General features: G+C 34.7%; 4 protein-coding genes and 3 non-coding genes across 8 annotated transcripts in view; 4 read left to right on the top strand and 3 right to left on the bottom strand.

The window, feature by feature from the left end:
- Positions 1 to 26092: 26092 nt before the first annotated feature.
- LOC137401425 (CCR4-NOT transcription complex subunit 7-like) lies at positions 26093 to 40938 on the bottom strand. The gene is made up of 7 exons (XM_068087762.1): positions 40734 to 40938; positions 37353 to 37441; positions 34415 to 34608; positions 32698 to 32883; positions 31570 to 31753; positions 30166 to 30243; positions 26093 to 27611 (listed from the first exon to the last, which is right to left on the bottom strand). Exons 1-7 carry the CDS (start codon positions 40924 to 40926, stop codon positions 27297 to 27299), a joined length of 1239 nt encoding a protein of 412 aa, XP_067943863.1. The 5' UTR covers positions 40927 to 40938; the 3' UTR covers positions 26093 to 27296.
- A 119-nt stretch (positions 40939 to 41057) lies between these two features.
- On the bottom strand, positions 41058 to 62102 carry LOC137401424 (uncharacterized). Of its 2 annotated transcripts, none has more exons than XM_068087760.1 (8): positions 61999 to 62102; positions 60361 to 60449; positions 58313 to 58515; positions 55675 to 55851; positions 54891 to 55071; positions 51209 to 51277; positions 47374 to 48229; positions 41058 to 41170 (listed from the first exon to the last, which is right to left on the bottom strand). In XM_068087760.1, the coding sequence occupies exons 2-7, from the start codon at positions 60400 to 60402 to the stop codon at positions 47444 to 47446; spliced, it is 1458 nt and encodes a 485-aa protein (XP_067943861.1). In that variant the 5' UTR covers positions 60403 to 60449; positions 61999 to 62102; the 3' UTR covers positions 41058 to 41170; positions 47374 to 47443. The 2 variants fall into 2 exon arrangements, with proteins under 2 accessions (XP_067943861.1, XP_067943860.1); XM_068087759.1 differs by lacking the exon at positions 41058 to 41170 and adding an exon at positions 43860 to 46552.
- A 2721-nt stretch (positions 62103 to 64823) lies between these two features.
- Positions 64824 to 119848, top strand: LOC137401439 (gamma-tubulin complex component 3 homolog). Its single transcript, XM_068087780.1, has 20 exons — positions 64824 to 64906; positions 65061 to 65112; positions 66063 to 66109; positions 67938 to 68005; positions 73425 to 73726; positions 75432 to 75526; positions 75816 to 75928; positions 78911 to 79105; positions 79634 to 79751; positions 81509 to 81675; positions 84684 to 84886; positions 89881 to 90019; positions 91564 to 91774; positions 96694 to 96877; positions 100073 to 100172; positions 102323 to 102454; positions 109643 to 109783; positions 112333 to 112452; positions 116756 to 116881; positions 119272 to 119848. Exons 1-20 carry the CDS (start codon positions 64843 to 64845, stop codon positions 119407 to 119409), a joined length of 2715 nt encoding a protein of 904 aa, XP_067943881.1. The 5' UTR covers positions 64824 to 64842; the 3' UTR covers positions 119410 to 119848.
- Positions 111189 to 111261, top strand: Trnat-agu (transfer RNA threonine (anticodon AGU)). The gene has a single exon. It is a non-coding gene; the product is annotated as a tRNA-Thr (tRNA).
- A 3105-nt stretch (positions 119849 to 122953) lies between the features above and the next one.
- On the top strand, positions 122954 to 123026 carry Trnat-agu (transfer RNA threonine (anticodon AGU)). The gene has a single exon. It is a non-coding gene; the product is annotated as a tRNA-Thr (tRNA).
- An 11389-nt stretch (positions 123027 to 134415) lies between these two features.
- Trnal-cag (transfer RNA leucine (anticodon CAG)) lies at positions 134416 to 134499 on the bottom strand. Its single transcript has one exon. It is a non-coding gene; the product is annotated as a tRNA-Leu (tRNA).
- Positions 134500 to 140076: 5577 nt separating this feature from the next.
- Positions 140077 to 144179, top strand: part of LOC137402413 (uncharacterized) — a 4249-nt gene continuing 146 nt past the window's right edge. The window contains exons 1-16 of the mRNA XM_068088911.1: positions 140077 to 140196; positions 140271 to 140458; positions 140561 to 140935; positions 141060 to 141285; positions 141365 to 141534; positions 141616 to 141758; positions 141879 to 142060; positions 142150 to 142268; positions 142339 to 142494; positions 142579 to 142755; positions 142845 to 142995; positions 143069 to 143244; positions 143323 to 143501; positions 143582 to 143728; positions 143810 to 144018; positions 144096 to 144179. The exon at positions 144096 to 144179 is cut by the window's right edge and continues 146 nt beyond it. Of these exons, the coding sequence (XP_067945012.1) occupies positions 140082 to 140196; positions 140271 to 140458; positions 140561 to 140935; positions 141060 to 141285; positions 141365 to 141534; positions 141616 to 141758; positions 141879 to 142060; positions 142150 to 142268; positions 142339 to 142494; positions 142579 to 142755; positions 142845 to 142995; positions 143069 to 143244; positions 143323 to 143501; positions 143582 to 143728; positions 143810 to 144018; positions 144096 to 144179 (2797 nt within the window). The 5' untranslated portion in view covers positions 140077 to 140081. The remainder of the gene's footprint in view (positions 140197 to 140270; positions 140459 to 140560; positions 140936 to 141059; positions 141286 to 141364; positions 141535 to 141615; positions 141759 to 141878; positions 142061 to 142149; positions 142269 to 142338; positions 142495 to 142578; positions 142756 to 142844; positions 142996 to 143068; positions 143245 to 143322; positions 143502 to 143581; positions 143729 to 143809; positions 144019 to 144095) is intronic.

Raw genomic sequence — 144179 nt, 5'->3', positions numbered from 1 at the left:
TTGCTGAGATCGTAAAATTTAGAGTGCTTGACAATTGCACAATTGTTCAAAGACCTTTTTATTACCAGAGCAATGCAGGGCATTCAACTTGTACTTTATTTAATATGAAACATATAATATATTTGTTTCATATTTAATATATATAATATATATATATTATATATAATATATAATATATATATTATATATAATATATATAATAAATATATTATATATTTTATATATAATATATATAAATTGTTTCCTCACTCTGGGTACCTCGTACTCATACCTCGTATATATATATATATGTTATATATATATGTATGTTCATATATATAAAAAAATTGTTTCCCCACCCCGGATACCCCGTATGGGTGGTAAATTCTGCTCTAACTCGAGTCTCCTACCAGAGACCTGGGAGTTTGAGCACTCGCCTCAAGATCTTAGCTGTTCCCAATAGCGCCCTTTTCTGCAACTCACCTGAGTTGATTGTTGTTGGTAGTTGGGCAAGCCACATTTTATGCGCCGGTGTTATTGCACCCAGTGCCCCAATGACTACTGGGATTACAGTTGTTCTTACATTCCAGCATTTTTCAATTTCTTCTCCAAGATGGAGATATTTCTCTACCTTATCTTTTTCTTTGCTGGCTATATTGCAGTCATTGGGACTGCTATATCTATTATAGTAGCACTCTTGTTCTCCTTGTCTACCACCACTATATATATATATATATATATATATGTTATATATAATGTAATAACTGTAATACTACGTAATATAAGATAAGCTTTAAATACTTTGGAGTACTTTAGGCAGCAAAGATTCAAAGTTAACAAGTCGTCCAGCTCAATGCAGTAGGTTGTTTGGAGTTGATCAAGTTTTATTTTGTTTTATTTCATGTGTTATGTTACTTGATAAAAAACTTAATCATTACTTACATTATGTTACTTGTCATTTTTTAGGTATTTGTATACATTAAATTTTAGCCAGGCACTCATAAGATAACATCAATTTTCAATTTTCAGTTAAGAAATAAACTGTATACCAGTATACAGTATACAGTATACTGTATGCCAATATATATTGCTTGAAAGGAAATCTAGTTGCGTGCAGACAACTCTCATTTGCTAATACTGCCATTTAGAAACCTTGAACATAATTATGGTACTTGTTCAATGCTGTACATTCTGTGCTGTATTGAGTAAAATGTGTGTTTTCTTGCTTGCTAACATATGCAGTTCTGATTAGTGGTTTTTATAACATACCCTAAAACCTCTAATTGAACCCACCTCTAATTGAGCCCCACCTTTATTTGAACCCCACCTCCAATTGACCACCAGCCTGAGAAAAGGGTTGAAAAATAGACCACCACTCTCCAATTAAATGCCACTTTCAGCTGACTGCCACCTTGACATTATTTGATTTTTTGGAGCCTGTAATACCAACTGATTAGTAAAAAAGTGTCCACAAAATCATATTAATAATGAATTGTTTATATCAATATCAGTTAATTTTCTCGTTGTCCGATTTCAAAGCTTTTTATATATTTTTTTTCATTAAAGCTTTGACAGCAACATCATAGCAACAATCAATAATAGACTCAGGCTAGTAGTAGCTCTCTGTTTAGTGTGACCTTTCTACTTCGAAGTAGCCTGCATAATTATATAAAAGAAAAAAGGATTAAATTTACAATGGTAAATAAAACATTGAAAGCAACACCCTAGAAATAACTACTAACTGTCTCAGGCTATTACTAGTTCCTTGTTCAACATGATTCTAATACTTCGAAGGACATGCATATAAAAACTGGTTCACAAGATTTAGACAAGGTTATGCCAACAAATTTTTATCAAGCAAACTTTTACGAGCTGCATTAGTGCTAAATGCAACGATTGAAAGTTTTGCTCTGCAAAAAAAAATGGATTAGACGCTAATATTGACTAGTTCAGCAGTGCAGAAACAGAGTTGAGGTCAGAAGATATTGTTGAAAGTATTGGACAACTAAAAGATGTTTGTTCCAATGAAAGCAACAATCAAAACGCAGCTATCCGTGCAAACGATAGAAATATTTTTGTTTTAAAAATGTAAATTTTTTTTATGCATGTAATATGAGTATGGTTTGTTTATTTCACTTGTTCATAAATATATATTTATATCATTTAATAGACTATAATTTTTGTATAACTTATTAATATGCAGAGTTATAGCGTGTTATTTAATAGCATCATTGCGGCTTTAACACGGCTTACAATGGATTGATGCTCATAACTCCACTTCTATTGCACATAAAAAGCTAGTTTTGGCTGCAAACTGTAGCAAACATATCAGTGAGTCGAATGAGCTTTTATTTAATATTGTTAAATATAGACATAAAGTGTAACTAAGTCTTCAAATTTAGAATGGAATAATATTTTAAAATTCCAACAAACTGCAAAGAAGGACATAGGCTATTATATCATCGCAGGTCAATTGCAAGCAATAGATATCAACTGATAGACATATTTCTGTTTCTCTATGCACATTTATTAGGAGATCTTTGACAAGTTATAAGTAAGTGAGCAGATTTATTGCATTGAAAATGGTTGCCTTAATATCGGTTCACTGGAAAAAAGGGAAAAATATAGGGAAATCCGCTTCACCCGTAATAGGGCTAAATTTATCTTCTGAACATCCTGACAAGCCATTTGAAAAATAGACTGACAGCCTCTATTTAATGCCCTCAATTGATTGCCACCATAGAGCAAAGATTAAAAAATATAACGCCGTGGTGTTCATCCAGAGGTTTTACTGTATAATGTGCAAACTGCATGTAAGTTAGTGGAGTAGAACTACTTGTATATTACGGTATACTGTTTTCTAAAGTGATTTTTACTAGCTTTTGAACATTTTGATGTATAATTATATTATTTAGATAACACATTCGGTGCACCGCACTTTTGTAACACTGTGTAGCAAAACACAAACTTTAAATTTAATTTGGATGAATTTAGCTTAATATGAACACATTTAGAGATAAGTTTCAACCTTACTATCAACTTACGGTAATTCTGATTTTGTTTGTTTTCAGTTTCTTATTGATTTTTTCCGTCTTAGCTTTTTTGTTGTACCCATAGAGTTATCGCTTTAGGGGAGATAACTCTATGTTTGTACCTTTAGACTGACTTCTACCGTCACTATAAGCCAACCGATTTTAATCCTTTTTTGACTAAACAAGAATGACTGAAAGATGCTGTTCTGGTAAGCGGCCTTTCACATACTTGGTCACCTACTGGCCCATCTCGTAGGCTCATATCTTAAAAGTGTTTCGTATCATAAAGCAAAAATCTGCTTGGAATCTTCTTTTCACTCCGAATTTCTTGAATGTCAAAATATTACTATAACACTCGCTATTAAATGACATAAGCGTTGCGGTACAATCGGCAGAAATCACTCATCTTGTTTCAGTGCTATTGACCTTGGTTGACCTATTGACCTCTTAAACGAGATCATCCTTAAGGATGTAGATCTCTCACATGATAGAGAGCATCTCTTCAGCATGCTTCAGGCACATTTTGAACCTGCCATAGACGCACGAAATATGGTCTTTGCGTACTATAAATTTCACACAATGGTTTCTCTAAAAGGGATTGGCCAAGCAATCTACATAAGGGGTTCTTGATCAACTTTGTCAGAAGTCTGAGCACAAGAAGTCTGCTTTCAGTTGCGTTCTATGCTGCAAGTTTGCTTTGAAACTAGAGTTGTCCCAATTTTGGTATCGGAATCGGTATCGGTGCTGATATGGGTATTATGTATCTGAATCGGTATCGGCCAATCTTTGCTTAAAAAATCTGAAACTTCAGATACTTTTTACACATCAACTATTTAGCAGAAAATAGTATTTTAGTCTGCTACACTGATAAAAATCATCAGCTGCAAGTTCCTTACTTTCACCTCATGAATTCCAAGCCTGCCACACAATTTATTTCATGCCTATAGCCTGATCAACATCAACCCAGCTGAGGAACCTTTTTGCTTTAGTTAGGATGTAATCACAAAGTGTAGTATTTCCCAATTACAGCAATAGGATTTATTGCAGCCAATCCCAAAAAAGATAACAAAGATAGGAAACAAGAATGCCGTGTGATATTTCTATTTACTACCATTACAAAAGTAATTTAAGCAGTCGATGCATAAAATTATCTATCACTCTCTCGATCCTGACGATACAATGTATTTTTTGTATCTTACAAAATACGGTAACCCCAGTGGCTTATGGGTATTTTGCCTGTCCTCTTCAGTACGACTGGCTACATTGATAGTGATAGAAGAAAGATATTTCTCACTGAGAAAATTGAATCACTAATGGTAATTAAAAGAAACATTAATCATTAATTTGCTCTAAAATTGTACAGGCGCAGCAGTTTGTTCAGCAATAGAAGAGAAACTTTATTATCACAGAGAGAGAGAGCTGTACCGTTAACAGTATTTACTTTTATTAATTACAAATTACAAAAAACATGGACTGTTATGTTACTATATGCACAGTATGCCAGTATGTGAATATAATTATATTTTCTATAGATACAAATACATTTGTATTTTTCAGCATTACATTTGTATTTGCATGATAAAATGAACGATTATTTATGCAACACAAAAGATCTGAATCGAATTATTTTTCACTAAGAACCGGTATATCGGATCGTTATCTGAATCGCGCTGGTGAATTTATAATCGGGGCATCTTTATTTGAAACAGGTATGTAAGTAAAATGTAGATGCAGGTATGTAAGTAACATGTAGATGTAGGTATATAAGTAATATGTAGATGTAGGTATGTAAGTAACATGTAGATGCAGATATGTAAGTAACATGTAGATGTAGGTATGTAAATAACATGTTGATATAGGTATGTAAGTAACATGTAGATGTAGGTATGTAAGTAACATGTAGATGTAGATATGTAAGTAACATGTAAATGTAGGTATGTAAATAACATGTAGATATGTAAGTAACATGTAGATGTAAGTATGTAAATAATTGGATACTTGTATACTACTTAATGTTATTGTTGTCAGATCTCTTTTCATAAAACAATCAAAAGGCAAAGCTCAAAGGTATATAAATCAACGATTGTGCAACGTTAACCATTTCTTAATTTTTTACCAAATTTGAAAAACTGGCTATCATTACATCGGTTCAAATAATCACAATTAAAGCAATTGGAAAAATACTATTGGCTATTATCTATTATTAGCACGCTTGAAAATCATTGAGATCATTACGCATAACATAATGATTATTGAGCTGGCTTCAGACACAGCTCTTATGATAGTGAAGATTTACACTAGCTCGAGTTACTAGCTTAAGTTACTAGCTTAAGTTACTAGGTTAAGTTACTAGCTTAAGTTACTAGCTTAAGTTCTACAAATCTATTATGTTAATCTTTTATTATTTGGCGACTTCAAGGATTCATCTAGTACAGGTATAAAGCCTTCCTGTTAGAGTTGTTTTTTCTTTGGCAGCATCAACAGCTATCAACATAGGACAGCCAAAGATATGTAGGAATCCTCCATCATCAGTTCATGTAAAAAATTTCCAAATAAAAAAAAGTTAGGTTCTTTTTGCATATACCATTAATGTTCAATAACTTCATAATAACAATAACAATAGCAATAATGAATTTAAAAAACCATAACTGTTTAACCAGGTTCACAACTATGTGTATTACAGGTTTAAAGGTAATACACGTATTTTCAGTAGATTTCATCAAAAATTATCAGAATTTTTCTATTATCATTTGCGATGGTTTTTGATGTTTGAGATGATCTAACTGCCCAGATGTTAGAAGATTAAATTCACCAAAACAATCACGATTAAAAAGTTTAGGTTCTATTGAAAGTGTAATTATAACATCTATAGTCGCATTTTGACAAAGAGACCAATAGAATAGGTGCATAAAGCTGCAACTTAAAACGCAATAGCTGATACCAATAACGAAAGAGACCATGCAGCCGCGCAACTAGTGATGTCATTTTGGCAACTAGTGATGTCATTCATGTATTTGTATCGTCTGAGCATGCTAACAACACTTATATTCTGTTGATTTTCATCTTGAAGCATTCTCGCAGTCAAATCACCTCAAAAATCTAACACCACCGAAAATTATAAAAAATACCAATTATTTCTGATAAAATCTACTGAAACTTAGTGTAAGCCAATCTTCAACATGCCTTAGCAATCGTCTGTTCTCCAATCCTGCTAACAACCTTGTGTTTGCTTTTATTTGCTTTGTAAGAAGCGTGGTCTTCTGAGTCACTTATGGGCAGCTGAAGTATATGCATTAGCCTTAGCTCTAAAGTGTTTACTGTTACACTATCCGTACCAAGTTTAACATAAGACACTAATAAAACTATGTGTGCTGTAAATTGCCATACTATGACCTGGCTATAGACACAAGTGCTTATATAGGTAAACCGTATCTGATAACGTTTGTAGATACATCAAGTAGCGCACCAACATTGAGCTGCAGCTGACACCAACTTTCAGGCCAAGTTTATTTTGCTCTCAAAAAGTAAAATAGTATTTGTAAAAGTGCTACTGCCAATAGTACAAAATTATTTCAAATACTCTGATTATTTCTCACTTATATATTTCATTTTTGATGCCCATTTTTTTATAAACTTGATTTTATTTATTTATCGCTTTCTCTCGTGTTCTCTTTCTCTCTCCCTCCCTCTCTTCCCCTCTTCTTCTCCTCTCTCACTCTCTTCCTCTCTCTCCCTTTGTCTCTTTCACTCTCTCTCCCTATCTCTTTTCTTGCTATCTCTATTCCTCCCTCTCCTTATCTCTCCCTTTCCCCCCTCTCTTTCTATTTTTCCCCCCCTCTCTCTCTTTTTCTATTTCTCTCTCTATCTTTCTCTCTCTTTTTTTCTCTCACTTATGAACACGATGCCTGAAACGATTACCATACCATACCATTACCTTACCATTACATTCTATTTTTTCAATTTGTAATTTTCAATTGTTTCAATGTTACGCTCATATTTCTACGTTTGATAAACTTGTAAAAGCCAGAAGCTTTTCACGCTGGCAGTTGTATTCTCTATGGTAGGAATTGCTTCTACAATTTTTCTCGGTTTGTTCAGAGCAAGTACCAGATAAAGAAAGTCCGATATCTCAGTTTTACGTTTTTACCAGTATCGAGCGATACCAGTATCGTTCATCAAAATCTTGAATACAACAAGCTTCTGTTGTAACAATAATATTTTTCATACACACACTTACATGTACCTATTGTTTTTTTTTCTCCGTTTATTCGAACTGCTCAAAACACTTTTTTCATGATGCAAAGTTTAAATCTTAGAATGGTGAATCTTGTACATATATGTTAATTAAAAGTACATTTTCTGTGCAAACACTTTTGTATTGCTACTGCACCGCCGGGCATTCACCTAGCATAGATACTAGCTGAATGCCCAGTGTTGCATAGGTAATAAGGAAAGCTTTTGCATAGAAAATTTGTTTTTAATGAGTTAAGTTTCTTTACTCAACGAATTTGAGTAACTTAAGCTAGTCTAAACCTTTACTATAATAAGAGCTGTTATTTTAACTAAAGTCGGTATTAGGAAAAAACTTGCATCATGATCTCTCATACAATCATAATCTTCAAGCTTGTTAGATGAATCATGTTATTTCAACCAATTGGCCTTGAAGATTTACAGCCGTATAGTGCGTGCACAATAATTTATCACTATCGCTATTGAATGGATAGTACGTCTGTCTACAGAATTGGTTGTCCCGAGTTTAATTCCATTAAAAAACTAGCTTTTCATTTTTGAAACTTTTTCATTATAACTGGACACCCGAATGACAGACCAACAAGCACGGAGATTCATATATTTAAGTATAATATATGCACTCGTGATATATATTGTATCTACATGTATATATCTAAGTGTTTGTTGGATGGTTGGTCAAATATTTAGTTATATCAATAAAATATGACTTGCCTTTGACTTGCCTCTCTTGCAAGCGTTGAAACCACTTTGCGCTCGAATAGAAGTCGGAAACATCAATCTTGTAGACAAGTGAGCTAACCACTACACAGCCAGCTTGCCATAATATGGAATAATCGTGGACATAATTATTAAACCTGTCATTCTTTAATGTTGCACGAGACTGACAGTGTACTAAAAAACTTATGTGGCAAGACTTACGAATACTATAAACCCAATATAGTATAAATATATTTATATAAATATAATATAAGTATAAGCATAATAATAAGTATAATATATATTTATATATATTTATAAGCATATATAGCATAAGCTTAATTAAACTTAGAGCACTAATAACAGAAATAAACAAACACTTTGGGTAAAAACTTAGAATGAAGAATGTTGTATAGAGTCATGATGGTCATTGTTAGCACCCCTACGATATTGTCCCTTTGTCGTATATCCAAGTAGTGTTACTCAATTTAGTTTAATCCATAGGTATATAAACCTATATATATATGGTTTATATATCTATGGTTGAATCCCTTTACTGTTCCAATGAAGTTTACCAGACTATATGTATGTATACATCCTTGCAAAGCTGAGGTTCTACTCTGTCTGAATCTGGTGATTTTAAATCAGATGTTGTTGACCACTATTGAATCAAAATGTCATGTTTTTGTTGTATTATCATTAAACATGTACTGTATTCATCCAGTGATTGTTAATTAATATATCAACTGTAAAAATAGATTCTCTGTACCATAAGCTTTCATTTGATGTACGGTTTGTTGGATTTTGTTCAAACCAGTGCTCACAATTCAGAAATTACCTCAAATATTTAGGGGTGTTAATAATTAGTACCACGAATGTATGTTAATTAAAAACAATTTTTGTTTCAAAACATTTGTTTATGGCCCATGCAGTGCCGGAAATTCAGCTAATATATATAATATATAATATACGAGTAATATATATAATATATGCACGATATACAAGCATATATTGTGCATATATTATACAGATTATACCGTACAACTGCGAAGTGTCATTGTGTAGATTCTGCATTTTATTGTTAGTTTATTAACTGTTTTACGCCGAGGCTGCTGGAGTTGATATTAAAAGAGAAGTTCAAACTTATGTTACATAGGTTTATTCTAATGCATCTTTGAGTACTCAGAAAAGTTTACACAATTAATGTACCAAAAATCTAATATCTGTTCAGGCAGTTTTAAGCAAAGGTCATACGGTTGAGGATTCTGTTGACAGTTGTAAAGACAGGTATAGGGAAGCGAGTAAAATTTTGCAATATTACTAGCGGCAGCTGATTTGAAGGATATGAGTGTAGTTGCATTTACTACTAAGGTACACAGGCTAACTTGAATAAAAATCAAGTTACCAACTCTATGAAAATCACCAATGGTTATTGCAATGCACTACGGTTGCACTAGCCTGTTTAGATTCAAGTCATTTGTATGCGCGACCTGTTTAGTGGACTAATTTAATTTCTCCACGAGTCAAGCTTATCAGCGTTAGAGACATAGTCTGTAGAGTAGGAGCCAATCGTATAACGGTCTTTAGTCGGTTTATAAGTGCCACCGGTAAGTTGGTCTTCTTGTTCAGCTTGCAGATTAGCACATGGTTGTCTCCACGTGTCAAGCTTTTCAGCTCGTTCAATTCGCTGTCGATATTTTGAGATGTGAGAGTTTGTGTTTGGAGAATTTTTGCTCCAGCCGCATTTGCTAGAAACTTCCTCGAGTGAATCAGGCCATCGTTTTGGCTCTGTTGCTTCTTCGTCTAATGTTTTGTGTTCGAATCTCACCTGTCGGTCTTTAGGTTCCACACAGGTTTTCTCAAATAACTCTGGTAGCTTACTAATCATAGCGCCGTATAACAGCTGCTCAGATTGTTTGCGTGAGGTTGGCGTGACATCATTTGATTGTCTTGGCAGGTAACCACTTGATTTTAACATAAGTTCGTAGTTTAATTTTCCATCCCTTGCGTCTTCAAACATTTCTGTTGATTCTGAGTAAGTGGTTTTTGATTGGTCGTCGGCAGTTATAGTTTCTGTTGTGACTATGGATGTCACATACGGGTAGTCAAAGCTCCAACTAAGATCTCCAATTTTGCCAATAAAGAAGACTACATTCTTATAGTCAGCGTCTCTCCAACCAAACCTCTAAAATGGCCATATTTAAACTATAACCTACATGAACTAATCATTCTAGTTATCAAGGGAAACAGCAGCCTAATTTAAGGAATGCAACTTTTTAGCGCAAACATTGTGGCGCAGGTCTTTTTGCTGGTGCAGGATTTTTAATTTTTTAGTCAATTAGGGGTAAAATAGCAGTGCTATAAAGTTAGACATTAAAATTTCTGCGCCAGAAAGACCATCTGGTTAATAGTCTATGACCAGAGTCAATGTACAGATAACTCCAGTTTGCAGGTTTTAAACAATTAACCAGAAAAGGAAAATTTTTTCGGCAGCTCCTCAGTACAAATTTCAAAAAATACAAACTAAGCATGTATTTTAGTGTTACCTCTAAAATATAAACTATAATTATTACATATAAATTAATTTTTCACCTTTAAGCATCTGTGGGTCTTATATATATATATATATGTATATATATATATATGTATATATATATATATGTATATATGTATATTTATATCATGTTTCACCATCTCTATTTTGAGATAATTTGCTTTGCTATTTTACTGTTCAATTAACAGGTCTACAGTGATGTCACACAGAAACGGGCTTCTGTGTGAAAGCAACCTGAGGGAGCACTCCGTTAATAAAAAATAGATACTGGTTTATTCAGGTGTTGAAATGTTCACTAAAGACTCTCTCAGCTGTGCGCAACTTAATCTAATGTGATAAGATGTGTTCACTTACTTTTTTGCATTCAAAGTAGACCTTTCCAGTAACATAGGCGTCAGCAGCTGCGCTATGAGAATATAACGTTCCCTTGACCTTGATAATAAATTGTATATTATATATTATTATAACGTATAAAACATTAAGATGCATTAACATGATTTCACAGTTCTGTCTATTACATTTACTGCAGTAATAGTTATGTTTGAGAGAATGCTGTCTATTATATTTACTGCAGTAATAGTTATGTTTGAGAGAATGCTGGAGGGATGCTGAGGCAATTATCAGGGTATACTGAGAATATGCTGATTATATGCTGAAAAGATGCCGAGGCGATGCTGAAAGGATGCTGAGGCAATGCTCAGGGTATATTGAAGATATGCTGAGGATATGCTGAGGATATGCTTAAGGAAGGCTGAGGGAATGCTAAAAGAATGCGGAGGGAATACTGAGAAAATGTGGAAGGAATGCTGAAGAAATGCTGATTGAAAGCTGAGGGAATGCTGAAGAAATGCTGATGTAAAGCTGAGGGAATGCTGAATGCTGAGGGAATGCCAATGGAATGCTGATAGAATGAAGAAATGCTGATGGAAAGCCGAGGGAATGCTGATGGAAAGCTGAGGGAATGCTGATGTAAAGCTGAGAGAATGCTGAATGCTGATGAAATGCTGATGAAATGCTGATAGAATGCTGAAAAAATACTGATGGAATGCTGAGGGAATGCTGAATGCTGAGGGAATGCTGATGGAATGCCGATGGAATCCTGATAGGCTGAAGAAATGCTGATGGAAAGCTGAGGGAATGCTGATGGAAAGCTGAGGGAACGCTGATGGAAAGCTGAGAGAATGCTGAAGAAATGCTGATGGAATGCTGAGGGAATGCTGATGGAATGGTGAGGGAATTCTAAAGGAATGCTAAAGGAATGCTGTGAAAATGCTAAGAGAATGCTGATGGAATGCTGAGGAAATGTAGCAGTTCATCACAGTTTTCTAATGCGCAATAGACATTTAGTGCTATAGCGCTATCAATATGAAGTTGATACCATGGATCAACTGACACTGCTGGCTTTCTAAGCGATCATATGCAAATGTATAAGATAGTAAGATGTTATGTTTTGCAAGCTCATGAACTTGCGCTCAAAATTCCATATAATTTCAGAATAGGAATCAGACATTATCACAGTTCCAATTGATGAAGTCGGTCTGTCAAATGTTGACTTGAAACAAAATTTACATTATAATTATTTAGTATCAAAAGTTTCACCATGTCTTACGCTGCTGTGCTGTAGGTGCAAAATATGTGGAAATGTAATTACAAGCTCTTGAAAACTCAAAAACGAGCAGTTAATCGCAGCTATCACAAAACCGCCATAGGTTGGAATCACTTACAGAACGGCTCAGACACGATGTGCTATTGTTTACAATTTTGTGCAACCTCATTCCTCAAAATATTTTCCAAGATAAACTTCACGCATTTAATAAAACCATGTATATTGTCCTTTTGTCCTATTGTCTGTTTCCTTATCATTGTAATGCTGTTCCTTTGAGCACTGATATCTCAAAACCCAGCCTGAAAATCAGTTTAAATTTTAACCTTAGCTCGAAGAAGTGCATATCATCCTTTGATAAACATGAGGAGCCTGTTGGTCACCTGTCATGGTCGAAAAATCTTACAGAAATTGTTTATGCCATTTGGCGAGAAATATGGGTCACATGATTAGATTATGTTAGTTTCAGTTCAAGTAAATTGTAACAAACTGAAACTGGTAAAATAGCAAGCATCTATATCTTATAAGGGATTTTTAGTAGAACCCGAAGTGTTTGTCATAAAACTAGTGTTACGATACGTTTTATATTGAGGGTATATTTTTTATTGGCCTCTCATGTCGCGTAATAACAGCACGTGCCAAAACAATAACCAAGTCAAGTTGAATACGTCATCAAAATAAGGGACATTAACCTCCAATCGTTTTTCTGATGGCTGCGATTAACTGTTCATTTTTGAGCTTCTAAGAGCTTGTAATCACATTTCTACATATTTTGAACCTGCAACACAACAGAGTAAGACATGATGAGCCTTTTTGTACCAAATAACTGTAATGTGAATTTTGTTTCAAGTCAACTTTTAACATAATATATTACAACCATGTTCCCATTTCGACTATATACAACATGCTGGTTGTGATCAACTTGTTTGCTCTTTCATACCCAAGTTTGAGCAGCATTTCAATCTTACAATTGTGTTGCGGTTGCAACCAAGTCAACCCTATTCCTGATTGTTGTTATTTTTTTTGACTGAAATATACTGAAAGTACTCAAATATTTTTAAACATGACTTTTCACAAAATTTTAGTAGGATTTTATCAGAAAATATAAGTACTTTTTATCATTTACAATTGTTATGATGTTTATATTCGTGCTGGATTTGAACCCACAGAGATTGAACCACAAGTTTGTAACCACGCATTTAACCACTGAGCTATACAGTCCTTAGCGTTTTAGAGCTCTTATCATATACCATATACCCTTTCCCGTATGCGCATGCTAAATGGCGTATTAATTGATGCATGTCTTGCGATCACGGTATACCATGCCCCGGCTATAAAATATCTTTTACCTGACTATGAAACACAATCTTTTTTTGTCTTCACCATACAAGGGAGAGTTTTTTTTCCGCCATACAATATTAACAACAATTTTTTACGAAATTAAATAGTGGTGATTGTTGTACTGATTACTATAAATTTACAAAAATGTTAATATGCTATTTTGCCGCTATCTCAGTTCTGAATTATTCGTTATAGCACAAACGACTTTGCAAACAGATGAGTGATAAAATTTTAGTCAAAATTCGGATATTTACTAAAATACATATTAAAACTTCCTTCAAGTACATGTACGTGTTTAGTAAGCACAGTCCATTCAAGTTAGATTCAGCGTTTATGTTATACGTTTGTCTCGAAGGTAAGAACTCTGCACGTAGTACATTGTAACATTGGTATTGTAGTACATTGGTATATTATCTTGTAGATCATAACCAGAAAATACACCAAAGTCATTGTAGGTAACTAAAATAGCTAAGGCTAACATATTGTTTTGTTACTATTGTAATGATGTTGATTTAAATGACTTTATTAGGTGATTGCATTAGATAATTGCTATGGGTTTCCCTACCACTTCATATGTCCATATGATATTTTCACTTTATGATTTTAACACTTAAATAAACTAAAATCATATAATCGGACACCAAATAATTTTTCATTGTAATCATAACAAAACAGACTGCATTTAGCCAGTATTAGCTAATGATTTCACATTTACATTTAACCACCTTTACAGTTTTATTATTCTTCCTAATTTACTCCAACAAAACACTTCTTTCATGATATGAAGTTTAAAAGTTACTGTTGTTGGAAAACTTTTACAGTTGTTTTCTTTTTTTCTTAATTCATTTGAGCTGCACAAAAAACACTTTCCCTATGATATGGAGTTTAAAAGTTAGAATCGTAAATGTTGTACATGTTAAATACAAATAAGTTTTCTGTCCAAAGAGTTTTTTATTACCCGGGCAACGCTGGGCAATCATCAGTCTTTAAATATACTGAAAGATAGCTTGAAGATAGGAAGCTTGAATCTATAAATGGATGTACCTGCATAGCATCGCAAAATCTTTGCAAGCTGAAGTTTTTGTATCGAGGTTGGTCTGAGTGAATGGCATGTCGTAGGTCAATTACTTCTCCAAAGGCATCATGGATCAAGTTGAAAAAAGATTGTCGACTTTTTCTCCAGTTTACCCTTGTTTCCTTTGAATATACCTTTAGAGTGTCAGCAAAATCCCTTCCTCTGTAATAAAATGACAAATAGGATGAAATTTAAATACAATAAATTAAAGATGTGTTTCACTGAGCAAAAACACTAACATAAAATAAGTGGAAAGTTGAAATATGAATAGATAACTTTAGTTAGACACTTTATGATTTATAAACTCGGATCGTTTCAACCGAAAAGACTAATGCTGCAATGATAAATTTGAGTTATAGAACATCCAAGTTCCACATGTGTAATTGTTTGTTTTTTTGCTAACATTGAGAAATTTCAAAATCATAAATCATGCTTCTTCTTCTGTGATATTGAGACAGAATTTATTCAGCTTGTCCGTAATTATTATTATTATCCAAAATTATTGTTAAAATATGTTGCACGGATAGACAAAACAGAAATGACGTAAAATCATTTACTGAAATATAGTTTTTCAAAAAAGATAAAAACAGCAAATATATAGATATATACATACATGTATACAATATTTATGTATATATACACACTATATATATATATATATATATATATATATATATATATATATATATATATATATATATATATATATATATATATATATATATATATATATATATATATATATATACATATATATATATATATATATATATATATATATATATATATATATATATATATATATATATATATATATATACTGATATGGGTAAAAAGAAAAATACTTATCTAAAAATCGTTACAAATACGTTTCATTCTCTTAAGATTAAAAGCTGCCAACTGAGAATCACGAATCAACACAAGTGAGTTGCAGAAAAGAATGCTATTGGTAATGACTATGTTGTAAGATCTTCAGGCGAGTGCTCAATCTCCCAGGTTTTAAAAAATCTTCAAAAACAGTCTCTAAAAATACGCTGACTAAAAACTATTTCACCATTATAAGTGGGAAACTTGCACAACATTTTTGTAGATTTTATCAGAAAGTATCTGTATTTTTTATCGTCTGCGATTGTTTTGATGATTGAGGTGATCTGACTGTTTTAAGATTGAAATTGAGAAAACCTGATCGCAGTTAAAACGCTCAGATTAATCAAAAGTGCGATTATGGCGTCTATAGTTACATAGAGACAACGGAATAGAGACGCTTGTAACGATGCAGCTTAAAGGCAATAGGCACTATCAACTATAGCAAAGGTAGCAGCTAGTAACATCATTTTGCATACATTTTCCCTGAGCGTTTTAATCATAATCAAGTTTTGTCAATTTTAAACTTGAAACATCCTGGCAGTGAGAGAACCTCAAACATCTGAAACAATCACAAATGGTTGAAAAATACCGATTTGCTAAATTAAAATTTTTCCACAAGTATATCTTTAAGAAGAGAAGATGGGTAGAAAAAATTCTAGAACTTTCTAATGAACTCTACTAAAGTTATGTGTAAGGTCATTTATAAACATGAAAGGAAAACACTGGCACTATTAGCTACTCACCCTTGAAAGACTAGGTATGTCAAGGGATTCCATTGGCTGTAGTCTGTTATTAACTTAAAAAACTTTTCAGTTTGCCATTTTATTACCCGGCACTCTCTCAGAGTTTTCATGTCTTGCTCGGGCTGCTTAAAGCCAGTTTTCTGTAAATACTCTTCAGCGGCTACCTCTTGAGGCTTGAGCTCTGCTATTCTACATCAGAATGTATTATTACAATATATTTTTGTTTTATTTTGTTATTATAATATAAATTTGTTTGTTTATTATTTATTTAAACTTAATAATATTTATAAGATAACTAGAAATTCCACTGTCATACAGCCCATGACCAAAGTGATAATGGAAAAAAGAAAGGGTACTGATGGTTGAGAAATGCAATATTAGCAGTCAAATGGCACTGCAGTGCAATAGGATAACTGCAATGGTAGCTGTAATGTACTGGGTGTGGGTGTTATTATATACAACAAACAGCAATAATGAAAGGAAAAGATTATATGTTTATATCTCTCCCTCTGAAATAGGAGAAATGCAATATTGGCCAATATTAGAAATAAAATGCACTGATATTATTAGAATAACCAGTATTATTAATATAGTAATAATATTAAACCAAGGCACAATTTTGTTTACATTTCAAAACGTCATAGCTAACAATATCAAGAAGAATATCTAAACTTATAATTAAATATCGTAATCTCATAAGAATCGTTAGAAAAAAATATCATCGTCATTTCCTTTACTTACACTGTGTTGGATATCAGTTAGAATACCAAAGTACTCAAATGTGTCTAAAATGCCAGATACTTTGAAATCGGCAAGAATAAAGCGATTTCAGTACTCCTACGTTAATTACAGAAACCTTCGGCAATTTGACAATGCTATAGACTGGTGAAATGTGCACGTTTGTTTCGTGAAATGCCCATAACTTAATCGTTCTATTCCCTGTCGCTCGGCGTTTCAATTTCGGGTCTTAACTTTGATAAAAGTGAGGCTTAGCAAGTTTTAATAACGATTTTCGTGGAAATAAATCTGTCTATTTGTGTATAATCCGATCAGATGGGTAAGTTTTAAGATAATGCCGACGGTTTACCAAGACTTGGTAACAAATTTAAATAGGTTTATATGTGTTTTGTATTGTTATTATACTTTAACGACTCTAAAAAACGATGGTTAAATTTGTTGATGAAATTTTAATACAAGGGTTCGTCTCATTGTCGATGAATAATTTTCGTAAGTTGTGTGCACATGCATTTATCATAAAAACTCAAAAAACTTCGCATTCGCTCGTTTGGTCTTGGGATAACATTGTTTTTATTTTATTATTTATACTTAATAATATCTATAATATAATAAACTTGTTTGTTTATTATATATTTAAACTTAATAATATTTATAATATAATAATGTTGTTTTTAGTTTATTATTTATTTATATTTAATAATATTTGTAATTTAACAGTATTGCTTTTTGGTGATTATTTATATATACTTAATACTATTAATTACTTAATAATATTGTTATTTGTTTATTATTTGATTGCAATGAAGACAAGTTGATACTAACTCGTGGCAGGCAACTGCTAGTACTAAAGTAAATTTTTACAAAAATTTTTAAATTAAAAAACACAATAATTGATAAAAAATTAACGTGTTTTTTAGATCTGGGCATTAAATACCGAGTAAAGACTTGTTATCACTTGCAAGCCACAATCCTGGAGAGTTTTAGTTGCATCGACTGACAACAAGAAAAAACTCTTTTATGGCTACTACTACCCTGCTAGTCTCGGGCACCATCACCATCATCATCATCATCATCATCATCATCATGGCCAATTAGACACAGAGAATAAGTACGCGCACAACAATTCTAAAACCCTTTGCACAGGCATTAGTGGGCAGGGTGGTGGAGCTCATTTTTACAGCTTTGAATACCGTAATATAATAATACTTAATAGTAATTACTTGCAACTGCTAACTAACTAACGACAATGGATATTATTTTTCACTACCAACTAACTAATGATAACTGATATTACTTGTAACTACTAACTAACTAATGACAACTGATACTTTTTGCAACTGCTAACTAACTAATGACAGCTGATATTGCTTGTAATTACTAACTAATGACTTACTCTCTCCTAAATACTTCCGGGTTTCTGCTACAGTATATGTTGAGTTGAAAGCTGTGGTATCCACTAGGCGACCTTGCAAAACTTCCGTCAGCTTTAAAGAAGGTAAAACCAGCCTGAGAAATAAAACTTTTTCTGATTTGGTTTTTTAAGTATTCATACTCTTTGTCAGCCATAGGCAAGTCCCTCACTCTCTCTTCATGTATCTTAATATTTTGGTTGCATCTTTTAGACTCTGTATCCTAAAACAATGGTTGTGGAAAGTATGTGCTTTAAACTTAATGTTGTTTTACCTTACCTTCGTAACTTTGAAAACAGCAGTGTTTAATTTTGCTTATAAGCATTAGGTATTTCACATTGCATATTGCATATGCCGTATTGCATATTGCATACCCTGCATTGCATTTTGCATATCTCACATTACATGTAGTTTAGTTTAACCATTGCATATTGCATGTTACATATTGCACATTGCTTATCCCACATTGCATATTGCACGCTACCCATTGCATACCGCATACCTCACATTACATGCTCCTCATTTTAAGCATTGCATATTTCGTATTACACATTGAATTTTTCTTATTCTAAGCATTACACATTGCATATTACACATTGTATGTTGCTTATTTCAGCCATTGCATATTGCATGTTGCACATTGCATGTTGCATATCCCGCATTGCTTGTTGCTTATTTTGAGCATTGCATATTGCATATTCCACATTGCATATTGTGTAGTACACATTAAATGTTTCTTGTTTCAAGTATTGCATACTTCATATTATACTTTAAATACTGCATATTTTACGGTGAGTGTTGCTTATTTTGAGCATTGTATTACCTATTGCATATTTCAGGTTGCCCACTTAATGCCTGATAATTTTTCTTATTTTACATGAGATGTGCCAAAAGTTAATTTCATATCAAGTAGCCAACGGAAGGAACACTGCGCAATATTTTAAACTCATGGTACCATATAGTGTTAATGGTATTAATGATAATTTATTAGAAATTTTGCAACAGAATACTTTGGCAATACATTGGCCTCTGCGTAAAAAGCTTTTGTTTTTGTGTTAGACAAAATATACATTAGATCAAAATAGAGAGCAACAACGATTTTGTGTTTTAACAAAGTTTTTATAAGTGAGGATTACAATAGTGTATTAAAGAGCCGCACAAATTTTAGCAAAGGTTTCCATTAGGGTCAAAGTTTTAAATTTGAAAAATATAAACTGTTTTAGAGTAATCCGACAGGAAATTATGGAATGGTGAGTAAATTAATTTTACCAAATTTGAATTTAGTTTAAAAATGAACTTACACAAAATTTTATTTTATTTAGGTACTTTATGGTATTTTTTATTATTTGCCAGTATTTTTGATGTTCGAGGTAATCTGACTGCCAGGGTATTTTGAGATTAAAATCTATAAAACTTGATCATGGTTAAACGCTCAGAAGAAAAGTATGTGTCAAAATGACATCACTAATATCACAGCTGTCTCTCTCGTTATTAATATCAGCTATTGCTTGCATTATTGGTTTACTGTTTTCAAGTTTCTTATAAGAATGTAGATAACCATTTCAAACCTTTCGTTTGCACTAACATAATGTTACTGAAAGGAATAACAAATGAGAAATAGCTTAAAAACTTTTTTGTTTCTGATGTGCCAGTTTAGTAATTACGGCTATTAAAAATAGTTTGATGAAACTACAGTAATCTTTTTTTCGTGGTTAATTAAAACGACATCGATAAGCAACGTCTGATGTCGATAAGCCAAAATCCTTGAAATAGAAATTAGTTTTTAAAGGTGCTTTTTATTTATCACGATTTTCCTCTTTTTCTCCGGTTTTGAAGGTCAAGGGCATTTAAGAAGCATGATGGTGTCAATCACCTTGCACTTTTACAGCTCACAAAATGTAACACAAACGTAGTGAACTGCGATGGCTGCTAGGACATTGATGCTCACGGCTAATCTCATTGGATCAAAGTACAAAATAGATAATTTTTTTATTTTCATTTATTTAACTAATATATTATATCGTATGAAGAACTGAAACTACGAAAGGCAAACTTTGAAATAGAATTGATGTAGAACAATATAAATTGATGAAATACTCGAGTTACAGCTGTTTACAAGTAAGTTGATAGTATTTTTATAAAAACCATATAATTGAATTTTTTCTTACAGGCAGCCTAATATATATCAATCAAAATCAACATTCACAGTTAATAGTGGCTATGACTAAGTGTGACTCATAGTGACTACGACTAAGTGTGACTCATAGTGACTATGACTAAGTGTGACTCATAGTGGCTATGACTAAGTGTGACTCATGGTGACTATGACTGAGTGTGACTCATAGTGGCTATGACTAAGTGTGACTCATAGTGGCTATGACTAAGTGTGACTCATAGTGGCTATGACTAAGCTACAAGGTTTTTAAGCAGCATTCACATCAGCCATTTCATGCCAATTACTTGAATGATTCTGTCCAGAGAGAAATTTTATAAAGATGTGTCTGAACTAGTTCTGGGCGGGGGTAACAAAACTCATTGAACCCCTGTGTTTATCTTCTCCCGCGAGTTGAATGAGTCTCGGGTAATAAAAACTTTGAGTATTTTGGTTTTGCGGGTTCGGGTTTTGACTTGCGAGTTCGAGTTTTGATACATGAATCCATCGAGTAAGATGGACAAAGACTCAGTCTATTGCACCCTGAATTCTAAGCACTGTTTAACAATCAGCCTGTAAGCGCAACGAAGACGAAAATCGGTTGATATAAAATAATGAAAAATAATAAATATTATGAATAGAATTATCATTGCATTGTAAATTATAATATACATCTGATGTTTTGAAATTTTAGACATAGAACCTGTATCAACAAACCCGATACCCGAAATACCCGTTGACCAAGAAGTACTCGTGCCAAGCACTAGTCTGGACGGTGAACCGATTTTTTAGGCGCATTTTCAGGTGGTGTAGCTAATGGAATGGCTACTTCAGAGCGATTAGCTGTTGTAACAAATAAGTAAGTAACAAGAAGGTTTTAATAGACTTACAAAGCCAACGTAAGCCGCAGTTCCTGTGCGTAATAAGCCTTTCAGTTCATCAAAACATTTGTTGAAGTTTTTTCTCCAGACATAAGCCACATCTGTAAGTTTAAACAAACATTGTGAGAATATGCTGATGTTGTAAATCGGTGCATGATTTTTGGTTGTAAAAAAGACCATTGACATTAACAAAACTTTTTTCAACAGCTAAGGCTACTTATACTTTTGTCGAGAGCTAGTGGCATTTGGCTGGTGAAATGAACTGGTGAAAGGAACCGGTGAAATGAACCGGTGAAATGAACCGGTGAAATGAACTGGTGAAATGAACTGGTGAAATGAACCGGTGAAATGAACCGGTGAAATGAACCGGTGAAATGAACCGGTGAAATGAACCGGTGAAATGAACCAGTGAAATGAACCAGTGAAATGAACCGGTGAAATGAACCAGTGAAATGAACTGGTGAAATGAACCGGTGAAATGAACCGGTGAAATGAACCGGTGAAATGAACTGGTGAAATGAACTGGTGAAATGAACTGGTGAAATGAACCGGTGAAATGAACCAGTGAAATGAACCGGTGAAATGAACCGGTGAAATGAACCGGTGAAATGAACTGGTGAAATGAACTGGTGAAATGAACCGGTGAAATGAACCAGTGAAATGAACCGGTGAAATGAACCAGTGAAATGAACCGGTGAAATGAACCAGTGAAATGAACCGGTGAAATGAACCGGTGAAATGAACTGGTGAAATGAACCGGTGAAATGAACCGGTGAAATGAACCGGTGAAATGAACCGGTGAAATGAACTGGTGAAATGAACCGGTGAAATGAACCGGTGAAATGAACCGGTGAAATGAACCGGTGAAATGAACCGGTGAAATGAACCGGTGAAATGAACCGGTGAAATGAACCGGTGAAATGAACCGGTGAAATGAACCGGTGAAATGAACCGGTGAAATGAACTGGTGAAATGAACCGGTGAAATGAAGCTAAAACCAAATCAAGCTGCTTAAGATAAACTTACACAAAATGTTAGTAGATTTGATCAGAAAGCATCGGCATTTTATATGTTTTTGATGTTTGACGTGATTGAACTGTCAGGATGTTTCAAAATTAAACTCGGCCAAAGTTAATTTCGATTAAAATGTTCCGAAAAAAAGAGTGAAAATTATAGCGCTAATTGCTATAGTTGATATTTGCTATCGCGCTCAAGTTGCAGCAGCGTTGAGCATCTCAGTTTTGTCAGTCTCTTTGCAACTATAGACATCATAATCGCACTTTTGAATGATCCGAGCGTTTCAACTACGATCAAGTTTTGGCGATTTTAATCTTGAAGCATCTTGGCAGTCAGATCACTTCAAACATAAAAAACAAACGCAAATAATTGGAAAATACCGATACTTTCTGATAGAATTTACTAAGAATTTGTGCAAGTTTATCTTTAAAGGAAACTTATGTGAATTATTAATTTATTATAATTTATTAATTTTTATTAATTTCTGCGAATTAAACAAATTAAACAAAGAGTGATTAACAGAGTACCTTGCACTTTAAAGCTTGTCTCCATCTCACTATGCACAGTCACTGCACGTTCACAATATTCAGCTGTGTCCCGATGCTTCAGATTTTCAGCTAATTTCTCTTTGCTTGGTTCCCTTGGTGATGCCATGGTTTTTAAAAGTCGATTGCAATTTTTTTAAATTCTTTTTTCTGGCTCAGCCAGTTGTTTTTCTTTTATGTGTGTGTTTAACTTTGAAGCAAATTGAAGCCCAACAAAATTCTTTAGAAACATTCCTTAAATTTCTTTTTACCTATTCATTTTCGAGTGATTGAATAAAAGTCCATTTAAATCGGTTTATTCTCAGCAACACTGAGGCATCTTTTTAACTCACGCTTGAGGTCAAAGATAGAATTCATTTTTTGGACCAATTGGGTTTTGAGCAAAGTAATTTTTAAGCAAAATATACTCCAGTTAACTCATTGTTTAATGACGCAATGAGTCTTTGGTCTTTTTGAATCTCTGCTGTCTAAAGTTCACTAACAGACTATCACGTTTATCCAACCACCTACTTCAGAGCCACTAAAAACCACTGAGTCCACCATACATAAGCATCTTGCTCATTCTATATTTAGAACATTATTTTATTATAGAAATGTATTTTTTTTATTCATTTCATATCATTTATTATAATATTTAATATATTTATTATTACTTTTTTTACATTAATTGATTTGATTCAGCCAGCATTGACTAGCAAAATGAAGTTTTTTTGACAGTTACAGGTTTTAAATTCATTTCAACTTATGTGATATCAACAAATTGCACACAATATCTAACAATTATTTTGAAATGTACTTGCTAGCTGCTTTAACAATCTTTCATCTAATATCAGTTCTCTTAAAAGTTGACTTGCAACAAAATTCACATTACAGTTATTTGGTATAAAGAAGTTCACCATGTCTTACTCTGCTGTGTTGTAGATGTCAAATATGTGGAAAAATGATAACAAGCTCTTAAAAGCTAAAAGACGAAGAGCTAATTGCAGCCATCAAGACAACGCAGTAGATTGGAATCCTCTATTTCGATGATGTACTCAATTTGAAGTGGTTATTGTTTTGACAGGTGATGTAATCACTGAATTGAAAGGCCAATAAAAAGCATTTTTGTGGAAATATTTTGATGAATGAGGTGACATAAAAGTGCAAACAGAAGCCATCTTGTTCAACTACGTCTCATTTGAGCCGTTTTGAAGAGGGATTCCAACCTACGGCGTTTTTGTGATGGCTGCGATTAACTGTTCGTTTTTGAGCTTTTGAGAGCTTGTAATCACATTCCCACATATTTTGCACCTACAACACAGCAGAGCAAGACATGGTGAACCTTTTCATACCTAATTACTGTAATGTTAATTTTCGTGCAAGTCAACCTTTAGCGACGAAAGGTATTTTAAATGCTATATGTCAAACCATTTATTTGAACCATTTATCAACCAAACCATTTATTATGCACATTTTATGATTTGTTATAGCATAGTTTTTTGTTACATAATACATTTTTGTTTGAACTAAAATCATTGCCAATAAAGCACAGTTAACTCCTCGCTTCCCTAACAGACTCACATATACCAAAGCATTCAATTCATAGCTACACCATACAAACAGAAACCACTGAGTACGCCATACAAACAGAAACCATTGAGTACACCATACAAACAGAAACCACTGAGTACACCATACAAACAGAAACCACTGAGTACACCATACAAACAGAAACCACTGAGTACACTAGACATAAACAACTTGCCCATTCTCTATCATAGAACAACATCCTTGTACCATAAGAATGTATTTATAAATATTATTAAATGTTATGGTTTTTTTCTAATCTGTCTGACTTTTTTTCAGCAATGGCCAGTAAACTAATATTAAGATAAAATCAAACGTTTTATAAAAAAAGCTTTCGTAATATATGTTCTTTGTAATACAAGGACATTATTCTGGTTGGTTTGAAATACAGCCCGTTTTTGTTCTTGATATGCAGCTTTGAAATTATTTTACACTCTTCATTCCAGTCACTTATGAATAACTAAAGTTTTCATTAACCAGCTAACAAACCCACTTCATTTAAAAAGAGTTATAAAAGTTTAAAAAATAGAGAGTACACTGAGAAGAATTGTCGGAGTTGTGTTTCCGTGAGATAGTTGAAGTTGAAACGGCTTGTAGTCGGTCTACAACTTGAAATACTTTTTCACAGAGACTTTACACTAAACCAATTAAAAAAATGACAATATAATGAGTCATCTTTTTGTCCAATGAAATCCAACATCGACATCCGTTCAATTTTTCTTGTATCTTTAGCACTATTAAATTGCTAGATATGATTCGTCAATTCCACGTTGTACTTTGTCAATGGCAGTTTTAAAAACGCATACATTTTATGCAGCCTTTCACCAGTTTTGTGTGGGCAACTGGGACAAACCATTGTCAGTGTCCTTTTCATTTGTCTTGTCGGTGTGAAAACAACTCAGATAATTTAGGTTGGTATTAACACTTTTTAATGATAACTGAAAAGCTGCGCAGCATGCTACTAGACACTTGGAAAAGTACCAAAGGCGGCAATAATGAGGAAAACCATAGTACAAAAAAGGGTGCGACAAAAGGGTAAAATTTTAGACACCACGCGCAGTCATGCTATGCATTGGCATGTATATATATATATATATATATATGTATATATGTCTATACATACAACATATATAACTATTGTATATATACAATATATATACGTCTATATATATACATATATATTTATCTTTTCTTTATATATTTATATATTTCTCAAAGTCCGTATGTCTGTTGGAAATCCGGCTATAGCTATTATTATAACAGCTGAGCTTGACAACAATATAGACTCAAATTTATGGAATTTCATGGAAATTCATGGAATTCTTACTGTCATTGGAAGCCTAACCTTATTAACTAGCTTAGTGGAGTTTCCATTGGCTGGTAAACACTGATAGGGTTACTTAAAACGTGCCAAGGTCAATGGCGGTCATGTTTAGCAGTGTTTAATAGTTTTATGAGCACTAGCTATTTGTTTCCAACTAAAGTTATTCTATAGAACTGGTTGTCTGTTAGCAAACTGTGTGAAAAAAACTTCTGCAATATTTGTGAACATTTATTACGGGATTGTGGGTGACTTACACACAATATCTGTGAAAGTACGTCTGATAACTAAAGAGATGCTGGTTTCCAGCTTGGCGCCTGTTTGAATAAGCTCCTGGGTCTAGTGTATATTATACATGCGTATATTGCATATATGAGTATGTATATAATATGTGTGTACAAAATACGCAGTGTACAACATACAAATCCTCCCATTGTATATCGTACAGTGTGAGGGTTAATATTGGCTCATATCATGAATAGTTTACTACAATCAGGTAAAGAACTACGAACTAGTAGGTGTTGTTAACATAGTAACTTTATACAACCGGGTAAAGAACTACTAACTAGTAGGTGTTGATAACATAGTAACTTTATACAACCGGGTAAAGAACTACTAACTAGTAGGTGTTGTTAACATAGTAACTTTATACAACCGGGTAAAGAACTACTAACTAGTAGGTGTTGTTAACATAGTAACTTTATACTACCAGATAAAGAGCTACTAACTAGTATGTGTTGTTAACATAGTAACTTTATACAACCAGGTAAAGAACTACTAACTAGTAGGTGCTGTTAGCATAGTAACTTTATACAACCAGGTAAAGAACTACTAACTAGTAGGTGTTGTTAACATAGTAACTTTATACAACCAGGTAAAGAACTACTAACTAGTAGGTGTTGTTAACATAGTAACTTTATACAACCAGGTAAAGAACTACTAACTAATAGGTGTTGTTAACATAGTAACTTTATACTACCGGATAAAGAACTACTAACTAGTAGGTGTTGTTAACACAGTAACTTTATACAACCAGGTAAAGAACTACTAACTAGTAGGTGTTGTTAACATAGTAACTTTATACAACCAGGTAAAGAACTACTAACTAGTAGGTGTTGTTAACATAGTAACTTTATACTACCGGATAAAGAACTACTAACTAGTAGGTGTTGTTAACACAGTAACTTTATACAACCAGGTAAAGAACTACTAACTAGTAGGTGTTGTTAACATAGTAACCTTATACAACCGGGTAAAGAACTACTAACTAGTAGGTGTTGTTAACATAGTAACTTTATACTACCGGATAAAGAACTACTAACTAGTAGATGTTGTTAACACAGTAACTTTATACAACCAGGTAAAGAACTAGTCGATCGTTTACAGTAACTAACCTGAATAGCATTAAATATATAACCCAGTTGAATTTTTTTTAAGTCTTGGTATCTTGATTTATTATTATTCTTATTATTATCCTTATTCTTATTATTACTATTCTCTTGTCAATTAGGTAGGTCACACACATTTTAACATTCATCTTGATAGATGATAGCTGATGGTCGCTCTTCTCCATATTCTTGCTGCCAATATTCGAGCTCTGCCTCAGACAATGTTTCTTCATTCGACCGTTCATTTTGCTTTCGTGTAACAAAATAGCGCTTAACATCAAGGAACGCTGCCGAGTAAACGGCAGGATATTCTAGAGGGAGTGGAGGGTAGCCCGGTGCTACCTCCCTTACAGCCTTGAAGCAATATTTGAGAGGACTATGTGGTGACGAGATGTTTCCTAGACCATAGATATGGCCATAAAAAGTGTCTCTCGGTTTGCCTGGAAACCAGCACTACAAATAAAAACAACATTTTCATAAAAAATTTCAAATTTTTTATATACGTACTGTAAATACAAAAAGATTGATAACAAAATAATATGTTAACCTTAGTAACTACAGCTTCCTACAGTAACTGTGCAGTCATACTTCGACATACGAGCTTAATGCGTTCCGAGACTGAGCTCGTATGTTAATTTACTCGCATGTTGGTGCAATTTATTTATATATAAAACCATTAAATATATATTGATTGGTTTTCATACTCTAAAAATTCAAATCAAACACTCAAAACAAGATATTGCAACCGAAAGAACATGTTGGTTATTGTCCTAATTTACCGAATGCTTTCAAAAAGCAACAATTAAAAAATAATGCGAGGAAATGTGATTAATTAAAATGTAAAATTAAACACATACAATAGCAGCTAATGCTAGCATTTGCCAGAGAGGGAGATATAAGTTATCCTTCATTACAACAGTTGTCTTTGATAAATTTGGATTTTATCAATGTCTTAAAAGACAAACGTAGAAGCAAACCTAAAAGCAAACTTTCATTTTCAACTTAACGTAATTAAAATTTCTTCGGCGTTCGTGGTTTGAAGTTTCTCGCTGGTTAGCTAATTTTTCCTTTGTTTCGCTTTCACGACTAGCCGGCCGTTTTGAGATGATCCTATCTAAAGACGTTTGCCTTTGTCGCCTTTTCGACATGTTGCGATTAGGACGAACGCAGGTGTCGTCACAAAAGGTTAATGCGCGACCATTAGCCAACTTGTCCGAATGTCTATTTTTATAGTTTTGCTAGATAGCACCGGCCTTTTCATATAACATCGTTTCAGTTACGTTGTCACCGGCCAATTGTTTATCCAATGCCTGAGCAGTCTCTCCATCAGCGGTCGTGAAGATCGCTGCGCCGTTTAGAAACTATGGCCAGTCCTTTTGCGAACTAAATGCCCTGAATATAATCCTTCGGTTTGATAATTGTGGATGCATTTCTGTCGTATTGCTGAGCTAGCTCAGTCACGCAAATACATTTTGCATAATTTTCAATAATTTTCCGTTTAATGTCAACTGTTATTATTCACTTTTTCTTTGCATTATCTTTCATTTTACTGGCAAACTTCCGGTCAACGCAGAGTACTTTTAATTCACATAATTCTGCACTGAAAATCGCGTACATAACAACACGGTACAAAAGTATAACCTGAGCAGTTGAAAAATACAGAGTGATGCTGTTCTCATAAAACACCTCCGGCATACTTGGCAACTGACTCACGTGCTCGTATCTCAAATATGGCTCGTATGTTAGTGCTAAAACTTGCTTAAAAGCTGGATCGTATCTCAAGTTTCTCGTACGTTGGAGCACTCGTAAGTTGAAGTATGACTGTATTCCATATCGTCAATTACTGTACTGTAATTTACTTATTGGTTATGATCTGTTAAATGTAATGTTGCTGTTTACTATGTGCAGTACATACGGTAGATAGAGAGTTCTTTCCTACGAGGCAGACGTATAGCATAACATGGAATTTGACTAAAATCAACTTGGCTTACTAAACACATACTTGAAGCAAAGTTTTAGTGTGTATTTTCAACTATTTTACTGAACGTCAACTTATTGCTAAAATTTTATCACTGGTCTGTTGCCGGTTTCGTTTTTAACATAACTGATAACGAATAATGCCGAACTGAATGAGATCACGCATCGGTTCTCTTTCATTCGTTGTTAGAAGGGTTTTGGCGACTAGCATATCAGCATATTTTTTGTTCCAACATAATCAGCATACGGACTGGCAAATTTGAATTTTGAAATAATTTTTGACGATACCGTATGCCGAAAAATGTTTCGTATAGAGGGGGCAAAATATCGCCATTTTTTTACTCCGTGGGGCAAAAAAATCATATAACTGGGTCATCGCAATCCGAGGGCACACTGCGTAAATGTCTATATATATAAATCTCAAAGTTTGTCATCGTCCATTGTCGTTTGTCATCGTCCATTGTCGTTTGTCATCGTCCATTGTCGTTTGTCATCGTCCATTGTCGTTTGTCATCGTCCATTGTCGTTTGTCATCGTCCATTGTCGTTTGTCATCGTCCATTGTCGTTTGTCATCGTCCATTGTCGTTTGTCATCGTCCATTGTCGTTTGTCATCGTCCATTGTCGTTTGTCATCGTCCATTGTCGTTTGCTTATATGTCTGCCTGTCAGGCTATAGTTACTAAAATCTTCGAACTAAAAGCTCGCAACATGCAGGATTATTTTGTCCTCACGGTGATTGCAACCGCAAGTTTCAAAACCACAAACTTAACCACTGAGCTTTACATTCCTTAGCACTTCAACGTTCTTATCGTATACCGCATACTCTTTTCTCGATTTAACATGCTGTATTACGCATTAAAAAAACCTCTATGAACTATACTAACAATAAGAAGCTCTCTTTCAGATTTCTGTTCATGAGCAAAAATGCACCTAGCAGTCTGCTTCTGGAAAAGTTAAATTTCAGTTTACCTACAAAACATCTTAGTTTACCTGTGTGAAACTAAAGCAATTTTACCAACACAAACTTACAGGAAGTGCTTTAAAATAGGTCATTCCTATGAGGCGTGCATCGGTTCCGGCTTGGTATCTCTGGTTGTCATGGCATACCTGCAATTTATAGGAATACTACACTTGCCTATTATTTACTACTTCTAATTTTACATACACAGCTAATATTTAATAGCTTAACTGTTTTAATTGATATAATATTTAAAATGTTTATAAAACTTTTCAAAAGAGCTTGTATTCGAAAAGAAATAATTTAAAAATTGAAAATTTTGAAGTATTTTCATAAAGATTTTTAATTTATTCAAAATGCAGTCAGTTGAAAGTGTAAAAATATTTAAATTCTGAGTAGGTAATTTATGTAACGAGAATCTTTTTTTTAATTTTCTTATGATTACTTTCTTATAATAGATATTTTTATTTCATTATCACCTCCTGCGTAGAAATTATATGATTACTAGCTGAATTCTCAAGTAATAAAAAGGTTTTTGCTTTTAACATGCTAACAACAATTAACTTCATTACGAAAACAGCATCATTTTTTGAAAATTTATTTTTAATCAACATATTCAACAATTACTATTCTAACTTTCAAATGAGGGCATTTTTTTCACCTATGAGTGCATCTGGCCAATGCATACAGTAAATCAAATATTTGAACGTTCATTACACATCATGACCTCCTATGATGTATCGGCTTATATTGGAGATAATTTTGAAAAAATCTGGGCGCATAACCTTTTAGTATTTCAGGATGTTTTAGTAGTTAGACTCGAGTAGTTTAAGCATGCGTATTTTAACCAATCATTATAAACTGGACATGCAACAAACTATTACCATATAAAGATAATAGCAAACAGTAGGCTAGTATACGAACGCAGCATCACCAGTTTTATTTTTACCATCAGCCTGTCATTTGTTTTATTTTGGTATCAGACCTCTTTAAAAGAAGTTCTTTAAACTATCAAAAAGTGTCCATAAATAATTTAAATCAGTATTTTTTGTCATCTATTTAATATCACATTTCAAAAACTAATATTTAATTGTGGCTTTTACTAAATTAATTTTTTTTACCAGGAAATGTATTTTTGATTAAAAAGATTTTTGTGTTTTTCAAAGCATAAAAATAATATTTTTTGTAATTTTTTCCAAAGGATCCAAAAGAAATTATTTTATAACATTTGGAAGTTAAATAAGATATTGTGTCATCAGCTCAAACCAATAAAATAAAAGTAATACTTCTTAAATTTTATGCTACATTTGGAGTTTGATCTTTACACCAAATGATTTGATTTCAGTGATTGTTAAAAGAAGTCGGGCAGTGATTTAGTAAATACGTTTGCTAGTTTAACAGGAAGTCAGTAAAAAGCATATGTTAGTACAACTAGACTTAATTACAAATATCTACTTTCATGTAATAAAACTTACCCCTAGTCTAGCTGAAAGAGTATACAAGTTTCCTTTCTGCAGATTACCACTGATTGCCTGCAGATACTTCAAGTCTACCGCTTTAGGAAAGTTGCATGCGAGTTTCTGTGCAAAGCAAGTTCTGCTGGTTGGCAGGCATTGGTAAAGCTCTGACAACTTCAGAAGATATGCAAAATCCTTCAGCCTTCAAAACAAAATAATACATTAATAGCAGTTCGACAAATTTAAATTAATCAAATTTTCAAAAAAAAATTTTTAAAAAGGTTTTTTTGAGAATTCAACAGTTTGGCAAAATTAATTTGTTGATGAAATCTTAACAATAAATTTATAAAAACAACTTTATATCCTTTTATAAGATTACATGTATTACTAAAAACTAACGCTTGCACTCGGCTTTGTCTATCAGAGCATGAGAGACTTGTTGCTGTTGGCTCAACTCTTGTCAGCCACAAATATAGAAAGAAGAAAAAAGAGTGTAACACCACCATCTTATTTTCAACTCTGTATATAACGTTATTTTACCATCTGAGTATTATGTTTTATGGTTATTAAAGTTTTATTTTTGACTTTATATTTTTATGTCCAAGATACAAGGATGTCTAAAGGAACCAATTTTGACTCAGGTTGTTGAGCCCTTAAGTAGTTAACAACCATCTCTGCTGTTGACTATTTGAGGGCTAATTTAATCAGAAGAAAACCGTTTCTAATATATGTTTCTGTATTTTATGTTACTATATAATTAATATATTCTTATTACAAAAAAGACAATCAACATCTACGTCTAAAGGAAATGGCAGAAAAAATAGTAGCATCAATAAAATCTTCATAAAATACCTAAAGATCAGATGTAAGTCGCAAAGACAGCTGTAGATCTAAATTGTAGCAAATTTTTACAGCATTATCAAGGGGTTTAGCTTACAGATTGACTTGCGACAAAATTGGCTGGGCATGGCCCTAGCCAATTTAAACATTAGCCAAGAAAAGCAAATTTAAATTAACTTTTTGCATGGATTCAAAAATACAAGACTGCTGAATTTTTAAAGTTTGCACAGACCTGTTGTGATATCCCTTTTAAAAATTACCCATCAAAAGGTAGAATTTTTGGTTGCAAAAGCATATTACGCTCACCCGTGATAGCTAATCCAAGTTATGTCTTTCCTTTGTAAAGGGCTGTCAGATGCTCTTAGAAGCGAGTAAAAGAGTCCAAAGCCAACGCCAGAAAAAAAGTTGCTGTCATAACACATTCCGTGGTCTGCAAGGAACTCTATCGTCTCCCAGTCGACCGGTTCCTGTGGCCGATAGGTGCTTCTATGCCTGTACAAATATAATTCAACAGGTGACTTTTCCTTCTCACAAACTAAGTACAAATTCCAATACTGAGTGAGATTCAGAAAAAAACTTTTACAGGAGCAAAATAAAATCTGAAGAAAAGACAACTCCAAGACTGTTCATTGATTTTTTATTACTAAAACGTTTCAAGTAAATTCACGCAACTGACAAAGATACAATTAACAATGCAAAAACTAAACTTGTCAAGTACAGTCATAACTCAACATATGAGTTATGACATGACAACTCCAACACGCGAGAAACTCGAGATATGAGCTGACTTTTGAGTAAGTTTCTTTCTTGAGATGCGAAACAAATTTGATATATGAACATAAGACTGAGCTGGTTCTCGGTTGCCACTAAATGGCCAAGTATGTGAGAAGCAGCTTTCGAAAAAAGCATTGCTCGGTTTTTCTCAATCAATGAAATTGTAAAAAGTTTTTGAAAGGTTGGCTAAAAGATATAGAGAAAGCAGGCAAAAAGCACCAAGTCAATAACAGATAATAAAAAATTAAGAAGACAACATGTAAGTTTAGTAAAAGATGAAAACTTAAATTCAAGCTTCTGTTTAGTAAACTAAATTTATTTAAGTTAGATTCAAAGTTTATGCAGTTGTGTAGTGTCACAGAAGTCTAGTGTACCGAATGCTTTGCTATCAAGCCTCTCTCACACTGCCCTTAGCCAATATGTCTGTCTAGAAGGTAATACTCCCTATCGTAGTGTTTATAGTAATGTAACATTTCATTGTGGATCATAACCACTAAATATGTATTTGTTACCTTGTGAGTTTAGGTACTGAATTACAACAATTAAAAACACGATTTTCCATGGCAATATCCTGTTTTAAGTGATTTTGTAATAGTATCGGAACAGATAAATTTGTATTATGTTATTTTATATAGAAAATGTTGCATTGAGATACGAGAACATTGACGTTCAAGCTCAGTCCCAAAACGCATTAAACTCGTATGTCAAGGTATTACTGTACTTATATTGTTGAAGAAAACGGTTGTTGATCTTTATTGAACGTATTAAAACGAAATTATTGAGGGAAATAGAACCAAACAGATGGCAAGAGAAGGCAGATTTCAAAGCGGTATAAAAGTCAGTGATAAAGCCTAAACCATAAATCATTGTCAAAGCGATCGACTGCAGGACAGAAAGAATTTTTCAACGTTTGAGGAATTTGTATGATTGCAGCAAACCCTGTTTTAGTATATAAAACTTACTTCTTAGCATAATCGCAAGTAAGTATGACTTATCAATGTGTTACATCCTACAAACTTTCCTATTTGCAGCTGACAAGAGAACATAACTGACAAAATGTCTGCAGTTTTTTATTTAGTAAGGTTCAGTTTTTATTTGCAATAATGACAAAATTTTAGGTTGTTATTTCTTTCAAAATACTCATTGTTAGTAATTTTGTTAGATCGCAAACTAGCGCTGTGATCAAAGTAATTTGTTTGAACCAGTGTTGTGTGCCATTCAGCTGCGTTAGACAACAAAATGTACTTACGGTAGACAAAACCGCATATGAAACAGCCAAGTATGGGACCCGGGAGGACTGTGCCCGTATGTGTCAAAAAAACTGAAGGCTATCTGGATTGGCTTTGTCTGGTTGACGTTTGCCGCCACATAAGCATATTCCTTGTCGGGCTCGCTGTCACCAAGTCTGTCTGGCTGCAGGGGATAGCCTGGAAACTCCGTGTCCTGTCATACATCAGTATATATATAGTAACAAGCACTGAGCTTAGATGCCAATAAATTAATATAGTTAACATCATCTGGAGCCGTTGAAGCCAGCTTGCGCATGTAAATGTACTTATAATAATTGGGTTGCGTGCAATCATCTCTCATCATGATCTCTCACACAATCATGTTCTTCAAGCTTGCTAGTAGTAACCAGTTGTATTTTTGCAAGCAATGCCTAAATATGTGCACAATTACACTATAGCATGGCAAGGAGAGTGCAGCGCAAAGGTTAGATCGTTTTTTGCAGAACTGTTAGTTTAGACTTAAAGTTCAACTCCAATGCGAAGCGGAGTTTTTGTTCCTTGATTTTAATTGCCATAACAGACTAGACTCACGAGGGACAAAAATAGCTGAGATTTTTATCTACGTAATAATTTACCTTCAACAATGATATACAGCCCCCAAGGATAGCCGACGGCTCTCATATGGGCGGGGTTTAATGATGGAGCTCTATTGGGATGAACCCGAACACGGCACCCGAACAAACAAATATGCTGAATAAAGCCCCTTGTAAATTTACAAATATTATGAACTATAGTGGTTATTTTACTTATCTGGTGAATTCAATTTGTTGCCAAATAAATATAGTATCCCAATATTGTCACCGTTATGATCAGTCAGTTGTCATTCGCAAGCATTCGTGATATTAATAGTCGCTATCGTAAAATAGCTCAAATTCGGTTTTGTATTTAGATTTTGAGTATGAAAACTACACTGCACAGCTTTGCCTGCTGTCCCATCTTATTGGCCAGGTAAAACAATGTGAAAACGATGAAAGACTTTATCATTTTATATTAGGGGTGGCAAAATAATAATCAAAAACTAGGAAAAAAAGCCGTTGTTCGGGTAAATCATATTCAACTTTAAGCATATACTACAACCTTTACAAATTTTAAAATTACTAAAAGTACGTAATTTGAAATGTCTTATTTTGTATGGATGTATTATTTTGGTTAGGTATCACCCCTATATTGTAGAAATTCAAGGTTTGCTATTGTGAACCGCGGGTCTACTGACTGAATGAGCTAATGAAACGATAACAGCGAGTCGTGTTTCTCAAAACCTAACAAGGCAATGCGATCGCTCCGCGAGAGTTGTGTTAGCTCCGAAACTCAGGCTAGCATAATCCTAACAGAGCTCCATCATTAAACCCCGCCCATATAACAGCCGTCGGCTATCCTTGGGGGGCTGTATATCATTGCCTTCAAGCAGTAAACTTCTATGCTAGGCATGGTCTAAAATGCTATTAAAGGTTAAAAAGTCAAACATTTACAAGGTATTGGAAGCAAGCAGAAGGTCGATTTTTTGAAAATCAAGAAATTTACAATTTCTCATCTTTCTGTCTTTAGTCATGTGACATTGCTAAGAATATTTTAATCTTTGGAATAAGATTAAAAAGAAAGGATTAGTGCTTTAGGATTAGAAAGGATTATGTATAAACCAGTGTGAAATAATCTAGGAAGATCCTCCTCAGCTTAAAAACAACAAAATGCAACAAAAGTTCATATGACACGTTAGATTATCAAGCTTTCTCTTTGTACTATTTTGTATATTTATATATATAAATTTTATAATTATTGTATATATAATTATATTATTGTACAATTATATATAATTATATAATAATTATATATAATTACTGCTTGCGATTATTATAATAATTATATTATTATACAATTATTATATATTACATTATTGTATATTTTATAATTATTTATATATATATGTTGTAACTTTATATTATAATTAGCCGAATGCTCGACATGGCATGAATATTATAAAAACAGCTTACAAACATTGTCAGGTGATGTAGTTGCCATTGGCTATGTTTTATGTTTTAATTTTTAAGCCTGCCAATCAGTAACCAATCAGTTAGTTTTAGTAAATTAAGTTAGTATATTGCTAAACTTACTACAACAAGAGTCGTGAATCCAGCTCTCCCAGGTCACACATATTTTAACCAATGTAATGCGTATGAGCACTATTAATCTACTGTGTTGCAAGTATCCTGTAAAGCTTAATAGGAAGCTGGTCCGCCACCAGCTCTGGAGGTGTCAAGTTCAAATACAGTGCGAAGCGCATTTTTTATTGCTAAAACTTTATCGCTAAACTGGGCACATCACAGACAGGTCAACAGACTAATGACAAACACTGAGCTTTATACATGTTGCTGCCATGAGGAGTCGTCAAGTGTAATAACCATGTACACAATTATTCAATCATATGCTAAAGTGGTCAATTGGTGCAGCTGGTAGATGGTCGGTCCACCGAGGCAAAAGTTGTGGGTTCAAATCCCGTGTACAGTGATATTTTTTCCTAATCTCTAAACATGGCTTTGGACAGACTAATAGACGGCTCTTATTATAGTAAAAATTATTTTATATATTATAATAATATTCATTTAACCATCAAATTTCTTTCTTGTTGAAATATTTTACAGTAGACTTTCACTATGTCAAGGACAAGTTTACGATTTAAAATAAAACTTGAGGCTAAGAAAACCGCAAATAGGGTCAATACACATTATATCACAGAGGTTTTCCATTATCCCATTGGTCAAATCGACAGTTTAACAAGTCGAGCATCGCAATCAGGAAGTTGTATGTAGACATTATCTATTTACGCTGGTCAAAAAATTGATGCAAACAAAATTGTTTAGAAAGGTGACAAAGAGGTTAAAATAGGAAAATAAAATTACCCACCACAGCTATGTACTTGTATCCCTGGTCTATACATCGAGCCATACTCTTAAAAGCCTTCGCAGCGCATACATTTCTGACATTTTCGATGCCTACAAAAGCCAGTTAGATGTATATAATTTTGTAAGGTCAAGTTATAGTCAGTGAGACAGCAGGTTAGACTAGAGAATATATTAATGCACTATCATGGAGCTCACTCCGTCAAAGAATAACACCAATCTATGAAAACAATAGAAAATTTTTCCGTTTTCTAATGTTCGACGTATATCAAAGTACATGTAAAATATTTAGAACATTTCATAAAATAACTGTTTTTTATATTGGTAAATTGACTAAAACATAAAACGAATAGTTTCTATATTATTGATCTAATTTGTTATATATTACATGCTACCAACCATTTAATGTAAAGTATGTCAAATCTTGTATACTGTATATGATATATGGTATATTTTATATATATATAAATCAAAGTGTTGGTTGGTTTGTTAGTTGTGTGTCCAGTTGTAGCGGTAAAGATTTAGTCACGAAAGAAAACTATTTTGCACTGGCATTGAGCCCTAATACAACGGTTCTGCAGACAGGCATCTGCTAGACCAAGTAGCCTATTCATAGTGCTATGAAATAATTAGCTAATAATAGTAGCCAGCATGATTGAAGATCATGATTGTGTAAGAAATCATTCATGACGCTTAACAATTTTCTACAGCATATAGTTATTATAAGCTGTTATTATTGCTTTATTAGTATTATTACTATTATTGGCAAGCTGGCTGCATGGCTTAATGGCAGTGTTAAACGGTTGTATATGCGTGCATCGACCAAATTTGCGCGTTCGATTTCTGTGACGCACAATCTTTCCTAATTCTAATGCAAGTTGAACAAACACGACCCATAATATAGTTATGATTTCGACTAGCTTAAGTTAGTCAAATTTATTTAGTAAAGAAACATTGGAAACTATATTACGTTTTTTATTACTTGTGCAACGCCATGCATTTATCTAGTACACATATAGACTTTTATACTGAGTAAGTAGATCATTTATATCCTTCATATTTTCTGCTTTAGAATAAAGTAAACATTTTGAAGCAATTCCAATAGGACATGTTAAATTACTACTATTGAGTCATCAACATCAAACTAGCATTTGGTAAAAAGCTCAAGTACTCAACTTGAGATTAAAATTGTTTGTATCCAAAGAGTCTCATTTTAAATTTTATAAAAGTATCATTTTAAATTTCATAGAATTATCATTTTAAATTTCATAGAAGTATCATTTTAATTTTCATAAAAGTAGCAATCTGTACAGATATATCATTCTTACTTTTAACTCATTGCAGACTCTATGAGCTCTTTATGCATGTGTAGGTTTATATGGGTCATATAAACCTACAAATGGGTCAATCATGATATCATGGGTTTACATGATATATTTCAGCCATTTTGATTTTTAGTCTACTGTCTTTCAAAACAAAATTACAAAAGCTGTCCCATTTTAAGATTGCATTCTTATAAAAGATTTCACTTCATACTGACCAAATTTATCAAAACAGAATTTAAAAAAATTAAACTTAATATTTGTTAAAAAATGTTAGTGTTAAAAAATATTATTTTTAAAAATATTAATGTTACAGATTCATCAGATTTTGGACTCTCTGGTTCTTTTTGAAGCCAGCAGTCAGAGGCTGCAGTGCTATTCTATTCAGCAGTAAAAAAACTGTTAATCTTTCACCATTATGTTGAATTCGATTGCTGGATATCAGGTGAACTTTTTACACTCTCAGTATAGCAGTGAATAGTGAATAGCAGTATACTACTACGGCAGCTAAAAACTTAGAGGTGTCTAAAGCCTGGTTCCCCAATATGCCGCAAGCACGGGCAACAGCACCGCAGGCTATCAGCGGTGAAATGTGAACCTACGCGCCGAGTACCGCTAGTACTTGCCAGCGGCCAATACAAGAGTTTAGTGCTATTCAAATTTCGCGAAGAGCCGCAAGCAAACCTTCCCGAAATTCAATGTACAGGTGAAGGTCAGCATTATCGAAACAGCATGGTGTGGGAACATATTTTATACGATTATTAGCGATGCATCTTTGGTGAACAGAAGCCGCCGGGCTTAGCATCGCAAGTGTTTTGCTGCGCAAGACAACCACTGGGGTCTCGCAATCGATATGGGAACCAGGCTTTAATATCTCATAGAACAGCATTCACTGCCAGCGGTGTCATTCTGCACGACGTAAAACAGCAAAAGTATTAGCAATTCTACTACTATTTTAGTGGAATGCCAACTGAAAACACTGATACTGCTTGCATATCCTGAAACAGTTTTTACTAGTAATTCCAATATTTGCACACCTATATTTCATAATTCATATTCTTTTTTCTATTTTGTTTACATATATTAGTTATAGTTAGTAATATCTAACTTAGTATATTTCTATAATAACTTAGTATTAGCAGAGATATGCTACTCATATCCTGATTGACTCATTGTATATGTTTATCTACCAATCTTCTTTTTCTAAAGATATACTTGCACAAAATTTTAGTAACTTTTAAATTTAGTAAATAAGTATTTTATTTTTTGTGATTGTTTTTGATGTTTGAGGTGATATTCCTGCAATGTTTACAGATTAAAATTGAAATCACTTGATTGCTGTTAAAACGCTCAGATTAAGCAAAAGTGTGAATATGAAGTCTATAGTTACAAAGAGACTGACAGAAAAGAGACGCGTAACGCAGCGACTTGAACGCAATAGCCGATATTACTAATAGTAACGATAGCAGCTAGTGACATTATTTTGCACATATTTTCTTCTGAGAATTTTAACTATAATGGTTAAATTTTGCGAATTTTATTCTTGAAATATCCCGGGCTTCAAATCACCTTAAAACATTAACAATGATCACAAACGATAAAACAATACCAACACTTTCTGATCAAATATAATAGTTTTTTATAAAATTATCTTTAATTAAAGCTAATGAAAGCACTGCTCAACAGCAAGATAAATTATGTTTAGTGTGAGATCACTTGAAGGTCACAGTTGTGCTTTTAAATCTCTCAGTTATCAAGCTATTCCAGCAAACTGCTGTGTTCATCTAATCACAGAAATTGTCATGGTAGCTTTTAAATGCTATTTTTATGAAGGTAACAGTGTTTTTCTGCTAGTAGTAAAATAGCTTTTAATTAAAATAATTAATTTAAGTATAAAGTAATTAAAAATAAAGTAATTAAAATAGCATTTAATGCTTGCTGGTATAAATACTTGAAAAAACTAAACACCTTTTGAAATTGTGAATTAATAAAGTAGCTTTTCGTTTTTATGGTTTTGTAAGCCTTGAATATGTGTTTGTATAAGCTTGCGTGTTGCATCTTACCATCAGCGTTGGCTTTTCTGATGTCACCAAAGTTTCTCTCTAAGCAATCCGCATCATTTTCTTGTGGACAAGATGATGACAGGCTGATGATGCTCTCGCAACTTTTGGCACGTGTCAGGCTCAAGCAAGCGTTCACCATTGACTCCCCTATGACCTCATCACAGTCACTCGAACGTCTCCTTAGTTTCAGCATTGTTGGAGGAATCTTAGCTTTATTTTTTTTGGATTTATTTTATTTTGTGCGCAATAGCCTGAGTCACTTTAACTTTCCAGATCTTTCCAACTCTTTGCACTCATCAATTCTACACACTTCTATGGCTTCACGGAATATTTGTCATTCTAAAATCTGGATTTTACCAGTTGATCAAAACAACCGTGAATCCCAGCTAGCATTCCATGAAATGCACTCCTGAGATCTTCTCTGTTGGAAATTATATCTGAAATACATTGTAGCTATTATTGATTGAATGTTTCAGCGAATACGATAAACAGTTTTTTAAGTTATTCTAGTAGCCTATTCTAAACTGTGTCTACTCTATCTGCCGCAATGCTAAAAATAAAAAAATTAACAAACAAATAAACACACAGGTAAGCACATAAACACGCAAGTAAGCACATAAACACACCAGGTAAGCACATAAACACACCAGGTAAGCACATAAACACGCAAGTAAGCACATAAACACACAGGTAAGCACATAAACACACCAGGTAAGCGCATAAACACGCAAGCACATAAACACGCAAGTAAGCACATAAACACGCAAGTAAGCACATAAACACACAGGTAAGCACATAAACACACAAGTAAGCACATAAACACGCAAGTAAGCACATAAACACGCAAGTAAGCACATAAACACGCAAGTAAGCACATAAACACACCAGGTAAGCACATAAACACACCAGGTAAGCACATAAACACGCAAGTAAGCACATAAACACACAGGTAAGCACATAAACACACCAGGTAAGCACATAAACACGCAAGCACATAAACACGCAAGTAAGCACATAAACACGCAAGTAAGCACATAAACACACAGGTAAGCACATAAACACACAAGTAAGCACATAAACACGCAAGTAAGCACATAAACACGCAAGTGAGCACATAAACACGCAAGTAAGCACATAAACACACCAGGTAAGCACATAAACACACCAGGTAAGCACATAAACACACAGGTAAGCACATAAACACACCAGGTAAGCGCATAAACACACCAGGTAAGCACATAAACACGCAAGTAAGCACATAAACACGCAAGTAAGCACATAAACAAACCAGGTAAGCACATAAACACACCAGGTAAGCGCATAAACACACCAGGTAAGCACATAAACACGCAAGTAAGCACATAAACACGCAAGTAAGCACATAAACACACAGGTAAGCACATAAACACACAGGTAAGCACATAAACACACAGGTAAGCACATAAACACGCAAGTAAGCAAATAAACACACAGGTAAGCACATAAACACGCAAGCACATAAACACGCAAGTAAGCACATAAACACACCAGGTAAGCGCATAAACACACTAGGTAAGCACATAAACACACAAGTAAGCACATAAACACACAAGTAAGCACATAAACACACAAGTAAGCACATAAACACACAGGTAAGCACATAAACACACCAGGTAAGCACATAAACACACAGGTAAGCACATAAACACGCAAGTAAGCACATAAACACGCAAGTAAGCACATAAACACGCAAGTAAGCACATAAACACACAAGTAAGCACATAAACACACAAGTAAGCACATAAACACACAGGTAAGCACATAAACACACAGGTAAGCACATAAACACACAAGTAAGCACATAAACACACAGGTAAGCACATAAACACTACTAATTTACTTTGCTTTTTCCCAAGTAACTTCAACAGATTTATCTGCTGGTTTGTAGTTGTTTGAGAAACAGTCAATTAGTTATCTTTCTTGTTGTTGAGGATAGACGAGTAACTTATGATTTGAAGCTGGACACTAATTTAGCTTTTTAAAAACGAGTTTGTTAAAAGCATTCTTGAGAAGTTTTTTAAAGTATCGGTTGCATCGATAATTCTGGTAAGAACCTTTTGTTGATAATAGTTTTGCATCAATTAAGCTACAGGTAATATTTGATTAGTTGCAGGTAATCTTTACTATTATAATCAAAGCCTTGTCCAAACTTCCGTCTGTTTATCTGTTCATCTGTTCATCTGTCTGTACCAAGCTAAGAGTCTTAGGAAAAAAAGATTGCACCACACAGGCAATTGAACCAAGATATTCAGATTACCAACCTAGTACACTACCTCTGCTCCAATGAACCATTTTCTTTAATTATACTCAAGTGTGGAATAATTATGGACATAGTTAATATGCATGACTATCTCTCATGGCGGATGGAACTGCCAACGTACTAGTTTTTAACAAACCATTCACTGAAACACAAATAATTTTAATCACAACAGCTTGTCCCTTTTGCACGTTATATTCAATAAATTACAAGTATAACAATGAACTGCAGGTAAATTTGACAAATTGCTTATAAATCTGTACACATATAGATGTGTATATGTTAATATATATTTACATATATATATACATACATACACATACATGTGTATATATATATACACGTATATATATATAAACATATATGTATGCAGTATTACAGTAACACCGGGTAATGCTAGCTGTACTACCCGGCGTTGCCCAGGTAATAAAAAAGACTGGACAAAAAATCTATTTGTGTTTAACATATAAGAACATTTGCCATTGCTAGCTTGATGCCCGCATTGCCCAGGTATTAAAAATTAGTTTATAAACAATGAGGAGTAATTTTGCCTGCCACTTGCTATTAGCCTGGCACATTGCCAATGTGTAATTTGAGTAAACCTACTAATAAGAGCTAACCACTTGCTCTAACGATTGAGCACACATTAAATTACGCTACCCTCCATGACGCTGCGCAATCACGTTCCATTGTAACGAAGAGCAGTAGCGTATTTGCTCCCGTATAGTGTAATACATCCGACTAATGAATTTATCAAGCTCATGTGGCTGAAATGATAAGGCATTAAACTGGCAAATGGATGAGTCCGAGATCAGATCCTTGCAATATGGATTTTTTATTCAAAGATATTAATAGCTATAGCTGGACCAATACAGCCACAAACTCTGAGAAAGATATATAAGTATATATGTGTATATCTATATCTACTATATAGATACTAGCTGTACTACCTGGCGTTGCCCTGGTAATAAAAAATTATTTGGGCAGAAAATTGATTTGTATTTAACATATAACAACATTTACCAATCTAACTTTTAAACTTCATATCATGAGGAAAATATTTTGTGTCAAATAAATTAAGAAACAAAATAAAACACGTATAAAAGTGTTTAAATGCATATGTGAAATAATTAGCAAGTAATAGCTAAATTATGTTTTGCTGTTTTGCTACGATTACAATAAGAGATGATTTGGCAATGATACAATTAATATGAACTGAGAAAACAAAATAAAAGCCTTGAATAGGTTGAGCTAATAATAACAATTCTTGCATAGAAGTGTGTGTATATAAAAAAGGTTACTGTTCCAGCAAAAGATATCTCTCAGAACTTTGAATACGACGATACTGGTACCTCTCGCTACTGGTGCTAATGTAAAAATGAGATATCAGACTGTCTCTGTCTGACCAAACGAAGAAAGAATGTAGAGGCAACACTCGAGATAATACAACTGTTCACGTGAGAAGTATTGGCCTTTGCCAATTTTCAATTTAACCTTATGAAAAACCGGAAATAGAAGTTTACGAAAAACCGAAAAAGCAAAATTCAAAGTTTAAATTAATAACTAAGAAATTCTATCATGCTTCATCAAGTTAATGGAGCTTAAATTATCACGTCAATTAACATAGAATATTGAGAATAAGGTAAGTGTAACGTAAGAATAAAGTAAGGAATAAAATCGGGTGTATAAAGTAAGGACTTTGATTTGTACTAGCTTCTGTAGTTTCATTGATAGAGATTTGGATTGCAAACTCCAAGAGCTTGAGTCTAGCAGAATGTGAAATTTTAATATCCAAGAATTTACTAGCTATAGCCGGCAGATGGATATACATCTTAACAGAACAAAATCAGGGGTTGCCACGGAAATGGTATATTCTGGTACGGAATATATTGTGATCATTAAATATGCTGTTCATGAGATTTGGCACAAAAGCAATTGTAGCTGGATGCTTTTTCTAACATCCCCAATGTTCCCTCTGTGATTAGAACCACTGACCTCCCGATTGTATGCCAGCGCACTAACCACTGAACAGCGACTGCTCCATAACTTTTATATACAAGTATCACTACATATCATATGCTTTTACATTACAAACTTTGTAGAAAACAAACTAACTTCATTTGTAGAAATTGCTCTGCAGTTACCTACAGTATTAACTCACGGTTATGGCCATGCATCTTGTTTACTGCGCAAATGAATATTTATTGAGTGTGCATAGATTGGCAGAGGGCATCAGCGGAAAGTAAATAGAGGGACGCTGCCGCAGCACCGCATATGACAAAGAAAGAAAATCTTAAGAAATTTAGTATAAAGCTTATTACTTCTTTGGAAAAATTAAAGGATTTAGTTTAAGTAATTGCAAGTTATTGCAATTACTTAAACTAAAAGTTCAAGTAATTTCAATAACTTTGAATTGCACCAAAGTAAATAACAAATAACTCAAAACCTCAGGTGTTGCTGAAAGCACCTTCTTTCAACCTCTAACTCCAACTAAAGTGTTGTTTTCATATCCTTAGACAAATATGCATGTACTTTTTTGTAAGTTACAAATGAGTGATGCTACAACTGATCAGAGCTACAATGATTTTACATCAAACTTCGTTTAACGCTATAATGTTAACAATTTGCTATCACCATAATGTTAACAATTTGTTAACACCATGTTAACAAATTGTTAACACTAAAATGTTAACATTTTTTTAACACCATAATGTTAACAATTTGTTAACATTATGGTGTTTACAAATTGTTTCTTCTGAATAAAACTAATAATAGTAATAAATAGTCTAACAATACCATTAATAGATGACCTAATAGGTCTTTAAAAGATAAACTTACACAACTTTTTTTAGCTTTTATCAGAAAGATTTGGCATTTTTCTATCATTTGTGATTGCTTTTGATGTTTGTGTATGCTTTTGATGTACTGACAAACAAACTTTTGAATAAATCAGACTAAAATGCTAAAAACTTTCTTTGAAAAAGTTATGCTTACATTTAAGTTGTAGCTAATATTTAATTAATTGCAAGTAATTTTCAGCAAATTGTAGGTCTTATTGAATCGCGAATAATTTCAATGAATTGTAAATAGTTTGTAATTTAACCTTGTTCAAACTTAACTTTGTAAGTAACTTCAACAAATTCAACTGAAATTAGTCTCTTTCTTGTGTCTCCTTCGAATTATTTTACCAAAAACCAAATTTAAAAATGTTTTCGGATGTTTATTAAAAAATGTTGTATAACGTTTTGTTGAACTGTACAAAAAATTAAAATAGCCCAAAATTCAAGTTTTTCAACCAGTGAAGAAATATGAAATGAGCCAACCTCCAAATCGCCAAAATGAAAAATAGAAGTCAATCTTTCGTTGTTTTATTTCAAATTACTTTTTTTTTTAAATTCAGCATATGGTAACAATATTCTTTGAGAAGAAAAGATCTGGATGGAGTTGTCAAACCATGAAACGATATTGGTAGTCCGCTGCTGATTGGCTGTTACTCTTGATCTCTTGCGTACAATTCGTGTATCTAGCAAATATAAAACAATGATGATAAACCTCTGCAAAATAAAACTACATAGTAAAAGAACAGAATTAATATATTGAAAAGAGCACGTGAGGGTTATTGAACGATATTGCTAGAAGCATCGTGATTTGTAGGTTTGAAAAAATGGTTTGTTGTTTATTTATTATTTTGCTATTTAAAGAATTTTTAATTGAAATTTAAAATGAAGATGAACTTATATAAATTTTTGTTGATTTTATCAGAAAGAATCGGTATTTTTCTATCATTTCCGATTGTTTTTGATGTTTTAGGCGATCTGACAGCCAGGATGTTTCAAGATTAAGATCAACAACATTTGATCACAATTAAAACGCTCAGATAAAGCGAAAGAGCGACTGTGACACCTATAGTTGCAAAGAGACCAACAGAACAAAGACGTCTAATGCTGCAAGTTCAAAGCAATAGCTAATATCAACAATAGAAACTAATGACATCATTTTGCATGTATTTTTCTTTCGAGTGTTTTAACAGTGATGAAGTTTTGTCGATTTTAATTTTGAAACATCCAAGCGTGAGGTTTTCGAGGTTTGACGTGAGATCACCTCAGAAATCAAAAACAATCGCAAATGGTAAAAAATACTTTCTGATAAAATCTTCTAAAATTTTAGTGTAAGTTCTTCCAAGGCTAGATGTACATTCATTTATCGCTAGTTGCCTTTTTTGGGAGTTCAAAGGTCAGAGACTCTAGACCGTTACACCACAGTCCCTCCTGTCCTAACAAAGTCCTATAGAGAGATGATTATCAAAGCTTTGACAAAACACTTGCTCGCGCAAGTCACACTCACCAGATACATCGTTCTTCGCGTTAATATGAGAGAGATCTGTGTGCTGTGTTGTTGGGCTGAAGCCATAAACCTATTGCTGGGAATCCTCATCTTGTGGGTCTGAAGTCACAGTGCTTGGTGCTTGGGTTGGAGGCCGTGTTGGGAATGTAGGAGGATGCACCAAAGGGTTTTGCTGGAACAAATGGCCTTGCGGGAAAAAACGGGGTTGCTGGAATGGGGGTGGCTGGAATGGGGGTGGCTGGAATAGGGGTTGCTGGAACGGTGGCTGCTGTGGCTGGTTTGGTAAAAATGGTGGCTGGTTTGGATCTAGACCTGGTTGCTGATAGTATGGGGCAGGTCGCAGAAGCTGAGGACCTTGTTCTGGACATACGACTCCTCTTTGTAAAAAGGGCATCTCAGGATGACCAGTCGGCGGAGGAGCCGGTGCATACGGATTGCTGACTTGGTGTGGTACTCTGTAATAAAAGTTTGTATTCACCGGGGCACTGGCAGAAAACAGCTCGTTAGTCCAGCTCTCAGGACGGTCACTTTGCTGCTCTGTATCTCTCCGCACTATTTGCTTAACACCTGGGGGAGGACGGGGCCGCACAAATGAATCTGTGTATGAATGATAATGCAAGTCCTCATCTGGTGACTTTACTTCTGGTTTACTTTTGAGATTTTCCGCTGATTGGCCAAGCCTGCTCATTTGTTTGGCTAATTTTGCCTCTTCTTTTCTCTTTTTGTCCTCTTCAATCTCAGAATAGTAAATGGATGAGGCGTATGCGTAACGCAGGCTGCGCTCAGGGTGGTCTGCTGAGCCCAGGCCAAAAATGTAGCCATTCCACTCTGGCTTGACACCAGTGTGGCGGGTAGCCTACAAGATATATTTGGGCTATAACGCACTGTTAATCACTAATAGTTAATCACTGTTAACTATTAGTTAACTATTACTTCATATCAAATTAACAATGAATGAAACACGAGCATGGCTTAGGCTACATGTAATTTCAAAACTTATAAATAGTGATTCTATCACTAAAAAACTAATGAAATCTTAGTGATTACGCAACCTAATATAGGCCCACACACAACACTATCATTCAAATCAACGTTTTGTTGTGCAATAGTTTGGAACGATTAGCTACTATAATGTCATTTTGCGATGAGCGGTCAGCGTAATCATTGCTAGCGACGATGCGATGGATTTTCAACGTGTTAAACTTTGACACCGATGAACGAAACTGTTAGAATCTTGATATGATCTTGATATCCTGATAATCATGACGAGCCTGTTGGTCACCTGATAATCGAAAAGTGCTGCAAAAATTATTTGCGAAGTATTGGGTCACATGATCAGAGAACGACTTGACGATTGAATAATGCCGAAACAAAACTGTAAAGTAGCGAGCATCTATATTTGATACGGGGTCTTCGGTGAAACCCGAAGTGTTTGTCATAAACTAGTACTACGATAAATTTTATATTGAGCTTTGTATTGGCCTTTCAATTCACGTGAGAACATACGTGACCAGACGATAACCAAATTTCGTGACTACGTCATCGAAATAAAGAGGTTCCAATCTACAGCCGCTTTTCGTTTTTGAGCTTTTAAGAGCTTGTAATCACATTTCCACACATTTGGCACTTACAACACAACAAAGTAAGACATGGTGAATTTTTTGATACCAAATAACTGTAATGTGAATTTTGTTGCAAGTCAACCTTTAAGATCACAAGCTAACCAATTAAGTATTGCATGGAATCTAGAAGCACAGAGCTCACTATACCAGCAGGATGTGAAATCAAAAGCTGCAAAGCTAAATATTAGTTATTACTTGAATTAAATTTATTTGAATAAATTAAAATTAAATTGAATTAAATTAATAAATTGAAATTAAAAAATGAAATTTAAATTCCATAAAAAGTAAACTAGTACACTGGCAGTCCAGTGCTCTGTGAGAAATTGTTTGATGTAATAGCTATGTCTACAAATATTCTTCATACAGCCAAGGTGAGAGGTGTAGTTGATAGTGCGCCTGGCTGCATGGCACTAAACAGACAGATAAACCTTTTTACAGTGAATACTAGATGCGCGAATAATAAAACAATTTTTGAACAAAAAATTTATTTTCAATCGACATATATAGCATTAACCATTCTAACTTCTAAATGAAGTTGTTTATTTATTTCTGGGTAATTCATACTGTAACAGCTGCAGTGGCTACTACAGCTCTATACTGATTGCAATAGTCTTGTTGGTCATGCGAGTTAAAGCAATTTTCTTCACGTACGGACACACATTTTCTTCTGGTATAGCTTAACGCATAACGCTAGCTGAAGTTTTATTATTAAAAAGGAAACGATTTCGTAGCCATAGTTTCGGAACGATAAAAAACCAACGATAGCGCAATTTAAGCAGTTGCATCGCATGTGCTATGTTGAATTGCACTCGTACTTTTATTGTGTGTCGTGGTACGGGTCTTGGACTATACCACTTGCAAAAGCTGCTAAAATCGCGCTCGCTAATAATCTGTTTAGCCAATTAAAACGTTTCATCGATGATTTCAGTGTGCATGCACAGTTCTGACAATTCTGTGAATTTCGGCCAAATAATTCTGTTTTTCGTTCATTTTGTGATTTTGGGCAGAACCAACGAAAAAATCGGCAGGTGTGGTTGTACCTTGGAGCATGGAGCCGTGAAAGACTGGCAGGTATAGGAGGTATGCGAACAATTTATTCCATAACAGAGCAGTGTATTGAATGGCATGCCTGTCTGCAGAACTGGAGGTTCAAGGTTCAAATTCAGTGCACAACAAGTAATTTAATACCGAAACTATCGCTATAGCTGAACACAAGGTCGAACACTGAGATTAATATAGATTAAATATTTGATACAATGAAAGCCATGACTGTTCATCCGTCGACCTAAACCCGTGGTATGAAGTTGTGAAAAAGGTTGCACCATACGGGAATTGCACTCTCAGCATGCAGATTTTTAGCCGGTCATGACCACATCTGCACCACATCGCTGTGCTACTCATTGCTGCATAACTGTGCACATAGTTACTCTCTGTGCTTTATCAGGCCGACTAGCAATCTCTCACAGCACACGAGACTGGCAAGATACTTGGTTACATGATAGATAATTTATTATAACTTATTATAAATTAATTATAATTTAATTTATTATCCCAAGTTGTAAGACTGATTAATTGGAGTCATATGAACATTCAACAGAGCTATAAGAGCTATAATAATGGTGACCGTAAACAAGAACAAAGGTAATTAATAAATTAAATAAGTAAACAAATAAATACAAAAAATATATAAAAACAGATAATTAATATACTGTCATATTATTGAATATATTAATAAAAACTTAATAAATTAAATAAACAAATGAAAAAAATGAAAAAAAGTAATGAATTAACAAATAATTAATTGTACGTTAATTAAAATTATATTATAAAATAATATATTATTGTTTTATTGAATACAGTAATAAAAGCGGTGTCTCTCGAGTCATCTCCCACTCTCTTGTGATATGTGATACTTTTGGCACCATTGAAATATTAATTTAGTTCTAAGTATGAAACAAAGGCGCCACTTTAAAAGGCAGGCACCATGAAATCAATTAACTTTTGTGAGCTTCGTTGGTTTCGCTTAATTAAACAAACGAAACGAACAAAACTTCTCTCTTGCTTACAAAAACAAATGAGATTTAAAATGCTTGAGCCTTATTGGCTGAATTAAAAAATAATTTAACCTTGCTGGCTGAGAGTTTAAATGATTAAATTTAAATGATTAAATCTCAGTGGCTGAAAGTTCAAATGTACTTTAAAGTAAAACTTACAGCAAAATAGATCTGTCCTGTGAGCTGGGCATCACTTCCTGCTGAATGCTTTGCACCAATCCTCCTCAACTATAACAGCCAATCATCATATGCGTAATATAGGTTTATACAATATAACAGCCAATCATCATATGCGTAATATAGGTTTATACAATATAACAGCACGCCATCGTATATGTAATATAGGTTTATACAATATAACAGCACGCCATCGTATATGTAATATAGGTTTATACAATATAACAGCATGCCATCGTATATGTAATATAGGTTTATACAAAATAACAGCATGCCATCGTATATATAATATAGGTTTATACAATATAACAGCAAGCCATCGTATATATAATATAGGTTTATACAATATAACAGCATGCCATCGTATATGTAATATAGGTTTATACAATATAACAGCACGCCATCGTATATGTAATATAGGTTTATACAATATAACAGCATGCCATCGTATATGTAATATAGGTTTATACAAAATAACAGCATGCCATCGTATATATAATATAGGTTTATACAATATAACAGCATGCCATCATATATGTAATATAGGTTTATACAATATAACAGCACGCCATCGTATATGTAATATAGGTTTATACAATGTAACAGCATGCCATCGTATATGTAATATAGGTTTATACAATGTAACAGCATGCCATCGTATATGTAATATAGGTTTATACAATGTAACAGCATGCCATCGTATATGTAATATAGGTTTATACAATGTAACAGCATGCCATCGTATATGTAATATAGGTTTATACAATATAACAGCACGCCATCGTATATGTAATATAGGTTTATACAATATAACAGCACGCCATCGTATATGTAATATAGGTTTATACAATGTAACAGCATGCCATCGTATATATAATATAGGTTTATACAATGTAACAGCATGCCATCGTATATGTAATATATGTTTATACAATATAACAGCATGCCATCGTATATATAATATAGGTTTATACAATATAACAGCACGCCATCGTATATGTAATATAGGTTTATACAATGTAACAGCATGCCATCGTATATGTAATATAGGTTTATACAATGTAACAGCATGCCATCGTATATGTAATATAGGTTTATACAATATAACAGCACGCCATCGTATATGTAATATAGGTTTATACAATATAACAGCACGCCATCGTATATGTAATATAGGTTTATACAATGTAACAGCATGCCATCGTATATATAATATAGGTTTATACAATGTAACAGCATGCCATCGTATATGTAATATATGTTTATACAATATAACAGCATGCCATCGTATATGTAATATAGGTTTATACAATGTAACAGCATGCCATCGTATATATAATATAGGTTTATACAATATAACAGCACGCCATCGTATATGTAATATAGGTTTATACAATGTAACAGCATGCCATCGTATATGTAATATAGGTTTATACAATGTAACAGCATGCCATCGTATATGTAATATAGGTTTATACAATATAACAGCACGCCATCGTATATGTAATATAGGTTTATACAATATAACAGCACGCCATCGTATATGTAATATAGGTTTATACAATGTAACAGCATGCCATCATATATATAATATAGGTTTATACAATGTAACAGCATGCCATCGTATATGTAATATATGTTTATACAATATAACAGCATGCCATCGTATATGTAATATAGGTTTATACAATGTAACAGCATGCCATCGTATATATAATATAGGTTTATACAATATAACAGCACGCCATCGTATATGTAATATAGGTTTATACAATATAACAGCATGCCATCGTATATGTAATATAGGTTTATACAATATAACAGCATGCCATCGTATATGTAATATAGGTTTATACAATATAACAGCACGCCATCGTATATGTAATATAGGTTTATACAATATAACAGCACGCCATCGTATATATAATATAGGTTTATACAATGTAACAGCATGCCATCGTATATGTAATATAGGTTTATACAATATAACAGCATGCCATCGTATATGTAATATAGGTTTATACAATATAACAGCACGCCATCGTATATGTAATATAGGTTTATACAATGTAACAGCATGCCATCGTATATGTAATATAGGTTTATACAATGTAACAGCACGCCATCGTATATGTAATATAGGTTTATACAATGTAACAGCATGCCATCGTATATGTAATATAGGTTTATACAATATAACAGCATGCCATCGTATATGTAATATAGGTTTATACAATGTAACAGCATGCCATCGTATATGTAATATAGGTTTATACAATATAACAGCACGCCATCGTATATGTAATATAGGTTTATACAATATAACAGCACGCCATCGTATATATAATATAGGTTTATACAATGTAACAGCATGCCATCGTATATGTAATATAGGTTTATACAATATAACAGCACGCCATCGTATATGTAATATAGGTTTATACAATGTTGCATCATAGATTCATACACACTCAATGTGGTGTATTCAAAAAATGGTGTGTATGTGGCGTATTTAAAAAATTAAAAAGTGTCGAAAAATAAAGTGTAATAGCAGTTTTAAAAATTAGAAAAAGAAAATATCAATATACCAACGTTATTGGCACTGTTACTGCATAGATTAAAAAATTGAAATTTGCCAATTGAATTTGAGGGCTCCATTTTTGTTGTATTCAAAAAAATAAAAAAGCAAGCGTCAATCGCGCTAAATATTACTTCCTAATAATTTATTTTTGCAGTTTCATCACTTCTTATCAGTTAGCTGTTTTGATTATTATATAACTACTAGATGTACTACCCGGCAATGCCCGGGTAATAAAAAATTCTTTGGACAGAAAATTAATTTGTATTTAACATATAGCAACATTTGCCATTTTAACTTTCAAACCACATACCATGAGAGAAGTGTGTCGTGTAGTTGAAATAAAGTAAGAGAAAAATAAAAACAACTGTAAAGGTTTTAAAACTTTGTCAAACAACTGTAACTTTCAGACTTCATATCATGAGGAAATGATTTTATAATAATAAAAGCACTGGCACATCGCCAATAGAAAATTACAGTAAGCTAGTTAATAAGCGCTAGGCTTCTAATGATGGTACGCCATGACGTTGCATCAGCATTGTTCAGCTACACTATTCTAATAATAGCTGTAGCTGGAGGGACACACATGTCCACACATATACTATAAGAAATATATATAGATTATACGACTGTTATATCACTAATATTTGACTATTATACGACTATTATATCACTGATATATGACTATTATATCACTAATATATGACTATTATATGACTGTTACATGACTATTATATGACTACATGACTATAATTATATGACTATAATAGTCATAACATACAACTATTATAAAACTATAATATGACCATTATATGACTATAATTATATGACTATTATGCAATAGTCATATAGTCTATGACTGTTATGTGACTTATATAATAGTCATATAACAGTCAATAGTCATATATGACTATTACATCACTATCGAATCAAGAGTATGCTAGCTTATAGCCAATCTTGTGCAAGTGAAGCGCTTATACAGATCACATATCTGACTAATAAATTTATGACTAGTTACAGCAAATATGCATTCCGACTGCATTCTTTTAGAAATTTGATCAGAATAGTTTAATGCTATTGGACTACCTGAAGTTGATCAGCCGTGCCGCCCAAACCTCCAGAGTCTGTGTATCTCATAGAACGATAAATATGTTTTATGTCGTAGCTGTTAGGAAATAGTTCTTTAAATTCTTTGAGGAAGGCGATTCTAGTGCTGGGTAGATTTCCGTTCTTAATTATCTTGTACATGTAAGCATAATCTTTCCCTCTGCAATTAAAAAGAATATTCAAGCTTTTATAGCTTCGACTCTTCTTGAAAAGTTTGGTTACAATGTGGTTAGCGTTGTGTTAAATTGCATTACAGTTGACCCCACTGTGATGCAGAGGGCATTACAGTTGACCCCACTGTGATGCAGAGGGCATTACAGTTGACCCCACTGTGATGCAGAGGGCCGCTGTACTCTCTGAACCCTTTTCTCATGAGTATGTTTGTAGCTAATGGAATATTTTAATGAATGAGCATTTTATAGTGTCATCCAGTTATAAATTATGCAAAAAGCAACTAGAAAAAAGTGTGTTATTCAAATACCTAAAAAGACTACTGAAAGAAAATTTGGTTACAAAATGGACTATTAAAAGAAAAATGTTTATTGCATCATTTAGTGATGCAATAAACACTTTAAAATAAACAATATATTAAATATATTGTTTATTTATCAATATATGGTTTATTACTGGAATCAACCATTGGTTTATTAAGTTATGCTGAGAAAATATAAAAAAGCTAGTGGAAGAGAACCCTTTAGTGTACTAGCTTATTATAAAAGATGCGAAATAGCTACAGAAAGAAATGCCAATAAACAGTTCTTACCCTTGATAAGTCACCCACTTGACATTCGAGTTGCGAAGTACATAGCCTGGTGCAGTTAAGAGTGCAGACAAATCCTTTGGTTCAATACCGTACTTGGTGTGCATTTCAAGGTCTACTGCGTTACCACTTTTAACAAATTGGATTGAGCCTTCATTCATTCGGTTTGTTTGGGATTCACTAAAAATTTAAAAATCAACAACTTTATTTTAACTTTAACAACTTTAAAATTAAAAAAAAAAACAGTTAAATTAAAAAAATTAGTTAAATGCTGCTACCATCACACAGTAATTGTTTTTTTTCACAATCAGCTCAAATAAACTAACAAACTTTCATCACATTGGATGTTTGTGACTTTTTAATCCAAAAACTTCTTAAAAAGCATTCAATTTTGCTAGAAATACTGCCATGATTACCAAAGAAGAAAGACACACGCATGCAAAAGAATCATTACATCAGTTTGTCAATTCGCTTGACGAACATATATCTATATATAATTTTCAAAGTTTGTCGTCTGTCATTCGGCATGTCCAGCTATAGCTATTAAAATCTTGGTATTAAAATTCCACATTTTGATGGTTTGAAACTCGTGGAGATTGGAACCGCAAGTTACAAATCCGCAAGCTCTACCGCTGAGCTATACAAGGCATATTTATCAAAGACACTATCATACCACACCGCGTATGCATACGCTAAATGATGTATTATTTGATCATTGCACCCACGCGCCACGATGTCGCTGTTATAAAATAATTTTTGCCTAACTCTATGAAACATGATGCTTTTTAGATATGTTTTTTGTTAGGGCGTAATTCTTCTGCACACGATATTAACAGTAAGTTTTCTCGAAATTAAAAACTAGCAATATTGTAATGTTTATATAGGTTACTAGCTGTGCGACCCGGCCTTGCCCGGGTAATAGATAAGTCTTTGGACAGAAATTTGTATTTAACATATAACAACATTTGCCATTCTAACTTTCAAACTACATATTATGAGAAAAGTGTTTTGTCTTATAAACAATGAGTAGTAGTGAGAGTTGCTTGCTATTAGCCAGCGCGCTATCAGCCGGTACATTTAATAATGTGAGTGAACAGTTTCTCGTGACGTTATGATATGACCCGCATCGTACGCAAAGCAATTAGGTATTTGCTCTCATATAATGAATTATATTGGCGAGTTAACAATTTGATTTCTGTAGTCTAGTGGGTAGGGCGTCAGACTAGTGAACGACAGGGACCAAGATCAAATCTTCTTCCATACGGAATCTTTATTTTAAGATCTATGGCCGGACAATCAAACCTACGAATACACATACGACGACAATTTTTGAGAGATATAATAAAATTTTAGTTGAAAGTTTGAAGTGTGCTTCAAACTTTCTTCATGTTTTAAGTACTCTTCAAACTAAAAGAAAACTAAAATCTCCTTGAAGTATGCGTTTAGTAAGCTAAACTTATTTAAGTTAGATTCAGTGTTTATGTTACACGTCTGTCTCAAAGGTAAGAACTCTGCACAGAGTAGATTGTAATGTTATATCTTACACATCATAACCACAAAATGAACTAAAGTCATTGTAGGTAACTATAGTTACTGAGGTTAATATAATATTTTGGTGCTATTTTAAATGATTTTTTATAGTTTATGTTACTCGTCTGTCTCACGGGTAAGAACTCTCCACGTAGTACAATGTAATGTTATACTATTATCTTGCATATTCTAACCACAAAATGTGCTAAGTAGTTGTAGGTACCTATGGCTGCTAAGGTTAACATAATGTTTTGTTACTATTTTTATGATTTTTACCAGGAGGTGATTGCATTAAATAATGGCTATAAGTATCTATACCACCCTATTTACGTCTATAGCCTACAATATTTTGGCATGCCAAAATTGGCATGCCAATTTTCGCATGCCAAAACCGAAACGAACTAAAATCATACAATTGTATACCAGATAATTTTTTATTGTAACCATAGCAAAACAGACTTAATTTAGCCATTCCTTGCTAATGGTTTCACATTTAAACTCATTTAATGTGGTTTTATTTTTTTTAATTTGTTTGAACTGCACAAAAATTTTTTCTCATGATATGAAATTTGAAAGTTAGAATGGCAAATGTTGTTATATGTTAAATACAAATAATTATTCTAACCAATGAATTTTTTATTACGCGGGCAACGCCGGGTATTACAGCTGGTATATATATATATTTATAACTTAAAGTTGGTCTTAATATAAAAAAGTCGGTTAACTTAAAAAGGTAATAATAATTAGTAATGAAAAGCGCACTTTTTTGTGTGCTTTTGTGATAAAGATAGAGTGATGGCTGAGAATGATAAGTACCGCCTAGCCTAGTGATTATGCCCGCGTGATTACGTCCGTAGACACGCAATTCAAATGTCGTGAGTTCAATTCGAGTGCTATGAGATTCTTTATTGCTAAACTTTAGTCAATCTGGATACAGGAACAACCAACATTGAGATTTATAAATGTAATATTTATGATAACATATAATACATATTTTAATATATATCATATATGTCCTTTGCACAATCTTATCTTCTCATCACTGACCAGGCAGCAATTCACTTAGTCAACATACGGTGTGTAAGCTTAGAATATTTATCATTAGACTTACACTGGATCAAAGTGGAGGTTGAACTGCCATGACTTGAGGTCTTGAGGGTCTTCCCCGGTGTCATCAAACAAACTAAAACCTAGTTGGAACATATGAGATACTTCAACATTTGCTTTCATATAATCATATTCAAGGTCGATTTGGCTCTCATAATTGCGATAATCTTTGACATCCTTCAAGGGATTACCAGGAAACTCGGCATCCTAAAGAACAAATATGAATGTACCAACAAAACGAGAATGCGCATAATTTTATTATTATAATTAAAACACAGCTATATTACCATCGGCAGAATCTCATAACAAATCAACTGCCTAATCCTGTATAGGCAGTTGATTTGTTAATTTTCATTGGATCAAAACAATTGTGAAAATTAGGTTTATATGTTGAGGCAATCCTAAGTTAAAGCTCAAATGGCAATTGCTTAACTCAAAATTTTATGTGACTTTTACAAAGCAGCAATTTTCAAATCACCTAAATAATGGCTTCTGACAGTTCTGTCGATATAAGTGTTTTTTATATATTACAAGTAAAAATATCATACAATTATTGCTCTTTACCTAAAAGAACTCGGCTAGAACAACATAGCTAGTAGTAAAAACAAATGTAAGATAGAGACTTGTACAGCTTATAAACTCAGATGGTGAATTGCTGCAAGACATTTTTCCGAGTCAACAGTCATGAGAGCCTCCGTACAACAATTTAACAATTAAACAAGCTCAGAACTGTATTTGGTAAAATAATTTATTTAATGAAAGCTTCAATAGAAATCGATTGGCTGTTATAACCTATACAGAAATGCAAACATGTATAATATATAAAATTTTTATTATATCTATGATAAGACTATATACCTATTATAATATAAAAATATATAATAATAGTTATAATAATTAATAATATATAACATAATTATTTATAAAAAAACATTTATTATAAAATATATATTATTATACAAGTATATTGTAGTGGCAGCCAGCCAGGTGCTAGCACCAAGAGTTCCGGTTGAAAGGTCACTAATTAGTGACATGCATTATAAGACGAACAATTGCATAAGAGTCAAGGCTAAGGGTTCAAACTATGTCGCCATATCTCGGCGTTAATGCCACAATACCTCGGTGGTGATCGTCGATGAAAACAATGTTCACACTATCACTGTGTGAATATTGTTAGGCAGACAGATGGAAATATAAACAGATAGACAGACAGATCGACAGAAAGATAGATGGACAGATAAAGAGATGGACAGATAAAGAGACAGACAGATAAATAGACATTGGCGTAGCATTCTTATTTTTCTTTTTAAATTTTCGCCAAGAAACCTCTGTTTTCGCGGGCTTAAATCAAATACTAGTCTTGCAGTTACTATCATAAACGGAAATAAATAGATCACGCTATCCGTGACCGCGAACTAATATCACTGAAATGGTTCACATTAAAAAGGTGACTATCGGGAAAGTTTGACAGCTGCAAACACTCCCGATGTATCCGCGTTGCTTCGTCGATGCCATCGGTTTACGGTTCACATAATCGACGATGAGCGAAACTTTTTAAAGCGTTTTAAGCAGTTTATAACATATTTAAAATTTAGTTAACATTTAAACATTAAAATAAACATTCAGTAATTTTTAAAATATAAAATTGGGTGCAAGATGTTGGTAGTACTTGTAGTCTTTGTAGAAAAAAGGATAGTTAAATTTGAGGCAATAACCCTGATTGTAGGTTTCCTGTTATATTACTAAAATCTTCATTTGTCTCCGCCTTCAAGACTTGTCGCTACCTTCAACACTTGGCTATGACAAAAATTCTAGATTTAATTTAATTTACCATGAATGTTTTTATAGCAAGCAGAAAAATTAGAAAATACATCTTTTTATCAAAAATGAACAACATGCTTGCTGAATTATTGCTTTTTAAGCAAGGATTTTACTCACAAAGGTTACAGGAGGTAAAGAACTATGAGGTTACATTTACAACATTGTAATGCTATATGAAAAGGTAATAATAATTAATGACTAAAATAGTTTTACAGAATATTTGTATCTCACCATTGCCACTACGTTATAGCCAGCTTTGATTGTTTGACACATTTCCCTGAAACCATCCAGCAGGTTATGTTGCCAAACATTGCGAGTACCTGCAGTAAAAAAGTGACCATGAAATACCAACTAATCTGCATCTATGTTACTACAAGTATTCTGGAATGAATTTTTGAGTGCCACAACCCCATTCCCCTTCAGCAAATAATATTGTTATGCGATGATCATTTATTTTTTGCTAGATCTTTCTGTAAGTACCATGTTCTGTGAGGATGTGGGTAATCATGGTTCACTCTACTTCTAATAACCAAGATTTTTTTTAAAGGTTCAGAAGCGGCTTGACCTGGCATTCTGATAAGTATTTTTACAGTCGCATGAGTGTGCAAAGAGGGACGACATTAATGATAAGTGCCAGACGCCCAGGCATACATTGATGGGAAAAGTGGTGTTGGGTTCTGCTGGCACGTCTCGGGTTTGCGTGCTGTCCCTGTGCTTGGTTGGTTCTGCGGTGCGCTTAGCAGTTTTGTCTGCAACGCTGGTGCCATTGCGGGCCACAAGAGATATTACTAACTCTATTTAAATGTTGTATGAGCCATCTTGCCTGCAAATAAAGGCTTTTTTGGGAATATGTTGTAATTTTAAAACATTTTCTGCAATAAAGCAGAATAACGAACTAACTAACAAGTGTTTTTAGCAAGACACCATCTCGGACTCTTCACATATCTGGCTATTGGCTCGCAGAGAAGCTCGACCAATCTTTGTCAGGTTTTGTTTTTTGTCTTACAGGGTTGCTAACCACCCTCCTCATCTGCTTTGGAGCGCATATGGGGCATCCAGATTGTGTATTTTCTCTTACAGGGTTGTTAACCACCCTCCTCATCTGCTTTGGAGCGCATATGGAGCATCCAGTTTTGGCTGGTTCAACCACAAAAGGAAAACCGTGGTTGGATACCTTTTCTAACACCTCCAAAGGTCCTTAGGTGTCTTGAGCCACTGACCTACTGCTCATAAGCCACCATCCTAGTCACTGAACCACTACTGTCTGTTTAAACGCTAGACTCATCACAATTTTTTTATTTTCATCTGGCGAAGTAAAACATTTGAGGTTAGCCGAGGCTGATAAAAATATGTGAGCTTGCTGTGAAAATGTGTGACACTAATATTTTGTTAGCATTCAGAGAAGCAAACTGTTTGTGGCTCACTATGGCACTATAACCAAGTAATGGGCATTCATAGATATTGATTCTGCACTCTTACTTGTATACTGCTCGCTTAAGTGACCAACTTAAATTTACAGATTTGCTTGCTAACAGCCAAGTTGGTTTTACAGTGGGTTTTGGAGTTTTGTAATTTTATTTTTGCACAAACTGGCACTTGATTATGTTGTTATAATAGTGATATTTTGTACGTGATAGGTTTTACTTGGTAATAAACCAATAACATCCAGGATTAATGGCTAATGATAATCCAATAGCCAGCTAAAAATTATGTTTTACTAAACATTATTTTTGCCTGGTCTAGCCTTTAGTCATTTCTTCAAGTCAACAGTCACGCTAAAACACTCACTATAATTGCTATTATTATAGTTTTGTCTAAAAATACTGATAAAAAGTATGAGGTTGGATTTTTGCACAACACTATACTGACTTCTTGGCCTAGGAAAGTCACAGTAACATGTCAGTTGAGTAAATTAGTTTAGAGCAACAGAAACAAGCAGTAAAATTGCATTTATTTTTTCTAATCAAATAATGGTTCTCCTCTCAATCAGCAAACTCAATACCTAAAAAATCGTTGTGATCTACAAAACCGTCCTGTAAAACTGACGGCGTATCCTAAGAGTCATCGTGTTCTATAATCATCGCCTCACGTTTTCATAGCCCACACATCTTCAATCGCAAGTTGTGCAGTTAATTAAGCCGCCCGCTTGGTCTAGCATGGAGGCGCATAATCAGATTGTGAACAGTGGTTAATTAACTAAGTCTCAAATTGACTCGCTGTAAAATATATCAGCCATAACGCTCATTGGTTAATTTAATAATAACCCGCTTTGGTCTCGGCAACAAGGATGCGAATAACTGAAGTATTGTTTCATATTTATTATAACATATGTAAATTTTAGGCCGTCGTAGCCTAGCACATTAAAATGTTATTGCAAATACATATTTTGTTAGGTACTTAATAATGAATCAAGAAAATGAACTATCGGCGTAGTTACAAAAAGAGTTCACATTCAGACAATGTCTTCAAATGTGATTTTTAGAATAACATTAAGCATTCATTAAAATAAATAACCACAACTTCATATTGTTTCATAATTACGCAGTTCGCTGTATAAGTAAATGTTTTTTTGCAACAATTATTAAGATATTTCTCATGTGGCATAGTTGTGAAAGATCGAATTTTTAGTGTATTCATATTAACATAATCGCTAGCAAAGTAGTGAACTCGAAGGAAAATAGCAAAACGTATGAAACAGTTTGGAGACGTGAATTTTAGACGGCTTGAATTAAAGCTGAAATTTGAAAGTTACTAAGCCGAGCATAATACAACACAAATATTTGCACTCAATAGGTATCTATACTGAATTGTAGTCGATGTAGAAAAGTATTTGGCCTTGTAAAGGAAATAGAGTGTGGTAGGCCTACTGTAAAAAAGTCATGCTTATGTTTAGCACTTGGCAGGTTTTACTAATGTAGTTTGAAGAATACTGAAGAACGCTTGAATGAGTTAATGCCAATATTGCCTAAATTCATTATCAGCTGTAATTTTTTATTTAACCCATTATTTCCAAAATATTTACTTTCTACCAAGAAAAAGAGTGTGCGTTTTAATAGTTGTATTCCAGGAGATATGCAATTGTTTTTTAAGATTGAACCAGTTTTTCTTTGTTAGTATGGTAAAACCACTTCTATGTGGTGGATGAAATGATCATGTATTTTAATTTCTGGAATTTACAAAACTTATATTGCAAAAATGATTATGTGATTTTTAGTTTTCATTTTGAGGGAAGTTTAATTTACTGGTTGTCTTAATAAACTGGATCAATGAGTACAAGTAGTTCACAATTTAATTAACAATTATTATATGATGTTACCAGGTCTCTCTCCATATTATAACTTAATTATTATATGATGTTACCAGGTTTACCTCCGTCTTATAACTTAATTATTATATAATGTTACCAGGTCTTTCTCCATCTTATAACTTAATTATTATAGGATGTTACCAGGTCTATCTCCACCTCATGAGTAAATTATTATATGATTTTACCAAGTCTACCTCCATCTTATAAGTAAATTATTATATGTTGTTACCAGGTCTACCTCCATCTTATAACTTAATTATTATATGATGTTACCAGGTCTATCTCCATCTCATAAGTTAATTATTATAGGATGTTACCAGGTCTATCTCCATCTTGTAAGTTAATTATTATATGATGTTACCAGGTCTATCTCCATCTTATAGCTTAATTATTATATGATGTTACCAGGTCTATCTCCATCTCATAAGTTAATTATTATATGATGTTACCAAGTCTACCTCCATCTCATAAGTTAATTATTATATGATGTTACCAAGTCTACCTCCATCTTATAAATAAGCTGCAATTGGACCCGCGTATTTTCGCTGAAAATACTAACAGCCAATTATTAGAATCATACGGATCTTTCTGGAGTAATGAAAATAGAATAACAGACAGTTTTCAGAGTCTGTATGTTCATATTAGCAGCAGGTATCAACTACGTAGTCTTCAAACTGAATTTTACATACCAAGTTGAAAAAATACTATCTGCTATCGGCTATTTTTCTCTCAAGCCAGCTTTATGAGCACCTGTAACCCGCTAAACATTGTCATTTGTACAGTTGATAGCTCTTGTCAATTGCTTTGTCAATAGATGCGTCTCAGACATAGAATCAGTGAATTCTATTTTAAGATGCAAACCACAGAATAAAAGCTCTTGAAAAATGGCGTAACAAGTTGGTAAAGTGATTTTATGCAGTTTAAAGTGTATTTAAAATTATATTTGTTAATTTTCAATATATGAAATTTGGTGCTACATCTTGTAGGGCTTGCAAAAAAAGAAAGTTAAATTTCAGGCAGTCCCACTGATTGTCGGTTTGCTATGCGAAATGATTTGCAATTTGATTTTTAGATGTAAATAATTTCACTCTACATGCTCTATTTTCAATCTACTTCAAAGTACAACAAAAGATTTGCAATACAATATCGTTACAAAAATTTGTTGTAACAGGCCTATTTTTAAGCAAGACTGTTGAGGTGGATTGAAAATCCAACTGGTTCTAAAGATCATTACATTGAGGCGACTTCAACGTTGTGATGAGTAGTACACAATAATATTTAACTTTTTTGAGTCTGTATTCTATTCATACCGCTAGAGTATCTGAAAGGTTTCCCAATTAAATTATCTTTATCTTTACATCTAAACAACTTTAATTTTGTGCTCTAGCCACTCTAAAATTACCCAGATGGCAGATGGTGTGGAACAGTTGACTCGTCTGCTCATTAGATCAACTCTTGGGAGGGATTGTGGTAAGACTTTGTAAACTTTTTCTGAATCAATTCAATGAAATACTCAAAGTAAAACTGCATTCAACTTGTCTCAGATTTTTTGTTGTTACGAAAAAAAACTTATCTTCCAACAATAGAAAAACTGGATCTTAAGAGATAACTTGGTTGTTTGTAGATAATCGTCTGACAAGTGATCTGCAGCGGCTCTGTTTAAAGCTCATTAATGGGTGAGACCTTTATTTTTAAAGACCTATGAAAGACTTTATTTTTTTTGTTTTTCTTCTATAGAAAAGTTTAATATTTTACTATAGCTAAGACTTCAGTTTAAGCAAAGGCTGTTGCAAATGCCTCTATTGTGCAGTGAGGCTTGAACCTATAATCTAGGTGCATGCCATTTTCTTTCATAGGTCTTGAATTGACCTCTTTACCATTTTAAGTCTCAATGCATTTAAGATCTGTATATGACACTCTTGTGAATCCTACATTCTAATGAAGGATTTATGAGAGTGAAGGAATTATGAGAGTGAAGGATTCACTCTAATGAATATCATTTAACATTTAATTTAAAATATCAATGTTAAATGAAATGTTAAATGAATATTATTTATAATTGAACCTGTACCTTGAAGAAGTAGCTGCTGATCAGCGTCTTCTGTTGCTTGTCTGTGTCTTGTTCTCTTCTCTCTACTCATTGGCTGAAGTTGGAAAAGTCTATTTTCTATCTCGGGTCTTGATGTCAGTGGAAACACCAATGCTTCAAATGGTCTTTCTCCCCACCTTTCTGATTCTGTGATTGTCACACCAGTTTCCAATTCTTGACCAGCTGCCGTTTCTGGCCGGCGTGTTTCTTCCACAGGTCGATTTACAGGTGGGAGTGTCGGCTGAGGACGACCAAAAGGAGGTGCGGAACCGCATAATGGGTTATTATCGGGCCAGGTCCCTTCCTCTACATATGCCTGTTGTCGTAATCTTGTTCTTTCTGGTCTATTAGGACTTCCTGACCCTTGTAAGACACCGCCTGGGGCTTCATCAACTGTCCTCCATTCGGTTGCAGCATTTGAACTTTCCCTATTTTGTCCTCTATTCGTAGGGAGGCGGTTACGACCTTCTCGTATTTGACGTCTGCTCTGTCTGTCGGCGTTGTCCTGACCTTCTGCCATTTTTTTGTTTGTTTTAGTTCTGATATCGGAAGTGAATCAAATGTTTCTAAAGTGGAGAAGCATCGTGAGTAATACACTAGCTCTTTACATATTGCAGTAAGAGTGTCTTTCCTAAATACTATAAGCTACAATTATTCTTCCTTAAAGGTTTTTTGTAGTGTTTAAAGATTTTAGTATGAAATTTTAGTAGATTTTATCGGAAAGCACTGATGTTTTTCTACCATCGGCAATTGTTTTTATGCTTGAGATGATCTGACTGCCAAGATGTTTCAAGATTAAAATTGACAAAGCTTAATACTGATTAAAACGCTCCAATTCAGCGAAAGTGCCATAATGACGTCTATTGTTGCAAAGAGACTTGCTGAGCAGAAATGGATAAAGCTGCAACTTAAATACAATTGCCGATATCAGCTATAGCATCAACTATAGACATCATAAACGCACTTTTACTTGATTAGAGCTTTTAAACTGTGATCAAGTTTTATCAATTTTAATCTTCGAACATCCTGGCAGTCAGGTCATCTGAAAAACAATTGCAAATAATAAAAAAATACTGAAACTTTCTGATAGAATTTACTAAACTTTTAAAGAAGAAACAGCCAATGTCATTGCACACACGCACACTTGTTATATTGTACACACACACACTTGTTGTAATGCGCCAGTAGCTTTTTACGGAACTAGCTTATTCCAATACAACTTAGCTTAACTAATAACTAGTCTACTTGTTTCCATTTGTAGATAATGCAACATTTCGAATCTTCTAAACTACTTTACATTACATCGTCAAATTTATGATGCCAGTAGATTAGAATATAGAATTACTTTCATAAATATTCTCACGTTGAGTTCTTACTTTATTTTGCTTGCTTTTTTTTTATTCAGGCTCCAGGCCTTTCTTTTTTTCTTTTTCTTTTATTTTCTTTGGAGCTTTTCTTCTCCTGCTCCTCTTCTTCTGCTCCTCTTCTTCTGCTCCTCTTCTCCTGCCCCTCTTCTCCTGCTCCTAGTCTTAAATGCTACATCAATTGTGAGTTCTTAACAATCTTATTACCTCATCAAAAGTGTTGCATTTCTAAAATTCCTTCCAAAATGGTGAATCATAACCATTCGCATTTCTGACACTTACAACTCATAATTGTTGTGTCATTCTCATTTTTTTGAAGCGAGCTTCTTTTGCAAATAGCTTATTTATTGGTCCCTTATTTATTGAGCAATTGTCAAAAGACTTCTATCCAGAATATATGCCCGAATAAAATCAAATGATTTAAATCATCCTAGAAAAAATCGTGTTTGATGATTTTTTCCTGGCTTGGTGTAGAAAAGGCAAGGAAACTTGTATTCTTTTACAAGGTCTTGAACACTGGATGCTGACATGAATTCACCCCCCTAAAAATGGGACTTATGGAGGGTCTACCGTGAATATGAACCGCACAACTTGCTCACTTGGTCAAAATTGAAATAAAAACAACTTTTATTAAATTAAAGTAATGCAAAGTTGTTTTGTTATGTTGCTAATGTTTTCATGTAGCACACTTCAACAAAATAAAATAATATTATAGCGGTTATGACAAAAATGCTGGTAATTAATTTTTTCAAAAAAACTCGATTTAAATCAAAAAATCTGATTTAAATCAAAAAAATCTGATTTAAATCAGAAAAATCTGATTAAAAAAAATCATGATTTTCCCCAACCTTGCTTCCATCTACCAGTTTCTATGAGCTGGTAACTAGAAGCTAATATGAGCTGGTAGATATAAGTTACTAGTAATATTATAGATATCATCTATGTTACTGCTATTGGCTATACGTAAGGTGAAATATGTTGTGTCGTTCTACTATTTAGCTGCGTTGAGTCATGAAATCATTAACCTCACTGATCTTATTTCTTTCAGTGGCAGCGACCAAGAACGTTAAAATAGCAGCTGACTTTAGTAGAAAATACAAAGAATTGGAACGATTGGTATGTTTCAGCCTCTTAATATTCTCGCGTATCATGTTTTGCTTGTTTCCTATCCACCCTTCACTAAAGATGTTTTAATTCGCTTTGAGGATTATTGCAATCTGTAAGATTGCCAAATTATTGCAACACTGTATTTTCATATGATGGGGTTGTCCTTCCGGCTATTATTTGTCGACTAAGTGCACCATAGACCGATGACATCGCCGATGCAACGCGGATATGTCGGGACAAGCTGCAGCGGTCAAACCTGACCAATATTGCTCCTACCATCCACAACAATTGACGCAATGTGCACCACGTAGATGATGATCATTGGTTGCCTCGGATTGCTTATATGCTATATGTCTCTTCACAGTATTTGTTGCGGGACTAGTAGTTTGTCGTTACAGCAACCGCAATGAGTAAAGAGATCGCTACGCCCCGGACTATTCACTTTAGTACACGAAGATGCGTTTGTAATAGTGTGAACACTGTTATTACAAATCATCACAGATGTATTGTGGGATTAAAGGTGCGTGCACACTAGAGCGAATGTGATACGAAAGTGAAGCGATGTGACAAAGCGGCAGCCGTAGCGGCAAGATTGCGGCGTTTTCAGAGCGTTCAATCATGTTTGATTTTGGGTGCGACCTTTTGCATGCCATTGACTGTTCTAAGGTCATAGACAGCGAAAACTGCAAGCGTGGTCATATAAACATGCTACATAGCCAAATGCGCTAGCAGCTAGCTTTTCCATATTTGCTGTTTTCACCAGAAAGTGGTCGCACGCAGCAAAACAAGGTCTCATCCGTGATTCGTTAAGGTCTAGTGTAGTACTTTGGTCATAAATTTGCTCTGATGGACACAAATGATATTGCACCAACTGCGCTTTGAGGTAACATTCGTTTGATGCCTCAGCCGCTACAGCTTCGCTTAATTCACTTTTAACGTGTTCACATCTTAACTCCGAAATACTGTGATATACTGTGAGCGAGCCTTTATTACGAGAGCCAAATCTAAAGCTTAGGGTTGAGGTTTACATAAATTATTGTGGTAGCCAGGATTTGAACTACCAACATTTGGCTTTTTCGACCACCATCTAAATCTTTAGAATAATCCTTCGTTTTTTTGTGTCGTCATTCTATCATTGTCTGCCATCTTTATGGACAACTTTTATCATTAAAAACACAAAGCTTCTGCAATTAATTATTGCAAACAATGCTTTTGTTTGCAAATTTTTTATTTTAGTATCAAAACAACACCAAAAATACTATTAATCAAGAGAATGATGATCGTTTTCTACAAGGATGGCGGCTTTTTTATAGAGGAGTGCATGTGCAAACAGGGTGATGACGTCAAAAAAAGTGATGGATTGCGCAGATGGTTATTTTCTGCACATCATCGTCACACTTCATAATCTTTCACAGCACACTAAACTACTAGTCTAGTAGCTATGTATAAATCCTTCATTTTTTCCTTAACGTCTTTTTAATTTTGAAATTGCATCATCACATTTCCGTTAGTAAACTCCTGATCAGTTGTGATGTATTCTTTACCAGTTATTTTGAGAGTTCTGGCAATAGCCTTGACTTGCTATGCACATACTTCATATCACCAAACAAATGCAGTCCATCTTTCACCTGTTATTACAGCCGCTTGTGGCTTTTCGATGGATGATGTAAAATTTGAGCCAACTTTTATTTAACAAATTAAGTAATTTTGTTATACAATAAAGTTAGACCTTCTCGAAACAGTACAATTTTGTCAGCAAACGTTGAAAAACTAGTCGAAATTAAAAATAAGCCATGTTCTTAAATCAATAAATAGCCATAAGTTTTTTAATTAAAATTATATCTAGTGTATCATGGCATTACAGTGAGACAATGTCTCACTGTAACTAGTGGGTGCTAGTAACACATGTTACTAGCACCCACTCTGCAATCAAACGTTAATCTTAGCGAACCTTCTCAAACTATGTTGCTGATGTCATATGTCTATTGAGCTGCAGGGCAATATTGAATTGCAGGGCAACATGTAAAATTGTTTTCAAGGACTTGTAAAGCACCGTAAAAACTGCACGAATTTTACATCTTATGGGAACATGTGAGTTGTCTTTTTATATTGGCAAGAGGAAGCAACTCTATTATATAGTGCTTCTTACAGGTTTAGTTATCTAAAGCATAATTTGAGAATTGACTAATTTGCATACATTTTATTATCGCTACATATTATGTGTAACGATTGTAATGTAATAATATAATAAAATATTGTAACGATGTGTAAGATTTTCACAACAACAATTACACAATGCCAATCCATGAACGCATTTATTGAGGGCATTTATTGTTCTTAATGCCTGCAAAGGTGCATCTGGTGTTCTCACCAGATAGGTGTTTAAAAGGCTGGTTCCTATGAACCAGATGATAAACTAGACACAATATGTTTATATTGTGGCACGGAGCATATGCGTGTGAGGTTTTGTATGTAATCGGCCAAGAAAGTGTTTAAATGTTGTAGCGTAAAATTCCAATGCTGTAATCTTGGAACTGTGCCACTAAAATACTATACCTGGTAATTAAAGTGCCAAATAGAGGTTTGCCTACTGTAGGTTTCAAACACTGATGTTCAGATTGGTTAATCACCATTCTACCAACCGGGCTTCAAGTCTCACCAACAGTATTCTTCACATATTCCAGTTTTACTTTCATTTATGAAACTATGATACCTCAAGAACCTGCCAAAATTGTATTTTCTAAGTCACTTTTGCGGTAGAGTCAAATATCTTCTCAAAGTTTATATCTTACATGGGACAATTCGTGTGCTTAGATGATGGCACTGTAATACAGTTTTATTAGTTGAATTAACAGGGTTAGCGTGCAGTGACAAGGGGAAGCAATTACAAAAACTCATAAATTTTTAAGATCAGCTCTTTTTCGTGCACAATAGAGATGCTTTTTAACGTCAGCTCAAAATATCTTAACCCTTTCGCACGTGAGTTTTTGAGCCTATTTCAGCTCGTCCTGGGTGAATTAATTTTCCAACAATATGAAAATTTTGAAACTTTATTGAAACGATATTTTTTTGTTACACTATCGTTGTATGATAGGTTTGTATCATATAACAAGGCATTGTACAAGCAGTTTTACACCCTTTGTGCCTATTTGAGCTATTTAAACTAACCTTGCACATGTAAATTTTTAAGAAAATAGAAAAATTTGATTGTTGTGATAATGTTATATTGTTAAATAAAACATTCTGTATTTATATTACAAATAAAGCATTTTACAAGTAGAACCACACATTGTAATGCATATTAGCCATTGTTTAGACTTAGTTCATAGCACATATCCATAGTCCATACAGTCTATTTGTGGTCTATAGTCCATATTGTCTAATTGTTATAATTGACAACAGAAGCATCGTCATCACTAGACTCATCACTTATATCAAAGTCCATTAGATTGACATCCGAAAAATTTGAGTCATTGTCTGAGTCATCAACTATAGAATCTGCCAAAACAAACTGGGCCCTTTGAGTTGATCTAGCAGGTCGTTGGGAAGATGAAGCCATGATTATAAAATGTATTTTGTGTTCTCAAAAGATCAATGCTTGGATCTCACTAAGTAAAAAAAGCACAAAGAAAGGGCATCGACAACGATCGTAAAACATAAAAATCATTTCGGAGGAAAAAGGCTTAGTATCTTACTAGTAAAGAGTAAAAAAACATCGATATTGATAACGATCGCCCAAAACGAGTTGAAATGAAAAGATATGTCTAAAATGTAGCTATTCAAGTCCTCACATTTGTTCTTTTACTTTAAAAGTATTTAATTTGATAGAAAAACAAACACAGACCAATAGCAAGTTCTTTTGTTCACATAAAAGCATAAAATTCGATACGGGGAAAAAGGCTTAGTATCTTACTGAGTAAAAAAAGCATTGAAGGACGTTTGATAACGATCGCCCCAAAACAAGTTGAAATGAGAAAATACATGTCTAAAATGTAGTTATTCAAGTCGTCACATGTGTTATTTTACTTTATAAAGTATTTAATTGAATAGAAAAGTGAACACAGACCAGTAGTAAGTCTTAATACGTAGTGCGTACGATATCAACATTAATGTCGCACCACCCACTACGATCGATATCGCAAAACGACATTAATGTCGCACCACCTGCAAAAGGGTTAAAACGCTTAAATCAATTTCAAAAATTATAAATTTAAATAGTTTTTGATTACACTAGTTCTAGTGCCAAGCCCATTCGGTAAAACTAAATTTTTCTGTTTGGTTAGAAATTCGACACAAACGTATTCAATAAAAGTGTGAAAAACTGTCTAAAAACTTGCCAGCTTGATAAAAAGCAATTTGCTTGCCTGCGTTGATCACAAAAAAGTTGTGCGTTGAACCGGACCTCGGATACAGCCAGGATTCAAAAATAGTTTTTTTTCTAAATGTCCAGTTTTTTCCTCCTCAACATTTTTGTTTGCATACTTGCTACGGACCACTCCCCTGTTGCATTTTTGCAACCTCCAAGGCTACGGTTAGAAGCAAACGTACCCAGGCAGGAGATGTGAAATTTAAGGATTGTCTGAAGATGACCTTCAACCTCTTTTTCAAGGATGTTTTTTATTGATTGAGACCGAAGGTCAAAAGTGCAAAGATGGTCAGCTACAATCGTAGTTCTATCATAAAACTTGCCCACTAGTAATTTGGGTGCACTTTGACACCACAAGAAAGGTTGCCATAATCAGTGTTGCCCGGTGAGCCATACTCACTAGGTATCAGGTAGTGCGGTTGCGATTGTGAAACCGAAGAATTGATTAAGGTTTCATTTGGTTAAAATGGGGACATTACTCAGCCCAAATGCTCGGCAGTTCTCTATTATTCAATTTGCTATACTCTTTTGCGATAGTCACACGTAGTAAATATAAACTCTATGAAATCTATGGAGTACGCATATTGATATTGTTTGCTAGTCCATGATAGGATGCTTAAAATTTGAAATATTATTACTCATGGTATAATTTTTATTAATATCTGAAAGAAACAATATAAATTTTTGTTGTTGTAGATTTGTAATAAAAAAGAATAATTCTTATCAAAAAATAATTTTTTATCATTATTTGTTTAGTTATGATAAAAAAAATTTGTCATCTCTTAATTGGGGACATGCGATCCTCATTTGTACAATTGCTTTAGATAGGCTGTCTTGTGCTGAACTTGCTTATACGTGTCATGGTTCACATAGTCACCATGGTTCATGAGGTCACCATGGTTCATAAGGTCACCATGGTTCATAAGGTCACAATGGTTCATAAGGCCAACGTGGTTCATAAGGTCAACATTGTTCATAAGGTCATGGTTAAAATGGCTGGTAGGTCTTTAGATCAACCTTCTTGTAGCAAACCTTTTACCAAACTTCTGTCCTTTGTTGCAGAATACATTAACTCGAGCTTCTCATCTCGTCGAGTTCCTACATCTGGTGGGGGTGAACAGTAGTAGAAAACAGGCTTTTAACCATGGAGTGCGGCAGTCTTCTACACCCCTGCATACTCAGCTTTCAGCTGTCCAGAAATCTAGCTCACACTTTGACATGACACCTGCTCATCCTATTCACCCCCACTCACAGTATCACAGACCACCTCTGAGCCTTAGTCATTCAACTCGTGGTGGCATTGCTGAAGCACCTGTCAGCGGATATCATCAGTCTGGCAGTAGTAGCGGACTTGGAACCAGCAGGTGAAAATGTAATACTATTCTAGCTGTTTTAGCAATGCATTCTACAGTCTCGCGTTTGTTTTCAGACATCTCAGATCTCAAACTAATTTGAGTTCGAACAAGTATTTTCACACTTGTTCTCTTCAGATGCTGAACAAAAGTTCAAAACTCGTACTCCCCCACCAAAATAAGCTAAGGGAATCTAATGATGAAGCTTTTCTGCATTTTCACATAAAAATCTTTGGAAACAAGGCCAAAGTATGAGTTGCTTTTGATATAGTAATATATTCTTCAGTTTGTCTTTCGCTATTTATAGAGTATAATTAAAAAGTTTTGCAAGTTTTAATATCTTTTGCTTCGTTAATATACACAATTTATGGTGTAAAATAATGTAACAATGCTTAGAAAGTCTTTTTTCTAGTTTTGGAATGAACTAAGCTTATATTTATTATTTGTAATCAGAAAATAAAATTTGTTTTGAAGTTTGAACAATTGGGTTTTTGAACAGCCTTTTGAAGTGGATTGTGCTCAAAAACCAAGAGCCGGACCGTATTTGTTTTAATATAAGACAGTTGAGGCTTGTCCAAAACAATTGGTTTATATGTATGTTACCACGCGGCGTGGTGAGCGTGTGTGGAAAATCAGCAGTTGCTGAATCAGGATTTTATAATCAGCTTGCGATGAAGAGTATTATCTAAGTCTTGACATAGCCTAGTAGTTACCCGGCCACACTAGCATTAGTCCACACACACTAAACGAAGAGAAATGGATGAGAAACGATGGCATTCAGTTTTGATATATTGGTTGATTTTGTTCATACCAGATCAATCTTGAGTTTGCTTCAACAACAGATCGGAATGTCTGTGTTCTATTGTTTGAGTATTTGACAGCTGAGTGACGCAAATGTACATGGAACGCTTGTATCACGCAGTACTAAATATTTTTGTGATTTGTGCATCACAGTTCAATTTTCCAGCATAAGCGATTTTACAGTTTCACTAAAATTCTTAATAGAATGTTTTAAGCTCACATATATATATATGTATATATATATATATACAAAAAACACAAGAAGTAAATTATGCATCACATTTATTTCGTGTTAATGTTTGAGACTCTTTGAAACAAGAAGTATCTTGGCTTATTCTTGTTTTTGCGACATATTTTCGCGACTTGTATTAGTTATATTTTTGCTCTCAAGTGTCATTGCACCTGAATTTATGAAGCTGTGTGCAACTCAACATTTGTTGTTGTTGTAAGTAAAAGTAAAAAGCTAGTCAGAATAAAACATAAAAAATTGTAAGCAATACATAAGTTCTGTTAATTAAAATTATATCTAGCGTAAGTTTCACTGTATGTTTTTATTACCCACTCTACCACCAAACGTTAATATTAGCGGGTCTGCTCGAAACCTGCTGCTGATGTCGTGTTTCTTTAGCTGCAGGCTAGTGTTAAGTTATCTAAAGCTGCTTTAGATAACTTATCAAGCGCTCTAAAACACTTCATAAATTTTATATCTACATGAGTATGTGAGTTGTTGTTCTATGTAGGCAAGGGGAAGCAACTCTATAAATGGCTTCTCACAAGCCAAGTTATGTAAAACTGGCTTTAAGGAGTTGTGAAGTGTGCGATTAAAACACTGCATGAGTTTTATCTGTATGAGTATGTGGGTTGTCTTTCTATATAGGCAAGGGGAAACAACTCTGTTATGAATTGCTTTTTACAGAGCTTCTACAAGTCACAATTTATCTGCTGGGGACAGAAAAACTCAAGCTACACCAGTTGCTGGAAAAATCCTGGCATACAAAGAACTCTTCAAAGGTAACTGTAGCATATAATTCTAAGCTTTACTGTCAGCAGTTGTAATTACAGAGTGTAGTGTCAGTAGTTGTAATTTTGGAGTGTAGTGTCAGCCGGTGTAATTCCAGAGTGTAGTGTCAGTAGGTGTAATTTTAGAGTGTAGTGTCAGCAGGTGTAATTCCAGAGTGTAGTGTCAGCAGGTGTAATTCCTGGGTGTAGTATTAGGCGTGTAAATGCAGGTACGACAGCCTAAGGACATAATTAACCTGCAGTCTTCCATATTTGTATGAGATGATTGTCTTGGTTGTAGATGACGTGCTGGAAGAGGAGTTAGTAAAAGATGTCATACTGGTTGCTCAGGGCCTAGAGGGCAGACTCGCTAAGTATGATCCCAAAGCAGAAGCCTACAGATTTCCTGAAAATGTGAGCTTTTTTCTTATTTATGCTCAAATTTATCTCAAGAGTTTCTATCATTTAACTGTGCAGTTATACGGCGACATAATTGTGACAGTCCCAACGTACGAGAAATTTGAGATACGAGGAAAATTCCGAACAACTTTTTCACACCGAGATATGAGACAAATTTCAGATATTAGCATACAAGATTGTTCCCAATACAGCTTCTAGGTGGCAGAGTTTGCGAGAGGCAGCGTACAAGAACAGCATCGATTGGCCTTTCTCAGCGGATCTGTTGGCAGTTTGTACTTTTACATATTTGTTTCGTTAATCAGCACAGAAGATTTTGAAGGGAAGACAAAAGCAGACATCCCTAGATCTCTTTTAAAGGACGTATTTCTTCTGAGCACTTCAACAGCGATTAAGCTTTGTCGATTTCAATCTTGAAACATCCTGGCTGTCAGATCGCCTCCAAACTTGAAAAAACAATCGCATTTGATAGAAAGATATCGATACTTTCTGATAAAATCTACAACAATTTTGTGTACATCTTTAAATAGGTAATAAGCAGCGGATGAAACAAGACGCAGTTAAGAGGTTCAGAGATCTTTTCTGTACTGTTATTACTGAGAAATAAGCTTCTTACTCTCATGTAATGCTAATCTGACCAATCGTGAGTCTGCATGCTGATGTGACCAATCGTGAGTCTGCAGTCGAGCTTTATGGAGAAGTTTGTTGATGAATGCTCACTTCTGGTGATTAGAGCTTTATTGGTGTTCTTTTATTATTTCTCATTTGAGAAGGAAATTTTTCAAGAAAGTTCTCGAGAAATTTCTTCTCAAAAGAAGAAATTTCTCTTTTTATTCCTACTTTGATAGTTTGTTAGTTACCGTTCTAGTTTAGATTGTTATGTGGCAGCTCTGTTTAATTTAATACTAATTTGGGCAGATTGGTTTAATTTAATCTATATAAGTTTCAAAGTCCAGGTGTAATTCCTTTAATTCGATATGTCAAGCTATATAGCTATTAAAGCTATATAGCTATTAAAATCTAGAAATGAAAGAACCGCTTGGTGCTGGATTTGATCTCGGAACCTCCCATTCACCAGGTGATAAACTTACCAATTAAGCTATGCGAGATGCAATGAATTCATTACGCGATATCAGTGGTTACGTCGTGTATGTTAGCACTCTGCATTATGCAACATCACTAATGCTTGCGCTCACAGCTTTTATTAGTAAGTTTAGCAATACACATAGTAGTGTACTCAAATTAGCTATTAACAATTTTCCGGGTTAATGGCAAGTGGCAGGCAACTATTTTACCTGTCACTGTTTGTAAGCTGTTTTTTAATACCTGCGCAGTGCCAGGAATTCATCTAGTTTAATACTAATTATTAACAACTAATATTACCAATATGAAGAGAGCATCAAGCTATCAATTGCATTAAAAACATTTCTGAAAGGGTAAAGTTTTAGAGGTGAAAAATAAGTTTTGGTAAGATATTTTTCCAATCACAAAATATGTGGTTTATAGTCATTCTTCTATGATGTGGGCAAACTGTGTCACGACAAGTCCTACATCATCTGGTGAGTGGGGGATATAATCTAAAGACTATCTAGCTCTACTGAATTTATTCATTTCACAATGTCTGGTGATCTCACTCCGCATTTTAGCTGGATTTCTCGTGTTGCAGTAAGGGCGTCCTTTGGACTATATCCAGAGCTAATTGATAAAGACTTCAAGTTATTACATATTATATTAAAGCAAGTGCATTACATAACATCTAAAAAGTTAACTTTGAAAGTTATATGTAAAAACCAGTTAATAAACTAATATAATATAATAAATAATAATAATGGAGCCAAATAAACAGAAGTGTAGGTTTGGTATTCGGTTGGTTCACAGATAGAATGAAAGAAAAGTTGTGTAACTTACTCTAACAGAATATATATAGTTTATATTATTTTAATGTACATATTTTTATTATTTTTACATCATATTTGTAATTTTTACTAGCTTTTGCTTTCATTTACAAAAGTAAAAAGCTGGTATGATATGTAAACAACATGTTAAATTAATAAAAGTTGTACATTAAGCCAATTCTCAAAGCAGCAATAAATAACTAAATTTGTAAAAGCAATTTATAATGGAGTTGTTTTCCCTTACTTATATGCATTTCTAAAGGGTGTTTGATAAATCCTCAAAACCGGCTTTAAATAAGTTAACATTCTCCTGCAGGTCAATAGACATGATGACATCAGCAGCAGGTTTTGACCAGCTCACACACAATTTAATAACTTCAAGCGTCGTTTATGCCGTCGCTCCACCAAATCCGCTTACTGTGCATTTTAAAATAGTTGTACTGCGTGTATATTGCGTACTGTGCTGTGCAGTAGTGAATGTACGTTATGCAATTATGTTGCATACTGCATGTCTGTGACATGTTGTCTACACTGAACACTGCTTACTGCGCATTTAAAAATCTTGTACATGTATTGTTTACTAGTGCTAAGGCACTATATTTACTTACTGCACCGCTAATGCCACTACATACATAGATATATAGGCAACAATTTCCTGCTACTGTAATGCATTTTACATCTGGGCATCAGCGATTACTTATCGATGCGTAGTTGGGATGTTTTGTCATGGTCTTAACCCTGACCTTTGAGAAGCCTGTTATTAAGGCTATAACATCGACTACAGACATGCATATACTTTTACAGATACAGAACATGCTTAAAACAATAGTTGAAATTTTTATCAATATTTCATGGTGTGTCAACTGCTTAAACAGCATGCGGAAGACAACTCCAACTTTATGAGTCAACATATCTAAACAATTGTCACTTTGTAACCACATTAAATGACAAATATTTTTGTGTTGGCTCTTAGTGGTTTCTCAGGACCTAAAAAGGTCAGTGTTCTTCACAGCATGTTAAAGATAGCCTCTGACCCATGACACAGCATAATTAGGAATGGCACCCTTCTATTGTATTGTTTTAGCTGAGAATCTCAACACACAAGCGTAACATGTGTCACAAGCTGTTTGAGGCTGGATGGCTTTATAACAAGATCAGCTCATACGTTGAGATGAAAAAGGCTGATATCACATTTGGACCAATAGGATTGAGTTTCTGTGTAGCCTTACAACAAGAGATAAGGTGTTACCTGCGTCTCGTCGCAGTCCTTGATGCTCAGGTTGGTTGTGGCACAATTTAATTATTCTTAAGATACTGGTTGCTTCCTATATTTTATTTATTTTACTTTGGCTAGATGACGAGGTGTAAATTTTATCATTTGATGCCTTAAAAATCCCACAAAATAATGACAATTACATGTAGTATTTTCAAAGACATTTTATAATAATTTGGAGTTGTCAGTAGCTGGGACCACAATGTGCATGAGCACACAATTTTCACTAAACTGGACTTGGACACATTAATGAATTAAAAGTTAGTTAATTAAAACCATATTAATTAACTAAATGTAAATATGCTATTGACTGCACTTTTTAATCTTAGTTTTGATTATACAGAAATATAATTCAATGATGTAAGCCTGTGCTCCTTTGCTCTGCCTGTATGAATTTAATTTTGATGTAAACTCAAAAAAAAAACATTTATGCTATAGTAATCACCATTGGAGCTCACTCTATTATTAGATATAAACAAGAGTAGTAAAAATGAGCATCATTCCTAAGGGACTACTTGTCTGATTCGTTGCTAGGTCAAGGCTGCAGAGGCTGGTACAGGTGATGGACTTACTCTTCAGAGGCTTCAACTCTGGCTTGCTGAGCCTATCACCAGTCTCACACTTGCTGCCGCTCTCACAGACATGGTCAAAGGTTCTCTCTCCTTATCTTACTTTCCTCTATGATTTGTTTGTTTTATTCGCTTGTCTGATTCGCTTGTCTAACTTCCTTGTCTGACTTGCTTTTCTGATTGATTTTATGACTCGCTCCTCTGATTCAATGCACAAACATGGCACCCATATTGCTGGCACATTCTGGTTTCACTTTTTGATCACAATCTGTTTCAGAGAGCTGTTGAAAAAAATATTTATTTGAATAGCAAATCGATTCTTTCCATTTAAGCTAATATAATTAATATTCATCTTTTTCAAAATTACAAAATTACTTTTTAAAACATTGATACATTTTCTTAGATGATGATAAATATTTTTGCCTAGGCTTTGAATGGTTTCTCGGGACCTAAAAATTCAGTGATCTTCTCATCTTTCCAACTTAAACTGTAGAATAAGGAAGCGGGTAAAATATAATGTACATTGAAGTTTTCATAATTACAATATTGATAAAATAGCGAAGGCTTGGATTATGTTGCTGTGTGTAGATACATTTTTCCAATCTATAAATATATGTCTCAAAGTATGTGGATCTGTCTGTCATTCCAGCTATAGTTCATGCTGATTATTTTACCGATGCGGCAACGCGTTACGACGCCCCTGTTAAGAAATATTTTTCGTAAGATTGAATTGCTATATCTGGGGTCGAGGCCAAATCTTCTCACGCGGACAGTTATATCGTCTTCGTGGAAGGAGTCTCTACATTCTCTCATCGTTCAACCAGACAAAGACCGTCCGATATCTCATTTTCACATTTGTCCCGGTGTCGAGAGGTACCAGTATCGTCAGATTCAAACTTTTGATGGATAGCTTCAGGTGAAACAATAACCTTTTTATACACACATACTGCTATGCAAGAATTGTTATTATTAATTCTACATAATTATTCAGGATTTTTATTTTGTTTTCTCAGTTCGTATTAACTGTATTATGACCAAATCATCTTTTATTGTGATCGTAACAAAATCGGCTTAATTTAGATATTACTCGCTAATTATTTCACATTTACATTTCAACGTTTTTTTAGCCGTTTTATTTTTTTAATTTATTTGACTTGTACGAAACATTTTCCTCTTGATATGAAGTGTAAAAGTTGTTTGACAAAGTTTGAAAACCTTTACAGTTGTTTTTATTTTCTCTCTTAATTTATTTCAATTACACAAAACACTTCTCATGATATGTAGTTTGAAAGTTAGAATGGCAAACATTATATGTTAAATACAAATCAATTTTTTGACCAAAGACTTTTTTATTACCCGGGCAAAACCAGGGTGCACAGCTAGTTTGAATGTGAAATTAAAAAAAATTAGAAATGGTTTGTGTGTTTGAACTTTGGATTATTTCCATGTTATACCACAGCATCGTATTCGTATGGCAACCTGATCCACATTACAAGTCATCTGCCTTTTTGTTCTAATTAGCCATGAAAATATTGAATTTTTGATGTCAAAAATCAGCTGTTGAAAATCCTCAGTTGTACAGTTGTCATGGGAAGAAGATTTAGGAAGCGGAGCAATGGAACTGCAAAAAATATTTGACCAATCAAAGTGCTTGATCTAATTGGTTAAAATGTTATTCTCTGCTATATCAGTAAACTCTGTAGTCCATTTTATAGCTCACGTTTTAATGCTAAAATCAAACCTACAGTATTTAGTTTACACTGTCCCTAATCTATACAAATAATGTTCCTCATTGTTCAGTCACAAAACTTGGTTTTTACTTGTTCTTATCTATTTGAAGGTAAGAAAGGAGGTGCTTTGTTGTCAATTATACATTCATATACCTTGCATGGTGCACTGAGTCACACGTCTATGGTCTCTAATATGCTGACACTCACAGTCAAGCCTCTCTATGGGGTCATCAACAGGTGGATCTACACGGGCATACTCGAGGACCCCTACAATGAGGTAGGAACTCTTGTTATCTTGTGCTACAATATCTCTTAAGTCTTTACTAGTTTTTCAGAATTCTTGTTGAATTTGTGGACAGATAGTTATTCTTTGGTCCAATAGATATAACTTAGCCCATTATTTACTATCCTTCGTTGTTTTGTGAAGTAAATTTATCGTTGTCGGCCATCTTTATAGACAATTTTATCATTAAAAACAAGAAGCTTTTGCAATAAATGTTTGAACACGATGCTTTTTTGTGCAATTCTTTTATTGTAGTATCAAAACAACACTAAAAAGTACTATTAAATAAATGAAAAATGATCGTTTGCTACAAATATGGCGGCTTTTTCGTGAACAAGCGCATGTGCAAACGGCTTGATGACGTAAAAAAAACGATGGATAAAGGAGCCGCGTCTATCCACAGCCATGGTGGGGGTTGGATAAAAGATTGCTTCATACTGGATTTGAACCCACAACATGCGGATTGGTAGACTAACATGTTAACACCTGTGCCAATCAACCATATGCAAGTGTGGCTGATTAATAGTGCAGATATTTAATCTCTATGCTCTATCAGCACATCTGACGGTTTCTCACTGACTGCCAGACTGCCGGGGTGCTCTAGTGTTTGACTGGTGGATATTACAGCGATACTACTATACACCATGTTCTCTGTCAAAGTGCTGCAAGAAAGAAAACATTTTTAAGACTGGGACGCTGGTTGTATAATATGTTTATTAATAAGATAAAGTTTTAATGAATAGACAGTTTCATAAGTTTATGTCTTCACCACATAATTACAGGAAACAGCTTGCTCTTAAATTGAGCATTCAATATACAAGGTCTAAGCTATACATAAAGCTGTATAAAGCTGAACAAGCATAATAGCACATTTCCATTATTACAAACTTTGCAAAAGCATATTTTGAATATGTCTTTGAAAAATTTCAAAATACAGTCTTAAAAAATTAAACAAAATAGCTTTCAAAAAATTCACAATACATGTTATCAAATTTGAAAGTGACCACCTAATCAGCGTTGTCTCTGAATTCTAATCGTAAGGTCTTTGACAGCGTTAGAGTTGAAGGTAGGTACAAGCAGTTTGTGGTCTGTTTTAATTGTTACATCCGTATGTCCTAGGATCTACATCTCGAACTTAAACCATAACTGTCACGTATAACTTTTATCGTATTTTCTAGATAAATCAGACACACCGATTCCGACTTTGTACCCAAAATAAAGCTTGGTCCACTAACTTTCAAAATCATGAAGGCTTTTTTAAAGTATTTTAATATCGGTCTCGAAAACAACACGATCTGCACAACAAGCTCCACCCATAAATATGTGACGTATTCTAGCTTTTTAGGAATGGAAAGTAGGGATGTTTAGACCGATTTAGATTAGTAGAGATGGGTGTCTTAAAACCTATTATTATCTAACTTCAGCCTGTAAAATAATCTCAGTCTTTTATGAAAGGTAGATAAACTATTTAAAATTGCTCGTAGCTTGTTACATTATGTTTAATAGGCTGAACCCCAAGGAAAATGAGCTCAAAAAAGCGCGATTTTTTCACAACCTAGCACTGTTATTGTGCTTTTTTGAGCTCATTTTTAAATATGCAATGTTTAATAGCTTATCTACCCTTCAAAAAAGACTGAGATTATTTTGAAGGCTGAATTTAGATAATAATGGGTTTCGAGACACATATCTCTATCATTCTAAATCGAACTAAACATCCCTAGCTTCCGTTCTTAAAAAGCTAGGATACGTCACATATTTATGGGCGGAGCTTGTTGTGCCGATTGTGCTGTTTTCGAGACCGATATTAAAACGCTCTGAAAAAGCCTTCATTACTCTGAAAGATAGTAGATTTGTACTCGAGATCACTATTCTGAGTACAAAATTGGAATGAGTGTGTCTGATTTATCTAGACAATACAATAAAAGTTGTATGTGACAGTTATGGTTTGAAACATGCTCGCGCTATTCCTAATGCTTCAAGTTCAATAGGTGACCATCTGGATTCAGTATCAGTTAGACTTCTTGACTTTGATGCGGCGTGATCCATCTAACTGTACTTGAAATAGCACACATCCTAATCCTTGCGTTGGCGTATCGCTCATAATGATGATAGATTTCTGCGCATTATACAATCCAAGACAGGGAGCCTTATAGAGTTCTGACTTGACATCTTTTGTAGCATGAATCATTGATATCCCATGTCCAATTTTCTCTGCTCAATAATGTTCTCAGTGGCTTAGTAAGCTTGGAAATTGTAGGAGAGAATTTACCCAGTTGGTTAACAAAGCCAAGAAATGGCTGTAGATCTTTAATACATGAAGGGTGAGACAACTCTATAGAAATATGCACAGGTGTTAAGAGTGTTGTCTACCAAACTGAATATCACGAGTCTCATTGAAAGTAATATTTTATCTTGGCCTCTTATATTGTCTTCAGACTGACATACAGACAGACTGACATACAGACAGACTGACAGACAGACTGACATACAGACAGACTGACATACTGACAGACTGACATACTGACAGACGGGCAAACAAACACCGCCCTTATTATATCAAAAATTTCTTTTACTACGTTTTTGACAGATACAATATTTTTTCATTGCAGCAATGCAACGAAAAAAAAATTATACTGTGAAAAAAAAAGTATTTGAATTGACATTAAACGTGTGCGCTCTTCATAACATAGAATAAAAGGTAATCGTGGACCTTAAACCAATTGAAAATAAAAAAAGGCAAACGTTGTTGATACAAACCAATAATACCTCAGTTATTGTACAGTTTTTTTAACAGCCAAAGGGCGACTTTTGGAAAGATCTTGGAATGGATTTGCCAACTCACATATATTTTACTGTTCGTATAATATAAAATCCCTATAACATAGACATTCTCTGGACAGATTATTTACATTATACTTGCGTCTACTGTACTACTGGACAGTTTTTTAAACTTTGCTATAGTCGGCTGCGAAAAGCTTCTTCAAAATCATTCTCTCTTACAGTTCTTTGTGGCAGCTGACCCACAAGTTAAGGATGAGAACCTGTGGCACTTTAAATACTCCCTTCGACGGTCTATGATCCCCTCCTTCTTGTCAGCTGATATGGCACGCAAAATCATGCTAACCGGAAAGTCAGTAGTCTTCATCCACCGAGTGTGCCATGACAACGCTCAGCTCGAGCAGCTAGAAGCCATCAGGAATGCCAGGTCAGCAGCCGCTGTCGGTATCTGTACTGTAATTCATTGATTGAGTTTACATTGTTGTGGTAGATTTTATCGACTGCAAAATAGAGAATATCTCCAGTTTTGAGTTGATTTTGAACTGAAGATCACCCATTCACAGTTGTAAGACATTTGATATAGCAGTTGTTAGTATCTATTGCTTACCACCTGTCAAAATATTCAATCTTAGCTGTGATTACTAGTACGTATATCATCCCACGACCACACGAGCGGAGCGGAAGTGTGGGAGTTTTATGATAAATGCATGCGCACACAACTTACGAAAATTATTAATCAAAAATGAGACGAACCCTCGTCAAGAAATTTCATCAAAAAATTTAAGCATCGGAATTTAAAGTCGTTAAAGTATAATAACGATACAAAACACATTTAAAACTATTTAAATATGTTACCAAGTCTTTGTAAACCTATGATAATATCTTAAAACTTACCCATCCGATCGGATTATACACAAATAGACAGATTAATTTCAACGAAAATCGCCACAAAACGCTTGAAAAGCTTGGTTTAATAAAAGTTAAGACCGGAAATTAAAACGCCGAGGGACAGATAATTGAACGATGAAGTATGGAGATGTCTTGCGCATTTCACGAAAAAATAACATGCACTTTTCACCAGTCTATAGCATTGTCGAATTGCCGAAGGTTTTGGCCATTAACATAGGAGTACAGAAATCGTTTCATTTTTGCTGATTTCAATTTTTTCATTTTCATTTGCCAACACATTTAAATACTTTCCCATTCTAACTGATGTCCAACGCAGTATAAGTAAAGGCAAGCAAATGACGATGATATTTTTTAACGTTTCTTATTACAATAATTAACTATAAGTTTGGATGACTACAGAACAATGACTACGTAGTACAGACTTTCTAAAAATCTAACGCAGTGTAAGTAAAGGCATGACGATGATATTTTTTCTAACGGTTCTAATGAGATTATTGCAATAATTAATTATAAGTTTGGATGACTACAGGACAATGACTACGTAGTACAGATTTTCTAAAAATCTATATAAATATCACAACTTCGTGATATTGTTATCTATGCCGTTTTGAAATGTAAACAAAATTGTGCATTGGTTTTTTATTATTACTATATAAATAATATTGGTTATTCTAATAATATCAATGCATTTTACTTCTAATATTGGCCAATATTGCATTTCTTTTTTTGCAGGAGGAGAGATATAAACATATAATCTTTTCCTTTCATTATTACTATTTGTTGTATATAATAACACCCAGTACATTACAGCTACCATTGCAGTTATCCTATTTGACTGCTAATATTGCATTTCTCAACCATCAGTACCCTTTCTTTTTTCCAATATCACTTTGGTCGTGGGCTGTATGACAGTGGAATTTCTAGAATTCTAGAATTTCTGTTAAAGATCGCTTATCAAAACCATTCTACATTCAACGCAACCAACTTTCAAACTGTGTATAGTACACAGTAGCTTGCCATTTTACTTCTAATTTTGCATTTCAGAGTTATAATAAACATATTTCTTTATTGTTGTTGAATTACATACATTACAGTAAATTAGGCCTACAGCTTTATAACACTTTAATAACAGCTTTTATTTTGCTGCAGTTTGCAGAAATCTTCGAGACGCATGAACGCTCATAGGTTTTCTATTATTGCTGTATTACTATATTAACAATATTGGTTATTTTAATATCAGTGCATTTTACTTATAATATTGGCCAACATTGCATTTCTCCTATTGCAAGGGAGAGATATAAACGTGTAATATTTTCCTTTCATTGTTGTTGTTTGTCATGACCAAACACTTTTTAAATAAATTTTCTAAAAACTTATATAAATACCACTTCTCGATATTGCTACCTATTACGTTTTGAAATGTAATCAAAATTGTGTATTGTTTTTTCTATTATTACTATTTCATTACATTTAAAACTATTTAAATATGTTACCAAGTCTTTGTAAACATATGATAATATATTAAAACTTACCCATCCGATCGGATTATACACAAATAGACAGATTAATTTCAATGAAAATCGCCACAAAACGCTTGAAAAGCTTGGTTTAATAAAAGTTAAGACCGGAAATTAAAACGCCGAGGGACAGATAATAGAACGATGAAGTATGGAGATGTCTTGCGCATTTCACGAAAAAATAACATGCACTTTTCACCAGTCTATAGCATTGTCGAATTGCCGAAGGTTTTGGCCATTAACATAGGAGTACAGAAATCGTTTCATTTTTGCCGATTTCAATTTTTTCATTTTCATTTGCCAACACATTTAAATACTTTCCCATTCTAACTGATGTCCAACGCAGTATAAGTAAAGGCAAGCAAATGACGATGATATTTTTTAACGTTTCTTATTACAATAATTAACTATAAGTTTGGACGACTACAGAACAATGACTACGTAGTACAGACTTTCTAAAAATCTAACGCAGTGTAAGTAAAGTCATGACGATGATATTTTTTCTAACGGTTCTAATGAGATTATTGCAATAATTAATTATAAGTTTATAGAAAAATTACTAGTCGTGGGCTGTATGACAGTGGAATTTCTAGAAATTCCACTGTCATACAGCCCACGACCAAAGAGATGGCCAGAGATACTGGCAAAAAAAGAAAGGGTACTGATGGTTGAGAAATGCAATATTAGCAATCAAATGGCTCTGCAGTGCAATAGGATAACTGCAATGGTAGCTGTAATGTACTGGGTGTGGGTGTTATTATATACAACAATAAGCAGTAATGAATGGAAAAGATCTTTATATTTTCCCCCTGCAATAGGAGAAATGCAATATTGGCCAATATTAGAAGTAAAATGCACTGATATTCTTAGAATAATCAATTTTATTAATATAGTAATAATAGAAAAACAATACACATTTTTCTTTAATTTTCCCACGACCACGCGAGCGGAGCGGAAGTGTGGGAGTTTTATGATAAATGCATGCGCACACAACTTACGAAAATTATTAATCAAAAATGAGACGAACCCTCGTCAAGAAATTTCATCAAAAAATTTAAGCATCGGAATTTAAAGTCGTTAAAGTATAATAACGATACAAAACACATTTAAAACTATTTAAATATGTTACCAAGTCTTTGTAAACCTATGATAATATCTTAAAACTTACCCATCCGATCGGATTATACACAAATAGACAGATTAATTTCAACGAAAATCGCCACAAAACGCTTGAAAAGCTTGGTTTAATAAAAGTTAAGACCGGAAATTAAAACGCCGAGGGACAGATAATTGAACGATGAAGTATGGAGATGTCTTGCGCATTTCACGAAAAAATAACATGCACTTTTCACCAGTCTATAGCATTGTCGAATTGCCAAAGGTTTTGGCCATTAACATAGGAGTACAGAAATCGTTTCATTTTTGCTGATTTCAATTTTTTCATTTTCATTTGCCAACACATTTTAATACTTTCCCATTCTAACTGATGTCCAACGCAGTATAAGTAAAGGCAAGCAAATGACGATGATATTTTTTAACGTTTCTTATTACAATAATTAACTATAAGTTTGGACGACTACAGAACAATGACTACGTAGTACAGACTTTCTAAAAATCTAACGCAGTGTAAGTAAAGGCATGACGATGATATTTTTTCTAACGGTTCTAATGAGATTATTGCAATAATTAATTATAAGTTTGGATGACTACAGGACAATGACTACGTAGTACAGATTTTCTAAAAATCTATATAAATATCACAACTTCGTGATATTGTTAGCTATGCCGTTTTGAAATGTAAACAAAATTGTGCATTGGTTTTCTATTATTACTGTATTACTATATCAATAATATTGGTTATTCTAATAATAACAATGCATTTTACTTCTAATATTGGCCAATATTGCATTTCTTTTTTGCAGGAGGAGAGATATAAACATATAATCTTTTCCTTTCATTATTACTATTTGTTGTATATAATAACACCCAGTACATTACAGCTACCATTGCAGTTATCCTATTTGACTGCTAATATTGCATTTCTCAACCATCAGTACCCTTTCTTTTTTCCAATATCACTTTGGTCGTGGGCTGTATGACAGTGGAATTTCTAGAATTCTAGAATTTCTGTTAAAAATCGCTTATCAAAACCATTCTACATTCAACGCAACCAACTTTCAAACTGTGTATAGTACACAGTAGCTTGCCATTTTACTTCTAATTTTGCATTTCAGAGTTATAATAAACATATTTCTTTATTGTTGTTGAATTACATACATTACAGTAAATTAGGCCTACAGCTTTATAACACTTTAATAACAGCTTTTATTTTGCTGCAGTTTGCAGAAATCTTCGAGACGCATGAACGCTCATAGGTTTTCTATTATTGCTGTATTACTATATTAACAATATTGGTTATTTTAATATCAGTGCATTTTACTTATAATATTGGCCAACATTGCATTTCTCCTATTGCAAGGGAGAGATATAAACGTGTAATATTTTCCTTTCATTGTTGTTGTTTGTCATGACCAAACACTTTTTAAATAAATTTTCTAAAAACCTATATAAATACCACTTCTCGATATTGCTACCTATTACGTTTTGAAATGTAATCAAAATTGTGTATTGTTTTTCTATTATTACTATATTAATAAAATTGATTATTCTAAGAATATCAGTGCATTTTACTTCTAATATTGGCCAATATTGCATTTCTCCTATTGCAGGGGGAAAATATAAACATCTTTTCCATTCATTATTGCTTATTGTTGTATATAATAACACCCACACCCAGTACATTACAGCTACCATTGCAGTTATCCTATTGCACTGCAGAGCCATTTGATTGCTAATATTGCATTTCTCAACCATCAGTACCCTTTATTTTTTTGCCAGTATCTCTGGCCATCTCTTTGGTCGTGGGCTGTATGACAGTGGAATTTCTAGTCTAAACTATAGCTTGTAATCTGATGTTCTTTAATAACGTTGTTAGACTGAATGAAGGCAGCCCGATGTTTAACCAGGAGAATGATGACAGTTTTAAGTCTATGATAGACATCACATACAGAGTAACCAGCAAGCACCTTATGGAAGTCTTATATAACAAGTATAACTTCATCAACCATCTCAAGGTCAGCTTCTACACACCCTCAAACTCCGTGACACGCTTTTGTATTGTATATTGAAAGATTATTTTTGGTGTTTTGGCTATTATGAAGCTCTGTTGGGCATTTGTATTTTACACTGGGCCAATTAAGTTTGACCTTGCAGAAAGTGCCAGAAACTCCTTCAATTATTTTCAGACAAGTCCACCGCTATGACTTGAAACTATGGAGCGAGTGCTAGCTAGATACAAGAATCTTCTGGTACAATTTATAACATAATAACAAATACTTATACTGTTATTGTAACGGTGTCACGCTTGGATGTTACAAACATGTTTGTGTTACCTTCACAGCCATTCTCAGGGGTGCATAGACATTAGCTTTTTTTTAAGTTGCAGACAATTCTTGCTGTCTAAACATCTGTTCATTTGCATCTTTCTTGACGTTTTACTGCGTAATTGTAATTAGAATCTATCAAAGATATTGATAGTCTAAAGCTCAGGTCACGCTATAGAGTGTCGATCCTTTCTCAAATCAGCTGACCTGCTGACCTGTAGCCACTCTAGCTACCCTCCATGCTTGGTCAGTCGCCTCGAGTCGAGTTTCTTGAAGAATAATTACTGGTGTATGACTTTTGCTTTTTCAAAAGTCTTCTTTAATAGGTCGCTATTATCACAAACAACCAATCATTAATCAGCTATCAGCTCCTGAGCAAACTCAAACATGTCTTGAGTCGAATACTTCCTTTTTTCTGTCATTTGTGGTGTTTTGGGTAGTTGGAGCATCGTACAGGAAGTTCAGTCAGGGATTCGCATTTTAGTTTAGCAGTCCGGAAACTTTATCAATTCAGACAAATGAACTGCTGTCATTCAACCCTGTTCAATGTTTGCTAGCTAGATAATAGAATCTTCTGGTAAAATTTATAATAAACTAGCATTAAGTTTGGCGATGCTTGGAATTTCTTTCATTCTCAAAGAAAATTGTTTCACACAAAAAATTAATGAACACGCTCATTGAGGAAGATTGTCCCTAATGCTTGAGAAGACGGTTTCCTGGGTATGTAATCAGACAGATTGTGGCACGTTTATACTGAAAACGGAAGTTCTACGATTGTCAATTCATCCAGGCATCGCTTTAAGTATGCCTGCTTTTTCACAATATGTAAGACGTGGCTTTTATCAGTCTCCCTCACATTGTGTATGTCATGAAACACCACTCTTATTATAGTAATGAGTATGTTGTTGTGAGTGATGACAATAAATCAGTGTCAATTCAAACAGTCAAAAAGCTATATTGTAAAAAATTAAAGAAAAATGTTAGTCTAAACTTTTGTAATTATCAAGGTAATAAATCATGAGTGTATTTTAAAAATTAACCAATAATAATGCTTTATTTTTGGTATCTGTGTATTTCCGGATGAAGATGAACCCAGTTCAAACTGCTGCATCAACTAAGACTACTTTTCATAAAACTCACTCATTTCTGGAGGATTTACAAAATGCATAAATTGTCAAAGTGTAGTAACTCTGTTGTCATTCTGTGTATCTCTAAGTTAACTCTATTGTTGCCAGGCAATGAGACGCTACCTACTACTGGGCCAAGGAGATTTCATACAGCAGCTCATGGACCTGTTGGTGACAGAGCTTTCACGAGATGCCAGCGCCCTCTACCAACATAACCTCAATGGTATCCTTGAAACAGCTATCCGAGCCACCAATGCACAGTATGAGGACAAAGATATCCTCAGCAGACTGGATGTACGCCTCCTCGAGATATCACCAGGTAAAAGTGAGACGAGCTCACTTGTAATTGTAAAAAGAACTGGGAAACATCTCGATTGGGGTTTTTATCTGTGATTGTGAGAATACAGTGCACCCTCAGAATACAATATTGATCCGTTCCAGAATTGGCATCGTATAGTGAAAAAATCGTATGTAGGAGTATAGAAATCATAGTAATTATATAATGCAAACATCCCCTGATAAAAACCATCAAAATTTTATATAAGTAATGTACATATTGAAAATTATTACCAAAATAGTATGTTAACTTTAGCAACTATAGTTACCTACAGTAACTTTATTGTATTTAGCGTATTTATTGGTTATGATCTAGATTAAAATGTAACGTTACAGTGTCTATGTGCAGTGCATACCATAGAAAGTTCTTACCTTTAAGACAGATGTTCGTATAACAAAAACTTTGAATTCACTTCAAATAAGTTTACCTTACTAAAGACACACACTTAAAGGTTGACTTGCAACAAAATTTACATTACAGTATTTGGTATCAAAAGATTCACCATGTCTTTCTCTGTTGTGTTGTAGGTGCAAAATATATGGGAATGTGACTACAAGCTCTTAAAAGCTAAAAAACGAACATTTAATCGCAGCCACACGAGACCGCCGTAGTTTGGATTCGCCTTCCAAAACGGCTCAAATGGGACGTAGTTGTGGGAGATGATTTCTGTTTACACTTTCATGCAACCTTATTCGTCGAAGTATTTTCACAAATATACTTCACGCATTCAATGAAACCATGTCTATTGTTCTTACGCGTCTGTTTTATCGCCATTGTAATGCTGTCATTTTTAGCAGTGATATCTTATAACTTACAAAATTCATTTAATTTTTTAACCTTAGCTCGAAGGAGTACATATCATTGTCTGATAATCATGACGAGCCTGTTGGTCAACTGTGATAATCGAAAAGTGCTGCAAAAATGATTTGCGAAGTATTAGGTCACATGATCAGATTACGACTTGACAATTAGATAATGCCGAAACAAAACTGTAAAGTAGCGAAAATCTATATTTGATACGGGGTCTTCGGTAAAACCCGAAGTGTTTGTCATAAACTAGTGCTACGATAAGTTTAATATTGAGCTTTTTATTGGCCTTTCAATTCACGTGAGAAGACGATAACCAAACTAATGAATACGTCAGAGAAATAAAGAGATTCCAATCTACGGCGGCTTTTCGTTTTTGAGCTTTTAAGAGCTTGTAATCACATTTCCACATATTTTTCACCTACAACACAACAACGTAAGACATGGTGAATCTTTTGATACCAAATAACTGTAATGTGAATTTTGTTGCAAGTCAACCTTTAAACCGAAGTTTTAGTATGTACTTTAACTATTTTACTGAATTTCAACTTTTTATCATTAAAATTCTATCACATCAATTTGTTTTTGTTTTCAATATAACTTTTAGCGGTCCTGTTTAAAACATTCATTTCAACCTATTTCGGCAAGAAAACGTTGTTAGCAGGTTAAGGGAAGTTGTCTAACCTTATGTTTAAAGGGATCGCAACTCCAACTTGGTTACTGGTTTCAAGGGGAATATATGACCGTTTTACATACAGTCATACTTCAACTTACGAGCTTAATGCGTTCCGAGACTGAGCTCGTATGTCAATTTACTCGCATGTTGGTGCAATTTATTTATATATAGAACAATTAAATATGTATTGATTGGTTTCCATACTCTAAAATAAGCAAATAAAACACTCAAAACAAGATATTGTAACAGAAAGAACATGTTGGTTATTCTCCTTACGTACTACATGCTTTCAAAAAGCAACAAATAAAAAATGATACAAGGAAATGTGATTAATTAAAATGTAAAATTAAATACATGCAATAGCAGTTAACACTCGCGTTTGCCAGGAAGGGAGATATAAGTTATCCTTCGTTACAACAGTTGACTTTGATAAATTTGGATTTTATCTAAGTGTTAAAAGACAAACTTAGAAGCAAACCTAAAAGCAAACTTTCATTTTCAACTAAACGTAATTAAAATTTCTTCGGCGTTTATAGTTTGAAGATTCTTGCTGGTTAGCGAGAAATTTTTCCTTTTTTTCGCTTTACGACTAGCCGGCCGTTTTAAGATAAACCTATCTAAGGACGTTTGCCTTTGTCGCCCTTGCAACATGTTGCGATTAGGATGAACACAAATGTCGTCACAAATGGTTAATGCACGACCACTAGCCAGCTTGTCCGAATGTCTATTAAACTGTTTGGATAGATAGCGCCGGCCTTTTCACATAACATCGTTTCAGTTACGCTGTCACCGGCCAATTGTTTGTCCAATGCCATCAACAGTCATGAAGATCGCTGCACCGTTTAGAAACTATGGTTAGTCCTTTTGCGAACTACATGCCCTGAATATAATCCTTCTGTTTGATAATTATGAATGTACATGTATTTCTGTCATATTGCCGAGCTAGCTCAATCACGCATACACATTTCGCATATTTTTCAATATTTTTCCGTTTAATATCAATTGTTATCATTTGCTTTTTCTTTGTATTATCTTTCATTTTACTGGCAAACTTTCGGTCTACGCATAGTACGTTTAATTCACATAATTCTGCACAGAAAATCGTGCACAAAAAAACACGGTACAACAGTATAACCTGTGCAGTTAAAAAATACAGAGTGATGCTGTTCTCATAAAACACCTCCGGCATACTTGGCAACTGACTCACGTGCTCGTATCTCAAACATGGCTCGTATGTTAGTGCTAAAACTTGCTTGAAAGCTGGTTCGTATCTCAAGTTTCTCGTACGTTGGAACACTCGTAAGTTGAAGTATCACTGTACAAGAATTGCTGAACTGAGAGAACACGATCATCGTGTCTCTTTCAAGTGTTATGAAAATAATTCGGCAAACAGCATTTCGGCGTCTTTGTTATTTTGACGCACGCAATAAATACACCAACTGCCAAATTTGAACTCGCACGAAAATTTTGTTGAATTCGTATGGTGAAATAAGATTTGTATGGTGAGGTGAGGAAATCATCATGTTACACTTCATAAGGTAAAAATAATTGTATACCAGGGTAATCATATCCTGAGAGTGCACTGTAGTTACTGCCAAATAGCATGTGTGTAATATTATTATATTATTTATAGTCAATTTCATACAAGTGTTAAACCATAACTGTCACGAACAACATTTATCGTATTTATTAAGTAAATCAGACACGCTGATTCCGATTTTGTACTCAAAATAAAGATTAGTCCACTAACCTTCAAAGTCATTTAGGCTTTTTTAAAGCGTTTCAATATCCGTTTCGAAAACAACACAATCAGCATTACAAGCTCCGCCCATAAATATGTGACGAAACCTAGCTTTTTCAGGAATGGAAGTTATGAATGTTTAGTCCGATTTAGAATAAAAGAGATGGGTGTCTTAAAACCCATTATTATCTAAATCCAGCCTGTAAAATAATTGCAGTCTCTTATGAAAGGTATATAAACTATTTAAAATTGCTCATAGCTTGTTAAATGACGTTTAAATGGGCTGAACGCCGAGAAAAATGAGCTCAAAAAGCGCGGTTTTATCACAAGCTAGCGTTGTTATCGCGCTCTTTTCAATATGCAATGCTAAATAGCTTATCTACCTTTCAGAAAAGACTGATATTATTTTTAAGGCTGAATTTAGATATTAATGGATTTTAAAACACCCATCTCTATTATTATAAATTGGTCTAAACATCCCTACGTAACTTCTGTTCCTAAAAAGCTAGGTTACATCACGTATTTATGGGCGGAGCTTGTTATGCTGATCGTGTTGTTTTCGAGACTGATATTTAAACGCTGTAAAAAAGCCTTCATTACTCTGAAAGTTAGTGGACTAATTTTTATTTTGAGTACAAAATCGGAATCAGCGTGTCTGATTTACCTAGTAAATACGATAAAAGTTTTTCGTGACAGTTATGGTTTAAATCTGATACTCATATCAGATTTTAAAGTATTTTATCAGAAAGTGTTGGTATTTTTCTATTGTTTCAGATTTTGTTTGTAGTTTTAGTTTGTCTGGCTGCCAGGGAGTTTCAAGATTAAAATTGGCAAAACTTGAGCGCAGTTAAAAAGCTCAGAAGTAAAAGACATGCCCAAACTTCCCCTAAAATGAAGTCAATAATCACGCTTCTTGTTTATAAGTTCATCTACGGTCTCATCAGCATTGGGTGTTCATATGGTTACATTTACAATGTCTATAGCAATGTATCTAAGGCTATATTTGAAGTTTTATGTTAACAATCAGTAGATAGCATGTGACGCATCTAAACAACCTGACATGAGCTTGAATCTCATCTGAAGCAAATTTTTCAAATAAAAAAGTCAACAGTTTTATGCTAGTTCAGTGTTTTTGTAATAGTAACCTTAGATCGCTATGGTTTACAGATGCACAGATACACTATTGCAACGATGCAATTGAAAATATTAATATAAAGACATCAAGCTTCAATTTGATGTAATTTTTGTCTTTTTAGACCACATCTAGAGACAGTTTAGAATTTGACAGTTTAGAATTTGACATCGAGAGTTTGAATAAGATCTTTTCTTTTAATGCTCGGAATCAAGCTGCGATGCGATCATGACATCTATAGTTACCAAGAGACCGACAGAATAAAGATGAGTAACGCTGCAACTAAAATGCAATACCGATATCAATAATTAGAGAAAGAGGCAGCCGCTCAACTAATGACGTCATTGTTTCTTCTGAACCTTTTAACCGTTATCAAGTTTTGTCGATTTTAATCTTGAAGCATCCTGGCAGTCAGATCACCTCAAACATCGGAAACCAAATCACAAAAGATGTAAAAGAACTGATACTTTCGGATAAAATCTACTAAAATTTTGTGCAAGTTTATCTTTAAAAAACAAAATAGTGTGAGAGTTGATTATGAACAGGGGATCTTGGTTGGGACGTGTTCAGTCTGGACTACAGGACCCGAGGCCCAATATCAACAGTCTTCACTCATGACACTATGATATTCTACTTACGCATATTCAACTTCCTGTGGAGAGCTAAGAGGATGGAGTATGCCCTCGCCAACCTCTGGAGGTTGAAACAGGAATATAGCCGTAGACTCAGGTAGGAGTGTTCTATATACTCACGCTTCCCGCTAACTTGAGATGATTCACCGCAATATAGAGTCATCAGCTGATATTAACATACCATAAAGCTTCTATTTGAATGTCATGGCCCTCCATTTTCAATCCTTCTCCTATAGTTGCGGTCAAATAGAGGTGGCATTCAATTGGAGGTTTTACAGTATACGCTACTCGTGAAAACTACTTAAATTTGGTGCTCCGTGTAAAACCTAGTGTGTTTAATAAGGTAAAAAAGCTGACGTCCATTATAAATGTAATAGTTTGAGTTGTCCACTGAAAGGAGGAAATAACTTTACATTTTTATTAATATGACTCTGGGTCATTGCCAGATGAGACCCTCGAAGTTATGGTTATAATAAGTCTACTGTTAGAAGGCTGAGCCCTACCAGTAGACATTTTAATGTTTCATTAGCTACACAGAAAAGTGAAATATGCAGGTGTTTAAATGGTAATGGTGCATCTTAGGTCGGTACAACGTGCATACAACGCATGCGCAACGGACATACAAGGCACTTGCAAAGCACAAACATTGTGGATACAACACGCATACACTATCATCACAACGCACATGCGACAGTCAATAGAAAATAAATAGAATACTTTGTGTAATGTTTAGACCTGTTTTATTAACAGACTATAAATGTAAATAGACAATTGAATAATAATATAATATTATTACTATTATTATTAGTGGCACATTAATATTATTAATAATATTAATGTGTAATAATAGTAATAATATTATATTACGCTTGTGTGTTTGTGTTAACAGTGTCACGTTGTGGCGCATGCGTTGTTAATTACTTGTGTCGGCGTTGTATCTACAATGTTTGTGCGTTGCAAGTGCCTTGTATGTCCGTTGCGCATGCGTTGAATGCGCGTTGTACCGACCTAAGATGCACCGTTACCGTTTAAATAGCTAGTTTTTGTGAAATTAAAATAACATTTTTCATCATTTTATTAAAGACCTTTAACATTCAGCAGTGGCAGCAGCAGCACGCATGTATAGCATTTAAAACTTTTCTAAACAGACTCGAGCATGTTGATAACAACAGTAGTGGCATCAGGCTAGCTATGATCTCACCAATGAATATAAAACACCTTCATGAGATGACAGTTATAATCAATTATCTAGAGTGCTATCAAGTTCCCTACGTGTTGGGGGGCCCCAGTTAGGTGTGGCTCAGGTGTTAGGATTATGATCGAGTACCCTACATAACTTTTTACAGAAATTCGGTAGCTTTTCCTTTAGTTGGTCCACGCATTGGATAACCAACTGTTTAGGGTCTGTTGGCAGTGGATAAGAGCATGTCTGGTGATAGATTTGCAAAAGATGTGAACCAAAATTTGTATAGATATTTTAATGTTAACCAAACTCTTTCCTTGTAACAAACCCTGTCGATGTAGGCTAAAAATGCTTTGTTGGATATATTTGCAAGCCTTCGATAGAGTAATTACCATGTTGGTCACATATTGCTGAAGGTGGCATTAGAAGATAACTCCAAGTTTCTGAATACACTGTAGAAACAGTATTGCATAATTGCTGATCATGCACCTCCCATGGTTGATGTCTTTTCGACATTTCATTACTCATATTTTGCTAGTATATCAGTAGGGAATCTGACAGCGCCTTTAGAGATCATTGCAGTCACTGAATAATTGAAGACTTTAGAATTAACCCAATCTGTTTTTGAACATCCAAAATAAAATGGCTCTAAAGGAGCTTCATTGTTTATTCGTTTGGGAGTTGCTTTCTCTTTGCGTCTGCATACTGTTGTATTATTTCAACTAGGCAGACCCTCTGATTTCTGGAATAAATTTATTAGAATAATCCAAGTTGTTATTAACATCTGAATGTCAGCAACAAATCTTATTACTTGTTGTAAAAGCTGATTAACACATAAAAATGTTTCAGAACACAAAAGGGTTATTGTTGAAGTCATTCACACTTTTGGTTTCCAGGATTGTGCAATTTGAGTGTAACCCCAGATGGTAAACATCTATTGTACGGTAATAGTAAAACGAATAAATTCCTTGAAATATTAAAATATATTACAATGTCAAACATAGAGCAGAAGGTTGCAGTTGAAGAATCCATGACACTAAACAATTTTAATTAGCTTAGATCACCAGAACAAGTCATATGTTGGCTCTATGAGTTGAATAACAACTGAAGGTACGAGTGTGAATAATACCATAATAAGACAGCATAAATGGTCAGTCACGCGGCCAGCTGCTATTGAGTTAGATAACTAAAGTTTTTAATCTTGGCGCATATATAAAATTGCTTGAAGGATTTCTTCACAATATCTTTTTAGTCTCAGATGACTCGCCTATTATTAAGCATTAATCATCGTTTCGTTAACTGAGTGCCAAATGTGAGCAAAATTTATAAATGCCCAGTTAAGAGTTGTGTTATCGCTGTTCAGGCTGATGTATATATATGTACTGATGTACTCAGCTCATCATTTGTATGACATTGGTACTAGGACTAGAATCGGTTCAAAATTCTTTTACATTGCCCACATCTCATTGGTCAGTTCTTTTATCATCGAGCACACTTCTTTAATTTGTAAAAGTCGCTGACGTTCATTAATTTTTTTGCAGAACTTGAAAAATGGGAGATATTGCTAAAAAAAAATTTCTTTGGCTCTTAACTTCTTTGGGCAATATATCTCCTGAGCAGAAGGTATTGAAAATATGAAAAATATATATGTAGTTTTTGAAAATATGGGAATATATAAGAACATATCATCATGTATTTCTATCAATTTAATCAACACTTTTATCATTGCAGCCCCATGTCTGTGTCCCCATGTCTGTGTCCGTGTCTGTGTCCGTTGCTGTCTGTGTCCGTGGTGAATATGTTTATGTGTCAAAAGGCTGTTTCAGGAAATGTCAGAGGTTGTTTCCGTGTCGTTTGAATTAATCTGGCTACTTTAAATATCAAACTTGCTGGTAGAATTTATTCATCAGCTCTTTTTTGCCTTCTTTTTCCATTAAATATAAACTTTGCTAAGATCTGGGTTGATATGAATAAGTGGGTAAAGCTTCAGAAAATGCAAATAATTTCATTTCTGTATTGTTTTGTTGCATTGAGGTGGTGAAGCCATATGACATTAAGGACATCTTTGTAATGAATAGCCCAAATTTCATACACAGCTGTGGGTTGTAGGGGCATGTCCGAGTTGGATGATCTGCTGCACTCAGCGCATGTCATAGCCTCAGAGATGATACATTTCACACAACAGATTGGATATTATATCAACTTTGAGGTACGTACTCCTTCCCCCTCTCCCTCCCCCCTCTCCCTCCCCCCTTTCTCTTTCCTCCCTCTTTGATGCTCACTTACCATTCTGTAGTTTTACACAGTAAACAGAGGGTTTATCTTGGTTTCTGAATGGATATGGTAGCATGGTTTTTTCATTCCTTTTTAATTATTGCACTGGGTTGACAACTCCAGATTATTTACTGATTGTCTCAAGCACATACTGAATACTTTATGTACTAGTTGATATTTTAAACTGTCATTCATCATGGATTAGACAAATGATAGCACAAAAACCATGTCTTTGATTAAAAGAAATACACTTGTTTGTTTCAGATTAATGCAGATAAAACCAAATGGTTTCAACTTTTTTGAGAAAATCTCGCAAGAATCTTTTCAATGTGAATAACATTAGTTTTCAGTGTCATTGCTGTTAGCCTTGGTAAGGATTTTTAGCATGTAGTAATTCATGGGCATGTTTTTTTTAATTAAAATATATTATTCTTGTATTTTTTGTACAATTTCTTAAAAAACATTCCTAAAAGAGGTTCTTTTTTTATGTGGTTTATTTTATTTCGCACAGGAAGTTGTTTTATTTTTTGTATTTTTCAAGTTGAAAATTCATCATTTTTTTATCCATAGTCTAAAGAAATTTCTGGAATAATGGTATGTGAACGGTCAGAGTGTTTTGCTTTGTTATTACATATCAGGTGTAGGTGACCGGGCAGTGGATATCGCGGATGATGACTCTGACATGTGGCAGCGCTGGCGGGTGCTCACTTCTGCTTGTCCATAAGCTGTAATTGTGTCACATGACCAAACTATGACTCGCACTTTAAAATATTTCATGTCAACAAAGGGTTTACATGTCTTTAAAATCATTCTCTGTTGTCAAGTCGACTGCTGGATTCTGTATAAAATTTCAGTTTTATATGCTTTGATCAATGTCTGCTGTTGCAGATAAATGGAATGGTATTCGCTGCATATAATATCAGTTTGCTCATTGTGGGAGTTGTGTTTCCGTTATGTTGGACGGGGGTTTCGCTGATACCCCACAAAATTACAAGACCCAGTTATTTTTAATCAATCCGCTTCCTTTCCAAGTTGTTTTCCATTTTTACTCAATCCTTTTTAATGAGTGCATTCATGACATCATCAGCTGCAAACAATGAAGTTACTAACTTTATATCTATCTCCTTGAAACAAAACTCTGAATGCTTTCGAAATGTGATGAATTGTATAACTTGCTTTTCCTAATCAATTGAGCTATCATAGACTTTTCCTTTTTGGATAAATCCTGATATTGGAAGCATAACTCCCACTAGATTTACAATCGGTTGTATTCCTAACACTTAGTTTGTTGATGAGCTGTTCGTGCTGATTATGTTGGGCTTGCAAGGCATGATCATGACTCACACTTAGCTCATGGCTGCCAAGTTGTTATTCATTTAGTATGAATCAGCTAGAACTGTCATATATAAATATTAGTAAGTATAAGTAGCTCCGCTATCCAATGAAATAGTTTTTGTATTTCAGAAAGTTACACATCACATCAACAATTTCTTTGGTCAATACAAAATTTGTTAATACATTCTTCATACTTTTAGGTAGGCGTGGTTTTCAAAAAGGTCATTGCTATTGTTTATAAATAGTACAAACACCGCATATATGTATCCTTCACTTTCCGTGCGCATAAATCAAAATTTCCTATGAGTTTAGTAATGTGGTACTTTTTATAGATATAGTGAACTATTAAAAGAAGTCCTTGTGGAATAAATCTGAAATTCTAAACTTCTGCAGTAAATAATTTGTCGCAGGACAAACCCACAACCCTGGTGTTAACACTTTAGTTGCCAGTGATGAATTATAAATTGTTGAATTATAAATTGTTGAATTATAAATTGTATCTTAGGGATTGTCTTCTATCAGACAATATAGGTACTGGAAATCTTTTTCACAAGAACCGGTTTGTTTGCTGTGTTTAGCAGCGAATTTTCGGTAACTTCATGTCATGATGTCCGAGGTTATAGAAATTCATAGATTTCAGGGATCAATGCCTAATTTTACATTAAAAATGTGTCTGTTGGTTAGATTGTTAAAGTTATCTTCTCTTGTGTTTATGATGATTTGTCAGGCTAACATCTAGTGTTTGTACAGGTTATTGAGTGCGCATGGGATGATCTCCTTAGAAAAGTAGACAAGGCCGAAGACCTTGACCATATCATCGCTGCCCATCAGCAATTTCTCGACAGCATTATTACCAGGTGTCTCATGGACCAAGTTCACAGGGTGAGTGTCAATCACTAACATTTGTTAGTGATTGTCTCAACCATAGACCTATGACCTGACTGACAATGGTGCAGACAATCACTAACATTTGTTAGTGATTGTTTCAACCATAGACCTACTCTATCAGTCTTTTGGTTCTCAACATGAATGTAAACCATGTAACTCCTTTGGTACCAAATTAATTTTTGTACCGTGATATAATTAATCGTCGGTAAAATCCTATATTTTACAATGGCCCATATAATTTCACCTAAATCTTGAACCACAAGGCCTATGAAAAAGGCTTTGATACCAAACTAATCAGCACAAGATTTTGCATCATGTGATGCTATAAAAAGGTCTATATATACATGTATATATATATATATATTATATACAATATATATATACAATATATATATATATTGTATATATATATACAATATATATATATATATATATATTGTATATGTATATATATATATTTATTATTACTATAGTTATTATTACTATATATTACCCTATATATATATAGGGTGTATATATATATATATATATATATATATTGTATATATATATACAATATATATATATATATATTGTATATATATATATATACACCCTATATATATATATATATATACATGTAATAATATATATATATATATATTGTATATATACAATATATATATATTGTATATATACAATATATATATATTGTATATATATATACAATATATATATATATATTGTATATATATATATACACCCTATATATATATATATATATACATGTAATAATATATATATATATATTGTATATATATATATTATTACTATATATATATATTTATTATTACTATATGTGTAGCAGAATAAGCTCGACACTTTTTGGCTCATTCTGCTACCACGACTAATAACTCTAGTTCTGAGTTCAAAGATTTATCACTATAGCTTACGACGTTATTATTATTATTGTTAAACATGAAATAATCACAGCCACTAGTACTATTACCCATTAATTAATCACCCTTAGTTAGATAATATGTGAAGCCTCGGTAGTGGTAATGGGTCTGACACTGATGGTAATTGCCAAGAAAAAATTGTGATGAAAATTAACGTTTTTGCAAAATAAAACTTGACTCAGCTTGGTTGGAAACATGTTTTCTATTGGCTCAACCCAGGAAGATGATTGGTTCCTTTCATATAAGTACAGACCCGATACGTTAATTACCTACTCGCTAATCAGAAACAATTTGTACGAAGCCTACTAGTTGCAGCTAATCACTCACTTCACACAGTTGCTACTCCTTAATTTACAAACCATTTTAGTCGATTTTATCAGAAAGTATCAGTATTTTTCTATCATTTGACATTGTTTTTGATGTTTGAGGTGATCTGACAGTTGGGAAGTTTCAAAATTAAAATTGACAAATTTTGATCACGGTTAAAACGCTCAGAAGAAAAATACGTTTTGAAATGACATCACTAGTGGTACAGCTGTCTGTCTCTCTCGTTATTGGCATCAGCTATTGCGTTCAAGTTGCAGCTTTATGTGTTTCTATTCTGCCAGTTTTTTGCCGAGGTGCACCTATAGACGTCATAATCGTGTTTTTTGTCAGAATCTTGGATTGTTAGTGGATTGTCTTGGATTGTCTGTAGCATGCTCATGCTGCTTGATCATACTGTTTGCAACAAACCACATCATTGTTCTGTTGGACTGATTACTTTGTAAGCTGACATGTGGTCTGGCTCCTTGTGGTGCATTTAGGAAAGACCGCTTTACATATGTAGCTGCTGTTGAGTTTATGCATTTGGCTTTATTTTAATTCTGAGTAATTGTTTTTTTTGGAATAATATCTTTACTTCTTTAACATGTTTGTACACCAAAATGAACAGAGGTCAAGGACAAATGCTAGTTATTATTATTATAGTTGTTGTTTATTTGGTCATCCGATTGGCTAACCAAAAATGTTTACTATAATAATAAGAGCCATGTCAGTTTAAAGCCACGCTAGAAGCGTTGAGAAGGCAAACTCGCTACCGCTGCGACACTAGATCACGTTTCTACATCGAAGAATAGTTGCGCACATACTTATTACCCATGATGATCTTTCACAGTGCACGAACTGCCAGTGAACTAGTTGTATATAATTTACAACACATTATTATTGCAGCTAAAAATATGTATGTGTTATGATCGACAGCTTGTTGCTGTCATTTTTGGATCTTGGGCTTTTCTAGAGGTTTGTTTATGGTGGCCCAGAAAACAAATTCTTTTATCGAGATAATAATGAGTGCATTGCTTTTAGATCTGTTTGTTTCAAGTCTGCGTTGATAAGGAAATGCTGCGTATTAAAAGCTGCTGTCTATCATTATCACGTTCATTATGTTGCTATGACTATATTTTGTAAAAAAGGAAGCGCTTGACTGTTCAATTTTTATATTTAAATATTGTATTTAATATTGTAAATTTTTAGATTTAAATGTAAGTATTGTATATTTAAATATAGATTCTACACATAAAATGTTTCATTTAAAGCCACTGCAAACGTGCAATGTTGCGCAATAGAAATGGCCCACCTTTGGTTTGCGCTGCCAAACATACAGACCCAATTTCATTCGCTCATAAAATTGTGCCAACTGATTGAAACCTGCTTAAATTATATACCTATCGATAGACAGCATTCACTCAGCTTTTTCACGTATGTTACTTCCTTGTGAATTTGTTAGCGAGTACTCGTTACCTTTCATTGATCTGTACCCTATTTTTACTCTCACCAAACTATGGCCAATTTATAATTTGTTCTCGCTTTTAGTTACAATAAAATATTTACTCACTTTAAACAAAATTTCTGACGCATCAACTCAATCTTGAGATGGTATTAAACCATAACTGTCACGTACAACTTTTATCGTATTTACTAGGTAAATCAGACACGCTGATTCCGATTTTGTACTCAAAATGAAGATTAGTCCACTAACCTTCAGAGTAATGAAGGCTTTTTCACAGCATTTTAATATCGGTCTCGAAAACAACACGATCGCCATAACAAGCTCCGTCCATAAATACGTGACGTAACCTAGCTTTTTAGGAACAGAAGTTACGTAGGGATGTTTAGACCTATTTAGAATAATAGAGATGGGTGTTTTAAAATCCTTTAATATCTAAGTTCAGCCTTAAAAATAATCTCAGTCGTTTCTGAAAGGTAGATAAGCTATTTAGCATTGCATATTGAAAAGAGCGCGATAACAACGCTAGCTTGCGATAAAACCGGGCTTTTTGAGCTCATTTTTCTCGGCGTTCAGCCCATTTAAACATTATGTAACAAGATACGAGCAATTTTACATAGTTTATATACCTTTCATAAAAGACTGAGACTATTTTACAGGCTGGATTTAGATAATAATGAATTTTAAGGCACCCATCTCTATTATTCTAAATCGGTCTAAACATCCCTACGTAACTTCTGTTCCTAAAAAGCTAGGTTACGTCACGTATTTATGGACGGAGCTTATAATGCTGATTGTGTTGTTTTCGAAACGGATAGTGAAACGCTTTAAAAAAGCCTAAATGACTTTGAACGTTAGTGTACTAATCTTTATTTTGAGTACAACATCTGAATCAGCGTGGCTGATTTACCTAGAAAATACGATAAAAGTTGTTCGTGACAGTTATGGTTTAAATTTGTATTTGTTGAGCGAAACTGAGAGTTTGGACCACATCAAGCTGCAAGGATTGGATCACAGGCTTTCAAATTTTGTCATGACCAAGGTTGTGATTGGTCTCCTATAAACAGTGTATCTAAACGCTGCCAGATTTTCATTTATAATAAAAGATGGTCAATAAAATACTAATGATTTTCTAAAATCTACAATAAAAAGTGGATTGTTCCGCAAAAGGAGTTTTCCAATCGTGCTCAGTAAAACTGATGTAATTAAATTAAGCCAGTTTTGGAATTTTTATAAGTTGCGATGAAATTTAAAATCGCAGACATTACATTTCCAGAGTAGCTAAAAGATGGCATTTGGTTCTAATTTTCCATAATCTCCTGAATCTTAAAATATACAGTAAGTCGGCAACTTACGTCCTATTCGACATACGTCCACCTGACTTTACGACCACGTCCATGGGAAAGTCAAGCAACTCAGTGCGAGGGGCCGCCAAAAGCCGTTCTTCGTTATTTTGTTAAGCTTTTCCGTTATTTTTTCCTTCGGGCAAAGTTATTTTCTGCTGCACTATCAGCAATAATTTCTCTCAAAAGTAAAATTTGGCTATTTGTGTATTGTTTATATATTTTATTAAGAGGAATACATTGCTCGCCATGGCCAGTTCAGCGTTATCCGTTATGGCAAAAATGGATTCGCAAACGGATAAATGATAAAATCTTAGTTTGAAGTTTACTAAAATAAGTACTAAAACTTCCTTCAAGTAATGTATGTGTTTAGTAAACTAAACTCATCAAATCGGAATCGACAGAATATACAGAATCGAATTACGTCCGCATTGGCTTACGGCCAGCCAGAACCAAACGCGGTCGTATGCCGAAGACTTATTGTACACTATTATATTTGCTGGGAGTGGATAACTCTGCTTCAGCGCAGGAACAATAGGCTATGTAGTAGGTATCATCTAAACATACCATAACTAGGGAACCCATTCTAACTTTAGTTTTAACACAAACCAAAATAATAAAAAGTTATCACAGCGTAAAGTTGAAAAATTTCTCATCCCATACACCGTGCATAAGGTTTTAGGTTCGAATCCTCACACGGCCATGTTTTATCGGTATGGGATATATAGTATGAGACTGCAGAAGCTAATGATAAAGCATTGTCATATAGAAGCTCAAGTATACACCGTAGTTTGCATGGCCTCTATCCTTCCTCTATGGCAGCTTTATCAGAAATTCTTGAGGGCTGACATCATTTCCATTTGGAGTTGTCTGTTCATGGAATAACTTTGTAATTTGTTAGTGTCCATTATTTTAAATCATTTTGGTTTCTTCTTGAAACCCGATGGTTATTGCTAAATAGTAGTCCATTTACTAAATTCTTCTGATGAAATCTGGGTATCTCATCACCGATAGTGATCTATTCTGTTTTTGCTTAAAATAATTTGGCTGTGCTGTGCTGAATTAAAATTATGTAAATTATATTAGTTTTCCAAGATTATAAACCAACCTTTTAAAGCATTTTGGCATAATTCAACATTCAATTTTTCAATAACTTTCATTAGTTCAAAATCTATGGTATTTAGAAACTGTTGTTAGACTAAATATAGATATACATGTATACTAGTACCATGACAGTCATGTGTAATAGCTATATGTACAAATATTCTAAAAGGTTGCAAGGGGGTTGGTTAGCGTTGTTAGTATAGTGTCAGCTTACCGAGCAGATAGTTGAGAGTTCAGATCCTGTTAACTCTTTCACTGCCGTATGCGTATTTATGCGAAATCTATGGATGACTGTCGTATACACTTATGCGAAATCTATGGATGACTGCCGTATGCGTATTTATGCGAAATCTATGGATGACTGCCGTATGCGTATTTATGCGAATTTCTCAGCAATTGCGCGGTAGCTTAATTTTATTATTTGTTCACAACATAACCAACAATAATTAGGTCTGTCACGGTATTGGCAGTGTTGGCCGAAGATTTCTCTATAAAATTACGAAGCAATTTCAGATTTTGGTTCCGGAATTGCCAACTTGAAAGCGACCATTTTTTTCGTAAGTTTTGTAAGTACCTCCCGAGTTGGGAAAAAGATAATTACTTATGTTGATGACATTATAGACAATTCAGATTCAGATTTTAGTGATTACACAGATATTTAAAGTAGCAGCATTGACTCTGAAGGTGGTGAAAATAATAGCTTTGTAAGAGTAAGGAACATTGTAGAGCATCGTTTTAGCTTCGTAGCAATTGTATAATCACCTAGCCTTAGCAATGCACAAAGTATAGAAACATTGAATCTGTTGCCTAGCAGTGTTTGTTAACATGTTGGAAAAATGAAATATATAACAATTAGGTTTTAGATAAAGTTTTAAATTGACCAAATAGTGTCTACATATCATTACGCAATATCAGCAATTTTCGGTAAAATGGCTGGCTGTAGGCCGATACCTAAATTTGTACATGGACGCCAGTGAAAGGGTTAAAATCAATCTTTTTTCCCAACTTAGCCTGGCTTCAGACAGATCAAATTGTGCGTATAAGTAGATACCTGCTAAAGTGCTGTACTGTAACATTTTGAATTTTTGAATTTTGATTTAAATGCTTAAATATCTGTAAAAAAAACTTCTCAGTTTTCAAAGTTCTGGTGATTTGAGTTAATTTCTCATGATCAGATGCGATTTGGACAAATACAAAAGCAATTTTAGGTTTTACTTCAAAAAATTGATTAAAAGATTTAGGACTTGAATTTTACATAAAAACCGTATCATAAAAGGCAGTGTGTGTTTTATGAAATTTTGACCACATGTGATGAGCGTTCAATATGTTTTCCGCTTGAGCTTCGTATTCAACCAACTTCAGAACAGCAGCTTCTTTAGACATTCTTCTGCTATGACAGGGGTTCCTAACCAGGGAGAAATTCCCCCAAGGGGGGAATTTTGAATATACGAGGGAGGAACAGCGAGGTGTCTGATTTGTCAAATTTTTAATTTATGTCCTGCTGTGTCATCTGAGTTTGGGTTTCATCAGTTAACATTTTGGTTATATCTATAACACTAGTTGCTAATAATGAGCTACTAGTCAGAACCCAGATATATGTGAACACATTCATCCAGATTTTAATTGGATAGTAAGTTAACCTAGTCATATACCAATTCACCGCCATGCTGAAGGTCATGTATTGTTGTGCCTTGTATGCATGCTGTATAAAAACTAATAATATGTTGTTATATGTTTAGATATGTACAAGAAAATGGGATTATAATTTGTGTCGGTTGTTTTTAGTCATGTGAGTTAGAAGTGAGTGGGGAATCAAATTTATGAAAAGGCATAAGGGGGAACTGAATGAAAAAGGTTGGGAACCCCTGTGCTATGAAGAATGGCAAGCTACTACATAACTTGCATTTTTGCTACTACGTACTCGCTGTGTTATGCAGGACTGCTTTGGTAGAAAGAGAAAGTATAATATATACAAGTTATATAGAATTATAATGGAGTAGATTTTATGGCTTGTCGTATTATTTTACAGGATGTCTTCTCGCAACTTCGTACCATCTTTGACCTCATCATCAAGTTCCAGCAGATCCTTGAAGGTTTCTTTGAGAAGGCGTCGAGAGAGAACGACTACCGGCAGCAGTTCGAGAAGGGCATGGTACAGAGAACCAGTGAAGTGGGTGGGATCAGTATTAGAGTAGTCAGTAGCATCGTGTGGCCCCACAACATAACGCTACGTGTGATAGCAAGTTCTAGGTCGATGAAGAATATCTTTTGAGAAAGATTTTTTTTGATATTATTAGGCATCAGTTTGATCATACGCTGTGAGGAAATTCAAAGAACAATTAAAACTTCAGCAGTTTAAAATTGGGTGAAACTGTTTGATTTTTAGCATACGATGCGTCTCCAGGCTACGATGTTCCTAACTTCCTTTTATACGATTTTTTTCCTCTGACTATATGAAACACTGGGATTTTTCATCCCTGATATACGACATTCTTTTCGCCATATGATATCAACAAAAATTTCTCTCGAAATTAGAATTTGGCAGTTGGTGTGCTGAATAAGTCGGAATAACGAAGACGTGTATATGCTGTTCGCGAAATCCCTCTAACAACGCCTGAAAGAAATACGATGCTCCCTCTCAGCTCAGAGATATTCGTTGTTGGTTATAGTGAAAATGAAACAGGAAACAGATAGGTGATAAAATTTTAGACGATGCTAAAGTTGAAGAGTGGTTTAGTAAATATACATATAGTATATATATATATAATATATACATATATACTATATATATATAATATATACATATATACTATATATATACTAATATATACTATATATACATATAGTATATACTATATATAATATAGTAAGCTAAATTTAATTAAGCTAAATTCAACATTTATGTTATACGTCTGTCCCGAAGGTAACAACTCCCTACGATACGTATTGCACATAATACATCGTAATGTTACATTTTATTGCAAATCATAACTACTAAGCGCATTAAAGTTACTGTAAGTAACTATATTTATCACCGGTAAACATATTGTTTTGTTACTAATTTTAACATGAACATGTATATGAATGTTAACTGTTTTTCTCAGGGGGTGTTTGCATTAGATAATTAGTACTATGGGTTGCTATACGTCTCTATACGACAGTTTCACTTTGCGATGCCAACACTGGAAGGAATTAAAATGGTATAAAGAGAGTTGACCTTATGTATTTGTTAGAAAAGTTGAAATTCATATGAAAATTCATTCATAATACATACATGTTGATAGAGAGCATCAAAACTGAGTGGTCCGAATGACAGGCGGCTGTTTATCATATTGTTAGTGTTTATCTTCTGTAAGATGATGCAATGGTGTTTGGTTAATATATATACATGTATATGGGTAAAATTACAGAGGGTTAGTAAGTTCCACTGGCGAAGGCTGACCCGCATTTGAAAAGAGGCCCATTTACGTACGCTACGGTTCAGCTAACGCTATTGACAAAGAAATTACCGAGCGCGATTGAAGCGTAACGCGGCTTTGTAATAAATTGATTATGAATGGACGTCGTAAACGTGTGCCGCCATAGCTCAGTGGCTAGAGCGCCTGTCTAGTAAACAGGAGGTCATGAGTTCGATCCTCATTGGTGGCTTACTTTTTTCTCATTTGTATAACTCTAATCACATGAGCGACCGAGGCAAGAATTTCTAAATCGCTAACTTTTGACTATTAAGCCTAATCTGGGCACACCTATAATGCTAACAAAAAACATTCGACATTACACAACAGAGTTGCTTGATTTATTGCTTGGCTTTTCATTGTAGTTGTTTGTCTTGTTTTGCGTTCTTTGTGCTGTATTTTCTAAGCTTACATCTTTACAACAGTTATGGTTAAATTGTGTAAAAGCAAACATGACAGAATTTTTGTAGTACAAAAACAATTATTGATTTGCTCATTAGTTATAGCCTGCGTGGTCATAGTTAGCCACCATTGGCCACACTGGCCTTGAAATTTTGTGAGCTCGTTTTAGAGCCTAGTGTCTAGCTGCCTTCATAGCACCTGACTTGTCAGGTCTGCTGTTAACCCCACAAATGCACCCTAGTCTTTTTATGGGCTGCTGTCTCTGCAAGAAGGGTATAGATGGGCCTCCGATCAAGCTATTAGGTGGCTGTTTATTATATTGTTGGTGTTTTTCATAGAGAAGATGTTGCAATGTTCTACAGCAGGCCAAATGATTTTGGTCATGATCCGCTACAGTAAAATCTGACAAATTAAATATTCATAACGAGCTGAAGATATGCATTTTTATTTTTTATCATATATAAACATGCAATTATTTGTGTACATCTTAAAACAAAGCGTCGAATGCGATTTTAAAAAACTTTGGTTATATCCATAATTTGACTAAAAATTGTTTGTGAGCCGTGTTCTATGATTGTTTCTCACGTAATTCATTGCTGAAAACAATGAATTTACAAAAATTCTAAGAAAAGTTTACAAAAATCTTTTTTAAACCAAATTTTTAAAAAAATACTTCAAAAATATTTGTTGACAGCCAACTTGAAAGATCCACAAAAACACTACAGAGATTCGGATCTAGATCCGCCATTTGGCCATAACTGGTCTACAAGTTAATTTATACCTTAATGAGGTTATTTCTACAGCTTGCATGTATAAATAAGGTTCACCTATTTTACCTCACGGTTTTATGTGTGTAATTTAGTCTGAGTGGGGAACCACAGAGGAGAGAGAGGCTGAAGAGAAGGAAAGGAGAACTGAGTTTTTGAAGATGACTATAAAACCCACAAGGAGTCAACTGAAAGTGTTGAGTCAAGCCTATCAGGTGAGCTATATTATAATATCAAATGACTGGCACCTGTCACTATGTGTCACCTGTCAGTAGGTGTCACCTGCCACTACTTGTCACTACATGTCACCTGTCACTAACTGTCACCTGAAGGTCCAAGGGTGTAAAAAATGTCTGATGTGTTTCTAACTAGCATTCTACGCTAGCTTACCTAAATATAAAATGGTGGTGATAATTGAGAAAAGTGTCGCAACTCCCTGTTTCAATCAGGTAATGCAGTTCCTCTTGTTTGTTTTTTTGTTTTATTTACATTAAGTCATAACAACAAGATGTTAGAAAAAGTAAGGTGCGATGAGAGCCGCGTTAGCAGATGAGATTGTTAAGAAAGAAAACATAGTTGTCTAAGCAAAAGAAATCAAAATAAATCTATTCCAGAGAGTCCAGCAAGTATTGCTTCAAAGCAGCCCTAAAACCCTCATGACTATCAACTTTCCTTAGCAAAATTAGCAAGGAATGTCACGCTGATGACACATAATAGGCAACTTATCTATGGCCACCAGTGGAAGAGGAAGGTGGAAGATTTAATCAAAATAAGGAATGACCTTTTCATATATTAAATTTTTAAATATTATTCCCAGGTCCTCTAATGACAATCGTGGAATAATAATAATAACAGAAATAATATTGTTACAAAATTAATATGTGAAATTTCATTTTTTATTTACTATCAGCTGCAGCAGAACTGTCTGTTTAAAAATATACACATTACATTTGAGTCGTCGGCGTGCTGGGGGCACTCATAGTCACTGTAAGTCTCTTCGATCAATATCTGAAACATCGATTTAAATCTCTGTAGGCTTTTGGGAGTTGTTTTGCTTCTCAGATGTTCAGAGTGCTGTAAGTTGAGCATTTGGAATTCTACTATTGAGAGTTAGCAAGCAACTTGATTAAAGTCCCAAGTCAGCGCGCCTTAACTAATTGTATGATAACAATGTATAGATATAATATAAAACTTTTATTTTATAATACAACATTTATTGAAAGTTTGGGTAGCTCGCACCAAACATATACTGGATTAATGCACTAAATTAATTTGGATTAATTTTAATGCACTAGATACTAAGTATAATATTAGTATATATATATGATATACCGTAAAACCTCTAATTTAACGCCATAGCGCTCTATTTTTCAACCATTTTTCTATAGTGGCCGTCAATTGGAGGCGGCGTTCAAATAGAGACTGGCGGTGTATTTTTCAACTGGCTCGTCAGAATTTTCGGAAGGTAAATTGAGCACTATTACGAGCAAAACGAATGTCGCCTATGTTTTGCTTTTTTTGGTGGAGCTATATTAAACCTTTTGGATGCAATAACTAACTCATAATAACTAACTAATAACTAACTAACTCATAATAACTAACTCATAATAACTAACTAACTGTAAATAACTAATAGTAAATGTGCATAGAGAAATCGAGAAATATCTCTACTAGTTGATATCTATTGCTTGCAATTGACCTGCAACGATATTATAGCCTATGTTCTTCTTTGCAATTTGCTGGCATTTTCAATTTTTATTTCATTCTAAATTTGAAGGCATACTTTTATTTTATATCTGTATTTGTCATTGTTGAATGAAAGCCCATTGCACTTACTGATATGTTTGCTACAGTTTGCAACCAAAACTAGCTTTTTATGTGCAATAGAAGTGGAGTTGTGAGCATCGATCCTTCGTAAGCCGTGTTAAGATAGCTGCAAGGATGCTATTAAATAACATGCTATAAATCTGCATATTTGTAAATTATACAATAATAATCTAATAAATGGTACAAATATAAATATTTATGAACAAGTGACATAAACGAATCATACTTATATTACATACAGAAACAAAAATTAACGTTTTAACACAAAAATATTTCTATCGTTTGCTCGGATAGCTGTGTTCGGATTGTTGCTTTCGATGGAAAGAACATCTTTTAGTTGTCCAATTACCTTCCACATTATATTCTCACCACAACTCTTCTTTTGCAATGCTGAACTAGTCAATATCAGCGTCCAAACATTTTAGCGCAGCATTTAACATGAATGCAACGCTTAAAAGTTTGCTTAGTAAACGTAACCTTTGGTCCAAAACTTCCGAACCGGTTTTTATACGCATGCCTTTCGAAGAATTAGGACCGCATTAAACAAGAAACTACTTTTAGCCTGAGACAGTTAGGAGTTATTTCTATGGCGTTGCTTTGAAAGTTCATCTACCATTTTAAATTCAAGCCGTTTTTATATATGTAGACTTCTTCGAAGTAGAAAGACCGCGTTAAACAGAGAACTACTACTAGCATGAGACCGTTATTGATTATTTCTCTGGTGTCGCTTTCAAAGTTTTAACGAAAAAAACGAAAACTTTGGAATTGGACTACGAGAGAATTAAGTGTTATTGATATAAACGATTTATTATTAATATGATTTTGTGGACACTTTTCTACTGAGCAGTTGATATTATGGGCTCGTAAAAATCAAATAATGTCAAAATGGTGATTAAATGGCGGTGGCGTTCAATTGGAGAGTGGCGGTCTATTTTTCGACCCTTCTTTCAGGGTGGCGGTCAATTGGAGGTGGCGTTCAAAAAGGGGTGGCGTTCAATTAAAGGTTCAACGGTATATGTAATATATGTAATATAGTGTAACTAGTGGCCATGGCAGGTTTTTTATCTTACAGGTGTTCTTCATTTGGCTAAAACTAACCTACAATTGTCAGCTTTAGCTAAGTCACTATGAATCAACATCATTTGTAAATCAACTTGTAAAGCTAATCATTGCTATTCTTAGTTACTAGTTTGTGTTTTTGCAGCGCTAATAAATCGGCTAACGATTAAATTCATGTAAATAAAAACAGGAACACAACTAGGTGTAACACTGGGTGTCAATGAGAATATAGCAGGTCATGTGATGGTCCATTGCCTAACCCGACATGTTTTTAAACCCTGATGTTGGTCAACTTAGGTCAGCATACAATCAGTTTTCATTGCCATACAATGTGCTTAGTTTTATTTCCTTAATCAGTAATAGTTTGGCAATAAAATCCAGCAAGTTTTTGAGTGTCTACCGTGAGATCAGTGAGGTAAGTTCGAGTGAGTCTCATACACTCTACCATTCTTTACGTCCAGCAGATAAATGCTGGCATAAAACTCAAAGCATCTAACGTAAGGACCTAGTCATCCGAGCCCCAACTACTAAAATGAGTATTGAAAGGTTTATCAAAATATTGAGAGAACTGCAATTTGGGAAGTGTGTGTGACAAATACAGTAGTAGTGTTAGATATTAGCTGAATGCATTCCAGGACTGAGCTCATATGGCATTTCAATTGTATCTCAAATCAATTTTTCATATATAAAATAACTGAATACTAATTAATCCGTTCTCACCTTCTGAAAATAACACATTAAAACAATATATTATAATCTAACCAATTCTGATGACAAAAATACTTCAGCCATATCTGTACCTTTTGTCAGCAGGTAGGAAGATATGATGTCAACAGTTGACATGCCTCTTTGATGTACTTTTCTCAAATCTCCTGAAAACTGACAAGCTTAAATTGTGTTGTGTCATGGAAACTTGAAGTTTAAAATGTACATAAAAATAAACTATTTCTATATATTACACAATAAAACTTTGTGGTTAAACATTGAAGCTGTCAAAATGTATGTTTAGGGGTCAAGGTCTGTTACATTATTCACAAATGAACAGACTTTTAGCATATATTAGTTTTTATTATTATTATTTTGCTTACAACATTTTCTATAACGTCTGCCTTTATATTCGATGAAGGCTGGTTCACACTGTATCGCCGTATTTCGGCGTTGATGCCACAATACTTTGGTGATCGTCGATGATAACCAATGTTCATACTATCACAAACTCATCCGCGTTTGCATCAGGAAATACTCTGTGACATTTATATTTTTTAATTTTCACGGTAAACCTCTTTGTTTTCGCATGCGGTAATCAGAATCTAGTCTCGCAGCCACTATCATAAACGGATATGAATCGATCACGCTATCCACAACCGTGAATTGGTGAAATGGTTCACATTTGAAAAGCGGTCGTCGATGCGAAGCATTGAGAAAGTTTGACAGCTGCAAACTTTCTCGACGTGTCCGCGATGCTTTGTCGATGACATCATTTTACAGTTCACATAAGCGACGACTAACATTGAAATGACAGTGCCGAGATACGGCGATATAGTGTGAACCAGTCTCTACCTAAACATCTTCTGGTATGTTTTCTGCTTGTATTTTTACTTCTCTCATATCCATTTTCTCCTTTCACCACAGGATATGGTGACTAAGTTCCTAGTCATGCTGGCCACTCAAGCTGACGATAAGCTGCAGGCTCTCAGGTTCAGACTCGACTTCAATGAGCACTATCAGGCTAAAGAGCCGATACTTGCCAGCCCACAGGTACGACTGCTGCTCACACTACTCTAGTTTCAGCGCTTCTCAATATAGCAGCGAGCAGTCTCGAGAACATTAAGGTCTTGCTGTTCTTCTAATTGTTTATGGTGCTTTAGCTGGTAACTGATGACTAATAAGAGATTGGCAAGGTGAAGGTCATAGATAAAACTCCACCAAGGTACTGGGAGGCAAAAATATACAGAATTTCAAACTGTTCAATCGTTTACATGCGCGTCATGACGATATCTTTCGACGCTGACTTTTAGACACTTTAGGTTTTTTATGAGGCAACAAAAATGACTACAGTAGTTATTTATACATGGTAATAATTAGCATTCCTATTATTACTTTAATCTAATACATCTTTATCAACATTTTGTCGATGGAAGTAAAAATAAAAGTTATCTAGTGCATTACTTTCATAGATCCTAACGACAGTGCATAATGTTGACAAGTTGGAATTAGTGAACTTGTCACATGATGATATCACAAAATACAATGGCACACTCTGCTGTTAGTAGCTTAAAGAATGCATGAAGTTTAGGTGACTTGTTGCTGCAAAGGTTACAAAACAATGTTACAACTTTTAGTGGAAATTCTGCTCTAACTTACGAAAGATATTTCTAGATACTAGATCTAGGCCTTTCATACTTTGGACTGTATTTTGGCCTGTTTGCTTCCGGTGTGCATAACGTGCAATGCGTCTCACTCAGTTTCATTTGCTAGCCAAAGTCAAGCAAATGACAAGTGTTTTGTTTTTGTTCATTGTATAATTGGGAGTTATCATGTATCACATGCAGAGTAGGACAACTTGAGTTTCTAGCAATTCAAGGAATAATTTGTGTATGATCAAGGTTTTTTAATTTCATGCTGATGTAAATTAATCTTTCAACTTCAATCCTTGAAAACATTTATTTTTGACAAAACAGAACCATGACAACATTACAATACACTTACCCATTTCTGACTACCATCTTGCTCCCTGTGGTTTTTTCCTAGCCTATTCTAGGCGGCCAAAACCAAAGATAAACAGTCATAGCATTTGTAGTTTTTAGTTATTATTTCTCTGTTCTTTCTTTTTATTTATTTATAGTAACGTATTTCTAACAGGTATTTGTTCCTGGTTTTAACCATTACATATACAGTACAGTAGACACTCCTATAACATAAATAATCCGTTCCAGGAGCATTTATGTTATAAGAACAGTAAAATACATGTAAATCGCCTAATCCATTCCAAGATCTTTCCAATCTCACCCATTCGGCAATGCTGGAAGGAAAATCTTCACTGAACTCTTTTAATTTGTGGGATGTACCGTAACTGCAGAATTATTGGTTTGCATCAACAACTTCCTCCTTTTTATGATCAATCTCACTGGTTTTATAGACCATGATTGCGGTAAATTTACAACAAGTTGATGGGGACTGCACATTTTGGACGTTCATTGACAACGATTTGCTTATTTTTCAAAACCGCAAAGTTATCCTGCAAAGTAAAGCTAATAACAAATATTTTGTACGTCTACAATAAGGCAAAAAAACAGCAAAATAGTTCTGCTATAAAAAGCAGTTCTACCTGTTTGTCATCTATTACTATCCAGGGGTCAAGGCTAGGATAGGGATAATTTTTGACCATACTCCAACTCGTGACGATAAGACTGGTAGACCAACGCTGTAACACCTACACTAACCGATCACCTTTGTATTCATGAACAATTGCGCAGCTATCCTATTCGCTTTTTGTCGACACATTCAAGGATCTATTATGACGAACTAGAATGTCACGAAAGTTATATATAATAAATAGTACGCTAATCACACAGCGTTCTTTCTTCCGCAAGTGCGGCGAAATAAACTAACATTCAAATTGATTTTGCCCGACCTAACACTTTACGTTATATGGAATTTGTTACGTAGTAGGAAGCAAAAACTTCACATAATTTTTTTACGTTATCTGGAATTTACGTTATAAGAGTATCTACTGTATTTATACAAATTTATGTTAATTTTTTAGGTTTGTGGGGGTTTGGAACAAAGTAGATTATTTATATGGTGAAATGTGTTTCTACATAGTAAATTCTCTACTCGTGAAACTGTTTCCAGAACGAATTAATTTCTTATAGAGAGGTTCCTCGGTATATCGCTTAAAGATTAGCTATTGAGACAACCGAACTTGTCCTTTAATAGTACCAATAATTATTGGTCATTAGACGCCTTTATGTACACAGAAAATTTCATTAGTAGTTGATTGGATATTATAACATTGTCTTTGCTTGATCTTTAGCTTAATAGACCGTAGACCATGGTTAATATTCTGGTGATTTCGCAGTTGGTTTAAAAGTTGAATGAAATTTCAATACTCTTTAGCTTTGAACCAAGCATTGAATCTGTTGCAGGTGCTGAAGAAGTACCAACCCCGGACTGCCACACTTCTGCCAGGCGCCGGAGTATCACAACCTGTGGGTGGCCTTGTAGGAGTTTTAGGCGGCCGGGTGCCTGATGCGGTACAACTTGGTAATTCATTCACTGAATGATAAACTGAAACTTTCGCTGAACAAATCACTATACCTACAGGATTTGAGTGTATATTTAGCATAGAAGTTAATACGGGTCAGTCAAAGAAACACAATTCGCCACTACAAGTAATCTGTGTGATATTTTGTTATCTGAAATAGTCAAGAATGCATTACTTTTGACATTTCGCCGAATCATTGATGAGAATTTATCTATAAATCAATCCCTATGCAGATGTTTGTTTCCACTCTATGACAATTTTTATTTTATTTGACGCCTTTAGCTAAAGTGACTATCCTAAGGACTTTCTTGTGTGTTTTTATTCAGTTATGTCCGCAATACTAATTAGTACAAGGTACTCATGCTACTAGATCTTATGTAATGGTTGGCCCCTTTCTTGATGTCTCTGTGCCATAATGATTCACTGCATATCTTGTGGCACTAATAAACCTTCTTCTACATGAACTCTCCGTCTTGTTTTCCTCTCAAATTGCTGACCGCGTTCTCGGCATTTTTGTGTCAAAAATATTTTTATTGTAAACCAAAGTTTTAGAGTCATCGATTGTCCTTTTTGAACAAAAAACGCAACATCAAGTGTGATTACATAATAATAACTTCATGCTTTCAACTAATGACAAAGTTATTTATCTGTAGAATAACTGGATAGAAGGTCTTCTATTGTAGAGGCAGCGCTGCCAGTGAATACTCATCAACAAATTATTGTGCATTCTAAAATACGCTTTAATATTTTCGTTGTTGTTATAATTTTTTATATAATTTATGTATCTATAAGTAAGCAGTCTCCGTCTAAGAATATGCAGTGAAATGCGAACCCTGTGTGTTCACTTAATTTAACTTCTACCATCAGCATTCACTTCCATTAAGTGTTATAGTTTACCTTTAGCTTCAGTTTCTAAGAAATTCGATTCATTAAGGTTAGATCAACACCCGATTTTTAGTGATCTAGTTTAAAATCTCGCTCATTCTTGCTAAAGTGCTCGATATTATAGTTTTAAACTGACCTGTTCATATCATGCTGCAGTTTTTATCAACGGGTAGGCTCTCTGCTTCTGTGACATCTTAGGCTTCCTAGCCATACATGTCTAACAGAGTTAATAAACAGTGGAAAATCTCACCTTCTTCGATTTGATACACTCTTCTTAAGGTCAAATATATTTGCTTAAGGTTCTCTGAAATTTATAAATACACGTTTTTATTATACGAAACAAACTTGGTTAATGTCTCAGAAATTAATGTTGAGTCAATCCAGTTAACTTATACGAGAGTTGGGGGGTACACTCATATCTATTTGTTTCAATAGTAATTGTCATAAAAATCACTCAGCGATGACAAATCACACCAGTGAAGATATGTATACAGATGTTATTGCTAATTACATTATAATTCTTACTATAATAAGAGTCGTGTCAATCCATCTATCCAGAGCCACGATTAGAGGTTGGAAAATAGATCACTCTCAGCAGGAGTCTAACTCACAACTTTCCACTTCGTAAAGTAACGCTCACATGCACTAATCAGCTGCCTTGCCATGTTTCAGAATAGTTGTGCAATTATTTATTACACATGATGATGTCTCATGGCATAAACAGCCAAGGTGCTTGTATATATCTATATTCAGGCTTATAACAGCTTGTAAATCTCACAGATTTTGAACTAAGGAAATTTATCGAAATATTTAAGGTTTCTTCCCTTCGGATGCCGCATAAAACTTTGAAAACAAGATAAGCCGAGAAAATATAATGTGTTTCTCTCTCATTATTTTTAGTAATCAGCAGACGTATTCAGGTGTGATTGCTATGGTCACTGTATGACAATGTATTCACCAGCTTAGTCTGCTCTCTCAATGAAATACTTTAAAAAATTCAGCGTGCTTTATGTATTACCTGTTGGTATACAGTTTATGATGTAAAATTATGTCAAAATGTTTTAAAATGTTGGCTTATAGTTTTGGAAGATTGGAATAATTTATTATAAGGCTCGCGTCCATCCATCTATTCAAAGCTACACAAATAGCGTTAGGAAAAAACTATGCACCATCTGGGATTTGAACCCATGGTCACAGCGTTCATAGACAGACACATACGCACCATAGCACCACTGAACCACCTTGCAACATCATGAAAAAATCATGGACATACTGATTAAACCTGACGAGCTCTCACAGTGCAAAAAACAGCCAGCGTATTAGTTTATATAATTTCTAAAGTATATAACCATTTTAGAATTTAAACAATTCGGTTTCAAACAGCTTTTTAATTGGATTGTGGGTTCTATCAGGTCAGACTATATGTACGCAGTTCCATTACAGCTAGTTGTCTCCACCCTCACCAGAGCTCGCCAGTAGAGTATGGAGTGACATGATGAACATGAATAACCTCGCTGTGGTGCCAGGTGATTTGTTCTCGAGCAATTAAAGGGTTTTTGTGTGTGCCAGCTGCAAAGCTGATTGTACATTAGCCAATCATCGAGCAGATTTTGCAAAAGTTTTGATTGGCTGATAAATTAAAAAAAATTGCTACATCGGTGCAATTTCAGCTTAGTGGTTTTATCTGATTTGATCATAATTTATTTCACTGTCCAATTCAGATTTCAGCAAATCAGGGCACGTGGCCATAACTAAAAAGATATAATAAATAAAAAAATATTTTAAAAATTGGTTGAATTACAGTTCGAACTTATAGAACTTTCAAACCAATGTTTAACCCCAGCAGCCAATCAGATCAGTTTGTGCAGTTCCTTTTTCATTATAGAAGATTGATGAACTCATTTGGGAAGAAATCGAAAAAACCGCAATGCTTCTGACAAAACCGCAACGTTTCTCACAAAACCGCAATGTTTCTCACAAAACCGCAGCGTTTTTCACAAAACCGCAACATTTCTCACAAAACCGCAATGTTTTATGCCATATTGAACAGTTAAAATAATTTCCGGTGTAAAGTCAAAGATATGCTCATGTTTTACATAATATATGGAGGTTGGAAAGTTTGTGTAGTAAGGTTGAGTTTTGAGTTTAAGTTTTGTAAGATGATCGAGCGGAAGTTTGAATTTATAAGTAACCAATGAAAAATCTTACTAATGGTGATAGCATAGAGTTATCACTCTAGGGGGAGATAACTCTATGGGTGATAGCTTGGGCTTGCAGCTCATGTTCATCCTAATGACGAGCGTCTATCGCTTTACTAAGGGTGCATCTTGTAGGTTTATGTCACATATTTATAACTTGTATCCAGGAGAGTAACTGTGATTATTTGTAGTATAAATAATAGTAATTTCAATAAGGTTGGTGGAATTTTAAACTCATAAATGGGAGTCATTTGATTTTTTATAATTTCGAGCATTTGTAGAGTTTTTAATATAAAGGTAAAAATAATCCTATTTATTGTTATTACCTTTCCTATTTATTAGGTTCTCTGAAATACTAGCATAAGAAATATTTCGCAGAGTAGCTGTAGTCCTGAATTTTGAATTATAGTTCCTAAGTTAAATAATACATTGAGCATGACTATAGAGTTATTTTTTATCCAATAGTAATCAATAGCATGTGCCGCCATAGCTCAGTGGCTAGAGCGCCTGTCTAGTAAACAGGAGGTCATGAGTTCGATCCTCATTGGTGGCTTGGTTTTTTCATCAGTATGTATAACCCCAGTATATAGATTCAGCACGCGACTGGAAATGTATTTTCCATGTATAGTGACTGCCTGTACCAGTGTGACTAAGTATGTACACAGTGTTAACACCACAACTTGGTCCATGGTTATCTTAAGCTAGAAATATCTAGAGACACAAGAGCCTTCATTATTTTCAATGAAACTAAAGCAATAGACGCACCTGATCGCAATAGATGCATAAAATAGACCTGATCACCACTCTTTTGTTGAGTATTTTTATTTGTGACTGTCAGTTAAAAATAAAATAGTACTAACAAAAGTGAAGGTAATTTCTATACCTGAAATATCTAGCACGAAAAGCTGTCATATACTATTTATGTGGCAATGCGCCAAACAGAAACTATAAGCTATTCTGAGCTTCAAGTAGCCTTACTCATGTTTTTGCTGATGCAATACTACCTTGTTGTGAAGATTTGTGGACATTTTGCCATCAAATCTGCATTCCTCTTTTTTCTTAGTTTCTTTTCCGTCATTTATATTTTTATTGTCCACAAAGATGATGCAGAAAAACGAGAATTCATACTCAACTTGCTCAAGAATATTTGTGTGCTCGTGACAAACCACAAGCTATAGGATTCTGTTGTAAGATGTGTTATGCAATTGCAAAGTCTCAATCATTTTCCCAGGTTGGAATTGTCAATCTTTCACGGATAGCTTTTTAGTTTCCCCTATTTATCATTTCACTTAGCCTTTAATTTGATTCATCCAATGAGCATGTACTTCATCAGGAAGCTTCACTTTTTCTAAATGCTAGATAATCCCGCTATACTTAAACAAGCCTACGGCTTACGCCAGCTAAGTTTCCCATAAAATCACAAGTTTTGCTGAGTGTAATTCAGTTGCTGCTGGGTAGGTCAGTTGGGTTGAGCTGTCTAAGGAAGGGAGTGCTTGTTGGCTTTGGTTTCCATGACCATGGCTGCCTTGCGGATGGTTTGGTTCAGTCTGCTCTTTATCTCAACCGTGAAGGGTGAGTATGTATAGTTTTTTTCGGTGTTCTCTGTAAATAAAACTGTTTTTTTTTAATTTCTTTTTTTAATTTCTTTATCTTGGTATGTAATACATAGCAATTTCCAATGCACAATTATTTATTGAATCTACATTTTGATGTCTTTGTTTTAGGCCAGGCCACTAGTGCTGCAAGTGCGTATGGCACGTACTTCAGAATGGTGTTTATTGACAATTTTGTTGATTACCCGCTGAAGCGCCCAGTTGATCTCTACGTCTGCAACAAAGGCACATATAACAACGAAGTGAATGTAACTATTCCCTACTACAATCGCGGCGATTGTCCCAAGTCTGTCGTCGACCTCGTCGCTCCTCGAGATTGCCATCGCTTCAAGCTTTGCGATAAGATCAGGTAATTGCCAATCGACTTAATTTGATCAATTCTTTATACATGTTTTGGTACAACTGTTTAAATAATTTTGAGTAATGCAAATTAGATTGTTACGTTAGGAATGTAAAACCTATACAAACATGAGCAAAACATGTAATCGTTGCCTTTGTTGGTAATTATTTGCAAGCCATTTGCAATAACCTTGCAAGTGGCTACTTCAACCACTTGCAAGGTTATTTAATTTTTCAAAAAAACATTTTTAGAACATTCATATAAAAAATAGTTATTTCCAAAAACGAAAAATCATGGCGGCTGAATTTGAATTTATATATGTAGATAAGCACAATATATCGAACATTACTATTCATTTTAGATTGCTGGTTTTTCCCACATTTACATTAGATAAAACAAACTTGCATTGTGCAGGCTAGCCAGGTGTTGCGTGCTCAGCCATTTCAAAAAAGGAGTTATCATTAGTTGATTGGGATTATTGACCATAAAAGAATTGACCATAAAAATCTCTCACAATCATTCACTGCCATATTGAATTCCATTTCTCAAATGTCACCTGTTGGTAAAGCAAGTTTTCTGCTTAAAGCAAATTGGTACCGATTGCATAACTGATAAGTGCTCTATATATTTTAAACTATACCAAATGACATCTGTGGTTTTAGGCACACTTATGCTGATGGGTCTTTATCCAGGAAGGTAGTCGAGATCTTTGCCCAATCGCCAATATCTGTGCAAGGTTTTAATGTAGAAAAATTCTCTGCCGATGCATACCACATCATACCATGGGAGTTGAACAATCATGTCCATTACGTTATGTCTTACACTCTGCAGAGCATACAAACACAGTTTGCCATTGTTGCCAAGGTAACAAATACACAAATACTGTACCATTTTCATTAGTTACACAAGATTATTATCTGATGTAAATGAACTTGTAATGTTACTAGGAGACCACAAGTATCAGAATAACGATTCCCCAACGACGTGGAGAAACGATCACAGTGGACTACAATGGCCTACGATACAGCAACGGTATGAGTGTAGATTCATCTGTCCTGTTACCGAATTACTAAAATGTATCTTGTTTTATGGTTTCATCATTTTTGTTTTAGGAGAGTCCTTCACCTTCGAGCTCAAGCCTGAGAATAGCTATCTCGCACAATCTGCTGGAGATCTTACTGGAGTAATGATTCAATCTAGTCGTCGTGTAGCTGTATTCACAGGAAATGTTCGAACATTCAATGACTATAATGAGACATCTCGCGACCATCTAGTTGAGCAGGTACGAATTCTAATTTTGTTACGGAGTTACTGAGCTAATTTTTTATAGTGAACAAAGGATTATGCCTTCTATCATGGTCTCCTGCAATGTTCCTTGCTCTTTCAGGTACCTGGAACGCATAGATGGGGTAAAGATTTTATATATGTGCCTACACCAAGGGCAGTAAAAGGTGATGTCTTGAAAATGATAGCATTGTCGGAAGGAACGCGCATAGAGTTCATATCTGAAACTCGTACGCGGCAGATAATTATTGGAAGTAAGTGTTGCGTCTTATCTTCTATGTGACTGTTAGTCAAACTAGTCATGGTGCTGGGCTACTTCAACCACTTGCAAGGTTATTTAATTTTTCAAAAAAACATTTTTAGAACATTCATATAAAAAATAGTTATTTCCAAAAACGAAAAATCATGGCGGCTGAATTTGAATTTATATATGTAGATAAGCACAATATATCGAACAAAGTAAACATGTGAACTGCAGCATGAGCTGATGATTTGGCAAGTCTTCATCTGTGTGTGCCTCAAATTGGTAGTTGTGTTCTATTTTGTCTCATTGAATGCTTTATTTGCCAGAATCACCACTGACTCTAGAGTTGTCAGAATTGACGCATATACGAGCGCAGAAGGCGATACTAGTTGCTGTCTTCGTTCGCTCACAAGATGGTCGCGAATCTGGGATATATGATCCCGCGGATCCATCCATGTATATTCTGCCAAGTGTCGAACAGTTTGCTGGCGAGTTCCTGATGCCAAGGTTTCGAGATGCTGAAGAACATGACTACCAAAAAGTGTGGGCTTTGGTGGCAGTTCCTGATGACCAAGTTCTAAATTTGATGGTAGATGGTGTCCGTGCAGATTTGACATCGCTGAGTAGCGTCTCTAAAAGCCGAGCTTTGCCTTTTATCGCTGGTGCAGTGGCTGTTAACCCGAGCAGAATGCACCGCTTTGTTATGAATGGAGCTGTAAGTACATGTCCACATCAAGTAGAAGTTTACAAGACATTTACAAGATGTCCAATTTATTTTAACGAGTTGCCTAACTGCTACAGTTTATTGTTATATTTTAGAAGTTTATGGCTATCGGATACGGAGCCAAAGATCGAGAATCATTTGCTTCAACTTTGGGCTATCGGTTCAATTTGTTTGGTTGTGAAGAAACGGACATGCTCAAGGTCGGTGATGGCATTGACAACGATTGCGACAATGTTGTCGATGAAGAAATCTGTGGCAACCAGAAAGACGACGATAAGGATGGACTTGTCGATGAAGATTGTAAAAGTAAGTCTCGTTATAGCTGCATATTTTGTGTATTTTGTCATAACCGAAAATTACTGTCCGATGCTATGCTTGCAGGTGATTTCATACCTCCCACCTACAAAGATGCGTCTGGAACACACTTCGTTGTTGGCTTTATGTCGAATGTAGTGCGCGACATGTCGACTGCAAGCTTTGCCGATCAGGTTGAGCTGTACATAGCATCGATGGAGGATGGTACTGTTTTAACGGTCACCTCACCAATGTACGATGGCCCCGGTGCTCCAATGGTGAGTATGGAGGCATCATAGCATTGCTTTGCTCCAACACTGAAATTTTCGGTTTACATTATAGCAATTGTCTCTTGCAGTTTAAAGATGTTGCCGCCAGTAAAGGGAGTGTGATCCAACTCCCTATAAGCTCTAACATGAAACAAACTTCAGCAGACAGCACCCTGATTGGCCGGTCAACTATTTCGAACAAGGGCATTAACATCGTTTCTAATCGGCCAGTCGCTGTTTATGGAATCAGCAAGAATAAGTATTCCACAGATAGCTTCTTTGCCCTTCCAGTCGATGTGTTGGGAAGCGAGTACTACGCGTTCTGCAACAGTCCGATTGTCCTCGCTGAGGATAGATGTCAGTTGGCAGTCGTGGCTGTACAGAACAATACCAGGATCAATATCGATGTACGCAGTGGTATCACCATGCACGGGATAGAAACTGTGCCAGAGATTGTAGGCCCTGTAAGTATTGCTTATAAAATATTTCCAGGTTTACATCTTTTTAAAGCAGATTCTGTAATAGTTATAATCCATTTTTGCAGACAACAGTCACTGTGATGCTCCAAAGCTTTCAAGTTCTCGAGGTTCAGTCGGTAGATGATATAACCGGGACCCGAGTGTACACTGCAGATGGCACCCCCTTCTCATTTTTCTCTGGTAATGTTCGAGCTCGGGTACCAGCTCAAGAAATCTCTGCAAGCCATCTTGTGGAGCAGCTCCTTCCTACCAACTCTTGGGGGAAAGCGTTTGCCACAATGGCAACTACTGGTATGTATCCACGAGGTTGAAGGTCCAAGTTCGGTTCCAAGTTTTAAAAACGTTTCCACATTTCATAACTTTTCATTTAGGCCAAAGCAATGACGGCGACTTGTTCAAGATCATAGCAAAAGAGGATAACAGCCAGTTGACATTCTTCTATTATGACGACTCCCAAATTCCTCGTGAAATTTCCTTCACTCTGCAACGAGGTGACCATCGAGAAATCTTCATGAACAACTCATTTCCAATTCATATAGAGGTAATGTTTATATCATTGTTCGATAATGTTGATAATAAATATGGAAACAGAAAGACTGTCGGTCTATTTATCCGGGTGTGACCGAGTTTGAGCTTAGCACAAAGCAATCTTCTACATAGTTATATAATTTATAATTGTACGAGATAATGGATAAAGATAAATCGCTAATATTGATCATGAATTTGATCATAATAATAGAAGTACTAAAAAGTTGACTGACTATAGTAATCATAACTTTTTGATACAATACAGATAATGGATATAATTTTAGTAAACCTAGTGAGATTGGTAAAAGCAGCATTACTTGGTAACAGTAAATAGTAAGCAAGCTCTGTGAATAGCAACTAGAGAATTTGAATGGCATATTATGATTTTGCAGGCTGACAAGCCAGTTCTTGTGATGCAAATTACAAAGTCGGCGCCTCTGAACAATATGATCAATAGCCCATCAGTTATCATGGTGGTTCCTGAAGACATGTGGACTAGAGATTACCGATTTGTCACGCCACTGTCCAGCCAGAAGTGAGTTCTTGATGAAGGCTTTCTTATAATTTAGTGATTTTCTTATGATTTAGATTCTTATGATTTAGGGTGAACCACGGCTTACCCATTGCTCACTGGCCGTTGTGTTTGCAGAAGTCACGGTTTTCAACTATCCTTCAACAACTACATAATTTTGACTGTCAGAAGACGATTTAAAAATGGGCTTTACCTTCTCGACACTGAAGGTAGACAGATAAACATGGGCACTCAGACAGGTTGGAGGTCAATGTCAGGCAATTTGGATATTGAAGGATTGGTTTTTCGACTTCCACGAGGTCAAGGTAAAACAATGATAGCCAAATTGTATTGTTTGTTTCTAAACTTCAAATGAAATGTTTGAAATAAATTACTTTAATTTGCTCCCAGGTTATAAAGTAAATTAATGATTAAATTTAACAGGTCAGATGTTTATCGGCAACAGGAACCCAGATGCTACTTGGATGGCGCTCCTTTATGGCAAGGCAAACATGGAAACCTATGGAAGTGCCATTGGAATGAGGTTCACCTCGCAATATAGTGTAAGCTGCTAAAAAATTGTACTTGTTACCCCCAGGGACCATCAGTCCTAAAAGCTCAATGAATACTTGTGATTTTAGGGCTGTGTCAATGGTGTAATGAAACCAGGTGACAAAATAGACAATGATTGTGATGGGAATGTTGATGAGGAGATGTCTAATGGAGTTGATGATGATGGAGATGGTAAAGTGGATGAAGATCTCGGGCTACAGCCCACAGGTTACAAGTACATCTTTGTAAGTCAACTTCAGTATTTAAATACAGTGCTAGCTTTTGCATCTATCTTACAAGCTTGGTCTTTTAGAGTTAGCTTCATTTTGAAAGCCTTTTGGTTATAGGCGTTTCAGGAGAACTTGGTCGAATATCCGAGGCACTACGCCTTGGAAATGTATGTTGGACCGATGAGAGAGGTGACAAGCACGTGCCGCATGCAGACTCCTGAAAGGTATGCCGACCCTACGTATGACATCACGACAGTCATCCACGACCCAGCTAGGAAATCGGACAAAATACAGGTAAAGCTCTCAATTTGCTCTAGATGTTGTGATTAGCCATTTTTTCTTGTTTTATATTAAAGGATAAACATTTGGAATGGCAGCCTACAAGAGCCTATAAGAGCATAAAAGCATGCCACTTCATAAGTAGCTGCCGCCTCATGGTCTAGGCCCTAGAACACTCGATATGTGAATGACATGTTGACAATTCGATTACCAGAAAACTGCTGGTGGTGACTAGAATGACGTCCACTACAACTGTACTGCAGTAACTGGGCACCTTCAGTTGTCTTGCCACTTGGCTAAGACATGGTGACATTGTTGTGCCACTATGTTTTAAAAACAAGCATACACGATAATTTTACACGATAATTGAGGGATTGCTCACATAAACATATTCGAGTTACTTTGTAATCTATGCATGAATATAAAATCCATATCCTTGCTAATATCTAAAAAGATAACATACGATAATCGCTTTTACGATTGCTTCACTCGTAGAAGCAATCATGATAGAACTAGCTAGTTCTAGAATGTTCCCGTTTTTTCTCTTTCCAGTTGTTCTGCCAGGATAACACGCACATGCATTGTTTGATAAACAAATTTTTATTTTAGTTTGCCGTTGCCTCCTCTCTTCGTACCAGAGGCACTAATTTACGACACTCGGCTATTGTAATGACATGTGACCAGCCTGTCACCGTCATGGGTATCAACAAGGAAACCTACTCTACTGATGCGTTCACAGTCCTGGAGGAGAGTTTATTAGGTATAGGCTAATCATGAAGATACGTTGCTTTAAACATCGGTGAGAAACATGGTCACTCTTTTTTGTTTTGTGTTACAGGGAAGGAGTATTATTCTGTGAGTTTTTCTCCAGCCAGTTTGCGCACGCAATTTGCTGTGATTGCCGTTGAGAATGGAACAACAATCGTGGAAGTTGCCCTCAAAACACCAATAATTTGGAACAGGAGTGAACGTAGCCATGTAAATGTTCATCTCGCCCAGTATCAAGTATTCCAGGTATGATCTATGGCTCCATCAACATGGTATACAAATATTAAAAATGGTAGGATGACCTGGATTAGTTTTAAAGCCTCTAACTTGCACTTGATATTAGATTAGCATCAAGTATTACAAACATCTTGCTTGCTACGACATTGAAGTTTTCTTGGTCCCTGTCGATAACAAAAATTTTTATTACGCAAGTTTACTTATTCCTTTAATTTATATTAGTTATTTTTTAGACTCGGAATTGTGTTTAAAAAGTTTGAAACATCATGACTATCAACTTGCTTTTAAAAATATGACTAGTCTAATTATCTAACTTATGTCTCGCAGTTTTAGTCAGAAGCTTTCGATGGGCAAATATTCTTTGTTTTCGCAGGCTCAAAGTGGCGATGATCTCACTGGATCGCATATAATTGCCAACAAACCGGTTGCCGTGTTTTCTGGTAACATACGAACCAAAGTTGACCTGTCTGAATCGCGTGATCACCTGGCTTCTCAGATTCCTCCAGTGACCTCTTGGGGGATGAGATTTAACATAGTTCCTACCTGGTTCAGGTCAGTAGCAACTGACTACCTCTAGACCTCATTGTAGTGATATATTTGCCGCTTCATTTTTATTTATTTTTACAGATCTGTTGGAGACATATTCAGGGTTGTTGCTGAGGAAGATAATACAGTAATCTCGTGGAACATGGAAACGACACGCATAGCACGTGCTGGAGGTTATGTTGATCTTAATTTGGGCACTATGCTAGCTTTCCTGCTGACATCGACAAGGTAATTTACACAGGATTTTTCTATCGTAGTTTTATGATTTTAAGTTGTATTATGTATGGATGTATTAATGTAATGTAATTAATGTAATAAATTTTATTATTCATTATATTATAGGCCGGTTTTGGTGATGCAAATTGTCAAATCGCAAGCATCTGCTTATAACCGTGAACCAGCGGACCCATGTTGGCATGTAGTCCTTCCAGAAGAGTTGTACACCAATAAGACTACAGTGGTAACTCCTTTATACAGTCGAGGGTCATACAAAGATGGTGAACACTTCAAGAACTATCTCACCATCATTACTCCACAGCAAACCGAAAATGGTTAGTTGACAACCGCCAAATATTACAAATATATATCATAATTATTAATATAAATATTCATTTATATTAATGGTATAAACATATTATAATAATCAAATAATATAGTAAATAATATACAATGCGAATAATATAAAACTCCTTGCTACTTTGACTTACTTTTAAGCACCTTCGAATCGCAGTAACTGCGATCTTGTAAAATGAAACATTGTAACTGTTTTTGCTGAACACTAAGCGCGTTAATTTCTTAAATTTTCTTTGTCACAAGAATTGCGTGGCTGCGTTTTTCTTGTTTAAACTATTGTTTAACCACCTTTTCAAATACAGCTGAATAAAATTTTATGCAGAAACTTGCTCATGACTTACAGACCAATGATATTTTCATAAACCTTAACCAGAGATAACACAACTTAGCACTGTTCAACCATCAGGCATTCCTGGCCTCCAGGAATGACTACACAAGTGACTACTACCAGTTTATCTGCTTCCTGATTTTACTTCACAAACTCTAATTGTATCAATGATGTGGCTCAGGTGTCAGTTATGTTCCCCTTACACTGAAACATATTATCATTTGTTTAGCTTGATCCTCTTGGCACTTACAGGTATCAGAGTGAACGGGATGTCGGTTGGCAGTAACCCAGATATTATAGACGCGAGTACAGTAGCCAAGCTCCGTACCTATCGTCGTAGAACAATTCTTGGGTCGAACTATGTTGCTATTGACCTGATCATCCAAAAACCCGGTCTCGGTACTTATGAGATTATAAACATCAACCCTAGTGTTAAGTTCTCTGGTTACTTGGTTGGAGTCGCTGACAGGGAGAGTTATTGCGTGCCATTAGGAAACCAATGAATGTTGTTTGTTACCTCTTAATAATTGTTGTAGATGAATATTTTAATGGTTATTAAAAAAGCTATTTTGACATGAATACATTGTTTATCAAAAAATATACCCACAATCCTATTGTATTGATGCTATAGTTTCTTGTCATTTGCTAGCAAGCTCAAGGGTGCTCATTGTTGATGTATCAACCATAGCAATACAAATGCAACGTGGTTCCAGCTATCAGGTGCTCAGAAGCAAACATAACTTGTTACATTTTGTCTGCCACTTTGAGAAACTGTTGCATTGTACACTCACCAAAACAGCAACGTTGTCGATGGAGAGCTGAACATTTCTATAGATGCCAGTAACCATGACTCCGATCTATTAAGTTGAAAAGGTTCAAAGGTTTCTTTATAAGAAGTGTTGCACCAAAGCAGGGCGGTCAGTGTCTAAAAATGACTTGCTGACAGAGGGAAGGGTAACCCAACTAGCTCCGGGGAGTGTCGTACTGCTTTGCACTCAAAACTTGTACGGATGTAAGTTTATTTACAGAAATATGTATTGGGATTTGAACCCACTCCTACAAACTCTATCAATCTCCAACCGCATTATTAGTTGCATCATTAAGTTGCAGAGTTTTGCAAAAAAATATTGAACATCATGTGACAAGAAAATAACCAAATTTCATGGCTGCGCCACCGAAATAAAGAGATTGCAATCTACTGCGGCTCTTCGTTTTTGAGCATTTAAGAGCTTGTAATCACATTTCCACATATTTTGCACCTACAACACAACAGAGTAAGACATGGTGAATCTTTTAACACCAAATAACTGTAATGTGAAGTTTATTGCAAGTCAACCTTTAAGTTAAATGCCTGCTTGAGTTAAAAGATCTGCTGGTCAAGCAAACGTGAGCATAGATGTGACCAAAAATTCCAGGCATGAGGTTTACCTGCTTTTTATCCTTTCTAAATAAGGCTAAACAGGTGCCATGCATATTTAGCATTAGTACCTGCTGTAAAGTACCTGCTGATAGTTGTACTTTCAGCAGGTACTTTACACAAATACCTTACTACTGCTAAATAAGCTATTTAAATGTTAACATAAACTTTATCGCTATTCTTTGTGGCTACATAGCGAGAGTTCTATAGGCGTACTCACCAAAGTTAAACCTTTTTGGTTCAAATATGCAGTATGTCAAACAGCTATTTTGAGATGTTTTGAGACATCGCAGCTCACTGTTTCTTTTTGGCGTGGCGAAGAGAGCCATTCAGCTATAATATTAACTACCGGACAATCAATTAAAAACAACCTCTGAACCAATTAAAAAACCTCTTTCACTCAGCTGTCTCCAAAAATTTTTCTATTTAAACAGTTTTTTCTTGTGGTCAAACAATTTTCCTTTAATTATCTTGAAATTATTGTCTCTTAACCAACTTCAAAGATTTTCTCATCTATTTCACTCTTCTAGCTTCGATGCACGAAAAATCTCATTTTTTATCTTTTTGGGGACTCAAAGATCTTGGTAGGGCAGCCAGTGTTTAAAAGAGGCTTTTGATAGAGAAAAGGGGAACCCAAATAGCTCAAAAGATTGTTGTACTGCTTTGTCATGAAACTCATATAGGGATTTAATATCGCATGCAGAAACTTGTTAAAAAAAAACTTTTTGTCAGAAGTGGGATTCGAACCCACGCCTACAAGAGTAGACTGCGACCTGAACGCAGCGCCTTAGACCGCTCGGCCATCCTGACTTGCAAATGAAATGCACATAACGCCAACATAACCATGCTAACACATTACTATTAGTATTTTTGCTCATTTGAAAAAGAAACCTACAGACTGTACAGTAAGTCAAGTGGCATAACTTGCTTCTTTAGCACATTTTATCCTAAATTTTGGGGTCAAGTTTGTAGGGATAAACTAATACACTGCTAGTTTCTCTCCAGCCACCATACAAAGCAATTTGCAGTTGCCGCTGTTATGAATGGAACAACCAATGTAATCCTTTCATTGAAGCTCTAATCATATGGAATAATAGTGAAAGGCAAAATGTCAATGGAGATTTCCACAATGTGAAATTTTATAGGCGTGTTGACTGCAGCCATAAGTGGTTGGATGCATTTGCCTCAGCCAATCTCCCACACCGCAACATTCAAACTATTAGATCACTTGTCATTGGAGAACTTTTTAATACAAGCCTGCCTGGCCAAATGTCTTATCCCCCAGCTACATGTGAGTGAGCAGCTCTACCTGGTTATGAGCTTTGGTGAGATAAGAAGCTAAACATTGACTCGGATCTACATTGTTCTCATAGAACTAATCTCTGAATATTGTAAGGACCCTCCTACACAGTTGAATGAGATAAAATTATATTTTACATGAGTTATTCACCGTGATGACTAAAACAATAGGCTTAAATATTATGTGTAAGCAAAGCCACTCAAGTTACATGTATAGGCTATCCAGGGCCGTATCCTCCTATAATACTGCAGCTACTGCCATGGCAGTACCATTTTTTGTGGTTAAAAATCCTGGAATTCACGCCATTTTTGCTTGATTTTAACTCTTTGGCTGGAGAAACCACCAAAATGTCATTTATCGGTTGCGTAGGGAAATGACATCTATGTTTCTTTTGGTAGACGTTTACAAAGCTGTTATCTAGTAAGGATGTGAATGCTAGTAAGTTTTAAATATCATCAATAAGATATTAGTCGATGAATTACAATATGAAACAATTATCTGAAAGGCGTTGCTTTGTGCTAAAAGCTAAAGAAATCGTGCCTCCTTGGAAAAGAATAAAAGTTGGAAAAACCGCTCAACATCGGCTCGACTTTCAAAGCAATAAAATAAAATATTATTTCATCCTGCGATCGTAAGTGATTTTTTGTGTGATCAGAATAAAAATAATTCAGGTGATAGAAGTGATGCAAACTTTTCAGACTTTTATTATACTTGGAATATACCGAGAAAAACAATCGTTATGATAGCTAGCACAGCAACGTTATAGCGTTGGATTCTAATGAAGGGAATGCTTCCAAGCATTTCATACGGAAACAATTGTACATGGTTGTATTTTTTTTGTAGTAGTAGATATGTGAATGAATACTTATGTACAAAATATTTTGTTTATAGAAATAAATTTAAGTTTGAGCTATGAATGTAACATTCATAGCTCAAACTTAAATGTACTACTTGCTCAGTATTATAGACTATAGTATAAGTGCATTATTTTTAACATGATGCTCTATTAATTTTACTTTTTAACTCTACAATATTATTTAATTAAATTATTTCATAAGAGACTACTCGTGTCCTACACCATTCAGCATTGTACCCGGTGATAATTCTACCTCATGCTAGCTGTGGCCAACCCCTTTAGCAGCTCTCATTCACATTATATTTTTAATAAGCGTTGTTAAAGACAATCTCAATAAACAGTTTTATATATTTAGAAAACTGGATTATAATGTCAAATTTGCTGTTAGAACATGTGCCCCATCAGAAGGCAAGTGTGCTAGATTTGCACCATTTCGACTAGATATACTAAAGAATTTCCCGGGGAGAACCCCCAGACCCCCCCACCTAGAGGGAGCTCGGCACCCCTCTCGGACTCTTCCTGCAGTACCATTTTCAAACAGGTAGATACGGTCCTGAGGCTATCGGTAGCAAAAGGGCTCCAAGCGTCCTTGTTGCAAAAAAGCTCTTTCACAGCTGCAGTCACCATGCTAAGACTTGTTCCTCGAAATTGAACCAGAGAGGGTGAATGAAGTACATGTTACAAGCTACTAGCTTATCTTTACGAGATAGTGGCTAATTAAATGTTTGCGTTGATCTATTGAGAATAATTGTATCTAATAATATTATATTGAGAATAATTGTATCTAATAATATTATATTGAGAATAATTGTATCTAATAATATTATATTGAGAATAATTGTATCTAATAATATTATATTGAGAATATTGATCTATTCTTTACTATAATAACAATTGCGTAGATCCGTCTGAATCCATATTTAGATGTTGAAAAAAGATTCCATTGCACTGGATTTGAACTCTCAACTATCTGCTTGGTATGCCCACACACTAACCATATTCACCAATCATTGACTCGCATTTTTGTAGAATTATTGTGCATACAGTCATTCTCAGTGCATTACTGAAACACCTGATAATCTCCCACAGCACACCTCACTGCAACAGTGTTAGTTAAAATACTTTGAACATTAACTAGTCTGGAACAACTCTGATTGGAGTGGATGGAGAATATTGTCTCTTTACCTGGACATTTCTTGTTTATCTGATAAGTTTGCACTCAACTTACAACGCTACTAATCGTCAATGGTAATACGTTGTGTTGATATAAGTACAGTGTTGCAAACAATGGTTACAAAGGGCTGTCCAGAATTGAGTTGAATAATGTTGTCTTTTTACTAGTTGAATACTTATCATCGGTCTACTGTTCTTTACATTTTAATGAAAGACAACATTTTTTGATTTACATTTCAGACTTAGCAAATATCACATAAAGTGTGAAAAAAAACTAACTGTTCACCAACCAAACCAGTCTAAGAATATTGCTCATTGACGATTGTTCGGCTTTAGCTTTCGGTCCGTTGCTGGTTATCGCAGACAAGTATTTCTATTTGGCAACACGGACGATTCAATCGATAAACGGTGTGTACACACTTTATTTCTTACAGCATAAACCATTCCACCCACAAGCATGTGTGCAAACACTTTATTTTACATGACAGTGAAATCAGCTGCGCTTTACTGATAAGATTAATTTGAACAAGCCTTTTAGCTTTTCTAGGCAATTAGCTGCTTCATCATGTTGCTAATCCAAAATTGTTAATAAAAAAGCTGATAGCTAACTCTGAGAATCTAAATAAATACCAGCTCAAACCCTCAGAGAATCAGTTGCATTTGGTCTTTGGAGGGTAATCATACGGAGCTGTGGTGGACACAGAGAGGAAAGAGTGTTGCTGCAATCTGAAATATGTTTGCTGCCAACATGGCTGTCATACGGACGGTCTTGATTGCTTTAACTTTTGCTATAGCACTCACGGATGGTAAGTAGGCTCAGGTTTCAAGTTCTGTTGTCTTTTTTAGCATGAATAGCTTAGATAGCCAAAGATTTTACTCAACTGAATGTGTGAATAACAGTAACCTTGTTTAACAATTTTGACCGGAAGTTACATTTTTTAATTAAGCCTCTGAAAGATCATCCAGCAAACTTTACGGATGTTGTTTACACCTTGCTATGAACATTTTTGGATGATAATGATGGATGTTTTTTTTTTATAAAAAAACAAGATTTTGTTTCTGATCTTTTCTGGATACTAATAGTAAAATAACTCCGCTGCTAGTAATTCCCTATTAATTATTTTTGATGGGACTTAATTTGTTGTAGGGCAGTCTAGTGTGAGCACATATGGAACGTACTTCAGAATGGTGTTCATCGACAATTTTGTTGATTACCCAGTAGACAGGCCTGTTGATCTTTATGTATGCAACCAGGCAACAATTGGAAACCGTGTTAACATTACCATACCGTATCTGATGGATAGCGACTGTGAAAAATCAACTGTCCAAACTATCATGTCTCGACAATGCTATCGCTTTAAACTCTGCCAAGACATCAGGTTCGCAAATATTATGTATCTACTAGTCCACTGGCCATCTTGAGCACTGTGCTGTGATAGATCAGTATAAATAAATAGGTATCAGTATCAGCTTTGAATGGCCACTGCTCTTGGAATAGATTGATGGCACAGGCTTCATTTTGTTTGTTTGGCAACTTCGTTAGTTTTCATTATCTGTTTTAGGCATACCTATGTTGATGGTTCGCTTGCAAACAAAGTTGTGGAAGTGTTCTCTCAAGAACCCATATCGGTGCAAGGATTCAATGTAGAAAAATTTTCGGCCGACTCGTATTCTATTCTCCCATGGGAGCTGAACAACCATGTTTATTACGTCATGTCTTACACTCTGCAGAGCATTCAAACACAGTTTGCTATTGTCGCTAAGGTAAAGGTTGTGTGGAATGGCTAGATAACCTGAGATCAGATAACTGTCTTGCACGCTCTTTGAGCTTCAGCATTGAGCATCGGCAAGTATTTTTTAGGAGCCAGCGATCATTCGAATTACAATTCCTGACAGAGCTAGTGAAACTATTACTGTTGACTACAATGGCCTCCGCTACACAAATGGTATAGTTTAATTACTTTGTTTGGATGGATATCTTGTTTTATTTCTTGTATTTATATTTATGTTATATACTTATGTCTTGTTCCTTTCATTGTTGTTCCCATTGATAACTTATGTAACTAAAACTTGTTTCAGGAGAAACCATAACATTTGAGCTTCAACCTGAGACCACATACCTTGCTCAATCGGCCGGTGATCTGACAGGAGTGAAAATTCAATCTAGCAGAAAGATTTCTGTTTTCACTGGGAATGTTCGTAGTTATCAAGATCACAACCAGACATCTCGTGATCACCTTGTGGAGCAGGTTCTTGGAACACATCGATGGGGTAAAGAATTTATATATGTTCCAACTCCTCGAGCAGTGCCAGGCGATGTAGTAAAAATGATAGCATATGGCGAAGAAACCCAAGTAGAGCTGATATCATCAAACTCTGTCAGCCAGATTGTCATTGGAAGTAAGTACGCTTCAAATTTTTCTTGATTAATCACTACCTCGTTATCATTACATCTTACATTGACTGTACTGTGTTGTTTTAGTGTCTCCGGTAACTATGGACATGTCCGTTTTGACTCATATTCGAGCTCAGCGAGCGATTTTGGTGTCGGTGTTCATCCGCTCGCAAAATGGAAAGAACGTGGGAGACGAAGATCCAGCTGATCCATCTATGTATTTTCTGCCAAGCGTGGACCAATATGCCAATGAGTTTTATCTACCACGATTCAAAGATGCTGAAGAGCGGGATTACAGCAAGGTCTGGGTTTTGCTCGCAGTTCCTGAAAATGAACTGGAGAGGCTGATGATTGATGATAATCGAGTTGAGCTCACTTCTTTGGCTTTGGTTTCGGTTTCACGAGGCAGAGCGTTACCCTATCGTGCGGGTGTAGTGGAACTCACTCCAAACGCAATGCATAGATTAAAAATGAGTGGCGGCAGGGTAAGTGAAATACACACAACAGTGAGGTACATGTCTTAAATGCAACTAATTTTGATGACCTGCATAATGGTAAAACTGCCATTTCAGAGGTTCATGGCTATTGGATATGGTGCTAGCGATCGGGAATCTTTTGCTTCAACATTAGGATACCAGTTCGACACATTTGGATGTCAAGAAACTGATATGCTCGAGGTCCCAGACAATATAGACAATGATTGTGATGGCACTACAGACGAAGAAACTTGTGGCAATGGCAAAGATGATGATGAAGATGGCCTTGTCGATGAGGATTGCAAAGGTTTGTAGTTTTACTAGGCTGTGTAATATGTGTTCTAGGACTTCGCATGTTGTTAACCAAAGATTTTATTTTAGATTATTCGGTGCCTCCGACTCAAAGAGATGCCACGGGCACAAGCTTCGCTATAACCTTCATGTCTAATATTGTGAGAGATTTACCTGCGGGATATGTTGATCAAGTAGAGTTATATATTGCTCCTTTAGAACCAGGAACATTGGTATCTGTAACGTCGCCTTTGTTCAATGGTGAAGGACATCCGACAGTGAGTTCATTTCTTCATTTTGTTTTGATTTTTACCTTACATTGTCTTGTTGTATCTTAATAGGTGAAGCGATGGCTTCTAACATTTTTATGATAATTTTAGTATAATGATGTACCTGCGAGTCCTGGGAGCGTGCTGCAACTCGCTATCAACCCAAACATGAGACAAACTCCTGTCAACAGTGTTCGACTTGGCAAATCTACAATAACAAACAAAGGCATCAAGTTAGTTGCAAACAAGCCTGTGGTGGTTTACGGCATCAATAAGAAACAGTTTTCAACTGATGGCTTTTTGGCCCTTCCCATAAACGTCCTCGGGAGCGAGTACTATGCTTACTGCAATAGTCCTGTGGTAATTGAAGATGATAGATGCCAGTTTGCGGTTGTTGGTGTAAAAAATGGCACAAGAATCAACATGGTGGTACAAAATGGTGTCACTTTAGATGGAATTGACAATGGTCAACCAATTGTTGGTCCTGTAAGTACTCCAAGCACTGACCTACAACTTATAACTGATTTTGGTTCTATTCATAATTCTATTCTGATGCATAATTTTCGTCTTATTATTCAGATGTAAATTCTCATTGTATTTTTATTTTTAGACTACTCATTCAGTGATCCTTGATGCCTATCAAGTTCTAGAAGTACAGTCAGTAGATGATATAACCGGTACAAGAGTATACAGCGATGACGACATTCATTTCTCATTTTTCTCCGGAAATATTAGAACCCGTGTTCCATCTGACAAGGGCTCCAGAGACCATCTAGTTGAACAACTTCCTTCAACAGATACGTGGGGAAATTCCTTTTCAACTATGGCAATGCCAAGTTAGTACTTTCACTAACATAGATCTTTGTTAGCGGTTCAGCATTGACACGCCAGCAATAATTTTTTGCTTTCACTTAGGAGAGGCTGATGAAGGTGACCTCTTCAAGATACTGGCTAAAGATACCAACACAGAAATTATATTTTCCTACTTCGATGATGTTCAGAGTTTAGCAACAGAAGTATTCACTTTACAACCAGGAGAATACCACCAAATCTTCATGAATAATTCTTCACCTGTCAACATAGAGGTACTGTTCACCAATGGTTTTAGTTGCCGTAAACTACTATAGTAAAATATTGTTGCTAATCCTTTTATATACTACTTGCAGTCTGACAAACCAGTTCTTGTTATCCAAATCACGAAGTCTGCCCCGCCAAACTACCTCTTCAATGACCCAGCAGCCATTGTGGTAATACCTGAAAGTCGGTGGAGCCGCGAGTACAGATTTGTAACGCCACTTTCAGGCAAAAGGTAGGCAATTTTACCTACCTTTTACCTACCTGCGTTGAACTAGATTTTATGCCTTTAATGATTTTATGCCTTGAACTTGATTTTATGTTTTAATGATTGATATTAATATGATATTTGCAGGCAAGGAAACTACCAAGTTTCGTTTAACAACTACATTGTACTAGCTATTCGAAAGGAATACAGAGAGGGGCTATTTATTGTTGACACAGAAGGTAGAGAAATTGATATTGGCACGCGCAATGATTGGGTAGAAATGCCTGGCAATCCAGAAATTGAAGGATTGGTGTTTCGTCTCCCACAGGGTCAAGGAAAGTAATTTCTTATAATACAAAGTTGATAGTTTTTTCAAGTCGTGCATAGTTCTGTGATTACTGTTATGATATTTTTACAGGCCAGACCTTTATCAGTAATCTGAGTCCTGAAGCAACATGGATGGCACTGCTGTATGGAAAAGCAAACCGGGAAACTTATGGAAATGCTATTGGTCTCAACTTCTTTTCCAGTGACATTGTAAGTAACCTTGACATGACGCGTCGTTTGTTAGTTTATAGCAAATATTAAACCTCTATTATATATACAGACATGTACCAACGTACGGATGGTGTCAGGAGATGGCATCGACAATGATTGCGATGGTAAGATAGATGAGGAAATGTCTAATGGAGTTGATGATGATGGCGATGGAAAGGTGGATGAAGATCTAGGGCTTCCTCCAATGGGCTACACTTACATTTTCGTAAGTGATATATAATATTACTTTTATTTGTCATGGAGTTAGCTAGCTATGCAAATTTCACATTTTAATGCAAATTCTTTACAGACATTTGAAGAGAACTTGGTAGAATACCCTCGTAACTACGCACTAGAGATTTATGTGGGAGCACAGAGTGAGGTCAAAAGCACATGCCGAATGGAGACGCCAGGCAAACGCTATGCCCCATCATACGATGTAACCACAGTTGTCCATGAGCCACTCGCAAGAGCTGATAGAATTCAGGTATATCCCTGATCCGATCTTGATTCAGTTTCTAGACCTTGAACAATCGAACCATGTTTGTATCGAACATATTGTATCATTCTTTTTAGTTTGCTGTTTCTGCTGCCCTTAGAACTATGGGAACTGGTGTGCAACGCACATCGATTTTGGTGACTTGCGATCAGCCCGTAACATTGATGGGTATTAACAAGGAGACCTTTTCTGCAGATGCCTTTGTGGTTATGGAACAGAGCAAATTGGGTATGGTAAGCTAACAATCATTTTGTAGCTACTTTGTGTAATGGCTGTTAGTTACATGATTTAAATTTTTTAGGGATGGACTACTATACCGTCAGCTACTCTCCAGCCACCATACAAACACAATTCGCAGTTGTTGCTGTTATGAATGGAACAACAAATGTAATAATTGCACCAAAAGCTCCTATTACATGGGATGATAATGAAGTGCAGGATGTCAATGTAGATCTCCACAGATATGAAGTTTTCCAGGTGAGCTGATTAAGTAGTGCATGTCTTCGGGAGTGCTTGTTTGAGCCAATCTTTTACTTGTTTCTGGAATTATTGTAGGCTCAAAGCAAAGATGATCTCACAGGGTCTCGAATTACCGCCAATAAGCCAGTCGCGGTGTTTTCTGGAAACATACGTACAAAAGTTGAACTGTCTGCATCGCGTGATCATCTCGCGTCTCAGCTTCTACCAACGACTTCTTGGGGCACCCGATTCAACCTAGTCCCAACTTGGTTTAGGTAAGTCGGGTGGCTACACTGCCTCTATTCACATGTCCGCTGTAACAGTGCAATCCCTTAATTATTACATTTGTTGGCAGGACTGTTGGAGATATATTCAGGGTAGTTGCGAAAGATGATAATACCAGAATTTCATGGAATGGAGATGCCAGGACGCTTGCTCGAGCAGGCGATCACACCGAGCTTAAACTGAGGTCTACTCGCGCTTACTCCCTCACAGCGACCCGGTAAATAACTAAACTTGCTTTTATTTGCCAGTACTGTGTTGTTACATTGGAATCAATATTACTTCCTTTATTTTCTTTTAGACCAATTATGGTAATGCAACTTATTAAATCGCAAGCTTCAGCTTACAACAGTGAACCTGCTGATCCCTGCTGGCATGCAGTAGCACCAGTAGAATTGTACACGAACAAGTCGACAGTCGTAACTCCTCTCTACAGTCGTGGATTCTATAAAGATGGTGAACATTTCAAGAACTACCTGACCATCATTGTACCCGAGCAGTTTCAAAATGGTAATTATTATTTTATTTGTTGTACGAAGAAATATAAACGGCACTCTTGTAAGCTTAACCTTCATTTAATCTTTTAGATATCCGTATCAATGGAGTGTCGGTCAACAGTAATCCAGATGTCAGATACGCGAACACAAATGAGAGACGGATTATTCGGGGCT

This window comes from Watersipora subatra, chromosome 8 (assembly GCF_963576615.1).
Source record: "Watersipora subatra chromosome 8, tzWatSuba1.1, whole genome shotgun sequence".
NCBI lineage: Eukaryota > Metazoa > Bryozoa > Gymnolaemata > Cheilostomatida > Watersiporidae > Watersipora > Watersipora subatra.
The sequence above is the reverse complement of the archived record's forward strand: the minus strand, read 5'-3'. Positions and strand labels throughout refer to the sequence as shown.

Coding starts and splice junctions, on each gene's coding strand:
- LOC137401439 (XM_068087780.1), top strand. CDS start 64,843: ATGGCAGATGGTGTGGAACAGTTGACTCGTCTGCTCATTAGATCAACT. Junction 64,907..65,060: donor AACTCTTGGGAGGGATTGTG/GTAAGACTTTGT, acceptor GGTTGTTTGTAG/ATAATCGTCTGACAAGTGAT. Junction 79,106..79,633: donor TCGCAGTCCTTGATGCTCAG/GTTGGTTGTGGC, acceptor ATTCGTTGCTAG/GTCAAGGCTGCAGAGGCTGG.
- LOC137401424 (XM_068087760.1), bottom strand. CDS start 60,402: ATGTGTCAAACAATCAAAGCTGGCTATAACGTAGTGGCAATG. Junction 55,852..58,312: donor AACCTCCACTTTGATCCAGT/GTAAGTCTAATG, acceptor TTAAATTTTTAG/TGAATCCCAAACAAACCGAA. Junction 55,072..55,674: donor AAGTGGGTGACTTATCAAGG/GTAAGAACTGTT, acceptor TTTTAATTGCAG/AGGGAAAGATTATGCTTACA.
- LOC137401425 (XM_068087762.1), bottom strand. CDS start 40,926: ATGCTGAAACTAAGGAGACGTTCGAGTGACTGTGATGAGGTCATAGGG. Junction 30,244..31,569: donor CTCTTTCAGCTAGACTAGGG/GTAAGTTTTATT, acceptor TATAAATTGCAG/GTATGCCATGACAACCAGAG. Junction 27,612..30,165: donor CCTATTTTAAAGCACTTCCT/GTAAGTTTGTGT, acceptor TTTTATTTGTAG/TGCTGGTTTCCAGGCAAACC.